Source organism: Sorex fumeus, unplaced genomic scaffold, assembly GCF_029834395.1.
Source record: "Sorex fumeus unplaced genomic scaffold, SorFum_2.1 ptg000095l, whole genome shotgun sequence".
NCBI lineage: Eukaryota > Metazoa > Chordata > Mammalia > Eulipotyphla > Soricidae > Sorex > Sorex fumeus.
Window position 1 is genome coordinate 10,254,230 of NW_026606152.1, and position 144,179 is coordinate 10,398,408.

A 144,179-nucleotide genomic window follows, 5' to 3' on the forward strand; every position below is an offset into this window, starting at 1 on the left:
GGCCAAGTTTTAGTTCTAGTTTTGCTACCAGTTTGTTATTTGCCTTTAGATAGGCCATTTGATTTTTTTTCTGGACCTTGACTTCCTTAACTTAAAAATGGTATACTTTGATCTGAGGATCTTAGTCTCAAAATTCCTTCCACATAATATACTATTATAACCTTATAATAGTATAATAAGAATAATTGAAGAGAAAATTCTATCTATATTAGGAGGAACATCTGAATGCTAGAATATTTCCATGCCAACTTAACTTTGCCCCTTTGGGAATATTGATATGTAGGATAATGTGAATAAAACTGACTAACATTTGAACAATATTTTTCGGTTTCAGTTTTCAAAAATTCAGTATTCATAAACTTGATTTGTGAGATATTATTTGATTGCTCATGTATTATTTTTTAATTAACTGTGTTTGTAGTCAAATAAGTCATTGCATTTCAAATTCTCTCAGGCTGTTTATTCCCTGAGACTTGTATTTTGGTTGCACATGGCACTCTCAAGATCAACAGTTTGTTGTATGATTGAAAGATTGAATATCTGCTTGTTTAGTTATATGATAGATAATTTTGTATTTATCTCTCTGGAGCAATCCTTGAGAGTGCTTAATATTTTCCTTATTTGGTATTTTAATTTTTTTCCTAGTATTGTTTATTCTGTTAATAAAAATATTTGATTTATTTAAATAGTTAAAAACTGTATTAATAGTCTTTATTGTTGATTTTTCTTTTATTGAAGTAACCTTGTTTATAATACTACATGAGTGTAAGATGTAAAGAGTTACCTTCAACACCTGTGTAAACTACCTTCTGTGACAAAAAAATTTGGTTTTCTTTTACCATCAAACTTTTGATCCCTCCAACCATATTTTTCCACTGTGCTTCTTGCTTACTTTCTGGTAAGCTTTACTTTGCTCTTATAGTCTGAGATTGTTTTTATTTATTTACTTTTGTTTATTGCTTGTTTTTTTTCTTTATGTAGCATATAGAGTGAAATAATAATATGGTGCTTATCTTTGATTTACTTCAACTAGTATAATATACTTTATGTCCATCCAAGTTATTGTAAATGCCAGGACCTTTTATTCATTTCTTGACTGATAGAAATAAATATTTCTGAGTATTTTATTCTGACTAGTATTTTGATGGACGGAAACAATGTAGGTTGTTTCGAACTTTTAGTGATTGTGAACAATGCTATAATGAACAGAGTTCATATGTTTCTCTAAATTAGTGTTTTCATATTCTTTGTGTAAATAGAAAATAGTGAAATATCAAGATCATGTGATATTTATGTTCTTAACTTTTTTAGGTCTTTCCATACTGTTTTCCATAATGGTTGCACCAATTTATTCATATTAAAGTGTTAATGAATTTCTATTGTGATCCAAAGTGACAGTTGTTTTATTTTATTCATACTTGTTTATATTTTCTTGAGGGCATACATGCAATTGTTATGGTTAACAAAACAATCCATTGCTTTTCTTCCTATTGACCCCCCAAAATAGCTGGTGAAATATGCGCTAATGAGACTAATGAGACTATCCATCTCATTTCATGGCTGTGCCAATCAGCTTCATTTTTTAAGAAAATGAATTTGTATATGCTTAATCCATTCATGGCTGCTCTGGTTTTTGGATTGGCATATAAATTGACTATCCTCTTAACTATCAACTTTCTCACTACTGAAATTGCTTCTGGTAGGTTGTTTTACATTAGGACTTAAGCTTGTTAAGTGGTATTCCGTTTTCTCTTTATGCAGTGGAACTTAAGATAATTTCTTTATGTGCCCTTCTGCTAGTAATTCTACTGTCCCCTTGCAAACTCTCATCATGGTGGGGATAACATAGGATAGTATAGCATGATCTCTGTTTTGTTCCTGTAATTTCCTTCCTTCCTTCCTTCCTTCCTTCCTTCCTTCCTTCCTTCCTTCCTTCCTTCCTTCCTTCCTTCCTCTTTATTTCATTCTTTTGTATTCTTGGTTATTTCTTCCTGGTTCAGGCCAAGTAATGCCTGAATTGTAAAGCAACAGCATTTTCTAGGTATAACTAAGCAATTACACAAACATGGTGGTACTCAGTCATCGCTAACTACTTCTCTTGTTAAATCAGAGGACTCTTTTTCCCTTGGGTAGAGGTGAAATTTCTTTTGGCTTCTTTATTTGCAGATTCTTTTTACGATGGACTTTTTGCCATGACAGAAGACACTGTTGGTAATATTGAAGCAATGTGCAGCTGAGATTAGGAGAAGGTATCTCAGGACTGTGTTTCTGCATGAAGAGTTACCGGGCTAAATGAAGTCAGGAAAAAGTCTTGGTCAGAAACACCCCAAAGAGTATATCAAACTAAAGAAAGATAGGAATTCTTAATCAAGATAACCTCACTTAGGAGACAAAAAATAGATATTTTAACCTGAGGCCAAGTCAATACAGCCCTTAAGAAATGGAATTAAAAATATTCTAAGAACAGAGTAAGATATAAGGGGTGGAAGATACAGGATAACCTCTGTTTAGTGACCAGGGCTCAAACTGGATGGGGTAGGACCTGAAAAGCTGAGCTCCTGATTGTACCACTGTGACCCACAGAGGATCATGCATAATACAAACATCTTTGGTTCTGCATGGAGTCCCAGAACATTTCTTAGTGCTAGACAATTCTGCCCACACATAGATGAGATATGCTTGTGGAGGATGTAGACTATCAGTTAAAGATTATTAAAGAAAACATTCTGGATTGTGTTTAAATGCACTGCATTCTTATTCCAGCAGGTTCATAATTACAATTCTGAGCACATTTCATAAATCTGTGTGTACAGAAAATATTTTTCCTTAAACATAATGAAATTTTCTCAAAGAATCTGACATGAGTAAGAAATATTGGTAGCTCTGATTTTAAGGGTATTTTCTATGGTTATAAAATGGTAAACTGCTGGGTTAAGTAATTGTAGTTTAGGATAAATCATTGGTTTAATGTAATTTTATGACTTGTCCTATTTTATTCATGCAACTAATAGAAATGGTATGTCTGAGATCCCAGATTTTGGAGGGGCAAACGAAATCCTCTCTTTTATTCTATAATCAGTAGTTCACTAGCTTCTTTTGCTGGAACAAAGACTAGAGAGAAGTTTCTTATCCACAACAGTCCAGGGTCAAGCAAGGGGTGGGACTTTGATTTTTAGGAGACAGGTTTTAAGGAGTCAGTTCTATCCAAGACTGGGAAGAGGACCAGGTTGGATGATAGGATTCACAGGATTTCTTTTGTCCCATTTCTTCTTTGTTCTGTCCTGCCTTCATCATTGTAGATTTTATGACCTCCTCTTAGATAACCATCCCAAATGCAGAGTTTCCCAATTTACTCCTCTTTTCACCACATTTATGCCATATCACTAGTCTACAGCATTTTTGTGATTCCAAATACAGAAAGCTAAAGTAGAATTCTCAATCTCCAGACGACCTCAGCTCCTCATTCTGTAGTCTTTTTCCTTTTGGACTCCCATCCCCCATCATTTATGGGATTTTACAAACTTATTCACCAGCTCATTGGGTTCTCTGTGTTGGGAGGAAGATGCTCCTGCAGTGACTCTCACTTCACCACGGCAGTGCTTCCTTTAGCTGCATGCTTATTCCCTCTCTTTTTACTGACTTGCTAGGCACCATAACTTAGCTTCCATCAGGAATTCTTTTGTTAAAAAAAAGGATCATAGGAATTCTTTAAGTCCATGTCCTCCCTTGAACATTTATCTTGCTTGTTTGTCTTTATGTCTTTTTGTTTGTTTATTTATTTTTTCCCATGCTGGAGAAGCCTTTGTTCTCTCTTATACATATATTTCCTCTCTCTTGCTCTCTCGCTTGCCTTCCTTCCTTCCTTCCTTCCTTCCTTCCTTCCTTCCTTCCTTCCTTCCTTCCTTCCCTCCCTCCCTCCCTCCCTCCCTCCCTCCCTTCCTTCCTTCCTTCCTTCCTTCCTTCCTTCCTTCCTTCCTTCCTTCCTCCCTCACACCCAGTAGTGTTCAGGGCTTACTCCTAACTTTGTGTTAAGGGATCACTACTGGTGGGGCTCAAGAGACCATATGTGGTGGTGGGGAAATTACCAGGGTCAGCTACATAAAATGCAAACTCTGGACTCACTGTATTATCACTTTGACGCTCCCCTCACATCTTTCTAAGTAAGTATTGTTTAATAAAAATTATCTTGCTCCATTTTAAAAAAATAAGAAAAAGAAGGACCCTTGGTTCTCTGCTGCCCAGTGAATAAAATCTACTCTTTTAAAACTTTTTTAAAATTGAAGTAACATTGATTTGTAACTTTATATAGGTTTCAGATGTATTATATAGAGCAATACCTGCATAATATATATATATATACATATTTTTAAATTTTTTTATTAGTGAAACACCATGAGGTACAGTTGTTGACCTTACAAGTTTTTGTGCTTGGGTTTCAATTATACAATGATCGAGTACCCACCTCTCCACCAGTGCCCATTCTCCACCCCCAATGATCCCAGCAACACTTCCACCCCTCCCATCCCCCCATCCCATCCCCCCTCTGTGGCAGGGCATTCCCTTTTGTTCTCTCTCTCCTTTTGGCTGCTGAGGTTTGCAAAAGAGGCATTGAGTGGCAATCATGTTTGGTCTATAGTCTACTTTTAGGATACATCTCCCATCCTGGGAGGATCCTCCCAACACCCTTAACTTGGTCCTCCCTTCTCTGAGCTGCCCTTTCCCCTAGCATCTGCGGCTGGCCTTCAAGCCATGGAGTGAACCTCCTGGAACTTATCGAGACTATTCTTGGATGTTAGTCTCCATTTTGTTACTTTATATCCCCCAGATGAGTGCAATTTTTCTATGTCTGTCCCTCTCTTTCTGACTCATTTCACTGAGCATGATACTTTCCATGCAGTCCCGCTTGTATGTAAATTTCATGACTTTGTCTTTTCTAACAGCTGCATAGTACTCCATTGTATAGATGTGCCAAAGTTTCTTTAACCAGTAATCTGTTCTCGGGTACTCGGGTTTTTTTTTTTCCCAGATTTTGGCTATTGTGAACAGTGCAGCAATGAACACAGAAGTGCAGATGTCATTTTGGCTATACTTTTTTGCATCTCCAGGATATATTCCCAGGAGTGGTATTGCTGGATCAAATGGGGGCTCAATTTCTAATTTTTTGAGAATCATCCATACTGTTTTCCAAAAGGGCTGGACCAGTTGGCGTTCTCACCAGCAGTGAAGGAGAGTCCCTTTCTTGCCACATCCACACCAACACTGGTTGCTTTTGTTTTTTTGGATGTCGGCCAGTCTCTGTGGTGTGAGATGTCGGCCAGTCTCTGTGGTGTGAGAGACTCACATCTCCCTGATGATTAGTGATGTAGAGCATTTTCTCATGTGCCTTTTAGCCATTCGGATTTCTTCTTTGAGAAAGTTTCTGTTCATTTCATTACCCCATTTTTGGATGGGGTTGTATGTTTTCTTTTTGTAGAGTTCAACCAGCTATGTCTACCTAGGTCGAGAGGTCAACATGACAAATGACCTGGCACCCGAGCTGCGCAGGAGGAAGAGAGCGGCTTGGAACGCCTTCAAGAACGTCGAAGAAATAGCTAAGAGGACGAAGAACCTCCGGCTCCGGGCACATCTCTTTGATTCCACTGTTCTTCCTGCATTAACATATGCCTCAGAGACCTGGGCCCTACGCAAACAAGATGAGAACGCTATTCAGGTCTCCCAAAGAAGAATAGAAAGAGCTATGCTTGGAATATCACGTTTCACTCAAATGAGAGAACGAATCCGGAGTTCTGACATCCGTCGACGATCAAGGATCAGGGACGCTGTCTCATTTGCCAAGGTGTCGAAAATCAGATGGGCTGGTCATGTAATGAGATTTAAAGACGACCGTTGGACTAGAGCTGTTACTGATTGGATTCCACGGGATGTCAAAAGACCGCGTGGCCGCCCACCTACCAGATGGTCAGACTTCTTCGTCAAGATCATGAACGATCGGTTTGAGGCCCTTCATGTTCCCAGAGCGAACAGATGCCATTGGGCTACACTAGCACGCGACAGGGACAAATGGAGACGTTACTGGCGCCCGCTCGAGCAAATCGACGACTAACGGGAAGTTAAGTGATTAAGTGAAGTGATTAAGAGTTCAACCAGTGCTTTGTATATCCTTGATATCAACCCCTTATCAGATGGGTATTGGGTGAATATCCTTTCCCATTCTGTAGATTGTCTTTGTATTCTAGTCACTATATCTTTTGAGGTGCTGAAGCTTTTTAATTTAAGATAGTCCCATTTGTTTATCTCTGTTTCCACTTGGCTGGTCAGTAGAGTGTCGTCTTTGAAAATACTGTTAGCGTCAATATCCTCGAGGGTTTTGCAGACCTTGTCTTCAATGTATCTTATGGATTTTGGCCTGATGTTGAGATATTTAATCCATTTTGATATGACTTTTGTGCATGGTGTTAGGTCGAGGTCTAAGCCCATTTTTTTGCATGTGGTTGTCCAGTTATGCCAGCACAATTTGATGAAGAGGCTTCCCTTGCTTCACTTCACATTTCTTGCTCCTTTATCAAAGATTAGATGTTCATACATTTGGGGTTGTGTGTACCGTAATGATTTTTTTGACTGTGACTTTTTCATTGAGATTGCCTCCCTGTCCTTCTGGATCTCCGATGATTCTAATGTTGTTCCTCTTGGGGTTGTCCCCTAGGTCTCTGATTTTCTTTAGAGTTATTTTGAGGTCTTTTCCCATTGTTTGTTGTTCCCTATGTGATTTCTGTTGGTCATCTTCAAGATCATTGATCCCGTCTTCAGCTGTATTCATCTTACTGCTGAGGGCACCTGCTGAGTTTTTAATTTTGTCTACCGAATCCTTTTTCTGTGACACTTCTTTTGGTAGCTTTTTTATTTCTGCTCTCATTTCTTCCTGTATTTTATCGACTATTCATTCCACTGTTTCTTTAATTTCTTCCTTTAGTTTTCTGGATATCTCCTTCATTGATTCTTTGAGTAGTTCCTTGAACATCCTCTGCATTTTATCTTAAAATTCTTTATTGGAGAGAGCATATTTGTGGATAACCCTGGTTGAGGATTCGGGACTCTTTTCTTTGTCCTCTCCTTGTAGTGGAAATTTGTGCTGTTTCTTCATGTTGTTTTGGTTGTCTAGAGGTAAAACCCTGGAATTCACTAGCACTGTTCCCTCTTATCATGGGAAAGAATTCTGGATAAAATCGGTTGATGGTGGTCACCCTTCTCCCTCTCTAGAGTCTGACCTTCCTCTCAGGCATTATTCTTTGGCTCTTGACAGGCATCTAGTGAAGCATTATAGGAGGTGCTCTTTTATATTGGGCTTGTACAGCTTCTTTGTGTACTGGTCTTTTGTTAAAATTGGAGTAGGTCAGTGGATTATTGTTGTATTGTAGCTGAGGCAGCAAGGATTTTTTCCACAGAATTAGGTGATAAAGACTGAGATGAGAGTGGAGACTGCTGAGTGGGAAATGTAACCGAGGCTGATCAAATCAGAGAAGGCCACGCCCACTTTGGGGGAGGCCACGCCCCTAATTGGAGGCCAAGCCCCCAGTCGGTCCCAGGGATGCTCCGACCCAGGAACCCGGAAGGGGTGGGCCTCGGATAGGTGGATGGGAAGTCAGGTGTTCCCCAAAGTCTCCTCTGGTTGGCAGGGAGAGGGTGTCTGGAGCCATGGGAACAGGGGGTGCATGCAGGGTGCGGGAAAGGGAGACTCTCCGGCTCCCTTACGAACCTGGAAAGGCAGGGCCCCAGAGAGGTGGATGGGATAGATAAATATTTTTGATACTATAGTGAATTAACTACCAAAAGTCCTTTTTGATCATTCACTGTAAAATTGTCTCCCTTTCTCCAATTTATCTGCCTTCTTTTCCCTTTGTATTTGGATAAAACAATCTTTTATTGTACCATTTTTGTACTTTGTTTAATTCAGTTTTTAATCATTTTTATTTATGTGCTATATCTAAGTGGAATTAAGCAGTATCAGTATCTTTCTTCATTTGACTCATTTCACTAAGAGTTATACTCTTCAGGTTTATACATGATGTTGCAAAGGGCAGGATTTTTCCTATTTTTTTGGGGGGGTGGATGTATATGCATACTTACACCTTCTTTATCCACTCACTATTGATGGCCATTTAGGTTGTTTTCAATCTTTGGCTATTGTGAATAATTCTCAGTCCATTTTTCTTTTATTTTCATGGGAGGAAGGCCTCTTGGTGGTGTTTGGGGACTTGAGGGCTGCTTCTGGCTATTCCCCATGGTTCAATGGTAGTGCCTGAGAACATGAGGGGTGGTCAGGACCTGCAGAGTCTGCAAACACTGTACTTTCCCAATGTTGTGTGGGGGCCACACCTGGCTGAACTTAGAGTGGAGGGAGGAAGCTAGAGTTGGTTTAGTGGGGAGAGGCCCATGTGTTGCTGGGGAAAGAACCAGTATCTGGTACATGCAAGGCATATGCTATCTTTCTAGTTTAATCCTACTCTTTATGATCCTTCAGAGTTCTGTGACTGGGACCAAGCAACATTCCTAGCCTTAACCTCTCCTCATTTATATTGCTCCAAGAACTTCTAAATCTCCTGATTTCTGTCCAAGTTCCCCTTCCATATCTAGTATTTATGCATTTTTGTTGGGAGGAGGGCATCTGGCAGTGGTCAGGGGCTGCTCCCAGTTCTGTGCTTGGGAGTCACTTAGGCAGTACTGAAGGGACCATGCATTGCCTGGGATTGAACCCAGGATGCTTTCTCCCTTACATCAATTCATCTGCTGAAGCCCTGTAACTTCTTTAGAAATCAGATAAAAATTCTTCAAATTCCTTAAAAATCTTTCAGCTAAAGGGTTTTCCTCCACAGAATCTCCTTTGCCATCTGAAGCTCTGAAAATGATCCCTTATTTTTAACCTCTATAAATGTATATATTTTCTCATAAACTCTATAATACTTATTTAGGGGTTTATTCATGCGAATTGTGTCTACTAATGCCATCAGATTATACTTACTTGAGTGACATAAAGATATTAGTTCTTATTTTCACTGCACTGAATCATCCTGTAGTGGTAGAATCTATGAAATTTTTAAAGGTTTGAGGCCCTAAATAAATAAGTCAATGAAGTTAAGTTTTAACTTGTACATTAAAAACAGATAATCTCATCGGCCACCCTTCAGAACTCACAGCTGCTTCTCCCAGAAGGTAGCATAAAATGAGGCTCCTATAAACATGTCACTGGACTCCGTGCCAGGCTGTTTTCACTTGGGGTGCCCCAGAAGGGGGCGAGTGAGAGCCCTTCCCGCCCCAAGGGACCCAGCCTCAACAGCTGACCTTCACTACCCAACCTCTGCCATGCTCCAGGCAACTTTTCACATGCTGAGGCCGAGCTTCACACATGAGTGAAGTCCCACAGAACCCAGTTAATGTGAAACTTTGTGACCTTGAACTCTGGGTTCAATGGGAACAGAAGCAGAGATCCTCTGCCTGCTTCCCCCAGTCTCTGGTGACCCAGGGATCACACCTATAAGCCACCTCCTGCCAGTGCCAGATAATCTCTTTGGCCACCGGACTACAGCTGAATCTTACGAAGACAATGTTTATGAGAAACAGCCTCGTTCCTGACGCTCCATTCACTCTCAACGGAACCACCATCTCCGAATACAACAGTTATGTATACCTAGGTCGAGAAATCAACATGATGAATGACCTGGCACCTGAGTTACGCAGGAGGAAGAGAGCGGCTTGGAATGCCTTCAAGAGCGTTGAAAAAATAACTAAGAGGACAAAGAACTTCCAGCTATGAGCACATCTCTTTGATTCCACTGTTCTTTCTGCATTAACATATACCTCAGAGACCTGTGCCCTACGAAAATAGGATGAGAATGCTATTCGGGACTCTCAGAGAGGAATCGAAAGAGCTATGCATGGAATATCATGCTTCACTCAAATGAGAGATAGAATCCGGAGTTCTGATCTCCATCAACACTCAAGAATCAGGGACGCTGTCTCATTTGCCAAGGCATCAAAAATCAGATGGGCTGGACACATAATGAGGTTTACAGACAACCAATGGACTAGAGCCATTGCTGACTGGATTCCACAGGACATCAAAAGATCGCGTGGACGCCTGCCTACAAGGTGGTCAGACTTCTTCGTCAAGACCCTGAATGATTGGTTTGAGGCTCTGCATGTTCCTAGAACGAACAGATGCCATTGGGCTACTCTAGCACGCAACAGGGATGAATGGAGACGTTACTGGCACCCCCTCGAGTAAATCGATGAACAATGGGGGATCAAGTGATCAAGTGATATATGTATATCCCTCTTGGAGGGACCAGCAAGCTACCAAGAGTATCCCGCCTGCACAGAAGAGCCTGACAAGCTACCAATGGTGTATTCGATATGCCAAAGACAGTAATAATAACAGATCTAATTCCGCTGACCCTGAAAGAGCCTCCAATATGGCAGCATTGGGAAAAACGAGTAAAGAGAGGCTACTAAAATCTCAGGGCTGGGATGAATGGAGACACTACTGGGAAGCTCGAGTAAATAGAAGAACAACAAGATGACAGTGATATAGTGATACAGTGATACATTCAAAACAGCCTTTGTAGAGGACACTAGGAAATGGAGACACATCCCCTGCTCATGGATAGGGAGGATTAACATTATCAAAATGGCAATACTGACCAAAACACTATACAAATTTAATGAGGTCCCTATCAGAATACCCATGACATTTTTCAAAGAAATAGACAAAACACTCCTGAAATTCATATGGAACAATAAACACCCATGAATAGCTAAAACAATCCTTGGGAAAAGAATATGGGTAGCTTCACCCTCCCCAACTTCAAACTGTACTACAAAGCAGTAATAATTAAAACAGCATGGTACAGGGATAGAAACAGACCTGCAGAACAATGGAACAGAGTTGAATATTCTGTCACAGACTCCAAAATATATTACCACATAATCTTTGACAAAGGAGCAAGAAATGTGAAGTGGAACAAGGAAAGCCTCTTTAACAAGTGGTTCTGGGAAAACTGGGTAGCTACCTGCAAAAAAAATGAACTCTGACCTCTGTCTCATGCCAGGCACAAAAGTCAGATCAAAGTGGATTAAAGACCTCAATATCAGACATGAATCCATAAGGTTTATAGTGGAAAATGTAGGCAGAACTCTCCATGACACTGAAGTTAAAAACATCTCTAAGGATGAAACAACACTGACCATGTAAGTGGAAGCAAACATAAACAAATGGGACTACATCAAACATAAGAAGTTTCTGCACTTCAAAAGAAACGGTGACCAAAATACAGAAAGAGCCCACAGAATGAGAAAGAATATTTACTAATACCCATCTGATAAGAGATTAATATTCAGGTTATACAAGACACTAGTAGAATTGCACAAGAAAAAAAACCTCCAAATCCATCAAAAATGGGGAGAATAAATGAGCAGAAGTTTCCTCAAAAAAGAAATACAAATGGCCAAAAGGCACATGAAAAAATGCTCCACTTCGCTAGTCATAAGGGAGATGCAAATCAAAACAACAATGTGTGCAAATCACACAACAGAGACGGGCGCACCTTCAAAAGAACAAAAGCAACCGGTGTTGGCATGGATATGGGGGAAAACGGACACTCTTTCACTGTTGGTGGGAATGCCTACTGGTCCAGCTTTTCTGGAAAACAATCTGGACAGCCCTTCAAAATTAGAAATTGAACTTCCATATGACCCCACAATACGACTTCTTTTAATATACCCTGAAGGTGCAAAAAAAGCACAGTAGAAATAATATCTGTACCTATATGTTCATTGCAGCACTGTTAACAATAACCAAAATCTGGAAACAACCCAAGTGCCCTAGAACAGATAACTGGTTAAAGAAACTTTGGTACATCTACACAATGGAACACAGCTGGAGAGATGAAGTCATGAAATTTTCTTATAAGTGGATGTACATGGAAAGTATCATGCTAAGTGAAATGAGTCCGAAAGAGAGGGACAGACATAGAAGGACTACACTCATTTATGGAGTATAAAACAACATAACATAGGCTGACACCTAAGGATAGTAGACACACAGAACAGGAATATTGATCCATAGCTGGAAGCCTGTCTCATGAGCAAAGGGGAGAAAGCAGCTGGAATAGAGAAAGTATCACTAAGAAAATGATGTCCTGAGAAACGGGTCAGGATGGGAGATGTGTGCCGAAAGTAGATAATGGACCAAACATGATAACCTTTCAGTATCTGCATTGCAAACCATAATGCCCAAAAGTAGAGAGAGAGTATTGGGAATATTGTCTGTCATGGAGGCAGGGGCAGGGTGAGAAAGAGGGGGTATACCGGGGATATTGGTGGTGGGGAATGTGCACTGGTGGAAGGATGGGTGTTTGATCCTTGTGTGATTGTAACCCAAACATGAAAGCTTGTAACTATCTCATGGTGATTTAATAAAATTAAAAAAATAAAACTAAAAAAATTTAAAAAATTAAAAAAAAACAGCTTTTGTAAATACAAGCATATAAGCTATTTCAATATAACAATCATATTAGCACCAGAAAACATGTATTTTCTGCCTCTTAAATACTTCCATTTTCAAGTAAAATAAAAAGAGAAAAATATTTTTTCTTATTATTAGCTATACATGGAGCTTTTTGTCTTGTGAGTGTGGTATTATTAAAAGCTTTTGGGAAGTTAGAGAGATATTTAGGGATTAAAGTGCTTGCCTTGCATGCTGTTGGCCTTGGTTTGATATGATGTGGGGACACACTATGTGGAATCATCCTTGAGTGCAGAGTCAATAATAAGCCTTGAGTACTACTGGGTGTGGCCCAATCTGATCCCCCAAGGGATAAAAACAAACAAACAAACAAACAAACAAAGAGCTTTTCTGATAAACAAAGAGCCAGGGGTCATGTGTTAGAAACTTAACCTAGGACTCCTGCATGTAAAACATGAGTTACTTTCTCTGCCAACATTTGTTCTCCAGATACTTTAATTTATTATTTAATTTTTAACTAATTAATTGGACTCCTAAGTTCTGTTGAGGGCTACCAGAGCTATACCTAGTGGTACCAGAGAGGCCATATGGTGCTCCAGATAGAACCCTGGATCCTATCTATGTAGACATGTACTCTTTTGAGTTGTTTCCCAAAACCCAATACATTTTTTTTCACATGTGCCTCCAGAGCCAGTTTATGAATCACACCAAAGAGTTTAATTACTTTTTAACTACATCTCATTTTTAACGAAAAAGGAAAAAATGTCCTTTATCTTGATTACACATCTTGTTACTCATAATTGCATTTGAATGACCTTTGTCAGTGTGAAGACAATTCCAAGAGGGAAAGTGTGGTGGGTGGAGGCATGGCAGCATGTTGGAGAAATGTGCTTTGTCTGCGGGAGTGGCCTGTGGGTTATGCTCAACCTGCAGAGCGCGGCTGGTTTCAGAAGATAAGTCACCATGATTTGTGCTCAGGTCATTTCTTAGGGAACAACTAGCACTCTAAAGTTAGTCAGTATTCAGTGAACTCGACCTTCTATTCACCAGCGAGGATGATTCTGAAACTGGAAAACCAATCCAAGCATGATTCCTGTGTCTGCATTTAGTGGAACTCTTGTGCTTGTGAAAATAAGCATATCAGGAATGGGGCTTTGGCAGGAATAAACAAGTCCAATTCTCCAAAACAATGTTTTGGAGGTCAAAGCCACTTTCCAGAGCAGCTGTCCCCTTGGTAGGACAGTTGTGGCAGCTTGGCTGACCTAGTGACTGCATCATTTCAATATTTCAATGGAAACTTCCACTATCTTTTTACTAGGGAACAAGAAATCAATAATCCTGGCCTAGTAGTTATCCAATTTTGCCTAGAACTGAGCTCTATGACCTCAAGAAACTTCAAAGAGCTGGAAATAGTCTTCTGTGTGTTCTATAGAAGCAGATAATTGACTATTCATAGGCAATGATGCTTTCTACCGCACACAATAAATCAGGTTCATGTAGACATAATTTTTTTTTTAGTTCAGTGAATACTTAGAAGTCAATCATTCACAATTGGCAATTTTGCAGACATTTGGGTCATTGTAAGGCATAGACCCCATTCTCAAAGAACCTTATGTAAAAGCAAGAAATTTGAAATAATTTAATAGCAGTTTGACGCCTTCAACATTTAAGTTGAAATTTCAGATAGTATTCAGACAGTTATTTTAGAAAGGAGGATAGGAATGGGTATTAGAAGCAGGGGAATACTAGGAGCATATTTGGAAGCAGTCATCATGGTGGAGAAGGAAATGTGAAAGAAGGGCAAAGGAGGAGGAATAAGAGGAAAGATGACAGATGAAGGAAGAGAGAGAGAGGGAGGGAGAAAGAGGGAGACAGAGATAGAGAGAGAAGACTGAGGGTGCATTTTCTACAGAAGTTAATATTTTTGGAGGATGGGCTGGGGTTAGAATGCATGGATCCCAATTATTGCCCTGGTTTTCTTATGAACTTTCTCTGTGACAGTTGGGACATTGATTCTCTCCCAGGGACCTTATCTGTTTTCTGTAAAATGTGTAATACTCACCCTGAATTTTGTTCTGAGGATTGGTTGAGGTATTACACACAAAACATTTAGAAAGTCCCTGATACAAGTATAGAAAACTCAGTAAAAGTGAACCTTTTGGGATGGAAGTGTTAGAAAGGGCAAACGTGAAAGCTATGGTTTGAAGGGAGTTTGGATTTTGTTGGCTGCAGAAGGAAAAAACTTAACCAAAAGCCATGTCCTTGGTTCTGCTGGAAATTTGCATTGTAAAATAAACCACTTCCTTCCCTTCTGTTTATTAATTTGAAAGTCAATCCATTTCTATCAATCTCATTCCAAACAAAGAATGCAAGTTGTATGGACCAAAATTGCATGCGAACATTCTTCTTGTGAGCGATTAGTTGTCAGTTTTCAGCTTCTCAGCTGGCCATGGTGTTGGTATTCCTTTATTCATTCAGGATTGTTTCCTAATTCTAATTCTGGTTTCTCTTCGAAGAAAAAAAAAATACATTGCACAGCCTCTGCTCTCAAGGATGCTAACAAATGGTTATAGAAACACTTGGTATCTCCATGTCCATTTTTAGAATCTTTTGTTTCAGTGGAATGAGAAAAAGTAAAAATAGCCTACAGGAATTTCAAAGGTATCTTCAATCGTTCTTTATTCATTCTTCCCCTTGTATTGTGAGCAGCTTCTTCATTGATAGACACAGTGAAAAGTAAGTTCCTAGCAGTTTTGAATACTAGGTGCACTCAGTAGTACATTATATATTTTACAGAAGCTCAAAGGGTTGAAAAAGCATGTGTTCAGGGAAATTCACCTATCTTTTGTAGTTGGTGGTTCTGTACATCCCAACATTAGCGAGAGGGGCATGTAAGAAGAGATGGGCAGATATTCTGTGCATCCTTTGGAAGCAGCACCTGGCCTTACATCAAGTACAGAACAAATCCTGCTCACCAGGTTCTGTCTTCTGTTCTGAGCCCTTTCTCAACAAATATAACTTGACCTTGATATAAAACTTACCTGGGAAGCCAAGCAATCCAGAGGTGTAGGCATATTTCACAAGAATTTGAGAAATGATAAGAATTTTTTTTTGTCTCTGTATCTCTAAAGATGGCTATGGCAAACAGGGTGTGCATTTCTCCCCCTCATAATACCACCTACCATTGGTTCTGCGAGCTTGACAGAATTTTAGACATCACTGTTTCACTTTCTCATGAAAACATTTTATGTCCTGTTTACTCAGTGACTACATTTTGGGATAACAAAATATAAAATAGCAACTCACCATATTGAATAAACACCTCTCTAATTAAAATGGCATGAGAATTTATATTGGGTGGAGGAGGGGAACCAGGACTTTGAGACCCATCTGTTATTGTTTGGACCTCATTTTGAGGGAGTTATAAAATGCAAGCTGTGCTGACAGAAACTCCACGTGGCCACTCCTCCTGTGGGCAATTAGTGTTCTGTGTCCATGTTCGTTTCCATGGAGCTATGCACTCCTCAGGGCAGTGTGGAGAACAGGGATGTTGGAATGCAAGTCTTTTCTTTATCATTCACTCAGTTCTATCATCTTTGAAGGCAGATAGGACACTCTTGGTTCACACTTACTATTTTTTGGTAGTTTGCTTTCTGGGTCTTTCATTTTAAACACCTTCCCTTTATAACTAGGTGACGGTGTCCTGCAAAGATCTGCAGGGTGTCTTAAATCTTTGACAGTCCATACATCTCTGTTCAGAGTCACCAATGAATGACTTTCTAATCTGTGTCAAGATCTTGACATTTTTCATCGTATTTTCACCATGACTCTAAGATGTAAGAGGAAAGTCCACTGAAATTGGTGGTTCTAGACATAGTGAGAACTTTATAGATCATCTAACTTTATGTTTAAAACAATCTTATGAGACATGCATACAAAATTGTAAATGTATATTCATAGCATAATATTTACTCATAAGAGCCCTAATACAGAAACATTCTGAACTATCCATTAACTGGAACATGGGTGAATAAAATGTGGTTTTCCCTCCTATGAAATATTAATCAGCCAGGAAAGATGAATCTAATTTTGACAGACGCTATACTATAGATGAACTTTTAAACATTATGCTAAGTGAAAGAAGGCAAAATCTATCTACTGTATGAATCTTCTTTTAAAAAATATCTAGAATAGGCATACCCATAGATACAGAAAGAGATCTAAAGTTAAGAAGAATGGATGGAAGAGAGAAGAAATGAATGAAAGCTAATGGGTATAGGGGATTTATGTGTTTGTACTGACAAAAATACTCTGGAATGAGATAGTGGTGTTGGCTATAAAACCTTGAGCATACATTGAAAATTACTGATCTTTAGACTTCAAAATGATGAAAGTGGTATTATGTATTATTAAAGTGTGTACTTAAAAATTTTAAAAAGGACTATTAATTAATCTAAATGTCAAAATCACTTATTCTGTCTAACATCACTTAAAATATTTGTAACTAAATATATCATGGAATCACTTCAGGGACCAATCCATGTGGGATGTGTCCTATGAAATGTGACATAAGTTTGGTTTTTCATGCTAATTCTTATACCCCATAAAAGAACATTGTGGTAAAAATAGTCTTAGTTGACTATTTTTCTGTAGTGTTGGATCTTGAACTCAGGGCCTTAAAGTTGTGAGCAATGTATTTACTATACTCCAGACCTCTGACCGCTCTGACTTACTTGGAATTTTAAATTTTGTTTTTATGTTTTTATGTATATATTTGGGCTGGAGCGATAGCACAGCGGATAGGGAGCTTGCCTTGCATGCGGCTGACCTGCGTTCGAGTCCTCCTTCCCTCTTGGAGAGCCCGGCAAGCTATCAAGAGTATCCCACCCTCACGGCAAAGCCTGGCAAGCTACCCGTGATGTATTCGATATGCCAAAAACAGTGGCAAGTCTCACAATGGAGATGTTATTGGTGCCCACTCGAGCAAATCGATGAACAACGAGAGGACAGTGCTACAGGACAGTGCTACAGTGCTATGTATATATTTATAATAATAATTGATATTTGTTGATGTTGTGCTGGGGATTAGACCCAGGTATGAATGCCAGGTAGATATTGCAAAGCAGATGCACAGCTGGTGAACTGAAGCCTCTTCATAAAGCTGTATGAAAGCTGAAGACTGCCCAGACTAAACAATTGTCTTTCTTCGGTTTCTGAGTCAGTGTAGTTTATTTCCAGGACAAAAGATAAAAGAGAACTTTTAACTCCAGTAGTGTATTCCCAGAGGTGGTTTTTTTTTTTCCAGAGAGGTAAATGTACTCTTTCTAAAAGGAAATAACAGCAATATTTTAAACCGTTTGAAACATTGGATTGGATGTTCAACTAAGTAGAGAGAAAAAGGGAGTCGGTTCCTTAAGCAAGCAGCTCATGCCCTTCTCTTTGATCTGCTTTTTTTCCCTCACATAGACCCAGAATGATTTCCTTATAGTTTGTCCAAAGTCTCTTTTGAATGCACTCAGAAGCTGATTATGCGAGAAAGAAGGAAGAAAGTTTAGGAGAAAAATTATTGTGGTATTGACCTTACCACCCATTCACCTTTATTCTCTTGTTTATCCCTCTGACCACATTAATATTTCACATCCTTTTAAAAAAAAGTTTTTTCGTGGCTTTACTTAAGGCATGGTGACAAATATGTTTCACCTTTGACCTTGAAGTAAGCAAATGTCATGCTGTCCCTTATTTGCAGATGTCAAGTGTTTTGCTGAGTGGCCTAAAGAGCTAGGGGCTAGCAGATAGGCAAAAGAAAGGGTTGTTTGCTTCTTCTTGAAATGAATTCAGAAGAGTGCATTTGTCAAGTGGAAAATATTTTGCTCTAAGCAAGACCATTTAATGCTTAAAAGATGCCCTTTACAAAAAACTCTTTTGGATTTATTGGATCATTTTATTGCTTTCTGTTTTTAGTACTTTACCAAAATGGACACCTAGAGTTTGAATGGTGAAAGAATATTTTATATTATTAGTTACCTTTGCATTTCATGAATTTATTTGAAAGATAGTTTTCCACACTGAATTCTTTTTATCTACTCAAAATATTTGAAAATATTATTTGGAAAATATTTAAAATAATAATTTCAACCTCTTAGATAAACAGTAAAATGTCTTCTTTAAAAAGAGAACCTTCCTTTAGCTTTATATAAGAGTTTACATGTAGTGCAAACCAAGTTTAGATAGTTTCTATAAATTATCCTGAGATTAAAAAAATAATTCTGGCTCTTCTATGATTATTTCTAAGGGGTGACTAATTTCTACTCTTTTTATGTACCCTGAATACCTCTCTGCCTGAGAATAGAAAGGATGGCTTGTACCACTATTCAGACCAAAGACTCACTTCTCTTTCAGGATGACATCAGTTTGATGAATATTTGAACATTTTTTAAAAAAATTAAAGACATTTAAAATTGTCCCTGCTTCTTAGTGTCTGTGACATGGACTTACATTTAAGTCATGCTCTTAACAACATGACTTAATGTGGTTTCTGTTTTTATGTGAGCAGTGGAACATGGGCTTAAGTCCACATTAGCCAGTATTCTGAGAACTGAGGTGTTTGGAATCCACCAACTGTAAATTTTATTGGAATGTTGAGCTTTTCCAACATCCATGACATGAAAAGAGTTGCCTGTTTTCTTCTATAGGAAAATTGACTTTCTTTTCTCCTTTCAGTGCTCTGGAACATTACTGGGCAGGAATGGGGAATTAGTGGAAGATAGGAATGACACCAATGATAGCAGGAACCTTATTACTAGTTTCTGAATCTTGAACTACATTGGAGGAGCCATGCAGGAGCACGACATCTAACTTTTTTTTAAAAAAATAATTGTTTTACAATAATGTTAATGTTGAATTCCTTACCTGGCCATACTCCCGATTCTCTTCCTCCCTCTTGGTTACCTTAGTTCTGTTGTCACGGTCTAAGAAAATCTAGCTATAACCTTGTATTAGATATAAAGATAAATTCTAGTGGGATAGAACTGAGCAAGGGAGTCCTTCATTTCAAACAGAACATAATTGTTCTGAATGAAATGTTATATGCTCATATCGAGGAGCTATCTAATAAATGTATAGAAGCTAAAAAAAAAGGAATAGCCAGTAGAAAGAAGGATCAGAATAGATTTCCTGGAAAAGGAGTACCTGAGGTAAGCATTGAATGGTAATGGAAGAGGTTGGGGTTGACAGGAGTTATTCATAGACAAGAAGCTGAAAGAATAAGCATGGACACAGGAAAGGATGGCAATGTACAGTGAATAGACAAGTTCAACGACATGCAGCAAATAGGTTCAACAATGCACAGCGAATAGAAAGATGTCAAACTGATATTATAAGTCTTGCTCTACTGTAACCAGATGAGAGAGGTAGCCTGCCCTTTGGAACACCTGAGGTCAATTACCAGATGACAATGATCTTCCTTCTCTGTAAAAGAAGATTTATAAGATGTTTCTCTAAGGTCCAATTCTGCTCTATTGTTTTCAGGTTAAAAAAGAAAAAGGAAAAAGAATCAGGGTTGGATAATAGCCCTGGCTCAGGGACCCAAGTTTGATTGCCAGTACCAAGTATCAACAGAACACTACCAGGTGTAGCTCTGAAGGTTCCTGAGCATCTCCAGGGTGAACAATGATGCATTGCTGGCTCCTAGTAATTAGCTGTCTGGTCTGGTTGGCTGAATATCGATTCGAGTGGAAGCTGTGCTTCCAGAACACTGTTTGGGAAGTGCACCCACATAAAGGAGTCCTCTGGGGGTCTAACGTATAGTCTAGGCCCTTAGCCTAGATCAGTATGTTTGAAATGTTTACTGTAGGAGAAGAAAGAAGGGAAGAGATGAGTAGAGAAAGAACACTATTCACTTGGAAACAATTGAGTGGAGAATTGAGAGACATGGATAACTGGGTTGTTGGATTTCAAGTCCAGTTATTAGGAAGATGATTAGGCCCTTCAAAGAGAAAGGTCAAGTAGAAGCAGCTTGTTTTATGAGAAGGATGAATTCAGTGAGGTGTTGACACTGTGAGGTGTTGGTTTCAATTTTAAGTAGACATGTTTTAGATATCGTAAAAAGAGGTTTCAAGAGAATATTCAGACCATAGAAAATGATTTGGAAATCATCTGTACCAATGATCTTCAGCCACCAATCCATAGAGCTTTGCTGCTCTGTATGTGAAGAAAGGCTCAAAACAACTTGTCGACCACCATGGTTATATGTGCTGGTCTGTGGACCACTCTGCAGGCCAGATGCAGATCTACAGTGTAAGATAGTTAATGCAAAGGGACTGATGACCCTATGGAGTAAATGAGGACAGAAGGGGAGAAAGAAAAATGAAAAACACCAGATTAAGAAGGAAAGGAGCAGAGAGGGAATCAGCAGAGAGAGAGAGAGAGAGAGAGAGAGAGAGAGAGTAAGCAGATTATAAAGTCAGGGAAGAAAGGCAGAGGACCATTTAAATTAAGGGCTGCTTTATAGAGGGAAAGTAGCATCATGAGTTTGGGGGAGATGAGGACAAACTCTGAGGGATAATTGAGGTGTCACAGAGGCTTCCCATCCTATTAGATCCAGGTTCATTGAAATTCAAGGAAATCTGAGCGAAAGAGAAAGGATCTCAACAGTGTGACATGGAAGAAAAGATAATGATTCAATGATTCGTTCTCATTTTATAGTTTTATTAGCATCACTCCCCACTTTTTTCCCTCTGGATATAAAGTGCAGGGGCTCCTCTGGCATCCTCAGTGTGAAGAAGGGCACCTGTAAGGCTAATTATACCCTTATTACACTAGATAAGATTTAAAGGCAACAAAAACCTGCTTTCCCCAAAGACCAGAATGAGTTCAATACTGCCTGGAGTTGGAGGGGGAGGGTGTTGGTGTGTGGTACAATTGTCTGGGGAGGAAAAAAGCCCCAAGCTCCCCCCACCCCTCCGGAAAAAATTTTGAGTGCTTGACAGCAGAACCAAACGTCTGATAAAAGTGTTCCAGCCGTGTTTTCTTTATTTTTCAGCACTAAGACGAGGGAAACCACAGAAATAAGTCAAAAGGTGAAGGCAGCAGAGCCACCTGGCACCTGAGCAGGTTCAGGGTTGCCTGGCATTCGGGTGCAATTCAAGATGCTGCCCTTTGATTTCTAAGCCTCTTTTCTCTGTGTGGGTCCAGTTACCTGAGTGATGCCTCCCTTTGCACAGCGGTGCCGCCGGCGCGAGATCAGGCAGGGCTCCTGGTCCACAGGTTTGGGTTTCAGGGGGTGGGGACTTTCAGAAGCAGGGGTGCATGTTGGGTGGGGGGCTTTGGCAGGCAGCCCAGAATTCTGGAATGTGTCTACTTTGCCTGGTGGGCTAGCAGTTCAGAGTCAGGTTCCTGCCTGTGAATACAGGAGAACAATAGGCATGTGACTTCAGCTAATTAGCTTTGTGAAAGCCTTGGGGCCCAACTCTTCCCTGGGCTGTGTGCTTGGCTGGGCCCCCTAACCTTGCAACCTCCTGGGAGCTGAGCCTACCTTATACTTACTGGCGTGCGGAGTCCCAAAGGCAATGCTGTGTACCTGGGAATTGGAGTCCTGGTAGGAATCAGATTTGAGACTTATGTCACATGGGTGGCCCATAGTGACATTACACCAGGAAATGGTCCTGTACAAAACCATGGAGTTTCTTTTGGCTTCTCTATTTGCATGTTCATGAATAAGTGTAGACACACTTTCTCAGATCCTTCCTTTCTACTTTCCTACCTTCTTTTGTTGTTGTTGTTGTTGCTTTTATTTTTTTGTAGAGGGGTATGATTTTCCCATACCATTTTTCTTCAGTATTTGTAAATATTTTAGCAGGCATAGGGTGAAATGAAGATCAGGCTGCACATGGCTCCAGGAGCTCATGGAATATCAACTAAACTTATGGGAACATAAATGTGTTTGTCTGCTTTTGGTGGTATCTTAAATTTGAAAGAATCAAAATGTCTTCTGGGTTAGAGCAACAATACAGTGAGTAGGGCACTTATCTTATAAGTGGCTAACCAGTATTCAACCCCTGGCATATATGAGCTCTGACCCCCTTCAGAATGATCTTTGAATAAGAGCTGGTGTGGCTCTCCTCAAAACAACTCTTTCCCAAATTTTTAAATATTTGATTCTTGAATATTTGGGAGAGGTTGGGGAGGATGATTTATTTTTTATTTTACAGAAGCATCTAACTCAATTTCTAGCCACTCAATTTTACAGAATTAATGAGCTGAAGAGATAGCTCAGTGGATTTGACCCTGAGATCATGGTCCCCCAGTGCTTCTGGGAGTGATCTCTGGGCAAGGACCTGAGAGTAATTCCTGGGCTCCTGCCCACCTCCAAAAAATTTTAATTATTTAACAAAATCTCTGATAAGAGGAATTTTCTAACAAAAAGTTTTTCCAGAGACTGAAACTCAGAGGCTAAATCACATCTTTTTTCTTTCTTTTCTTAAAATTTTATTTTTCATAAATTTGTTAACAATAATTGATTATACTCAACATTTCAATGAAATCCTACCACCATTCCACCTTCCCACCATGATTATTTTGAATTTTCCACCACCACTCAAGCCTGCCCCACAGGCAGATGCTAGATAATTTATTTTGTATTGTTTGTTATGAATAACATGAGAAGTTTCTCCTGGAATTTTAAAATTTTAAATAATTGTAGTTCAGAGACAACTCTGCAGTGAACTTCCTGTTTCGGAGATTCATTTGTGAGTCTATGGATCATGGCCGTTAATGCGCTTAAATGGCACCCAGAGGCAGTTTGGGGGCGTGGTAGCCATGACCCCAAAGAGGCAGGGAGATGGAAAGGAGCAGCCAGTCCCTAATTTCTCAAGACTTGGTAACTCACATCTTTTTAAAAATGTATTATTTATTCATTTATTTATTTTATTGAATCACCGTGAGACATAGTTATAAGCTTTCATGTTTATGTTATAATCACACAATGATCAAACACCTATCCCTCCGCCAGTGCACATTCCCCACCACCAATATCCCTAGTATACTCCCCCTTTCCCACCCTCTCCCTGCCTCCATGGCAGACAATTTTCACCAGTCTCTCTCTATTTTTGAGCATTATTGTTTACAATATAGATACTGAGAGGTTATTATGTATGATCCTTTATCTACTTTCAGCACCATCTCCCATCCCGACCTATCCCTCCAACTATGATTTTCTTAGTGATTCCTTATCTATTCCAGCTGCCTTCTCCCTCCTCCTCTTGTCCCACTCATGAGGCAGGCTTCCAACTGTGGAGCAATCTTCCTGGCCCTTGGGTCTACTGTCCTTGGGTGTCAGTCTCATGTTATGTTATTTTATACTCCACAAATTAGTGCAGTCCTTCTAGATCTGTCCCTCTCTTTCTGACTCATTTCACTTAGCATGATATTCTCCATGTCTATCCACTTACAAGCAAATTTCAAGACTTCACCTCTCTTAACAGCTGCAAAATATTCCATTCTGTAGACATACCAAAGTTTCTTTAACCAGTCATCTGTTCTCGGGCATTCAGGTTGTTTCCAGATTCTGGCTATTGTGAACAGTGCTGCAATGAATAGACAGATACAAATGTCATTTCTACTGTGCTTTTTTGTAACCCTGGGACATATTCCCAGAAGTGGTATTGTGGGGTCAGATGGAAGCTCAATTTCTAGATTTTGAAGGAATGCCCATATTGTTTTCCAGAAAGGCTGGACCAATTGGCATTCCCACCAACAGTGAAAGAGCGTCCCTTTCTCCCCACATCTATGCCAGCGCTGGTTGCTTTTGTTCTTTTGAATGTGTGCCAGTCTCTGTTGTGTGAGATGATATCTCATTGTTGTTTTGATTTGCATCTCCCTGATGATTAGCCATGTGGAGCATTTTTTCATGTGCCTTTTGGCCATTTTTTTTTTTTTATGAAGAAGCTTCTGTTCATTTCTTCCCCCCATTTTTTGATGGGGTTGAAGGTTTTTTCTTGTACATTTATACTAGTGCCTTGTATATCCTGGAAATTAATTCCTTATCAGATAGGTGTTGGGTAAATATTATTTCCCATTCTGTGGGCTCTCTCTGTATTTTAGTCAGTTTCTTTTGAACTGCAGAAGCTTTTTAGTTCAATGTAGTCCCATTTGTTTATGTTTGTTTCTACTTGCTTGGTCAGTGGTGTTTCAACCTTAAAGATGCTTTTAGCTTCAATGTCATGGAGGGTTTTGCCTACATTCTTCTCTATGTACCTTATGAATTTATGTCTGATATTGAGATCTTTAATCCACTTTGATCTGACTTTTGTGTCTGGTGTTAGACAGAGGTCAGAATTCATTTTTTTTTTTTGCAGGTAGCTTTCCAGTTTTTCCAGCACCACTTGCTGAAGAGGCTTTCCTTATTTCACTTCACATTTCTTGCTTCTTTGTCAAAGATTAAGTGGTCATATATATACGGAAGTAACTCACATATTTTAAGGTGTTCATCTAATTTGGAAAGTAAAGGTTCTTTATTGTCATCTTCAACATCTCTTTTCTCTTTATAGACAACATCAGGAGATTTAGAAGGTATGAAAGAGAAAGGGTTTCTTCTTCACTGTATCACTGTATCACTGTTATCCTGTTGGTCATTGATTGCCTTGAGCAAGCCCCAGTAATGTCTCCTTTGTCCTTGCCCTGAGATTTTGAAAAGTGCCACATTCGAGGCACTTTCAGAGTCAGGGGAATGAGACCCATCATTGTTACTGGTTTTTGGATACGCCATGGGGAGTTTGCCAGACTCTGCCGTGTGGGCAGAATACTTTTGGTAGCCTGCCAGGTTCTCCAGAGTAAGACCTAGATAATAAGAGCAGGGTTTTATAGTCTCTGGGTCTTGGCCATTGATGGGATAACACGGCACTGGGGGGCAATTGGTGGGTGTAACGCCTGGAAGATGGGGGATCTGGGTGAAGGAGGCCTCAGTCCCAATCCGAGCAGGCTTGGAGATCTATGCCCCGCGTCCCACACACCTGGGTTCCTCTGCCGCTTCCTTCATGCGTGAGGCTTGTCCGAACATGTGGAGAGTGGTCTTAAGCATGGTTGTGGCTGGAACCAGAGGTCTTCAGCTGCCAGGGCTCCGTGAATTTTATTTAAAAATCTAGCTTGTTTCCTTAGGCAATGGTCTCACACCTTTTACTAAATTTTTCCCCTCTTCAGTCTTCTAACTGGTTCCTTCAAGATTTAAAACCCGGACCCTACTTTAGAAGCTTCAGTGGGGCTATAGTTAAGGAAAAAGATGTTTCAAATATTTTCGCTTTGGGCCCCATGGGATGGGGGTGGAGCCGGTCCTGTCCTCCCCACCCCAACAAGACCCCAAGTCATCACCCAGGAACAGCCTTTCTGGCTCCTGATCAAGCTGCTTAACGGCCATGATCCCAGAGACTCAGGAGCAAATCTTGGAACCCAGCAGGTTTTGGCAGAAATCCCTCCAGATTTAAGTGTTAGAATTTCAGAATTTCAAAATCGTGTGGCCACTACTGCAGCTGTGCGACATCATATGTTGTTCATAACCAGCAATAGGAAACAAATTGTCTACTGTTGCCTTTTCAGCAGATCTGAGTGTTGGGGTAAAATCTCAAATCATAATGGTGGGTCTGGTGTCAAAATATTGAATGTGATCAAAGTAGAGAGACTAATATGGAAATCATCTCCCCCACAGGTAGGGGGAGGGTGTGGGATGGGGGAATACTGGGTTGTTGGGGGTGGAGAATGGGCACTGGTGAAGGTACGGGTGTTTCATTGTATGACTGAGACTTAAACCCAAAAGCTTTGTAACTGCTCTCACGGTGATTCAATAAATAAAATTATAAAAAATGAAAAAAAAGTAAGGTGGAGTTCATGGACAATTCAATCAGCTAATCAGTGGCTGAATAAATAGCAGTACTCCTACATTTAAAAAAAAAACTACCTAAAAGGGAAATCATTGGTGGAAATTCTTTTAAAAATTATTATTAAAGAATGAAAGACTCAATTCACTCTTCTTACTCTACACCTGAAACATTCTGCCCCTTGTAGAATCTTGCTATTCAAAGTGTGGTTATCTGATCTCTCGCATTAGCATTACCTGGGAGTGTCAGAAATGCAGACCCTTAGGTCCCACCCAAGTCTGCTGGATCTCCAGGGTTTTTGGGAAAAGCTGAGCATGGGAGTAAATGAATGCCGCTATATTTTGAATCAAAAACTCTTCTTGGCTATCTCATAAATGTTGCAGTTTCCTCGATAGCCTTTTGCCCCTCACCTCCAGCCCCCATCTGTCTGTCTCTTGATTGCTAATCCACAGGGATGTGTAAAATCCCACTTGGGGGCCGGGATGTTTCTCTCTATGAAATCTGTGGGCGATTTTACAGTTGGAGAACTTGTTAACAGCCATTATAATAGGCCATTCCCCAAACCAAATTCGACAATTATTAACATGTTTAAACAGAAAATGGTGTTTACTAAGACATTCTTCCTCAGGCTTAACATATCCTGTGCAAAGGGCGGGGTGTGGGGGAGGGTAAAGTGAAAATCTTAGTCTACCTCTGTTCAAAGCAGTGTCAGACTAGAGGTTTAAGTATGAACACCACACCACCTTAGAGCTGGAAAAAGAGATTCTTTTACACAAACAGTTGCCAAAGATAACCTTGTCGTTGACGTATAATTAGTGGCTGTGCTTAGTAGATGAACTTCTCCCCACCTCTGGGGTTCTGTGTAAGTACTCCTTGGTCAAGATTGTGAAACTGCCAATGAATCCTTTATGCCTGGCACAAAAATGGTACTCAGTGACTTTCCTCTATGGATTGTAGGTCTCTTTTCCAGGTGCATCATTTTGTAACTGGGCCTTCACATTTTTTAACTGGGTCTTACAATAATTTAGTACTGCAAAAGTATGAATATTTCCATCTAAAACATGTGCAGAGATAAATGTGGCTCTGTAGGCAGCCTATTTGTGGGGACCCCTTTACTTAAGGGGAATCTATTACAGTCTTTCACTCTGCGCGGGAATTCTCTGGTGCAGTGCGGGCCCACTTGTTTAGTGAACACAATTTCCAGGATTCATGCCTGCTTGCGATTGCACATAACACTCAGAGAGGACATGGAAAAGTTTCTCAGCTTTAGGAGCTTATTGTTCAGTGGGAGGAGTCACATGTTTGACCAAAAATTCACTCTCTTTCTTTAGTCTCCCAAGCAGTGCTCAAGGGTCCAAGGGCACACTCCAGTAAGCACTTGACCCAGTGGCTACTAGACCCGGGAGTGCTAATGACCACCAGGGCCACCCTGTTGGTAGCTCAGGGGACAGTGTGGTCTTGGGACTGGAAGCCAGACCTTCCCAAGACAATCACTCTAGCTGTTTGAGTGTCTCTCTGGCCTCAGTATTATTTATTTTTCAAAGGAGTTTGAGAGAGAGACTATGTAGGGAAGAAATAAAATATTTGTCATCCCCTCATCTCTCACACACAAATAAAATATTTCTGATGTTTGGCTTAGTTCTTTAAGCACAGAGGAAAGGGGCTCCCCATTCTTGCTAAGGAAAAGGTGTTGGCTTCACAGTTGTGATCACATCCTAGACATTGTTAATTGAGTATAACTGTATCCACAGCACCCCTGGGGGCCCGAGAGACTGCACAAGGGTAAGGTGCTTGTCTTGCACATGGTCAACCTGGGTTTGATCCCTGGCACTGAGCATGGTCCTCCAAGTACCTCTAGGAGTGATCTCTGAGCTCAGACCCAGGAGTAAGCTTTGAGCACCACTGGATGTGGCCCAAGCCTCTCGTCCTACAAATAAATTTTTTCTGATGTTTGACATTGTTTTCTAAAGGAACATTCCTCCCTTAAATACAAGTTCAAGGAACCACAAGAGTTTCTTCAGGGCCATTGGCAAAGAGCAGATTATTAATTGTTTAGTATAAGCTGGGCACAAATCTGTTTTATGTATACTAACTCTTTTAATCTACACAGTAACCACTACTAGTGTATCCTCCCCATTTTTTTTTCCACAGATGTGGAAACTGAAGTCTTACAGGGAAGGTAATCTAAGAAGCTGATAGGTGGCAGAGGAGGGAATTAAATGAAGGAGATGCAAGCCTGGAGCTTTGTTTTTAGGTGTTGTGCTAAACCAGCCCCTGCCCCCCCCCCCCCAAATTTACAGCAGACAGAAGAAAAAGGCCCATGCGGACCTGTGGAGGAGAAAGGAGTATGTCGTATTGTGGGAACTGCAAGAAATTTTGTCTGACTCTTGAGCCAACTTGGAAAAGTAGACAAGACCTCATTGGATTTTAGATTTTAAGAAATGTGATATTCTTCTCTATTTGATAGTTCTTCAAGTATTCAATTTGTATTTCTTTCTTTTGCTTGTTTGTTGTTTAATATTATTATTCATACTTAATAGTAAGCCAGGGCTTCCTCCTGCTCTGCACTCAGGGATTGCTTCTCATGGCTCTGCACTCAGGCATTGCTTCTCTATGATGGGGACCATACGTGGTGCCAGGGATCAAATCTACATGCTACATGCTGTTGGCTACATGCAAAGCCAGTACCATATCTGCAGTACTATCTCTCCAGACACAAGAAGGACTTAGTTTTTATTGTAGTAAAATAGGTATTACATAAAATTTAATCAGTTGAAAATGTACAATTCAGTGCATTAAGCTCATTTACATTGTTGTGTCACCCACACCCTCATTTATCTCTAAGACTTTTTAATCTTTCCAAACTGAACTTGCTCCCCTAAACAACTACTTTCCATATGCTCCTGCCCTGAACCCTCGGAAATCTTTTTTTACTTTCTGTCTCTGCAACTCTAGGGACCTCATACAAGTGGCATCTTAAGGTATTTGACTTTTTGTAAATAGTTTCTTTCACTCTGCATAAAGTCCTCAAGGTCTATCCCTACAGCTTCATGGGCCAGAATTCCCTTCCTTTTTTAAGGACGTACATTTTATTGTATATATAGATCACTTTTGCTTTTCCACTCATGAGTTGATGGGCACTTGTGTTGCTTCCTTCCACTGTTTGGCTATCATGTGTGGAGGGATTTTCATATAGGGAACGATTAGTCAGATTTCTATTTTAGAGAGAGAGGAAAAAGAAAATCCTTCTGGTTGCCAGTATACTGGTTGGAATGAATGGGAGGTAAGACAAGTTTGAGCTTGTATGACTGTTCAAATGACAGATAGTGAAGGGTTGCTCTGAGGTGGTGGTCAGGATTGACTGAGAGAAAACACACAGTCAGGAAGCAGAGGCCCTAGCAATTAATTGGAAATAGTTGGGCCGTGGGAATGGGAATGGGGGAGATTTAGCTAATACTTTGTGTTTTATCTGGCAATTGGGTTAAAAATGCGAGAATATGAATTACCAGAGGAAAATATTTCGAGGCAAATGCTTGAGAGGGGATCTTTTACTTACCTCCAGAATCCAGTGGATGTTGTTGGATTGCCCTGTGTTTGTCACAAATATTTTCTCCTGGGTGACAGCCTTTGCTTTCATTTGAAATTTACATCCAGCTTGCATAAAGAAGCAGTGATACAAGTTATATTGACTGGAAAAAGATTCTGGAAGTATTGGCTAGGGTTGAAGAGCACAGCTCAAGACCTTGGAAGCAGGAGAGAACCAGCTTTTTTTTTTTTTAATTTTTATTAGTGAGACACCATGAGGTACAGTTGTAGACTTACAGATTTTTGTGCTTGGGTTTCAATCATACAATGATCAAATACCCATCCCTCCACCAATGCCCATTTCCCACCACCACGGATCCCAGTATCCCTCCCACCCCCCATCCCTCCCATCCCATCCCGCCTCTGTGGCAGGGCATTCTCTTCTCTTATTGGGTATTGTGGTTTGCGAAAGAGGCAATGGGTGACAATCATGTTTGGTCTGAAAGTAGAAAAGTCTACTTTCAGCATGCTTTTCCCATACTGGGAGGATCCTTCCAACACCCTTTATTTGGTGCTCCCTTCTCTATCTGAGCTCCCTTTTCCCCTAGCATGTGTAGCTGGCCTCCAAGCCATGGAGTGAACCTCCTGGTACTTATCTCGGCCATTCTTGGGTGTTAGTCTCCTATTTTGTTACTTTATGTTCCCCAGATGAATGCAATCTTTCTATGTCTATCCCTCTCTTTCTGACTCATTTGGCTTAACATACTTTCCATGTAGTACCACTTGTATGTAAATTTCATGACTTCGTCTTTTCTAACAGCTACATAGTACTCCATTGTGTAAGTGCACCAAAGTCTTTACAGCTGTACCTCATGATGTCTCACTAATAAAAATAAATAAATAAATATGGTCTCTTTGGTGAGACTTGCCTTCTTTCTTTTAATATCAAACATTTACTAATTCAACCTGTGAGCTTTTGAAGTTGACAAAGCAGAAGGGTTTGTCTCTAGGACATTCTCAGCTCTATGCACAGTGCCTGGCATGTACCTAATAACCGTGGAATGGATAAGGAACTATTTGAAGGAATCTCTGTAAAATGTTATCTTTAGAACTGAAGAGTAGAGTAGTTTTAGAACAGAAAAGGAGGTTTGGTGAAGATAAAATAAAATGATGCACCTAAAAATGCATGAAGCCTCTACACTCACTACCAGTTATTTTCAGCAACTTCTCTGTTTTTTTTTATGAAATAAGCAATTTGTTTTTGACTCAACTTTTACCATATATACGCAGATTTATTATATCTCTTTGCACAACTTGTGTAATCAGACACCTTATATATCTGATTACACAAGTTGTGCAAAGAGATAAAATAAGTTTATATTAAATGTTTGTAAGTTCAGTTTGCAAGGGCGATTCCTCTCTCTCAAATTCCTGTGTGGCTCAGTTACACTAGGGTTCTAGTTTATCTTAGTATTTTAATTAGATAGAGAAAGACGAGAAACATGGATGACATTAAGCACACAAAAATTGGGGGCACAAAGAGCAAGTAAAAGCTACCACCCAGATTTGTCAGTTATTAATATAGCTTGGGTGGAGTAATAGCATAGCAGGTAAGGAGTTTGCCTTGCATGCGGCCAACCTGGGTTTGATTCCTCTGTCGCTCTTGGAGAGCCCCGCAAGCTGGCAAGCTCCCCATGGTGTATTTGATACACCAGAAACAGTAACAACAAGTCTCACAATGGACATGTTACTGGTGCTCGCTCGAGCAAATCGATGAAAAATGGGAGGACAGTGCTACAGTGCTGATATAGCTTAAGCAGCTGAGTTATAAAATTTTTGTTAAGGATATTTTAAAAGTATTATGTGCCACTAGTTCATTTTACAACTACATAATGTAGAAAGTATATATAAAAAGTGTAGACACTTTATTTGATAATCACCAAGTAATTTTCATAGCTAAAATTTACATTACTAGCATGACAAAATTAGTCAGCTTGAGTTGCTATTGCAAAATACCATTGACACTAACATCTGATATTTATTTTGACAGTTTTGGAGACTAAAGTCTGAGATCAAGGCATTGACAGTCAATGTCTGGTGAGGGAGATTTCTGGATTGTATTTGTCTTCTTGTTGTGTTTTCACATGTCCTAGAGAAAGGTTTCTGGAATCTTCTTCTTCTTAGAGCAACAAAACCATCCTGGAGTTTCCACCCTTTAATCTCATCTAAGCTTAAGAATCTTTCTGTTACCAGTCCCTAGGGATATTCCTCCATCATATGAATTTTGGTGGGGGAATATGAACATGCAGCCTATAATTCTCCATAAATGCACTGCAATATCATTGGTTTCTTCAGTAACATCAGAATTTATTTCATCAGTATGCGGCTTTTTTTACCTGTCGAAATAATTGCAAATCCAAATCATAATGCCCGAAGGAAAGAGAGAAAGAGCAAGAATGAGACCAAGAGAGTGCGCAAATGGTGCGAGAGAGAGAGAGAGAGAGAGAGAGAGAGAGAGAGAGAGAGAGAGAGATATGCTTGCTATAGATGTAGAGTGGGAGTAAGGATAGAGGAGGGAAGGGAAATTGGGAACATTGGAGATATTGGCAGTGGGAAGTATACACTGAAACCCAATCATGAACAACTTTGTAACTGTGTACCTCAAGATGATTCAGTAGCACTGTAGCACTGTCCTGTAGCACTGTCCTCCAGTTGTTCATCAATTTGCTTGAGCGAACACCAGTAACGTGCCCATTGTGAGACTTGTTGTTACTATTTTTGGCATATCGAATACGCCACGGGGAGCTTGCCAGGCTCTGCAGTGCAGGTGGAATACTCTCGGTAGCTTGCTGGGTTCTCCGAGAGGGACAGAGGACTCAAACCCAGGCTGGCTGCACGCAAGGCAAACCCCCTACCCACTGTAGGGAAAAAAATTACAAATCTATGGTCCAAAAATCTATGGTCCAAAGTGTTCATTCAGATTTGGCCCTAAACCACTTTAGAGAAACTACAACTAAGTATTTATGTGCTACTTGAGACTAAGGCACTGTTCATTGGTGGGGGAGAGGGTGGGGAGGGGGGGGGTTGGGAAGGGCTGAGGATGACAGAAGTTAAAGGGTACAATGGAGAGTAGGAGTGGAGTAGCAGGAGTAGCCTGAGAAGGTTGCAGATCTTGGAGAATTTTCCTGTAAAGTTCCTGAAAGTGTTGGTTGCACAGGCTCTAGCTGTATCTCCTACGAACTTATTGGAAATGCAGAAGACTGGTTTATCACCCAGTTGTGTAATCAGAACTTGTACTTCAACCACATCTTCAGCAATAACATGTAAGAGTCACTGTTCTAAGCACATTTGCTCCATTAATCCCTCAAAGAAGTGTTCCATCACAGGCTTCATGCGGGCTGAACATGCTAAATTCAACCATGGAGAAAATCTTAATAAAAACAGCTGTCTTTGGCAGTGGTAAATCCATGGTGGCTAGGGGCTTAGGATTTGCAGTCCAGAGTCAATCTTAATAACTCTGTGATGTTAGTGAGTTTTAAGTGGTCCAATATTTGGTTTCTCAATTGTGATAAATATCATAGTCCTTATTTCAGGGGATGGTCTGAGACTAAAGTAAAACCATAAATTTCAGCACATGGTACAGTGTGCACCTTGTACTTGTAAGTTACTTATCATAAGAAGCTGTTTTAGGGCAGGTTAAGAGTAAAGATTGCCATTACCATGGGGAACACAATGATGCTGAATTTTTCCTCCTAAATTTACTTGCAAAGAAAGTCACTAATTAATTTTACTCACTGGCTCCTTGCATGGAAAACAATATAACACTTTATGTTGAACAATTACATGTTATGTTTAGTGCAACCACCTACTGTCTATCATGTTACCTTACTCTTTTACAGAAATTGAGAAATAAAGTACAATATGGCTTCCTATTGCTCTTTTTATGAAAGTCTTGAATACAGGCAGAGGTGAAATTCACATTTATTTTAAAGAGATCGTATTGAAAGACTTTAACTTTAAAAAGATTTTCAGTTTAATTCTATAATGTTTTAAAAGAGCCACACAACAAAGAAAGTTGCAAGAACTACATAATTAACTATATTTTTTCTGAGGTAAATAAAACTATTACCAAAAGATAGCACGCACTTTTTCCAACCCCTAAAATAAATATTTATAAAGCAAGTCTTGGTGGCACAAAGACCATGGAGATAGAGGATTAATCCACGATAACATTTTTCTTAGAGATGGATCTCCTGGCAATTAGAGGTCAAATTTTTATTCTGTAATTGAGCCAGAATGAATAAAATACTTTCAGTAGTTAAATTACTCCCTTATGTGAGAGAAATACAATCTCTTGGGGGTGTTATTTAGCTCCATTGAAAGGCATCAACCTTATTACCATCTGCAAACCTAAGTTTACCTTGTATGAAATATCCCTACATTTTTAGATTTCTAAGTACATGAAGGATCATTCTTAACTATTTTAACTTCTGCAAACATGAACCCCTTCTTTTAAAGTGAATATGCTCTAAAAATTATTTTCTGTCTTTACAAGAACGGTTTTTTGTTTGTTTATTTTATTTTTGTTTATTCATTCCAAATCTATATTCCAAGTTAATATTCAGTGAATTTGCTAAATATTAACTTTATCCTGGACTTTCGCTGGGGGCCCAGTTCACAATGTGGTCTCTGTGGTCAGTGAGAGGGCAAGCATAGTGGATATCACCATGTAGTTGGGATTCAGAACCTGCTTTACTAGGTTAGAAAGTTTTATTCTGTGATTGTCCTGCTTGGAACATGTAGAAGAAAAAACACATTTTTGAACACATAGGGAAATTTAATCTTATACAATTTGTTGTAGATTTTGGTCAGTTAAATGCTTAAATAATCATAGTAACATACCATACTTGCTTCTACTTAATTTGTGCTTCTGTATTTTCAACTTTTATTACATTCACACAAACCAAATTAATAGTCATTTTCTTAATCTAATTATTGATTATCTTTATTTTGCATCTTTTTATAATTTCCTATACTCATGGCTAATAAGTATTTCAAACTAATCTTATATTAGCATTCCAATTTCTTTACATTGTATACATCTCTGCTTCCCCCTATACCACCAAATGTAGCACAGATACACTTTACTCTAAAATCATGGCTTTATTTTTATTTATATTATGAAAAATCTCCTAACTTGCAATCTCACAAGCCAATGCATATTTCCTAAGTTGGCATCTGTTATTACTTTATTCCTCTTTTTTTGATTATATTTTCAAGATCAGAAAGTGATCACCATTGTCACAAGCTTACAGTTATTTAGAAATAACTCCTAACCACTGGATAAAGTCTGAGGAAAACAAGTTAAAGCTACAGTGTGCAGGCCATCCTTTCTCAGAGCCAGAGCCAGTGAAAAATGTGTTAATGGTTCCTGCATTTCTTCAGGAACTTGCCCAATGCAAGGTCCTGATCATTGTCTAACTGGCCACATGATCTGAAGAACCTGGAAGGATAGATTTTTTTGTGAATATCACTTAGCCACAAAAATGTTTGCTTTGGGGCTTTATAATGAAAGCCATGAGTTGGGGAAAGTCATTATTTTATTTTTAGTCTACCTAGTTACAAATCATTGTACCATTACAGCTATGCGGACTTGCCTGTCAGTAATAATGCCATGCAAATGTGGTTCACCCTAAGGTCCTCCCCTCATATGATGACCCCATTGTTATATTTTTATTATTGTGATAAAATATACATATCAAACATTTTGTCATTTAAAGCATACAATTCAGAGTCAGTGAATAGTACCACATTGTTAAATATCCTTCACCATCATAACCCATTTCATTATAGTAGGTGCAGATGTCACACCATTTTTTTTTTAGCAAAAAAATGTGGGCTGTGACCATTATACCACTATTTCAAAAACTGTGCTAGTGTTATTTTAAAACAGGAGGCAACAATTATGCAATGAAATATAGTATAGCTCCAAAATTTTTCATCTCCCTAAACCAAAACTCTACACCCACTGAAAAATGAAAGCTTATTTCTCCTCCCTGCCCCCTCGCTGTGGAAATCAACCATTTCACTTTCTATTTTTATGAATTTTCCAATGGGAGGCACCTTATGTAGGTGGAATAACAGTATTTTGGGAGGAGCTTATTTTGCTTAGCATAATGACTTCAAGATTTGTCTACATTTGTTGCATGTCAGAATTTTCTTCCTTTTTGAAGCTGAATAATATTTCCTTCTAAGAATATGCTATGTTTTGTCTACCCACTCATAGCTGCATGAACATCTGTATTGCTTTCTTCGCTTGTTTTTGTACATGTATATCTATAGACCTGTCTGAAACCCTGCTAATACTTTATTTGTTTTCGTGTTTTGTTTATTTTTGGGTCATACCCAGCAGTCCTCAGGGATCAACCTGGACCAGGCTCAGAGAACCATACGTGGATACTGGGAACAGAACCGGGATTGGCTACACATAAGACAAGTGCCTTAATCCTTGTACTATCTCTTCAGTCCTCACTTTTGTATTTATGTCCAGAAGCAAGATTTTTGAACAAAATGGTAATCCCATAATTAGATTTTGAGAAACCATTGTAATGTTTTCCAGAGTGACTACACCATTATTTTGTATTCTCATCAACAGTGCACATGGGTTCCAATTTCTTTATATTTTCACCAACATTTACTGTTTTTCTTTTCTTTAGTTAATATCCATCCTAGTGGGTTGAAGAGATTATCTCTTCATAAGGTTCCTCTTGTACTATCAGGAGTGATTTCTGAGCACAGAGTCAGGAGTTAGCTCTGAGCACTGCCATGTGGGCTCCCCCATTCAAAAAAAAAGTTAACAATGTCCTTGGTTATTATAAAAACAATTTTATTTTGGGCATTTCTTTTCTTGTTTTAAAACTACTTTTGTATACCCTTTGCTCTTATAAACCCAATAATGAAAGCACTTTTCACCAATCAATATCTCCACCTTTTACATTTAGCATTGTATTCAAGTGGTGCTAGATTTTGTTCAGATGGCAACATTGAGGACAGTTGTGGAGTACTAGGACTTGATATTTTCATGTAGAAGTTACCTGAAGGGAATTTACAGGGGCTGCAACCCAGATTATCAAGAGCTAGTGAGCAATTGATTCCATACATAAATCAGGGAGGAAATCTCACTGATGAGAAAATTCTCTCTTTCCCTGGTAATGGCCCTCCAGGCACTAAACTTCAGGCTTTAGATATGATTTAACTAGTTGGGGGGAAGAACCACCCTTAGAACAGAACACACTTTGGCACTTATAGCTTTTCCAGATAAAAGTTTACATTCTCCCTCCCTCCCTCTCTTCCCCTCCCCCCCCTTTACATTTCTTTGAAATTGGGACTTAACATGATTTAGGCTTGTGAAAAGCCATCGTTAACATGCACTCTTCTTCGACCACTACACGGACCTTTACTCCACCAGCTCTCTAAACACAGATAATTACCATGGCAACCACAGTATTTTAGGACTCTCATGCATATACTTGCACCTTTCTTAAAGAAACACAGAACACAACAATGTAGAATTAAAACAGTATATCATTTAAATGTTTTTTATTTGTTGTTACATAGTTGTCACAATTTAAAGAAGCACTGGATATTGTCATCCACTATCAATTGTACTTGGAACAAGTAGCTGTTTGGCTAGGCCCTTTGACATCTTGCTAGAGGAATAGGGTCTTGTTTGTAACAGTGTGTAAGGAATGACTGATGGGTTTCCAGATTGTTAGGGTCAGAAGACTTTCAAAGCAAAAAAAATGTTATTAAGTACTGAATAGTATAGATTTTTACATGACACATTCACTTGGGCAACTATCTTCTGTTAAATTGCAGTTATGATTACTCTAATGTTGGTAAAAGGTTACACAAACTATTTTGGGTAGCATCTAATTTTATCTTCAGTTGTATTTGGAAATGTGTACCATAATTTGTTGTGCCTTCAAGAATCTTTTTTTTGTGTGTTTCTATGTAAACAGTTCTTCTTTGTCCTATGAACACTTTATGAGTGGCTGGCAGAATGAAATTCATATGATACTTTCATTAAAAGGCATCTCCAAGCAACTTTTAACTAACTGTAGCATCTGGGGTATTGGAAACTGAGCAAAGCCTTAAAGACTCCATAGGCTAAAGGTAAGTAATTACAAATGCTTTTAGCAAGTACCTGACCTCTGCTTTGAATGTTTCACAAGCTTTTGTGAATGCATGAAAAGAAATATCTTTCTGCAATTCTCATGTGATGAGGACTTGGCTTTTCTTCTAGCTAATGGAACACACTCTGATTTTTCTATCATTAACTGCTCTGTCTCTGGAATACAAATGTTTTGAAGAGAAAGAAGAAAGGAGCCACTTTTGTTTGATTATTTTCTTTTAAATTAAAAGTAGCAATAAATCTAACTCAACCAAAATAACTGCTGAACATTTCATATTAACATAGCAGTGAAGATGAACCTGGGCAGCACATGATAAATGTTTCTCTATGCTTGGATTGGAATCGCTCCAAACCCTTAAACTCCCACACCAATTTGGAAAGGCCTACCTGAGGTTTTTATGTCCTTAACCTGAAGATTCATTTTTCATTTGCAAGACAGAGCATCTAAGTTTCAAGGACAACTATGCTATACTTTTGTAGAAAGTACGCAAAGATAATGTTGGAATGAGAAAAGTTTTTAACTCAGTGAATTTATTATTTGCTCTCCAAATCTACCAAGAAGGTACCTTTCTCTAATTTAATTATAATTTGAGTCTACATTCTAAGAGACAGTAAATATATCAATTGGCAATTCCCTTTAAATGTGTGCTTACTATGTGGGGGTTGAGAAGAGATGCAATATGACTTTGACCCTTCTACTTTATGCTGTGGAAGAAGATGGCGTATGAAATACCGGTGTATCTCAGTCTTCCTCTGCAGCAGACCCGGTTAGTGAACGGTTTCTGCTTTCTTGAGTACAGGCTAGTATTGCCTGGGTGGAAGTGAGTCCTGAACTGGGTCATGGAAAGTGAACAGAATCTGAAGAAAGACCCAAGTGATGGTCTCTAATGCTTGGATTGGCAGAGATAATTCATTGAGATAGTTTATGAAACTGAAGAAACACAGATGCACTTACAGAAACAGTGTCTTTTGCTATTACTACCAGAAAAGCAGTTGGTTTTGTGTTTATTAAAGTATATATACTTTTTTGGACGATGGATTTGCTTATCCTCCCATAGCCAATTCCAAATATTAAATCAAGTTATTTATAGGCCACTGAAATAATCATTAGTATTTTCTGAATCTAAAATTCGAAAAAAATGTATGAACTTGCATAGGAAATATTATGAAAGCAGAGGTTCCTAAAACCTCACTATCATGAATATTTCATGGTTTAGAAATGTTAATGGTTGAATAAGTTTAATAAAAACACCTTTCACTGAGAATCAAACAAGCTTAAAAGAAATAATTGGATCTGAGGTGTGTGTGCTCATGTCCGCTTGCATGTGCATGTGTGTGTGTGTGTGTGTGTGTGTGTGTGTGTGTGTGTGTGTGTAAACTGTTTTAAGTCAGTGATTCTCGGGGTGTGGTTCAGTATCATGAATATTTCCTGGGATCTAAATAGAAATACATTACAAATACAAACAGAAATACAACTCCGCTTCCTCCATATCCCCCTCCCCTCTGAACATATAAATCAGGAACTCTGGGGTGGAGCCCAGAGCTCAGTTCACAAATCGGCTCCATGACTGTGCTAATCCCCTAAAGTCTGTATAGCAGCACTGTAGTTTAGACCTTCCTCAAACTCCATGTTTCTCCTCTCCCAAGAGCGACATTCTACCTCTGCTTGGCTTAGTCCATGAAGAGGAGAGCTTGTCTCAGAATGAGACGCCCATTATACTTCTGAGCAAATCAAACTGGTGAAATAAACTTTTTGTCACCCTCAACTTCTTTTCTTTGAGCTATATTGTCCTTTCTGGAACTGTGGACTAGAGCTGGTTTTCACCGCACCTCCCAGCGCTCCTGAAAACCCTCTCTGCACCCTCTGCTGAGGCGAGCAGGTGTATAAAACTCTTTGAGGGCTGCCAGGGGTGTCCCCAATGGCTCTTCCCCTAGCTGCTTGCGTTTGGGGAGGGTACTGGACTGCTTGCCCAGCTAGGGTGGCCCTGGACATGGGGCAGACGGTGGACAAGATGAGGGCCAAGACAGTTGATTGATAAGTTGCTGTTTATTCCATTCTCCCCACGCACCTGCCCCAGTCTCTCTGAGCCTCCCATTCTGGTCTCACACTCCGCTCATTCCCATCTCCTTCTGTCTCTCCTGCTCATCTCTCTGCACTCCATCTCTCAGCCTGGGCTCTTTCCCTCTCTCTCCATGTGCCTGCTCCTGTATTCTATGTCCTTCTCTCTCCCCTTTGCTAGCCTCTCCACGGTCCACCATGCTGCCCTTCTCTCTCTCTCTCTCTCTCTCTCTCTCTCTCTCTCTCTCTCTCTCTCTCTTCTCCAGCTCTCTTGTCTCTCCAACTTCCCAGCATTCTGGGCTGACACTGCACCCAGTCAAAGTAACAAAATCAACATAAGAAAGCCCTTCCTGAGAGCCCACCAGGTTAAAAGGGAACACCACCTAAGAGGTATTCCAAAGCCCTTCCTGACTGCCCAAGGGCAAAATACCTCCTAAAGTTTTTTTTTTTAATCCTTTCCTCAGTCCAATAACTCTATCAACATCTTAATACCAGTTATTTTTGTATGGACAAAGTAAGACATAACATTGAGGCTTATAGGGCAGCTCTCCTAGGAACATCTTGCCACCGACTCAGACTACAACACTCAGGCCAGATTAATCTTTCCTAACCCTAGAAGGGTCCAAATCTAGTTATTACATTTTGGATCATGATAGCATTTGTCCATGACCAAGCTCTTAACTTATAGTTAAGCATTACGGCGCTTTGGCAAGGTCCATCTTGATGCCAGGGTAGCACATAGCTTACCGCTTGCCCTGGTTCCATCCAGTCCCTAGTCGGCACCTTGATTTTGGGGTTCTAGGAAGTAAAGGCAGCTGAGGCTTAGGTGAGAGAACAGATGCTTAGGAGGGAAATATCACTGAGAGTCACATTCCAAAAGCATAACATATACTGTCTTCTTGTGTCCATACAAAAAGACATTGCTCTGAATAAACTATGCAAAGGGCTTAAGGAGAAGAGAAAAACAGTATTTACAAATCACTTGATCACTTGATCATTTGACATCCAATTACTCATTGATTTGCTCGAGTGGGCGCCAGTAACGTCTCCATTCATCCCTGTCGTGTGCTAATGTAGCCCAATGGCGTCTGCTTATTCTAGGAACATGAAGAGCCTCAAAGCGATCATTCAGGGTCTTGATGAAGAAGTCTGACTATCTCATAGGTGAGCGCCCACATGATCTTTTGATGTCCTGTGGAATCTAGTTGGTAATGGCTCTAGTCGAGTGGTCGTCTCCAAATCTCATTACTTGTCCAGCCCATCGGATTTTTGACACCTTGGCAAACGAGACAGCGTCCCTGATTCTTTTTTTTTTCTTTTTGGGTCACACCCGGCGATGCTCAGGAGTTACTCCTGGCTCATGCACTCAGGAATCACTCCTGGTGGTGCTCAGGGGACCATATGGGATGCTGGGAATCGAACTTGTGTCGGCCATGTTGGCTGCGTGCAAGGCAAATGCCCTACCCGCTGTGCTATCGCTACAGCCCCGCGTCCTTGATTCTTGACCATCGATGGAGGTCGGAACTCCAGATTCTTTATCTCATTTGAGTGAAGTGTGATATTCCAAGCACAGCTCTTTTGATTCCTCTTTGGGAGACCTGAATAGTGTTCTCGTCCTGTTTTCATAGGGCCCAGGTTTCTGAGGCGCATGTTAATGCAGAAAGGACAGTGGAATCAAAGAGATGTGCCAGGAGCCAGAGATTCTTTGTCCTCTTAGCTATTTCTTTTACGTTCTTGAAGGCATTCCAAGCTGTTCTCTTCCTCCTGCGCAACTCAGGTGCCAGGTTATTCGTCATGTTGATCTCTCGACCTAGTTACACATGACTGTTGCATTCATAGATATTCCTTCCTTTGAGAGTGAATGGAATGTCAGGAACGAGACTGTTTCTCATAAACATTGTCTTTGTGAGATTCAGTTGTAGTCCGACCTTTTCACACTCACGGTTGAAGTCGCCAGCAATTGTGCCACTTGGCTGATGTTTGGTGTTGTAAGAACGATGCCATCAGCAAAGCGGAGGTGGTGTAGTTGCCAAACATCTATCTTCACTCCCATTCTTTCCCATTCCAATCGTTGCATGACCTTCTTGAAGGTGGCACTGAAGAGTTTCAGTGAAATGGTATCATCCTGCCAAACCCCTCTCTTGATGTCAATGATCACCTCCCTGTAGAACGGTGAAATCCTCGTAGTGAATCTGCAATACAGCTCACAGAGGATCCTGATGTATTGACATTGAATACCCTGTTTGGCAAGGGCCTCGATGACCGCTTCAGTCTCAACAGAATCAAAGGCCTTCTTTAAATCAATGAACATTAAACAAAGCAGCATCTTGAACTCCCAAGAAACCTCATTGAGCTTGGTTATCGTGTGGATATGGTTGATGGTGCTGAATCCTTTGCGGAATCTGGCTTGCTCACATGGTTGTCCTTCATCTAGTGTTCTGTCAATCCTATTCAGGATGACTTGAGTGAACAGCTTGTAGATGACAGACAATAGGCAGATTGGGCGATAGTTGCCAATGTCGTGGATGGCTCCCTTTTTGTACAGTAGTACAGTCCTGCTGGCTTTCCATTGAGATGGGCCTTGCATTCAGACAGGTAGCGTGTGAAGAGCGGAGCCAGTGTATTGATAAGTACTCATGGCAGGTTCTTCAAGTGTTCGGGTCACCCAATAAATACAATGGGTCTCATTTACAAATCAACAAAGCACAAAGAAAGAAGTTACAAATAAACACAGAGGAATGGGAGCACTGTAATGGGAGCAACCCAATAAACCTAAACTACCTGAGGCTATACAGGAAGAACAAAACAGTGTTATCCTATAAGCAGGCCTGGCTCTCCTTTTTCAGCTGGCTCTTGCATGCCCTGGACAGACTGCTGCTTTTCTGACTACCTCTGGGAATTCTAGATGTGAGCTCATTTTTTGGGTGCTATAGTTTCTACCCATGTGGTGAATGATTGGTTTCACTTTGTATTTTTTTAAATTTAATTTTATTTTTATAAAGTAGTTCACAGTATTTGATTACATTTAATATTTGAACACCAATCCCACCATCATTACACTTTCCCACCACCATATTTAGAAAGTTTCCATCCCCAAACCCAACCCCTGCCCCAAAGCAGAACCAAAATAATTTATTTTAGACTGGTTTCACTTTTTTGTTTGTTTTGGGGACCATATGGGGATACGCAAGTCTTCCTCCTGGCTCTGTACTCAGGGATTACTCCTGGAAAACTTGGGGGATCATACATAGAGCTGGGAATTGTAATGGGTTGTTCGAGTGCAAGGCAAGTGTCCTACCTGCTCTCCTATAGCTCTGGCCCTTGGTATCATTTTTGTCTTTTAGATCTTCGTATTGACTCATATTTCTAAGTGAAAAAAGCAAACATCAAACTGAAAAGTATACAGTGCTGCATGGCCAATTCCAGTTTGATGCTCTCTGGCACTCCATGATCCTCAAATATTGTGAGGTGAGGAAACCCCAGTTTCCTGAGTACTGCTGGGTGGCTGAGATAATCAACAGCTTTGCTGGGCCCAAGTTGTCCTCCATACTCAGGCGTTAGCATTGAACCACACACCAGATTGGCTGAGAATCCCCAGGAAGTACCTCTATGAGCACTGTGAGGGCTCTCCCACAATCCTCCCAGATCTGCCACCCCCCCCCCCAAATCCATTTGCTACTTTTACATAACCTATAGTATTGCATGAACTTTTGCATTTGGGCACATAATTTTATTTTTAAAATTCACGGTCACGGTCCTCCCGTTCATCGATTTGCTCAAGCGGGTCCAGTAACATCTCCATCATGAGACTTGTTGTTACTGTGTTTGGCATATCGAATATGTCATGGGTAGCTTGCCAGGCTTTGCCATGGGGGCGAGATAATTTTTAAAATTAATTTTTATTTTTTAAATTTTAACTTATTAGCAATTAGACTAATTAATTAAGATAGTTTATGAAACTGAAGACACACAGATGCACTCACAGAAACAATGTCAGGGGCGGCAGCTGTGTGCCCAGAAAACAGACCCAGGGAATTGCAAGATCTCATACCCCCTTGGCCAAGGTGCCCCTCAGCAACCAGGTCAGGGGAACCCTGATCAAAAATGTTAGGACAGGGCCCCACACTGCTCCAGTATTCTTCCCCACCCAAGTCAGTCTGCCCACAAGTATTTGAACCCGGGACTTGGCTTTCTTTCTGACCCAGACTTTACCCCCCCACACCAGGTTCCCATGGGGTGTGGCCTCTTCTGATGTGGGCGTGGCCTACTTAGTGGTAGGCGTGGCCTAATTTTAGGTGGGCCAGCGCTCACGCAGTCGCAGGTAATTTAGTGTACCAAGAAACCTAGTGTAACATCATAGTTCCCATACCTACACACCAACATGAAGAAACAACGCAAATCCCCACCACGTGGGGAGGATGATGATAAGAGTCCAGAAGGCTCAGTAGGTGCTACTCACCTAAGGGACCTCTCTGAGAAAGAATTCAGATATGAAGTCATGAAGATGTTCAATGAACTCAATGAAACAATCAGACAGATAGCTAGTAAATTGAAAGAGGACACGAAGGAAACAACGGATCGCACAATCAATAAAATACAGGAAGAAATGAGAGCAGAAATTGGAAAGCTACGCACAGAAATGTCATGAATGAAAGATTCCGTAGATGAAATAAAAAACTCAGTCTGTGCCCTCAACAGTAGAATGACCACAGGCTGAAGACAGAATCAGTGAGCTGGAAGATCAGCTGCACCAAGCCAACAGGCAACAACAAACAATGGCAAGAGACCTCAAAATAGCTCAAGAGCGAATCAGAGTCCTAGGAGATGATTCCAAGAGGAACAACATCAGAATCATAGGAGTACCAGAAGCTCAGGGAAACAATCCCAATGAAAAAGCCACGGTTAAACAAATCATTGCTGAAAAATTTCCAGAGCGCTACAATGAAGCCATTCAGATTCAAGGAGCCCAAAGGGTGCCAGCTAAAAGAGACCCTAACAAAAGCACTCCAAGACATATCATAGTTAGAATGATCAATGCCACCGATAGAGTCACAATACGCAAGCAGCAATGTCAAAGAAGGAAATCACATACAAAGGAGCACCCCTTAGATTCACAGCAGACTTATCAAAGGAAACCCTCCAGGCCTGAAGGCAATGGCAGGATATAGTGAAAAAAATCACTGAAATGAATGCTTCACCAAGAATACTCTATCCAGTTAAACTCTCACTCAAAATTGAAGGAACAGTACACTATTTTCTAGATAAACAGCAGCTCAGGAACTTCATAGACTCAAAACCAAACCCAAAACAAGGGCTAACGGGGCTACTATAAGATAAGACAAACCCTACAACCACAGCAGACCCTTATAAAAAGATGACACAAAACCCCATAACAGTAATCACAATGTCAACAGTCTAAATTCACCAATTAAGAGACACAGAGTGGCAAAATGGATTTAGAGACAGAACCCAACATTCTGCTGCTTACAAGAAACTCATCTCAACAGTCAGAGCAAACACAGATTCAAAGTCAAAGGGTGGAAAACAATACTGTAAGCAAACAGCTCCCTCAAAAAAGCTGGGGTTGCCATACTAGTACCGGCAACATAAATTTCAGGTTGAAAAAGATTAGAAGGATCAGTGAAGGCTATTTTATATTCATCAAGGGATGTGTACAACAGGAAGAAATCACACTCTTAAATGTATACACACCTAATGAAGGAACAGCTAAACATTTAAAACAACTGCTAGTGGATTTTAAGAAAGACATCACTAGCAACACAATAGTAGCTGGAGACTTCAACATCAGCTTATCATGTCTGGATAGATTAACAAGAACAAAACTCAACAAGGAAACATTGGCTTTGAAAGAAGAAATAGAAGAGAGAGGGCTAATAGATCTATACAGGGCTTTACACCCCCAAAAGAAAGAGTACACGTTCTTCTCCAGTGCACAGGGAACATTTTCCAAAATAGACCATGTGCTAAGACACAAAACATACCTCAATAGAATAAAAAAGATAGAAATAGTATCAACACTCTTTTCAGACCACGATGCACTGAGAATAGAAGTGAATCACATACAGACTCGGAGAACCAAGTCAAACACCTGGAAATTATACAATGAAGTACTATGTAGCTGTTAAAAAAGATGAAGTGATGAAATTTATACACAAGTAGTACCACATGGAAAGTATCATTCTAAGCAAAATAAGTCAGACAGAGGGACAGACATAGAAAGATTGCATTCATCTGGGGAACATAAAGTCACAAAATAGGAGACTAACACCCAAGAGTAGCTGAGATAGTACCAGGAGGTTTACTCCATGGCTTGGAGGCTAGCCACACACGCTAGGGGAAAAGGCAGCTCAGATAGAGAAAGGAGTACCAAATAAAGGGTGTTGGGAGGATCCTCCCAGGATGGGCGATCTGTGCTGAGAGTGGACTGTGGACCGAACATGATTGCCACTCAGTGCCTCTGTTGCAAACCACAGCACCCAAAAGGAGAGAGAGAACAAAAGGGAATGCCCTGCCACAGAGGCAGGGTGAGATGGCGGGGCGGGGGGACGGGGGTGGGTGAGAGTGATACTGGGATCAGTGGTGGTGGAGAATGGGCACTTCTCCATTGAGGGATGGGTGTTTGATCATTGTACAATTGAAACCCAAGCACAACAATTTGTAAGTCTACACTGTACCTCATGGTGTTTCACTAACAAAAATTTTTAAAAACTGTAAATGATGGAGAATGGGCACTGGTGGAGGGATGGGTACTAGATCATTGTATAACTGAAACCCAAGTACAAAAATTTGTAAGTCTACAACTGTACCTCATGGTGTTTCACTAATAACAATTTAAAAAAATGTTAGGACAGAATCAGAGTTGGAACTTTAATTCGGATTGGCACTGAGGCAGTGGCCAGTTCCCTCACAGGTCCAACGGGGAGATGGGGGTGTGACCTCCAGTGTAGTGGCTGCTCACAGGGCTGCAGTTATTTCCCCCCCTCCCAAGCCCTGGACTCATATCAATTTCCTTTGCCTAATATGAGGAGAACATCCTGGGTATTCCAATTACACTAGGCTAATAGTCCAGTAGCTTATTCCAATCTCACCAAAATAACTGTGAATTCAAGAAACTGAACGAGCCTAATAAAAAAGAACACACTCTGTGAAGCTTCAGTAGAGGCCATACACAAATCACAGAGGAGTACCAAAGAGGAAGGTAGTATTGTAGTGGATGAAAGGTGACCACCATTGACAAAGCTCATCCAGAATCCCTACTTGAAGTGAGAGGGATACACTGATAGTGAACTGGAGGATCCCACCTCCATGCTACCACAACAACATGAAGAAACTGTAAATCCCCACCATGAGGAGTGGAGGAAGAAAAGAGTTCAGAAACCTCAACAGGGATGAACCACAAAAACGATCTCTCTGATAAAGAATTTAGATACAAAATGTTGAGGATGTTCAATGAACTCAAAGCAGTGGTGGAGCAGACATCCATTAAGTTCAAGGAGAACATGGAAGAAACAGTGGAATGACAGCCAAGAAAATACAGGAAGAAATGAGAGCAGAAATAAGAAAGCTACAAAGAAAAGTTACTGTGTTTGGCATATCGAATCTGTCACGGGGAGCTTGCCAGGCGAGATACTCTCAGTAGCTTGCCGGGCTCTCCGAAAGGGGTGGAGGAATCGAACTCGGGCCGGCCCGAGCGATAGCACAGCGGTAGGGTGTTCACCTTACAAGTGGCCAACATGGCCGACCCGAGTTCGATTCCTCCACCCCTCTCGGAGAGCCCGGCAAGCTACCGAGAGTATTCGATATGCCAAACACAGTAACAACAAAGTCTCCAATGGAGACGTTACTGGGCCTGCTTGAGAAAATTGACTATCAACGGGAGGACCTTTACCTTTACCTTTACAAAGGAAAGTGTCACTACTAAAGGACTGGGCAGATGAAATAAAAAACTCAGTGAGTGCTCTCAACAGGAGATTGACTCTAGGGGGTATGATATTGCCAGCAGGTTAATATGTACCTGTGAGGCGAGTGTATCAGTAGCCTGATGGTACCTTCAGACTTCTAGACACCCCAACATTACTGCTGTACCTTTTGGACAAGTTTACCAAGAAAGTAAAGAGCCAAAAGTTAGGTATGTGGGAGACACACCCATAGACCACCTCAGGTTCAGCTATATAATTGGAGGCAAGGCCTCTCTGGTTCCTGGTCAAACTGCTTAACGGCAATGATCCCAGAGACTCAGAAACAAATCTCAGAACCCAGTGGCTTTTGGCAGAAATGCATCTGATCCCTGTAGTATGTTACTGTCACTGGGCCACCCTAGATGGGAATAGGTTTCATGCCTTGGCCTGTTCCTCCTGGTAGCTCGGGGGCCGCCATCCTTCAGAGGCCACTGGACAGTCAGGTTTTGGCTTGCAGTACGAGACACGCAGGGACTCAAGGGATGGGGGTGGAGCCGGCGCTTTCCTCCCTGCCCCAATGAGACCTCGAGTTGCCGCCCACGAATGGTCTCTCTGGCTCCTGATCAAGCTGCTTAACAGCCATGATCCAAGAGACTCAGGAACAAATTTCGGAACCCAGCAGGTTTGGGCAGAAATCCCTCCAGATTTAATTGTTAAAATTTTGGAATTCCAAAATCCTGCGGCCACTACGCGGCCATGCAACATTATATGTTATTCATAATCAGTAATAGAAAACAAAATGTTTACAATTGACTTTTTGGCAGCTCTGAGTGTTGGGGTAAAATCCCAAATAATAATGGTGGGTCTGGTGTTGAAATAATGAATGTAATCAAGGTAGAGAGAGAGTAATGTGGAAATCATCTGCCCCACAGGTAGGCAGAGGGTGTGGTAATGGGGTACAGCAGTAGGGTGCTTGCCTTGCACGCAGCCAACATGGCCGACCCGAGTTTGATTCCTCCGCCCCTCTCGGAGAGCCCGGCAAGCTACCGAGAGTATCTCGCCCACACGGCAGAGCCTGGCAAGCCACCCGTGATGTATTCGATATGCCAAACACAGTAACAACAAAATCTCCAATGGAGACGTTACTGGGCCCGCTCGAGCAAATCGATGAACAACGGGAGGGCCATTACTTTTACTTTACTTTTAAAATGGGTGCTGGTGAAGGAATGGGTGTTTCATCATTGTATGACTAAGACTTAAACCCAAAAGCTTTGTAACTGCTCTCACGGTGATTCAGTAAATAAATTTATAAAAAGAAAATAATAAAGTAAGGTCGAGTCCTTGCCCAATTCAATCAGCCTAATCAATGGCTGAGTAAATAGCAATACTCCTACATTAAAACAACAACAACAACAACAACAGCAACAAAACAGTAGAATGATTACAGCCAAAGACAGAATCAGTGAGCTTGAAGATGAGCTACAGAAAGCATGCAGGTGACAACATATAGTGAGAAAAGACCTCAAAATAGCTCTAGGGAAAATCAGAGACCTTGGGAATGAACTCAAGAGGAACAACATAAGAATCATCGGTGTACTAGAAGGACAGAGAGAAAACCACAGTGAAAAGGCAAAAATGTCTCATTGCTGAGACATTCCCAAAGCTAAAGAATGCAGGAATCCAGATCCAAGGAGCCCAAAGAGTACCAGCTAAAAGAGACCCTAATAAAAAGACTCCAAGACATATAATAATCCAAATGATAGATACCACAGATAGAGACACAATACTGCAAGTAGCAAGGTCAAAGAAGGAATCACATACAAAGGAGAACCCCTTATATTTACAGCAGACATATAAGGTGTTTGCCTTGCACGTGGCTGACCTGGGTTCGATTCCTCTGTCCCTCTCACAGAGTCCGGCAAGCTACCCAGAGTATCTCACCCGCATGGTAAAGCCTGACAAGCTACCTGACATGAAATGAATGCTTCACCAAGAATACTTTATCTAGCTAAACTCTCATTCAAACTCGAGGAATGATACACTAATTCATGGATAAATAACAGCTCAGGAACTTTATCGATCCAAAACCAACCTTAAAAGAAAGACGAAGTGGCTCCTGGAAGACAAATAAACCCCTACAAGCACAACAAACCTCTACATAAAGATGGCACAAAACTCCATGCTAATAATCTCTCAATGTCAAATGTCTAAATGCACCAATTAAGAGACACAAAGTGGCAAAATGGATTTAAAAACTGAACCCAACATTCTTCTGACTAAAGAAAAACATCTGAACAGTCAGAGCAAACACAGACTCAAAGTCAAAGGATGGAAAAAATTTCTTCAAATAAACAACTCCCTCAAAAAAGCTGGAGTGGCCATACTAGTATCCGACAACATAGATTTCAGGTGGAAAAAGATTAGAAGAGACAGCAAAGGTCAATTTTTGATAATCAAGGGACTGTATGTACGGAGGACTATATCACACTCCTAAACATATAAGCATGCAATTAGGGTCCAGCTAAATACTTAAAACAACTGCTAATAAACTTCAAGGAATACATTGGTAGCAAGACAATAGTAGTTGGAGACTTCAAGACCACCTTATCAACCCTGGATAGCTCAACAAGATTAAAACTCAACAAGGAAGTACTGGATTTGAAGAAAGAAATAGAAGAGAGAGGGTTAATCTATGTATACAGTGCTTTCCACCCCCCCCCCCCAAACCTAATATACATTTTATTTTCCAGTGCACATGGAACATTTTCCAAGACAGACCATGAGCTGGGTCACAAAACATACCTCAATAGAATCAGGAAGATAGAAATTGTAACAACAATCTTTTCAGACTATGATGCACTGAAGATAGCAGTTAATCACACACAGACAGGGAGAATTAAATCAAAGACCTGGAAATTAAACAACTCAATGTTGAACAACAAGTGGGTCAGGGAGGAAATCAAGGAAGAAATCAAAAGATACCTGGAAAAAAGTGATAATGAAGACACACACTCCCAAATGAGGCAAATATCACCCTAATACAAAAAGCAAACAGAAGCACCACTAAAAAGAAAATAGCAGGTCTATATCTCTGATAAACATGGATGCAAAGATACTCAAAGAATATTAGCAAACGGCGGCTGGAGCAATAGCACAGCAGGTAAGGTGTTTGCCTTGCATTCAGCTGACTCAGGCTCGATTACCAACATCCCATATGATCCCCTGAACACCGACAGTGATAATTCCTGAGGGTAGAGCCAGGAGTAATCCCTGCTCTTTCCTAGGTGTACCCCTCTGTCTAACGTTCATTGATTTAAAGAAGACCTTTGATTCTGTTGAGACAGAAGCGGTCATCAAAGCCCTCGCCGAACAGGGTGTTCAAACTCAATACATCAGGATCCTCCATGAGCAGTATTTCGGATTCACTACCAGGATCTCACCATTCTACAAGTAAGTGATCATCCATGTCAAGAGAGGGGTTCGACAGGGTGATACCATTTCATCAAAACTCTTCAGTGCCATCCTCGAGAATGTCATGCGATGACTGGAATGGGAAAGAATGGGAGTGAAAATGATGATCGGAAACTACGCCACCTCTGCTTTGCTGATGACATCGTTCTTATAACACCAAACATCAGCCAAGTGGCACAAATGTTGGCTGACTTTGACCATGCGTGTGGAAAGGTCAGACTACAGCTGAATCTCACGAAGACAATGTTTATAAGAAATGGTCTCGTTCCTGATGTTTCATTCACTCTCAATGAGACGAACATCTCTGAATGCAACAGTTATGTGTACCTAGGTCGAGAACTCAACATGATGAATAACCTGGCACCTGAGTCGCGCAGGAGGAAGAGAGCAGCTTGGAATGCCTTCAAGAGCCTCAAAGAAATAGCTAAGAGGACAAATAACCTCCAGTTCCGTGCACATCTCTTTGATTCCACCATTATTCCTTCATTAACATATGCCTCAGAGACAAGGGTCCTACGAAAACAAGATGAGAACGCTATTCAGGTCTCCCAAAGAGGAATCGAAAGAGCTATGCTTGGAGTATCATGCTTCACTCAATTGAGAGAAAGAATCCAAAGTTCCAACCTCCATCAACAGTCAAGAATCAGGGACACTGTCTCGTTTACCAAGGCATCGAAAATCATATGGGTTGGATATGTAATGAGATTTGGAGACAACCACTGGACTAGAGCCAATACCCACTGAATTCAATGGGGCATCAAAAGATCGTGTGGCCACCCACCTACGAGATGGTCAGACTTCTTTGACAAGACCCTGAACGATCAGTTTGAGGCTCTTCATGTTCCTAGAATGAGCAGACGCCATTGGGCTACACTAGCATGCGACAAGAAGGAATGGAGACATTACAGGCGCCCTCCGGAGCAAATCAATGAGTAATGGGATATCAAGTGACCAAGTGATCAAGTGATATATATATGTATATATATATATATATATATATATATATGAATCCAACAACTTATCAAAAAGATCATACATCACGACCAAGTGGGATTCGTCCTGGGAATGGAAGGATGGTTTGATATTTGAAAGTCAATCAACATAATCCATCATATCAATAAAAGAAAAGATGAAAACCATAAGATTCTATCAATAGATGCAGAGAAAGCATTTGACAAGATCCAGCACCCGTTTATCATGAAAACTCACTCACCAAAATGGCTAATGAAGGAACTTTCCTCTATATTGTGAAAGCCATCTACCACAAGCCCATAGCAAGCATTATCTTCAATGGGAAAAACTAAGAGCCTTCCCTCTTAGATCAGGAACATAACAATGTTGCCCACTCTCACCACTTCTATTCAATGTACTACAGGAAATACTTGCAATAGCAGTTAGGCAAGAAAGATATATTAAGGCCATCCAAATAGGAAAGGAAGAAATCAAGTCTCACTATTTTATAGATGATTTGATACTATTTAGAGTACCCAAAAGCCTTTACAAGGAAGCTCCTAGAAGCAATAGACTTGTATAATAAAGTCGTAGTCTATAAAATCAATATCCAAAAGTTCATGGCTTTCTTATATGCAAATAATTAGAGAGAAGAAAGTGATATGAAAAAAAGCAATCCCGTTCACAATCGTGCCTCAGAAAGTCAAATACCTCGGAATCAGCTTAACTAAGGAGAAAAAGGATTTCCACAAAGAAATCTACAAAACACTACTTCAAGAAATAAAACAGGACACAAGGAAATGGAACCACATCCCCTGCTCATGGATTGGGAGAATTAACATTGTTAAAATTGCAAAACTCCCCAAAGCATTATACAGATATAATGCAATCCCTATAAGGATACCAATGACATTCTTTAAAGAAATTGATCAAACACTCCTGAAATTCATATGGAACAACAAACCCCCACAAATAGCTAAAGTTATTCTTGGGAAAAAGAAGACAGGAGACATCACCTTCCCCAACCTCAAACTACTACAAAGCGGGAATAATTAAAACAGCATAGTATTGGAACAAAGGCAGAGCTTCAGACCAATGAAACATGGTGGAATATCCTTACACACATCCTCAAATATATGATCATCTAATCTTGATGAGGAAGCAATAAATGTGAAGTAGAGCAAGGAAGCCTCTTTAACAAATGGTGCTGGCAAAACTGGACAGCTACATGCAAAAGAATGGGCTCAGACAAAATGGGCTAACGCCATATATAAAAGTCAGATCAATATAAATTAAAGACCTCAACATCAGACCAGAATTCATAAGGTACTTTGAAGAAAAGGTTGGCAAAACCCTCCATGACATTGAAGCTAATGGTATCTTCAAAGATGACACGCCACTGATTAAGGAAATGGAAACAGATGAACAAATGGGACTATCTTAAACTAAGAAGCTTCTGTACCTCTAAAGAAACAGCGACCAGAGTACAAAAACAGTCTACAGGATGGAAAAGGATATTCACTCTATACCCATCTGATAAGGGATTAATAACAAGGATATACAAAGTCCTGGTTGAAGTCTACAAGAAGAAAACATCAATTCCATCAGAAAATGGGGTGATGAAATAAACAGAAACTTTCTCAAAGAAGAAATTTCAATGGCCAAAAGGTACATGAAAAAATGCCCTTCATCACTAATCATCAGGTAGATGCAGATCAAAACAACAATGAGACTTCATCTCACATCACACTGGGACACATTCAAAAGAACAAAAGCAATCGGTGTTGGCATGGATGTAGCGAGAGAATTCTCCTTCACTGCTAGTGGTAATAGCAACTGGTTCAACCCTTTTGGAAAACAATATGGATGTTTCTTAAAAAACTAGAAATTGAGCTCCCATTTGACCCAGCAATACCACTTCTGATAATATATCCTGGAGATGCAAAAAAAAATACAGTATAAATAACATCTGCACTTGTATGTTTATTGCAGCACTGTTTACAATAGGTAGAATCTGAGGAAAAAAACTGAGTGCCCAAGAATAGATGACTAAAGAAACTCTAGCACATCTACACAATGGAATACTATGTAGCTGTTAGAAAAGATGAAGTCCTGAAATTTGCATAAGTGGATCGAAATGGAGAGTATCATGTTGAGTGCAATGAATCAGAGAGGGACAGACATAGAAGGACTGCACTCATTTGTTGGATATAAAGTAACATAATGGGAGACCAATACCCAAGGACAGTAAGGATAAGGTCCAGGAGGATTCCTTCATAAACTGGAAGCCAGTCTCACATGCTGGGGGGAAAGGCAGTTGAGATAGAAAAGGAACCACCAAGCAAAGGACGCTTGATGGTCTTGCTTGGAATGGGAGATGAGTGCTGAAAGTAGACTATAGACCAAACATGATGGCCATCTTGTACCTGAACTGCAAACAACAGTACCGAAAATGAGAGAGAGAAAGAGAGAGAGAGAGAGAGAGAGAGAGAGAGAGAATAAAAGGGAATTTGCCTGCCATAGAAGTGAAGGGGATGGGGTGGGTGTGGCAGGATGGATACTTGGAACAGTGGTGGTGGAGAATGGGCACTGGTGGAGAGATGGGTACTCGACCATTGTATGACTGAAATGTAATCACAAAACTGTTTAATTCTGCAATTCTATCTCATGGTCTTTCACTGTTACTGTCACACTGTCCTCTTATAGTTCATTGATTTGCTCGAGCGGGCCCAATAATGTCTCCATAGTGAGACTTCTTGTTACTGTGTTTGGCATATTGAATACTCTCGATAGCTTACCAGGGTCTCCAAGAGGGGAAGATGAATTGAACCCAGCTCGGCTGGGCTGGCTGCGTGCAAGGCAAACACCCTACTGCTGTGCTATGATGTAGCCGAAATAGCTCAGTTGAGGGAGTGTTAGACTGAAGATCACGGTGTTTCATTAATTTTTTTTATATTTTTTACGATTTTTTGTATATTTTATTTTCATAAAGTAGTTCACAGGGCCAGAGTATAGCACAGAGGGTAGGGCATTTGCCTTGCACGCGGCCGTCCCAGGTTCAATTCCTCTGCCTCTCTTGGAGAGCCTGGCAAGCTACTGAGAGTGTTCCACCCGCACGGCAAAGCCTGGCAAGCTCCCTGTGACGTATTTGATATGCGAAACACAGTAACAATAATTCTCACAATGGAGATGTTACTGGTGCCTGCTCGAGTAAATCGATGAACAATGGGAGGACAGTGCTACAGTACAGTTCACAATAGTTCATTAAAGATAGTGTTTAATCACCCACCCAATCAGCAAGCATCTTCCCATCACAATAAAAGGGAGGTGTGTGAAGGTTGTTGACTTCATTCTGGGGCCATTTAAGCCCATATAAGAGAATACAAACAAGTATGTTAAAACTAAACACATGTGTGCTGCTTTAGGTACATCAGTGGGCTAGAGTGTAAGAGGTCACACTGCCGCAAGTGCAGCCACGTGCTCCAGGAGAGTCTGCATCACTCTCTTCCAGGAGCTTTGTTTCATAGTCCTTGGATCTTGGCTGTTGGTGAGATTACATGGTGTCTGGGGCAGTTTGTGGGTGTGGCTGCCAAACTACTGGGAAACTGGTGATCTGAGTGGAGGAGGCCCAGTCCTGGTCTGAGCAGGCTTGTAGATCTCAGCCACAGGTCCCACATACCTGGGTTCCTTTGCTGGTTCCTTCATGAATGAGGTTCGTCGAAACATGTGGAGAGTGGCCTTGAGCATGGCTGCGACTGGGTCCTGGAGGTTTTCGGCTGCTGGGGTTTTGCTTGGGGCAGGAAGCGAGACTCAACCCGCCGCCCTCTGAGGAGTCCTGGTGAAGACAGCCTCGCATGGGGGGCAGGAGATTCTGCCGTCATTTGCTATTACCACCAAAAGAGCATTTGGCTTTGTGTTTATTAAGTGTATATTTTTTTAGGGTGGATTTACTCCTGTCTAAATGTTTAATTGGAAGGAACAAAGAAAATCAGCCTGTGGACAAATTTAGAAAGCCAAGTCATCTCCATGGAATTCTTCCTCTCATTTTCATATTTGCTTGGAGCGATAGCACAGCGGTAGTGCATTTGCCTTGCGCGTAGCCAGCCTGGCTGAGCCGGGTTTGATTCCTCCGCCTCTCTCAGAGATCCTGGCAAGCTACTGAGGGTATGTTACCCACAGGGCAAAACCTGGAAGCTCCCTGTGACGTATTCAATATGCCAAACACGGTAACAACAAGTCTCAAAATGGAGACATTACTGGGCCTACTTGAGCAAAATCGATGAACAACGGAGGACAATGTTTGACAGTATTTGCTTTTAAACTTATGGAAATTTACATTTAAGAATATTGACTTTAATAAATTCCATTGTAGCAATCATTTAGTTACACGACAGGGAGAAATATTCCTTCAAATAGAAGTATTGAAAGAAATTCTTATTTCTGTAGTTTTCTTTAAACTTATCTTCATTGTTTTACTGTGTTTTAATGAAATTGTGCTCATTTCTGTACTTTTGGTTTCATATATGTCGATTCATACTTTTCTTTTACCACTGAGGTATAATTGAAAAATAAAATTTATATGTTGTAAGGGTGTAATATGATTTATATAAATCCGTGAAAGACTTCCTACTACTAAGTCAGCTGATCTTGGGTAATAACACATATTTAGAATTTTTTAGTGACAAAACTTAAATTCTACCATATTAATGGTTTTTAATTTTATAATACAGCATGATTCAGACTAGAGAGTGCTATCAGATCTTCATCCATGTGAAGCTGACTTTTGGGTGTGATGGAAGATAATAAATTATATTCTTGTGTGTGTGGACTACTAATTTTACAATCATTATTTATTATTGAGACTATCCACATCGCATTGTAAATTTGTTTGTTCTGTTTTTTGGGTCACACTTGACAGTGTTCAGATCATGTGGAATGCAAACAAGTTACCTTCTGTACTACCTCTTTGGCCGTCACTGTAAATTTTTAGTTCTGTTTTCATAAATTAATCAACCAGAGATTCAGGGATGTACTTCTGGGCTCTGTTCTTTTCAACTGACCTATTTGTCTTTTAAAGAATTCTAGTACCTTACTGAAACAAAGGAAGAACCGCAGACCAATGGAACAGGGTTGAATATTCTGACACACACTTCAAATATGTGATCATTTAATCTTTGATAAGGGAGCAAGAAATGTGAAATGGAACAAGCAAAGCCTCTTTAACAAATGGTACTGGCAAAACTGGACAGCTACATGCAAAAAATGGTCTCAGACCTCCCTAATATCTTGCAAAAAAGTCAGATCAAAATGTATTAAAATCAACATCAGACCAGACTCCATTTGGTACATTGAAGATAAGATAGGCAAAACCCTCCATGACATTGAAGCTAAAGGTACACTATTGGCCAAGCAAGTGGAAACAGGGATAAACAAATGGGACTACTTAAACTGAGAGGCTTCTGCACCTCAAAAGATACAGAATACAAAGACCATCTACAGAATGGGAAAGGATACTCACCCATATGATAAGGAGCTGATATCAAGGATTTACAAGGCACTGGTTGAACTCCACAAGAAGAAAACATCCAACCCATCAGAAAATGGGGCAATGAAATGAACAGAAACTTTCTAACAGAAGAAATATGAATGGCCAAAAGGCACATAAAAAATGTTCATCATTACTATGATGATGATCACTATGATCATCAGGGAGATGCAGATCAAAACAACAATGAGATATCATCTCACACCACAGAGATTGGCCCACATCCAAAAGAACAAAAGCAACTGGTATTGGTGCAGATGTGGGGAGAAAGGGACTCTCCTTCACTGCTGGTGGGAATGCCAACTGATTCAGCCCTTTTGGAAAACAGTATGAATGATTCTCAAAGAATTGCAAATTGAGCTCCCATTTGACCCAGCAATACCACTCCTGGGAATCTATCCCAGAGATGCAAAAATGTATAGTAGAAATGACATCTGTACTTATATGTTCATTGTAGCACTGTTTACAATAGACAGAATCTGGAAAAAAACCCAAGTGCCTAAGAACAGATGACTGGTTAAAGAAACTTTAGTACATCTAGACAATGGAATATAATGCAGCTTTTAGAAAAGATGAAGTCATGACATTTTCATATAGGTAGATCAATATAGAAAGTATCATGTTAAGTGAAATGAGTCAGAAAGAGAGAGACAGACATAGAAATATTGCACTCATTTGTCGAATATAAAGTTACCGAATAGGAGACTAACACCCAAGAATAGTAGAGATAAGTACCAGAAGGATCACTCCACTTAGAAGCTGGACTCACATGCTGGGGGAAAAGGAAGCTCAGATAGAGAAGGAACCACCAAATAAAGTGTGCTAGGAGGACCCACTTGAGATGGGAGATGCGGACTGAAAGTAGACTATAGTCCAAATATGAAGGCCACTTAATACCTCTATTTCAAACCACAACTCCTAAAAAGAGAGAAAACAAGAGGAATGCCCTGCAACAGAGTCCTGGTAGGGTGGAAGGGATGGGATGGGAGTGGTGGGAGGGATGTTGAGACCACTGGTGGTGGGAAATGGGCACTGGTGGAGGGATGGTTACCTGATAATTGTATGACTGAGAACAAGCATGAAAGTTTGTAAGTTTGTAACTGTACCTCACCGTGATTCACTAATAAATCACTTAATCACTTAACTTCCCGTTAGTCGTCGATTTGCTCGAGCGGGCGCCAGTAATGTCTCCATTTGTCCCTGTCGCATGCTAGTGTAGCCCAATGGCATCTGTTCGCTGTGGGAACATGAAGGGCCTCAAACCGATCGTTCATGATCTTGACGAAGAAGTCTGACCATCTGGAAGGTGGGCGGCCACGCGGTCTTTTGACATCCCGTGGAATCCAGTCGGTAACAGCTCTAGTCCAGCGGTCGTCTTTAAATCTCATTACGTGACCAGCCCATCTGATTTTCGACACCTTGGCATATGAGACAGCGTCCCTCATTCTTGATCGTCAACGGATGTCAGAACTCCGGATTCTCTCTCTCATTTGAGTGAAACGTGATATTCCAAGCGTGAGTGACTCCAGGCTCATTCATATTATTCTATATTCCACAAATGAGTGCAGTTCTTCTATTTCTGTCCCTCTCTTTCTGACTCATTTAACTTAGCATAATACTCTCCATGTCTATCCATTTATAAGCAAATTTCATGACTTCATCTCTCCTAACAGCTGCATAGTATTCCATTGTGTATATGTACCAAAGTTTCTTTAACCAGTCATCTGTTCTAGAGCACTTGGGTTGTTTCCAGATTTTGGCTAGGATTGCCCCTTAATTGGAAGCCTACTTCATGAGTGGAGGGGAGAAGGCAGATGGAATAGAGAAGGGATCACTAAGAAAATGATAGCCTGAGGAATCAGTTGGGATGGGAGATGTGTGCTGAAAGGAGATAATGGACCAAACATGATAGCCACTCAGTGACTGTATTGCAAACCATAATGCCCCAAAGCAGAGAGAGAGTATGAGGAATATTGTCTGCTATGGAGGCAGGGGGAGGGTGGGAAAGTGGGGTATACTGGGGATATTGGTGATAGGGAATGTGCACAGATGGAGGGATGGGTCTTTGATAATTGTGTGTTTGCAACCCAAACATGAAATCTTGTAAGTTTCTCACTGTGATTCAATAAAATTAAAAAACAAATTCTAGTACCATATTGTTTGGAATATTACCACTTCACAGTATAGTTTGAAATCAGCAAGAGTGCTGATTTCAGCTTTGTCTTTTATAAGGTCACTGCCTTTTTTTTGTAGCTTCAAATATATTTTAGTATAATATTTATGTGAACTAATATTCTAACAACTTAATTTTTTCATTGTTATGGCATAGACTTATGCTCACTTGTGTCTTCTTCAATTTCTATCATATTATATCATACAGTATTTACTGTGTCGGTTTTTTACCTCTTTAGTTACATTTATTCCTGGATAACATATCCCTTTTGATGTAATTATAAAGATTTTTTTCTGAATTCCTCTTTCTGGTAGTTTATTATAGTTAAATTTGATTGATTTTTGTATTTGATATTGTATCCCACAATTTTACTGGATTAGTTTAACAGTGTTCTTAATTTTGCCGCAATCTATAGAGTTTTCTATGTAAAATTTTATATTATTTACAGACGATTTTCTTCTTCCTTTCTTAATTGCATGCATTATTATTTTTTTCCTTCCTTAATTGTTTTAGTTAAGATTTTCAGCTATGTGGGATAAAAGTGGCCTGAGTGGGCATCTTTGTTTTGTTACTGATCTGGGAAAAATTCTCAGCTTTTCATTATGCTATTTCTTTCAAGATTTATTTATGAGTCTCTGGAGCGAGGCAGGTAGTTGAGCTTACATGGCACTAGAGGTGGTTCATGGACATGACTGTCAGGCCTTCTTGAAGTACAGGGAGATGGAGGAGGGGGGAGGTAGGCCATCCTATCTCTAAGAAACCATGACGATTTCAGTTGCAGAGACCCGCATACCTGAATTGTGGGCAGGCTAATTTCTTGATGAGGTTCCTCTCAAGATGATGGAGTCTGACTGGAGGCTTGGCGGTGACTTTGGAGTGTGAGAGTGAGTGGCTGCTTGGTCAGGCACTGGCCTGTCTCATTCAGAATACCCTGGATGTTGCAGCACGAACAGGTGTTCAGAAAATTGTAGTGGCTAGTTGATCTCTTTTGAGATTTATTTATGTATCTCCGGAGCAACCAGTGGATGAGATTACACGGCACTGGAGGTGGTTTGTGGGCTTCAGCATTTTATTTTATTTTATTAATTAATTTATTATTATTTTTTTAATAGTGAGACATCATGAGGTACAGTTGTAGACTTACACATTTTTGTGCTTGGGTTTCAATTATACAATGATCAAACACCCATCCCTCCACCAGTGCGCATTTCCCACCACCACGGATCCCAGTATCCCTTCCCACCCACCCCCCAGCCCCCATCCCACCCTGCCTCTGTGGCAGGGCATTTCCCTCTCTCTCCTTTTGAGTGCTGTGGTCTGCAAAAGAGGCATTGAGTGGCAATCATGTTTGGTCGATAGTCTACCCTCAGCTTGCTCTCCCATCGTGGGCAGATCCACCCAACACCCTTTATTTGGTGTTCCCTTCTCTTTCTGAGCTCCCTTTTCCCCTAACATGTGTGGTTGTCCTCCGGGTCATTGAGTAAAATTCCTGGTACTAATCTCTGCCATACTTGGGTGTTAGTTTCCTATTTTGCTACTTAACAGCATTTTATTTTAGAGTATAGCATTAGTTAAGATTTTGTCATTTATGACCTGAATTGTGGACAGGCTAATGTTTTGATTATGCAAAACCACTTTTATACAAGCAATTTGTCAAGATAAAATGTTGGGATTTGTCAAATATTTTTCTTAATTGATATGATTATATGATTTTTATTCTAATGCTTGTTAATGTGTTACATCATATTTATTCATTTGCATTCATTTGCTTATTTTGAACAATCCATCCTTGCATCTCTGGAACAAATTTACATTTGATTGTAGAATATTGCCCTTTATGTACTACTGAAATGCTTGCCGATATCTTGTTGAGAATATTTGTATACGTGTTAGTCAAAGTTATTGGCTTGTAATTTCCTTTCTTTCTTTTTCCTTTCTTGCTGCATGCTTATCCCTCTTTCATCTAAGGAGGATGCTGACCTTGTAGAAAGAGTTTGAAAGTATTCTCTCTTGTTTCATTGATTCTCTTTTAAAAATATAAGTGCTTGAGAAAGCTTGGTTCTGTAAATGTTTCACAGAATTAACCAGAGACATGAATGAAAGAAATTAAGGACCATGTCTTAAGGTAGGAGAGCAGCAGTACTGGTAGATGCAGCAGAAGCTGGGAAAAACATTCGTAATGCCCACCTGTCCTTCACCAACTACAAAACCAAGATGACTGCCCTCCGACATCATGATGGATCTATCACATCTTCCAGAAGGGCAATGGAGAAGATTATTCATGACTTCTACTCAGATCTCTTTAATAGCCACATCCACTTGCCCACATACCACATACCACATGATGGATATGTCGTTCCCAATGTTCTCCCTTCCGAAATCGAACATGCCATCTCGTCGGTAAAGAAACAAAAAGCACCTGGCCCAGACAAGATCAGACCTGAACACCTGAAGAACTTACCATCAGTACTCATCAATACATTGGCTCGACTCTTCACACGCTACCTGTCTGAATGCAAGGTTCCATCCCAATGGAAAACCAGCAAGACTGTACTACTATACAAAAAAGGAGACATTCACGACATTGGCAACTATCGCCCAATCTGCCTATTGTCTGTCATCTACAAACTATTCACTCGAGTCATCCTGAATAGGATTAACAGAACACTAGATGAAGGACAACCATGTGAACAAGCTGGATTCCGAAAAGGATTCAGTACCATTGACCATATCCACACAATAACCAAGCTCATTGAGGTATCTCGGGAGTTCAAGATGACGCTCTGTCTAACGTTCATTGATTTAAAGAAGGCCTTTGATTCTGTCGAGACGGAAGCGGTCATGGAAGCCCTAGCCAATCAGGGCGTACAAACTCAATACATCAGGATCCTTCGTGAGCTTTATTGCGGATTCACTACCAAGATCTCACCATTCTACAAAGAAGTAATCATCCATATCAAGAGAGGGGTTCGGCAGGGTGATACCATTTCACCAAAACTCTTCAGTGCCACCCTCGAGAACATCATGCGACGACTAGAATGGGAAAACATGGGAGTGAAGATAGATGGTCGGCAACTACACCACCTCCGCTTTGCTGATGACATCGTTCTAATAACACCAAACATCAGCCAAGCGGCACAAATGCTGGCGGACTTTGACCGTGAGTGTGGAAAGGTAGGACTACAGCTGAATCTTACGAAGACAATGTTTATGAGAAACAGCCTTGTTCCTGACGCTCCATTCGCTCTCAACGGAACCGCCATCTCCGAATGCAACAGTTATATATACCTAGGTCGAGAAATCAACGATGAATGACCTGGCACCTGAGTTGCGCAGGAGGAAGAGAAAGGCTTGGAATGCCTTCAAGAGCATTGAAGAAATAACTAAAAGGACAAAGAACCTCCAGATACGAGCACATCTCTTTGATTCCACTATTCTTCCTGCATTAACATATGCCTCAGAGACCTGGACCCTACGAAAACAGGATGAGAACGCTATTCGGGTCTCTCAAAGAGGAATCGAAAGAACTATGCTTTGAATATCACGATTCACTCAAATGAGAGATAGAATCCGGAGTTCTGATCTTCGTCAACGCTCAAGAATCAGGGACGCTGTCTCATTTGCCAAGACATCAAAAATCAGATGGGCTGGACACGTAATGAGGTTTACAGACAACCGCTGGACTAGAGCCATTACTGATTGGATTCCACGAGACATCAAAAGATCACGTGGACGCCCACCTATAAGATGGTCAGACTTCTTCGTCAAGACCCTAAACGATCGGTTTGAGGCTCTACATGTTCCTAAAACGAACAGATACCATTGGGCTACGTTAGCACGCAACCGGGATAAATGGAGACGTTACTGGCACCCGCTCGAATAAATTGATGAATAACGGGGATTAAGTGATTTAAGTGATTAAGTCTTAATTGCATTTTTTAATATTTATTTTATTTAATTTTTGATCTTATATTTATTATTTTCTCTTCCCACTATCTTTGGGCTACGTTTATTATTATAATTTCTCAAAGTGTAAAATGAATGGTATATTTTAACTATGTCTTATTTTTTAATGTCGGCATTTTCACTATGAATTTCCCTCTCATCCCACAACGTTTTTGTATTTCAATTTTTATTTGTATCAAGGTATTTCTTAATTGCTCACACTTCTTTGATCTATTCGATGTTTAATGAGATATTGTTCACCCTTCACATATTTGGAAATTTTATAGTTCTATCACTATAAGTTTATTTCAAATTTCATACTATTGTGGAGAAAAAAGATGTTTTAAAATTTTTGTCTCCACCCATAATAATTTCAAGAAGCTTTGTTAAATACTTGATGGAAAATTAGATGCCAAGTGTCCACAGTATTCCTTTCCTCTACCAACCTAATATTCTTAGTTAATGTGTTGCATTGGGATTAATTTGCCAAGACTTGCTTTTAGTGAATCAGAACTGGTTCTCAGTTATTGCTACTTCTTTTTGAAAGTCTGAGTCTATAGTATTGATTCGAGAAAGTTCTTAGATAGTGGTATAATCTCTTAATAACTTCAAACCATTTTCCTTTAGACTTTTGCTTATGTTTAGTTGTTAGGGTATTGACTTATTTCTAACATTTGGAATCTTTCCTATTCCATCCTAAGTCCAATAATTCCATAATAACATTGCACATTTTTCCATTTTTTTGAGAGGTATCCATTTGGACCAAAGATTTGAATTCATTTAAATTAGCAGGTATGTTGAATTTATTGTTATTTATTGTCTCCTGCCCCCGCGCCTGGTTGTCCTCGCCAGGGCCCCTTGGAGGGGAGCGGGTTGAGCTTTCCTCCCCGCCCCGACTAGGGCTCTGGCAGCCGAGGACCTCCAGAACCAGCCACCACCATGCTGAGACCACTCTCTGCACACATGAAGGTACCAGCAGAGGAACAAAGGCAAGCGGGTCCCGGGGCTGAGATCTCCAAGCCTACTTGGATTGGGGCTGAGCATCCTCCACCCAGATCCTCCAAATTCCAGTAGGCGGGGGTCACACCCACCAACTGGCCCCCTGGCACCGTGTAATCCCATCAACGGCCAAGACTCAGAGACTTTAAAACCCAGCTCCTGGAACCGCGTGACCGCATTTGCAACCGCGCGACATCTTATTATGACATCTTATTATCTCATTCCTACTTTGAACAAACTGGCCGTCTACCGAATGTAACCTGCCCACACGGCAGAGTCTGGCAAACTCCCCGTGGCGTACCCAATATGCCAAATACCAGTAACAATGATGGGTCTAATTCTCCTAAAGAGCCTTGAATATAGCACTTTCTTAAAAATCTCAGGGCTAGCATGAAGGAGACATTACTGGGGCCTGCTTGAGGCAATCGACGAATAACAGGATGGTCGTGATTTGTGATTCGTGATTGTCTTTTAATTACTTAAAAAATTATGTTGCTGTTTCAATATTAAGACCCTCCTTCATGAGCATTCAGAAACATATCTGTTTGACCTATTTTCACAGTTTTTGATTCATAATAGTCTCAACAAATATTTGCTAAATGAGTGCATGGGTGAATGGAACTTAGACTGCTCACTACACCCAAAGTATACATTATTATAGGTATAGATCAATTGTAATAGTTTTGTTTGTTTTGGGACACACACAATGGTACTCAGGGTTTACTCCTGGCTCTACACTCAGGTTCCTGGTGGGTTCAGGGACCATATGGGGCTGCCAGAGATTAAACCTGGATTAGCCGCATGCAAGGCTCTACCTGCTATACTATCATTACAGCCCTCAATTGTAATTTTTTACCTATTTCCCTTGAATAAATTACATTATTTTGCTTCTTTTATTTGCTTTAAAATAACCTGGTTGACATAAAATTTTTGATATACCTTAAAACATAGCTTTTGCTTTTAAGTTCAGTTAATTTTTATTTACAAAATAATTATTTATAGCAAGGATCCTCATTAAGCGTGTTTCAAAGTTTAAATATTTTCTCTTTTAGATTAAATATGAATATTTGAAAAAGTCACCAAAATGTTTACAATATGCTTCTAATCATGCCCCTTTAAGTCACCATCAGTCAACAAGAAAAATGTTTTATATCACATAAAATCAGATATACTGCCCAATCTGATGTAATTTCATTCTTTATTTAAATGAATGGTCATAACTATTGGTTTCTATGGAAGAAGAATTTCATTTTTGTACAAAGTAAATCACAGTGGTATCTTTTTTTTTTTTTAAACTGGCACCTGTGGTCTTAAATCATAGGTAAAACAAAAGACACAGGCATTATGTGTTAAAATTCAGGAGACCTAAACTTAGAAGGCCTATAGATCTTCTCCTACTAAAAATTATGAAATTGTCAGATAAAATAAATGAGAATATAAAAGTTAAATATAATATTGATGTTAAGGACACCTATGGGTAGGGCTGGGGTGGGAACTTGTCTATAATGAGTCCTGCAAAATACTGATAGGGACTACATTTCAAGTTTCCTTTTACCTAATTTCAAAATAACTACTAATTTCAAAGAAACTGATGTGTGGACTTGGTCAGTGGTAAGGATGTATATATGGCAAAAAAAAGTGACAATAAAAATGTGGTGGAAAAGGAAAAGAGAGAGTAGAACTGGAGACTCAAACTGTGAAGATGAAAAGAAAGAAGTGAAAGTAAACTGTGAATACTCTGAATTTTTACATTAAAGTAAAAGATTGAGAGAGATAGGAATTCCGAAAGAAAAACATGATGGAATAGCTTGATTTCATCGATGCCTGTTCTGGACTTGAATATCTAAACACTGTTGTCTTTCAGCTACTTCTAGAAATCGACCTCCATTTAAAATACATGAACCTGGGGAAGCAGAGGATTCACCTGAGTTTGATTATGGGAAGGAGGCTAGTATTCTTGTAAATTAATTGGCATCATTCTTGGTTGAAAGGAAGTTCCAGCAGAAAAATCCACCCAGAAACTAAGGGAATATTGTGAGGTCCTGTTAGTCCACAGGACCTCTGTTTTTTTTCTCTCTCTCTCTTTTATTTTAAAAGTAATTTTTCTAGCACTCTTTTATTTATTTTTAATACATTTCCCCCATTTTCATTTAGGTGCAGTTGATTTATTATACTATTAATGATAGTTTCATGCATTCAACTTTCCAACACTGTACCTGGGGACCTACATTTAAACTGACTTTTTTTTTTTTTTTTGGCTTTTTGTGTCACACCTGTTGATGCTCAGGGATCATTCCTGGCTCTGTGCTCAGCAGACTCAGGGATTGAATCCAGTTTTCCCACATGCAAGGCAAATGCCAACCCATTGTATTATTGCTCAGGCCCCCTAATGGAATAAGTAAAGTACTTGATTGATGTTTGTACTGCAAGTATAAATCACTAAACTGGATGTGGATCCACTCAGTATATGGTTTACAAAATTTTATGGTTTGGGCCATGCTACTAAGATGGCTAAGATGGTGAATTTCCTCACGCTCACTGGAAGGAAGTAATTCAAGATTGTCATTAGACTATGGTAATTAGATGTATTCAGTAATTTCTGTTTAACTCACTACTGAATCTTTGAAATTCAAAAGTCACTTTATCATTTGTAAGCATCTGTTCTGGAATGTGTGTGTATGTTTGTTTCTTAGAAAGTTAATGTACAATATGGGCACATCAAAAGACTAGGAATTGAGTTTTCATATCTCAAAAATTATTTTTGGTATCTAATACTTGGACCGCAAAACTCTATTTAGAAAAGACATTTGTACTCTTGTGTTCACTGCAGCACTGTTCACAATAGTCCAAATCTAGAAACAACCTAAGTGTCCAAGAACAGATGACTGGATAAAGAAACTATCGTGAATGCACACTATTGTATACTGTTTGGTTATAAGAAGAAATTATGCATTTTGCTGGGCTGGAGCGATAGCACAGTGGGTAGGGCATTTGCCTTGCATGAAGCCAACATGGCCAACCTGAGTTCGATTCCTCCTCCCCTCTCGGAGAGCCCGGCAAGTTACCGAGAGTATCTCACCCGAACGGCAAAGCCTGGCAAGCTCCCCGTGACGTCGTCAATATGCCAAACACAGTAACAATGAAGTCTCACGATGGAGGCATTGCTGGGCCTGCTCAAGTAATAGGTGATAAACACAGTTAACTTAAATTAATCAAAATAACATTTTTTGTTTATGACAAATAATTATAGAACTCATTAACTATTATAACAATAACTCAATTGTATATTTAACTACTTTTGAGATGATAAAATTATATTGACAGAAAAGCATTTAATGTTTCATCAAACAGCATTTGATGGTGTTATTTTTCATAAAGCCAGAGCAGAACAAATGGGTTCTTGAGAGAGAACCAGGCAAAATTTTTCAGATATTCAGATTCTCCCCAGTACTATCCCTGAATTTTCTTAACACTTTTGTCCAGGAACCAAAGCTATAAGTAACATTTAATCTTAAGAGTTTGCTGTGTTCTCAGAGATAATTGAGCCTTATTATCCAGAGGTAACTGATAACATCTGTAGTCTGGATAACAGTAAAAATCATTGAAAAGACATCAAAAGGCTTTGTAGTGTGAGAAAGGTTTTGTGGAATAAGGGGAAGACTATTGTCAAGATTTGAGACTGATCAAATTGCTTAATCACTTTAGGTCTCCTTACTGTATCTTTTAGCCAAGAATGTTGTAATTCCACAAATTCTTGGTTTAATCCAGGTTTGTAGAGTGCTGATACATGCAGTCTCTTCCAGGTGAGTGGAACCATTAGAAGGAAGAAAGTCTGTTTGCATGTCTTTCCCATACACTCAACTACAAACTACTTGAGGGCAAGTACTGTGCTTTTTCACCCTGTATCCTGGCAAGCTACCGAGAGTATCTCGCCCCCACAGCAGAGCCTGGCATATGCCGAACACAGTAACAAGTCTCACAATGTTACTGAGCCTGCTTGAGCAGATCGATGAACAACGGGAGGACAGTGACAGTGACAGTGATCCTTAGCATTCAACAGACTGGCCCCAATGAAGGAATAAATAGGATGCTTGGCTGGAATGAAGGAAGATCAGAACAGCATTGTTCAGGAAAGCCAAATGAGACAAGGAGAGGTATAGCACTGTCGCACTGTCCTCCCGTTGTTCATCGATTTGCTCGAGTGGGCACCAGTAACGTCTCCATTGTGAGACTTGTTACTGTTTTGGGCATATTGAGTATGCCATGGGGAGCTTACCAGGCTCTGCCATGGGGGCGAGATACTCTTGGTAGCAAATGCCCTACTTGCTGTGCTATCACTCCGAAAGCAGTGAGTGGTCGCAAGGTCAACTTAAAGTCAACCTGCAGCAAACTAAGAAGAGGTGTACTTTGTTTTTCTCTGACTAGAGAAAGCTGTTGCTTATTCTTTTTTGTTTGTTTGTTTGAAAGATGAAATATTACTGGCTGCATACTAATACCTAAAGAGAATATTAATATGGAAGTAACAGTGTATGAATTTTATAGACTCTGGACCACTCAGGGCCAGCTGTTTCTTTTTCCTTGCTTCCCATTCTCTGAAACAGAGATCTGTGTAATCTGATATCCTCTTGCAAAATTAAGGTCATTTTTTGGTCAATCTCTCCTTATTTTAAAATATGTTGAGTTTTTGTTCTTCATCAATTTTCTCGAGCGGGCACCAATAACGTCTCCATTGTGAGACTTGTTACTTTTCTTTTTTTTTTTTTTGGCATATCAAATACATCACTGTTAGCTTGCCAGGCTTTGCTAAGCGGGTGCGATACTCTCGATGGCTTGCAGGGCTCTCTGAGAGGGGCGGAGGAATTGAACCCAGCTTTGCCTGCAGACTGCATGCAAGGCAAACACCCTACCGCTGTGCTATCACTCCAGCCTGTGATGATTTCAACATGATTGCAAAAAGACTTGAGTGATATTTACAGCAAAAATGCTGTGTAGCTTGTGTCGGAAGTAGAAAGGACACCTATTTCAATGGGATGGATGGTAGTAACACAGGTAAAAATCAATGTCTATCATTTTCACTTGGAGACAGTTTTCTAACAATGTGTTCTCTTTTCTCCTCTCCCTCAACTTCTATGTTGAACATTTTACTTTACCATTATTTGGTCTCCTGTGTCAAATAAAGCACCTTTTATATTTAGTACAATAGATCCAGTGTCAAGTTTGTCTAGTCCGAAGTGCTGAGCAAACATTAACCCATCCAACTCCCCTTGACCTGATATTATGTACCCTTGTTTAAACACTGCAGTCATCTTAGATAACCATTCTAGGCAGTAGCCAGGGAAATCATAGACAGCACATGTGAATTTAAGTATTGTGAGGGTGTGTCGCATGCTGATGTTTCTCCTGCTGTTAAAGGACTTAAATCTTGATTGTTTACAGTTCAAAAGTCTTCCGGAGGAATGATTAAGGGCCAAAATGTATGAAATAGGAAATAACTGAATGCCTTTTAGGAGGTAAAGGCTTTTGATGATGGACTGTCTAAAATATTTCAAAATAGTGATATCCAAAGATTTTATTACCGACGAAGAGTTAAGCAACAAATTCTTGAGACTCTCCATAAATCAAAAATTACCACCCCCAACAAAATAAAAATATCTGGCTAAAGTTTGGGGAGTGGAGGTATTAATTTATCTAAATGACATGTTGACTATAGCTAGTCCTCATAAGATTGTTTTTTTCCTCTTCCATCTGTGATATTCAGCTCATCCCTCTCTTCTGCTGTTGGAATTTGTAGTACATTGTAAAAGATCCATCCTAATTCTATCACAGGGAGTGGAATTTAAGGAGTTCACAGTTATTTAAGCCTATAAACTTAAAAAACCCTTTTAATAAAAGAAAAATTATATTCCATGCTTAGAATACATTTAAAATGTAATCAGTTTCAATCACCTCAAATTCTTGTCTATGATTTCTGTTCAACTTTCTGCAAGTCATTTTAATTTTGCATATTTAGCATCCTTGTTTGTTAAATGGAATATATGTGGATAAGTTTAAGTTCCAATTCTTTGTTTTGAATCCTTGCTCAATAACTCAGTTACTTTAACACTGGTTTTAAAAAATAGGTACTAGAGTTATAGTACAGTGGTTAGGGCACTTGCCTTGAACATGGTTAACCTGTGTTCAATTTCCAGTACTGTCTAGAGTAATCCCTGAGTACAGAGCCAAGAATAAGTCCTGAGCACAGTCAGATATAGCTGCCCAAAACAAAGCAAAATAAAGAAAACCCAAGATACTAATACCTGTGGACAGGCAGAGTAATATTACAATGAGTAGAACACTTGCCTTGCATGTAGCTGACTTGGGTTTGATTACCAGCAGCACATGTGATCCTCTGACCTCTGCCAAAAACGATCTCTGAGTGCAGAGACTGGAGTAAATCTTGAGCACTGTTGGGTGTGGCCTAAAAACAAGAACCAAAAAATTAATGCTTCAAATAAAGAAAACTAGTTCTATTCATCTGAAAGTTTGAATTTTTAAGATATTATAACAATTTTTACTTTAATACTTTAGTTTGTGATGTGAGAGATTATGCCAGCATATTCAGACCTTTTTGCTTTCTCTACTGTGTTTCTTTTATCCAGCAGTAAGCAGACATCTTCAGCATACCAAAATAGCTTTAAAAGTCTCTTAGAGAATTTGCTGTTAAAATTACAGTTTAATAGGAAATAATAAATGATGTGTTATTTTCAAAATTAATAAATAATAATTTCATTTTTGGTCCATTAAGTAAAGTATAAAGTTTACTTTTCCTGTAGGAGAAATGTAAGTTACCACTCATATATCTTGAATAATCTTACAGATTTAAGAACTATTGTATCTCTTTATGATAGATTTCTGGTGTTGAGTCTCAAAGATGATCTCTATCATGAGTTCCTTCTGCCAGTGAGAAACAGACATGGAACCCTAAGAGTAATGTAATTCTATACTTTCCTTAGAAGCAAGATACAAAACACTTCTCAATTCTTTGATGACAAATTTCGGATTTTCCTCTACCATTTCTCCTTTGGTTTTAAAATGTATTAAAGTATCAAAACATTTCTGAAATGTTTTCTTTTGTGCTTTGGTACTACTTGTCTTGATATGTGTGTAGAATACTCATGGACAATAGTTAAAGGCCAACAGTGATTAAACTACAGTGAAGATTATTTTTTCTAAATTATTGACAACCGTAGCAATTTCTGCTTTATTCCCATATTGTAAACTTTCAGACAGAAGTATAACCTAGCTGAGGTTCTTGCACTTATTATCATATTTATGAAGTTTGTTTCTACCTAAGAATTTTATCAGTAAGGGAATTAATGCAAATATATCTATGAATTTAATGTGGAAATTTTATATAAATAATATCTATGAATGATAATAAATATTCAAGAAGAATCAACAAACTTTGAAAGAATGGCCTTGAATATCTCTTTTCACTGTGCAATATAGCAGTTTTTTTTCTCTGCTTTTCCCTTTCTGCAGATTTTTCCGAGTAGATATTTCCAAAGTTTTAGTAGTTAAATTTCTCATGCTTTTTCACTCTTAAATATATCCTTTTTGGGCATATAATTAGAATTTAAAAATGTTAAAGAAAAAATGTAGCTTGAAACATGTAGATGCATCTCAATGTAAATCACTGAACTATGGGAAAACATTGATTTGATTTTGAGTCTTAGTGATAATCATTAAACATTATGGGTAAAACCATCTTTTCTCAGACTACTTAGAGAAGAATTCTTATAAAATTATCATATCAGTTATGGTTATAAGTGATTTTTGTTAACAAATTTTCCTGTTTACTTAATCGACAGCACATTTATTTTCAGAACATGACATTAAATGACAGTGGCATTGTGTACTCTTAAATTTAACCTATTCATGGAACTAGATTGCTCGAGCGGGCCCAGTAACATCTCCATTGGAGACTTTGTTGTTACTGTGTTTGGCATATCGAATACTCTCGGTAGCTTGCCGGGCTCTCCAAGAGGGGCCCTATAATACCTCAGAAAGTCAGCATTTCTGTAAGTTCAAGTATAAACTTGCTCTGAAATTCTTATTTATTTTCATATGATATTAAAACATAGGTTTCAGTAACTTCGTAACATTTGAGAAGAAAAGAATTCAGTTATGAAGCTATGCCAAGATGGAAAACATACTTTGACTCAATATTAAAAATGACCTGAGTCACTTTCAGTGTGTTTGCATAACAAAAATAGCTGGTGCTATGAATTTTATTTTTGCCAAAACTGTGGCATTCATCAGGAAAGAATATGGCACATGGGCCAGTTATAGGTGTGAATTTATGCTCCAAATTGTGAGACACTTTGATGAGGGAAACTGCTTCAGAGACTTTTCTTTCCCCAACTGAGATTTTAAGTTCTCTGTGATGCTGTTATATAAAATGACTTGAATGTGATTGAATTTGTATCCTTTTTATTATGAATTCTATGATCTTTTTCTCTGCATTATATTTATCATGTTGACTTTAGGCTTTTTGCCTGTGCTTTTTATGGTAAAGGAAATCTCTACAGTATGCCATCTTGGTTTAGGATGTGAAAATATTTTTCTGCATTAATTTGGTTAGTCATGTTTCTGAGGATAATCAAATGACTGTTATATAAACTGTAAATCAGGATGATAAACCTTTTTGAGGATGCATGTAGTTTTGTCCACCCCATCTCTTTGAATTGTTGGATATTGACAGTGACTTTCAATGATGTACTGTTCATGGGTTTATCTTAATAATACTAAGTACAATCTTTAACTCAAAACTTCATAGTAATTACAGAAGCACACTATGACTAGGAACTATATATTGCTTATATACATTTATTTCCTGCTTACAGACAACCATAAGAAACAGATTTACAAGTCCTGGACACATTAAAACCATTTTAAGAAATTTGTGACTTTAAGAATTTCTGGTGGTTCCCCATCCACCCACTCTGGGCCCCAGACTGTCTATGTTTCAAACTCTCCTCTTTCTGCTGTTGTTTTCATTCCACCCTGTTTGCATTGGAGTGACCAGCTTCTTGTAGCAGGGCTGCTGTTTATTCTTAGACTTTATGAAGTGCCTGGTAAGTATCTGGCACTGTGTAAGGCTGGCAGCAGCAGATGAAATGTAGTCCCTCAACCTCTCTGAACTCCAGAGGGGAGAAAATACCTGGGAGCCTTGAATTGCAGAGGTGACATATCTCAACAACAGACTGGAAACAGAACACAGAGCAAGGTTAACAAAGAAAACTGGAGGGTTCAGAGGGTTATTATAACAAACCAATACCCTACCAAGAGAGGGAGCTTATAATGGTAACTTTCAACCTTGCAGCATATTGAAAGAAATACAAGCTTTTGAGGTTATAATTTGCATAAAAATCATGTTTTGTCAAACTATGAATGAAAAGAAGTTGAGGTTAAAATGCAAACTAATATTCTTGTGAGGTGCATGATAATAAAATAATTGTTGCTAATTGTATTACCAAGTTTGCAAAAATTTTGCTTCCATGGTAACTTTAGAAGATTATTTCATGGTTCTTTACCTCTAAAACAATTTTTTATTTCTAATATTTTATTATTTTACAATATTCTTAATATATTTCCAGGCAAACAAAATTCCAATCCCACACCCATAAACAGTGTCAGTGTCCCTCCATCAATGTCTTGAGGTCCCTTCCCAGTGGCATCCCATAACTCATTTAAAATTTTTAAATTATGGTTTGAATCACAAGTTTACAATGGTTTTAATGTCTGGAACAATTATAATGAAAATACTTACAAAGATTAAATTAAAATAGGAAAGTTGCTAGCTGCTTTTTACTTAGTTTATCTGCATTTAGTAAAAGAATGTCCAGACAAATAAACCATTTTAAAAAAAGATCCTTTTAAAAAAAGGTGCAGAGAGAAAGTTTGAGTGTATATGAGTTGATGAAAGACAAGGACACATGCACAAAAAAAAGATATATTTGATACAATTATTGTATCCTAAGTTTCAGTAGAAGATAATAATTTTACTATTTCAAAGATCCTTTCTGACATTTGAATTGATTGAGAAATTATAATTTGGGGGGATTTGGGCCACAAGTGGCTTTGATCAAGGCTACTACTTATTCCCTTCTTTTTGTAGACATAAAAACAAAAATTCTGCCAGAATAATACTAAGATTCCTTTAACCTAATGATAACCTTACATGTAAAAAATAAGAAAGAGCAAAAATGTTCCTCTTTATACTTTCGACATACTTTGATTTTTTTCTGAATATTAGTGTATAATTATAGAAAACGTATAATTCTGTACCTTGAAAACCTTTAACAGCAAAAATGTATCTGAATACTGTGGACTTGTGTAAAAATATTAGTAACAATCTCAGAAGCGTTTTTTTACAACCATTTTACTCAATTATTTATGGATTACACCCTGATCATCTGAATTATTCTACATTTAAACACTTGTTTTAAACACTCCAATATCTTGCTTTGCTATTAAGAACTATTTTCTAATTTTTAAATTGAATCATCTTGAGATACACTATTACAAGACTATTTATGATTAGGTTTTAGTCATACAACGTCCCAATACCCATCCCTTCCCCAGTATATATTTCTCACCACCAATGGCCCCAGTTTCCCTCCTGATACCCCCCTGACAGCCCCAACCCCCCAGCCTGTCTCTATGACAGGCACTTTTCTTCTTTTTTTCTCTCTTTCTCTCTCCCTCTTTCTCTTTCTCTCTCTCTGTCTCTCTCTATCTCTGTTTTGTTGAGCTTTAAACTATTACTCCTACTTTCTGCTTCACTAGCTATTAAATACTCTTCTACCATATTTTCCTTCTGAATTGTTTGCCCTTGGAGGTCACAGCATATAATTTTAAAAGAGCAACCCTTCCCAAACTACAATTGAGTATGTCCTTAAGTGTTCTAATATTTGCATACCTTTATAATTGATGCTAAAACATACAGGAAAATGAGATTTATTATTTGAACATTACCATTGATTAAGAGGTCATGTTTATATAGTCTGTGTTGATAACTGTGACGGGGGCAACCATAGATCCAATATTATATGCTTTTAAATAAAAAGTACAAAAATAAATGTATGTCTAAAAGTTAGCAGATTTAATTCAAATGTCTCATCATAGTTATAGATCTGTATCCAGCTATATTTATGTGTATAAACAATGTATATATAGTGTACATTATATGTATGTATATATGGTCAGGTTGAGCCATATATGGCTATAGACATAGATGTAGATCTCTAGTGGAAAGAATGAGACTCAGGGATGAAGACAGTTTGCGAGATGTAACGGAACTTGGATTTAGTCTTCCCTGTTTATTTCCTTACTTATCGAGGGAGTGTGGCCATATTATATAACTCTCTGTTTCCTTGGTTGCCCAGTGAAGAAAATAGATCTGGGGTGAGAATTGAATGAGATTACATTTTTTATAGTTTCCACACACTTTTTGTAGATAGAATCAATCTTATTGTGAGATCTTATAGCCCAAAATTGTTCCTTTGGGGGCATTTACTAACTTTTTATATCCTTCAACCTTCCTTGTAGTTTACTTCATATTAAATATCAGCTTTCTAAAGACAAGATCAGGTTCATCTGCCTGCTATCTATATTTTTAATAGAACAAGTGTTCTTTCACTGTTTAGATGAGTGAATGATTATTTATAACTACAGTAGAAATATTTATTCTTGTACTTTTCTTGATGAGCTGGAGCAATTGCACAGTGGTACGGCATTTGCCTTGCATGCAGCCAACATGGCCGACCCGAGTTCGATTCCTCCGCCCCTCTTGGAGAGCCCGGCAAGCTACCAAGAGTATCTCGCCCGCACGGCAGAGCCTGGCAAGCTCCCCGTGACGTATTCGATATGCCAAACACAGTAACAACAAAGTCTCACGATGGAGACGTTACTGGGCCCACTCGAGCAAATCGATGAACAATGGGAGGACAGTGCTACAGTGCTACTGTTCTTGATAGAATTTCAAGATTTGATGTCTGATACTGAATGAATGTAAGGTCTGAAATTAGAAGTATATTGTGTCAAAGGGCTTCAATGACCGCTTCTGTCTCAACAGAATCAAAGGCCTTCTTTAAATCAATGAACGTTAAACAGAGCGGCATCTTGAACTCCCGAGAAACCTCAATGAGCTTGGTTATCGTGTGGATATGGTCAATGGTGCTGAATCCTCTGCGGAACCCGGCTTGCTCGCATGGTTGTCCTTCATCTAGTGTTCTGCCAATCCTATTTAGGATGACTCGAGTGAACAACTTGTAGATGACAGACAATAGGCAGATCGGGCGATAGTTGCCAATGTCATGGATGTCTCCCTTCTTGAACAGTAGTACAGTCCGGCTGGTTTTCCATTGGGAGGGAACCTTGCATTCAGACAGCTAGCGTGTGAAGAGCCGAGCCAGTGTATTGATGAGTACTGACGGCAGGTTCTTCAGGTGTTCAGATCTGATCTTGTCTGGGCCGGGTGCTGTTTGTTTCTTTACCGACGAAATGGCGTGTCGGATTTTGGAAGGGAGAACCTTGGGAACGACATATCCATCCTGTGGAATTTGGTATGTCGGCAAGTGGACATGGCTATCGAAGAGATTTGAGTAGAAGTCATGGATAATCTTCTCCATTGCCGTTCTGGAGGATGTGATGGATCCATCAGGACGTCGGAGGGCAGTCGTCTTGGTCTTATAGTTGGCGAAGGACAGGCGGGCGTTACGAATACTTTTCCCGGCTTCTGCTGCATCTACTAGCACTTCTGCTCTTCTCTCTTTGAGGTCTTCCTTGATTGCATCTCTGCACTGCTTTGCGAGCTCGGATGTTAGCTTGCGGTTGCCTGAGGCATGCGCCAAACCACGCTGGCGAATAAGCTCAAGAGTTTTCGAAAACAAGTGTTTTTTTGTGGCTATCTCTCTGTTGGCATTCCTCGCACATTCATGGAGGTGCTGTACCAGTCGATCGTATTCCTTGTCAATGTTTTCAACAGTGGCATCTTCCCATGTTGCCGCAAGAGTGCCAAAGAGCTCCCAGTTGGTGGTCGTTCTGGGAGTTCTCTTTTTAAACTTTGCAGTCCTTTCTCCCCGCTGTGTGAAGTAGAATTTTGCACGAAGGAGACAGTGGTCCGATCCCATTTGGGATTTTGGGAAACAGCAACATCGGTCAGGCAAAACCGTCGATTGTATATGATGTGGTCTATTTCGTTGTGGAATTGTCCACCAGGAGACTCCCATGTCCAACGTTTAGATTCTGCCTCTGGAACTGTGAGTTACCATGGATGGTCTTGGTCGACATGATGAACTCAGACAGTCTCTCACCCTGTTCGTTCCATTCTAGGCCATGGGTCCCCATGTGAAGTTCTTCATCTGATCTTCTCGGTCCTATCTTGGCATTAAAATCACCCACAATGATCTTGTAGAAGGTGTGGTCTTCTTTATAGAACTTCTCCAGCTCCATGTAGAACTAGCCAATCAGGGCATTCAAGCCCAATACATCAAGATCCTCCGTGAGCTGTATTGCGGATTCACTACCAGGATCTCACCATTCTACAAAGAAGTAATCATTGATGTCAAGAGAGGGGTTCGGCAGGGTGCTACCATTTCACCGAAACTCTTCAGTGCCACCCTCGAGAACATCATGCGACAACTGGAATGGGAAGGAATGGGAGTGAAGATAGATGGTCGGCAACTACACCACCTCCGCTTTGCTGATGACATTGTTTTAATAACACCAAACATTAGCCAAGCGGCACAAATGCTGGCGGACTTTGACCGTGAGTGTGGAAAGGTAGGACTACAGCTGAATCTTACGAAGACAATGTTTATGAGAAACAGCCTCGTTCCTGATGCCCCATTCGCTCTCAACGAAACGACCATCTCCGAGTGCAACAGCTATGTGTACCTAGGTCGAGAAGTAAACATGACAAATGACCTGCCACCCGAGCTGTGCAGGAGGAAGAGAGTGGCTTGGAACGCCTTCAAGAACGTCGAAGAAATAGCTAAGAGGACGACGAACCTCCGCCTCTGGGCACATCTCTTTGATTCCACTGTTCCTCCTGCATTAACATATGCCTTAGAGACCTGCGCCCTACATAAACAGGATGAGAATGCTATTCTGGTATCCCAAAGAGGAATTGAAAGAGCTATGCTTGGAATATCACGTTTCACTCAAATGAGAGAAAGAATCTGGAGTTCTGACATCCGTCGATGATCAAGAATCAGGGACACTGTCTCGTTTGCCAAGGTGTCAAAAATCAGATGGGCTGGTCACGTAATGAGATTTAAAGACGACCGCTGGACTAGAGCTGTTACCGACTGGATTCCCTGGGATGTCAAAAGACTGGGTGGCCGCCCACCTACCAGAGGGTCAGACTTCTTCATCAAGATCATGAACGATCGGTTTGAGGCTCGTCATGTTCCCAGAGCGAACAGATGCCATTGGGCTACACTAGCATGCGACTGGGACAAATGGAGACGTTACTGGCGCCCGCTCGAGCAAATCGACGACTAACGGGAAGTTAAGTGATTAAGTGATTGTGTCAAAAATCTGAACATGATGAATATAGCATGGGACTGTGTTGTATGGCCATAGATAGAAACTAAGAGAGGGAATGAGGAGAGGGAAGGAACATCAGGTTATTTTTGAAGGAATCTGACAATGGTGAAAGGTTTGGAGTTGAAACATTGAATGTCTGAAACTCTGATTTTAAGAACTTTGTAAATCAAAGTGCCCAAATAAGGTGAAAATGAAATTAATTTTAAGTGATTCTGTGCCATAGAGTCCAGCTTGTAGGACATCTGCCTTGCATGCTGCCAACCTGGGTTTAAACCCCAGCACCTCATATGGTCCCCTGAGTTATGGCAGGGGTGATTCCCCCTAAAACTAGAGCCAGGAATAAATACTAAACACAAATGAATGCAGTTCCAAAACAAACATTTAAACACACACACACACACAAAGAAGCTTTGTATTGTCTCAGACCTAGACTCTGAGCGAAACTTATTGTAAATATTTACTGCTATGTCCTAAATGGAATGCCCCATGGGACTCCTGACTGCTGGGAATGGTTTTAAGGATTTTAAATTGTTGTAAAGTTGATTCAAGAAAGTATATGACTTTCTTGCTAATGAATAATAAAAGAAGGCTGAGTTTTTTCATAACAATAACCCTTATTTAATTTAGTACTTTAAAGTCTTATTTCGATTTTTAAAATTTTTAGGCAAGTTTACTACCTATGCAAGAGACAGCAAAGATGTTTATTAATTTGTGTGACTTTGCCAGCTCTGAAGAGCAAATACATTCTCATTTGATTTTGGTTCTAGATTATGTTGCATGCTTCGATATCTATCAGTTGTCTGCATCTTTGTCTTAGGGCTTCCAATCACCTAGTTGCTTCCCATACTAATATTTAAAAATTTTATTAACTTTTGTTAGTTATATTTATTTTTTGTACATATTTAGTTTTTGTGAAGCTCTTTTCTTTCCCTCCAAAATGGAAATGCAGATAAAGTAAATGTCTTAACTCATTTTTTGAATTACTCATAATTCCTTAGCTCCCTTGATACTGTTTCACACACTTACGTGTTTAAAATTGTCTTGGAGGTGTTAAAAAAGAAAAGCTTTGCATGTTCCTGCTTTTACATACCCATTTTACATAATTATGATAATCTCGTTTACCTTCTTGTTTTCATGATTTTATATAAAAAGCTGGGGGTTGGAGCGATAGCATAGTGGGGAGAGCATTTGCCTTGCATGTGGCCAACCCAGGTTCAATTCCCAGCATCCAATATGGTTCCCTGAGCAACGTCAGGCGTAATTCCTGAGTGCAGAGCCAAAAGTAACCCCGGTGCATCACTGTGTGTGACCCAAAAAGAAAAAAAAAGCTAGTAAATCGCTGTAGCACTGTCCTGGCACTGTTCTGTAGCACTGTCCTCCCATTATTCATTGATTTGCTCAAGCAGGCCCAGTAATGTCTCCATTGTAAGACTTGTTACTGTTTTTGGAATATCAAATACATCACGGGTAGCTTGCCAGGCTTTGCTGTATGAGCGGGATGCTCTTGGTAGCTTGCCTGGCTCTCTGAGAGGTATGGAGGAATTGAAATTGGGTCGGTCGTATGCAAGGCAAATGCTCTATCTGCTGTGCTATGCTCCAGCCCAGTAAGTCACTGTGTGGAATGAAAATTAAGGACTGAAAAAATATTAAAAGTGTTAACATTGTGAAACAGTGTTAACATTGTGAGACTTGTTACTGTTTTTACCAGGCTTTGCCGTGTGGGCGAGATACTCTCGGTAGCTTGCCCGGCTCTCCGAGAGGGGAGAGCAATCTTCAAATGTTGCTGAGAAAGTATTTATGAATTCTAGATGAAATTAATTAATCATAACTGTTGTTGACTAAGGAAAAATTAGCCTAGAACTTTTTACTTTTTTATTTATTTATTTTTAATTTTTTAATGAATCACTGTGAGGTACAGTTACAGACTTACAAACTTCCATGCTTACATTTCAGTCATACAATGATCGAGTGCCCATCCCTCCACCAGTGCCCATTTTCCACCACCAATGTTCCCAGTATCCCTTCCATCTCTCTCCCATTCCCCTTACCTTCCCCCCTCCACCTATGTGGCAGGCGCATTCTGTTTTTCTCTCTCCTTTAGGGTGTTGTGTTCTGCAATGCAAGTTTTGAATGGCTATATGTTTCATCTATAGTCTACTTTTGATACGCATCTCCCATCCCAAGTGGGCCCTCTAACCCCCTTTACTGGGTGGTCCCTCCTCTAGCCTAAAACTTTTTAAGGGTGGGTCCAGACTTTGACAAGACTTGTCTCATCTGTCTTATCTTGCTGTGGAATAGGCCAACTCTGGGCCATGCTTACGTGCAACTCCAATTCTAGTGACTTCAATATTGGAATTATTTAGGCTACAATAATAGTTTCAGAGATTTCTGGCTGGAACTAGAAATTTCTACCTTATAGAAATTTACATCTTATAGAAGAAATTTCTATCTTATAGAAGACACCATTTAAAACACAGGTCCCAGAAAACTTGTCACTCAGAAAGTCATCTGAGTTAAGTTTTAATGGGACTATATTTGTTTTCAATGTAGTGTGAAAGGAAAAAAGTAATTGCATTGAGGTTCAACTAACTCTAAACATGTCAGCTAAGTTGATAAGAAGAGCTTCTGAAAAGATGAATGGGGAAGAATTTGGAGAGGGGGGGGCTACTTTACATGTTTGTGGGGGCCATTAAATATGTCAAACCAAGAAACAAAATGAATTGAAATTGTAATGGAAACAAACCTCAAATTCCCAGAAGTGAACTGCATCAGTGTTCTTGCTCATTCTCTTTCTGTTTATTTGGTCACATTTAAAAAAAAATGATATAAGGAAAAAGTCTGGTGCAGTTCATTAGCTCAGCCAGTAGAGGGGAATGATGCCTACAACCATTCATTACCATATGCAACTACTTCTCCAAGTCACTTTCTCATGTTCCTGTGTGGTAATAATGCAGTCTTACAGAGAGATGATATTACGGGAGGCCAGGGCCTACGGCAAATGGTAAACTTTGAATCTTCTGACGTGAGTTTCTATTACTTCCTTCATTCTGTGCCTACATTTGACTTTGTTTCTATTTCTACCACTGCATATTTGTCCTCCTTTCTACGACTTTTTCTCCTGGTAGACTTTTGATGTGCTCAACACTAATTCTCTTTGTGTTCATAAAATTTAGAAACTGTGGACTTACCTCTATCTTTTAGAACATTGATTTTAATAAAGAAAAGAGCGAAGATACTGGAGGGCTGTCACTTATCAAACCACCTGTCCATTCTGACATTCTATTTGTGATCACAATAACTCCACTTACAATTTTCCAAAGTGAAGATCACACTGCTTCCTCAAGCGTGAGATAAAGGTTTTAGCGCACATCTGTTGGAATTGGTGTCATAACTTCAACATTAAGCAAAGACATGGGAGAAATGGTTCTGGAGTGTGAAACCCTTTATTTGATTTCTAATACTGTTGAAGTTTCTAATTTGTATTATATCTCAGGGCAGTTCTTTTCCCTTATTATATCATTGCTGTGTTCACTCAATACTGTGATACCCTCCTCACACCGAATTCTGTCTTTCGCTTAACTAGTTGTTACATAAATTTAAATTAATATTTGATAAAAATTGATTTAGGAAAATCTGTATTACCCTCCAAAAGTTGGTTAAGGACAATTTATAGTCACCTTGAGAAGTAATTTGTTGAGACTATAATTATGAATGTGTTGGTGTATAATAATTTCTATTTATATTTAAGCTAGTTAGCAGAAATCCTATACTTATATGAATGATTTATAAATTGAAATAATGTCTGAGATTTAATGGTAGGATGTAAGACTACTTTATCATGTGTAAATTAATCAAGGTATATTCTGCATTAACAGATTGAAAGATGTTACAAAATCTTTCAAAAGAATCTATGAAAAGGTTGGACAGGAGTGATAGTACAGTGGGCAGGACACTTGTCTTGCACATGGTTGACCTGGGCTCAATGCCTGGCATCCCCTACTGAGCACTGCCAGGAGTAATTTCTGAGTGAAGAGCCAGCAGTAAACCAAGTATCTCCAGGTATGGCTTGAAAAAACAAACAAACAAAAATCTACAAAAATGATAGGATAAGATCAATATATGAAAGCTAAGGCAACAACAATATAAAAAAAGAAAATATATATTACAATCCTATTTCAAGAGCATCAAAGAATAAATAACTTAGAGAAAAACTTAATCAGAAAGTTAAAGATTGGTGGGACGGGCACAGAGGCCCAGCTCTGGGCAACAAAGCTGAACGGCTCCAATTCCAACAGGTACAGCCCACCCCCAAGGGCCTGGGTTCCTCTCCGGGCACGCGCAGCTAGAAACAACCCCTAGACAGCCGGTTTTCAACCCCTGATCTGCGTGGGACGGGCACAGAGGCCCAGCTCTGGGCAACAAAGCTGAACGGCTCCAATTCCAACAGGTACAGCCTGCCCCCAAGGGCCTGGGTTCCTCTCTGGGCACGCGCAGCTAGAAACAGCCCCTAGACAGCCGGTTTTCAAACCCTGATCTGCGTGGGACGGGCACAGAGGCCCAGCTCTGGGCAACAAAGCTGAACGGCTCCAATTCCAACAGGTACAGCCTGCCCCCAAGGGCCTGGGTTCCTCTCTGGGCACGCGCAGCTAGAAACAGCCCCTAGACAGCCGGTTTTCAACCCCTGATCTGCGTGGGACGGGCACAGAGGCCCAGCTCTGGGCAACAAAGCTGAACGGCTCCAATTCCAACAGGTACAGCCCACCCCCAAGGGCCTGGGTTCCTCTCCGGGCACGCGCAGCTAGAAACAACCCCTAGACAGCCGGTTTTCAACCCCTGATCTGCGTGGGACGGGCACAGAGGCCCAGCTCTGGGCAACAAAGCTGAACGGCTCCAATTCCAACAGGTACAGCCTGCCCCCAAGGGCCTGGGTTCCTCTCTGGGCACGCGCAGCTAGAAACAGCCCCTAGACAGCCGGTTTTCAACCCCTGATCTGCGTGGGACGGGCACAGAGGCCCAGATCTGGGCAACAAAGCTGAACGGCTCCAATTCCAACAGGTACAGCCCACCCCCAAGGGCCTGGGTTCCTCTCTGGGCACGCGCAGCTAGAAACAACCCCTAGACAGCCGGTTTTCAACCCCTGATCTGCGTGGGACGGGCACAGAGGCCCAGCTCTGGGCAACAAAGCTGAACGGCTCCAATTCCAACAGGTACAGCCCACCCCCAAGGGCCTGGGTTCCTCTCTGGGCACGCGCAGCTAGAAACAACCCCTAGACAGCCGGTTTTCAACCCCTGATCTGCGTGGGACGGGCACAGAGGCCCAGCTCTGGGCAACAAAGCTGAACGGCTCCAATTCCAACAGGTACAGCCTGCCCCCAAGGGCCTGGGTTCCTCTCTGGGCACGCGCAGCTAGAAACAGCCACTAGACAGCCGGTTTTCAACCCCTGATCTGCGTGGGACGGGCAGAGGCCCAGCTCTGGGCAACAAAGCTGAACGGCTCCAATTCCAACAGGTACAACCCGCCCCCAAGGGCCTGGGTTCCTCTCTGGGCATGCGCAGCTAGAAACAGCCCCTAGACAGCCGGTTTTCAACCCCTGATCCGCGTGGGATGGGCACAGAGGCCCAGCTCTGGGCAACAAAGCTGAACGGCTCCAATTCCAACAGGTACAACCCGCCCCCAAGGGCCTGGGTTCCTCTCTGGGCACGCGCAGCTAGAAACAGCCCCTAGACAGCCGGTTTTCAACCCCTGATCCGCGTGGGATGGGCACAGAGGCCCAGCTCTGGGCAATAAAGCTGAACGGCTCCAATTCCAACAGGTACAGCCCACCCCCAAGGGCCTGGGTTCCTCTCTGGGCACGCGCAGCTAGAAACAACCCCTAGACAGCCGGTTTTCAACCCCTGATCTGCGTGGGACGGGCACAGAGGCCCAGCTCTGGGCAACAAAGCTGAACGGCTCCAATTCCAACAGGTACAGCCTGCCCCCAAGGGCCTGGGTTCCTCTCTGGGCACGCGCAGCTAGAAACAGCCCCTAGACAGCCGGTTTTCAACCCCTGATCTGCGTGGGACGGGCACAGAGGCCCAGCTCTGGGCAACAAAGCTGAACGGCTCCAATTCCAACAGGTACAACCCGCCCCCAAGGGCCTGGGTTCCTCTCTGGGCACGCGCAGCTAGAAACAGCCCCTAGACAGCCGGTTTTCAACCCCTGATCCGCGTGGGATGGGCACAGAGGCCCAGCTCTGGGCAACAAAGCTGAACAGCTCCAATTCCAACAGGTACAACCCGCCCCCAAGGGCCTGGGTTCCTCTCTGGGCACGCGCAGCTAGAAACAGCCCCTAGACAGCCGGTTTTCAACCCCTGATCCGCGTGGGATGGGCACAGAGGCCCAGCTCTGGGCAACAAAGCTGAACGGCTCCAATTCCAACAGGTACAGCCCACCCCCAAGGGCCTGGGTTCCTCTCCGGGCACGCGCAGCTAGAAACAGCCCCTAGACAGCCGGTTTTCAACCCCTGATCTGCGTGGGACGGGCACAGAGGCCCAGCTCTGGGCAACAAAGCTGAACGGCTCCAATTCCAACAGGTACAGCCTGCCCCCAAGGGCCTGGGTTCCTCTCTGGGCACGCGCAGCTAGAAACAGCCCCTAGACAGCCGGTTTTCAACCCCTGATCTGCGTGGGACGGGCACAGAGGCCCAGCTCTGGGCAACAAAGCTGAACGGCTCCAATTCCAACAGGTACAACCCGCCCCCAAGGGCCTGGGTTCCTCTCTGGGCACGCGCAGCTAGAAACAGCCCCTAGACAGCCGGTTTTCAACCCCTGATCTGCGTGGGACGGGCACAGAGGCCCAGCTCTGGGCAACAAAGCTGAACGGCTCCAATTCCAACAGGTACAGCCCACCCCCAAGGGCCTGGGTTCCTCTCTGGGCACGCGCAGCTAGAAACAACCCCTAGACAGCCGGTTTTCAACCCCTGATCTGCGTGGGACGGGCACAGAGGCCCAGCTCTGGGCAACAAAGCTGAACGGCTCCAATTCCAACAGGTACAGCCTGCCCCCAAGGGCCTGGGTTCCTCTCTGGGCACGCGCAGCTAGAAACAGCCACTAGACAGCCGGTTTTCAACCCCTGATCTGCGTGGGACGGGCACAGAGGCCCAGCTCTGGGCAACAAAGCTGAAGGGCTCCAATTCCAACAGGTACAACCCGCCCCCAAGGGCCTGGGTTCCTCTCTGGGCACGCGCAGCTAGAAACAGCCCCTAGACAGCCGGTTTTCAACCCCTGATCCGCGTGGGATGGGCACAGAGGCCCAGCTCTGGGCAACAAAGCTGAACGGCTCCAATTCCAACAGGTACAACCCGCCCCCAAGGGCCTGGGTTCCTCTCTGGGCACGCGCAGCTAGAAACAGCCCCTAGACAGCCGGTTTTCAACCCCTGATCCGCGTGGGATGGGCACAGAGGCCCAGCTCTGGGCAATAAAGCTGAACGGCTCCAATTCCAACAGGTACAGCCCACCCCCAAGGGCCTGGGTTCCTCTCTGGGCACGCGCAGCTAGAAACAACCCCTAGACAGCCGGTTTTCAACCCCTGATCTGCGTGGGACGGGCACAGAGGCCCAGCTCTGGGCAACAAAGCTGAACGGCTCCAATTCCAACAGGTACAGCCTGCCCCCAAGGGCCTGGGTTCCTCTCTGGGCACGCGCAGCTAGAAACAGCCCCTAGACAGCCGGTTTTCAACCCCTGATCTGCGTGGGACGGGCACAGAGGCCCAGCTCTGGGCAACAAAGCTGAACGGCTCCAATTCAAACAGGTACAACCCGCCCCCAAGGGCCTGGGTTCCTCTCTGGGCACGCGCAGCTAGAAACAGCCCCTAGACAGCCGGTTTTCAACCCCTGATCCGCGTGGGATGGGCACAGAGGCCCAGCTCTGGGCAACAAAGCTGAACGGCTCCAATTCCAACAGGTACAACCCGCCCCCAAGGGCCTGGGTTCCTCTCTGGGCACGCGCAGCTAGAAACAGCCCCTAGACAGCCGGTTTTCAACCCCTGATCCGCGTGGGATGGGCACAGAGGCCCAGCTCTGGGCAACAAAGCTGAACGGCTCCAATTCCAACAGGTACAGCCCACCCCCAAGGGCCTGGGTTCCTCTCTGGGCACGCGCAGCTAGAAACAACCCCTAGACAGCCGGTTTTCAACCCCTGATCTGCGTGGGACGGGCACAGAGGCCCAGCTCTGGGCAACAAAGCTGAACGGCTCCAATTCCAACAGGTTCAGCCTGCCCCCAAGGGCCTGGGTTCCTCTCTGGGCACGCGCAGCTAGAAACAGCCCCTAGACAGCCGGTTTTCAACCCCTGATCTGCGTGGGACGGGCACAGAGGCCCAGCTCTGGGCAACAAAGCTGAACAGCTCCAATTCCAACAGGTACAACCCGCCCCCAAGGGCCTGGGTTCCTCTCTGGGCACGCGCAGCTAGAAACAGCCCCTAGACAGCCGGTTTTCAACCCCTGATCCGCGTGGGATGGGCACAGAGGCCCAGCTCTGGGCAACAAAGCTGAACGGCTCCAATTCCAACAGGTACAACCCGCCCCCAAGGGCCTGGGTTCCTCTCTGGGCACGCGCAGCTAGAAACAGCCCCTAGACTGCCGGTTTTCAACCCCTGATCCGCGTGGGATGGGCACAGAGGCCCAGCTCTGGGCAACAAAGCTGAACGGCTCCAATTCCAACAGGTACAGCCCACCCCCAAGGGCCTGGGTTCCTCTCTGGGCACGCGCAGCTAGAAACAACCCCTAGACAGCCGGTTTTCAACCCCTGATCTGCGTGGGACGGGCACAGAGGCCCAGCTCTGGGCAACAAAGCTGAACGGCTCCAATTCCAACAGGTACAACCCGCCCCCAAGGGCCTGGGTTCCTCTCTGGGCACGCGCAGCTAGAAACAGCCCCTAGACAGCCGGTTTTCAACCCCTGATCCGCGTGGGATGGGCACAGAGGCCCAGCTCTGGGCAACAAAGCTGAACGGCTCCAATTCCAACAGGTACAACCCGCCCCCAAGGGCCTGGGTTCCTCTCTGGGCACGCGCAGCTAGAAACAGCCCCTAGACAGCCGGTTTTCAACCCCTGATCCGCGTGGGATGGGCACAGAGGCCCAGCTCTGGGCAACAAAGCTGAACGGCTCCAATTCCAACAGGTACAGCCCACCCCCAAGGGCCTGGGTTCCTCTCTGGGCACGCGCAGCTAGAAACAACCCCTAGACAGCCGGTTTTCAACCCCTGATCTGCGTGGGACGGGCACAGAGGCCCAGCTCTGGGCAACAAAGCTGAACGGCTCCAATTCCAACAGGTACAGCCTGCCCCCAAGGGCCTGGGTTCCTCTCTGGGCACGCGCAGCTAGAAACAGCCCCTAGACAGCCGGTTTTCAACCCCTGATCTGCGTGGGACGGGCACAGAGGCCCAGCTCTGGGCAACAAAGCTGAACAGCTCCAATTCCAACAGGTACAACCCGCCCCCAAGGGCCTGGGTTCCTCTCTGGGCACGCGCAGCTAGAAACAGCCCCTAGACAGCCGGTTTTCAACCCCTGATCCGCGTGGGATGGGTACAGAGGCCCAGCTCTGGGCAACAAAGCTGAACGGCTCCAATTCCAACAGGTACAACCCGCCCCCAAGGGCCTGGGTTCCTCTCTGGGCACGCGCAGCTAGAAACAGCCCCTAGACAGCCGGTTTTCAACCCCTGATCCGCGTGGGATGGGCACAGAGGCCCAGCTCTGGGCAACAAAGCTGAACGGCTCCAATTCCAACAGGTACAGCCCACCCCCAAGGGCCTGGGTTCCTCTCTGGGCACGCGCAGCTAGAAACAACCCCTAGACAGCCGGTTTTCAACCCCTGATCTGCGTGGGACGGGCACAGAGGCCCAGCTCTGGGCAACAAAGCTGAACGGCTCCAATTCCAACAGGTACAGCCTGCCCCCAAGGGCCTGGGTTCCTCTCTGGGCACGCGCAGCTAGAAACAGCCCCTAGACAGCCGGTTTTCAACCCCTGATCTGCGTGGGACGGGCACAGAGGCCCAGCTCTGGGCAACAAAGCTGAACAGCTCCAATTCCAACAGGTAAAACCCGCCCCCAAGGGCCTGGGTTCCTCTCTGGGCACGCGCAGCTATTAACAGCCCCTAGACAGCCGGTTTTCAACCCCTGATCCGAGTGGGATGGGCACAGAGGCCCAGCTCTGGGCAACAAAGCTGAACGGCTCCAATTCCAACAGGTACAGCCTGCCCCCAAGGGCCTGGGTTCCTCTCTGGGCACGCGCAGCTAGAAACAGCCCCTAGACAGCCGGTTTTCAACCCCTGATCTGCGTGGGACGGGCACAGAGGCCCAGCTCTGGGCAACAAAGCTGAACAGCTCCAATTCCAACAGGTACAACCCGCCCCCAAGGGCCTGGGTTCCTCTCTGGGCACGCGCAGCTAGAAACAGCCCCTAGACTGCCGGTTTTCAACCCCTGATCCGCGTGGGATGGGCACAGAGGCCCAGCTCTGGGCAACAAAGCTGAACGGCTCCAATTCCAACAGGTACAGCCCACCCCCAAGGGCCTGGGTTCCTCTCTGGGCACGCGCAGCTAGAAACAACCCCTAGACAGCCGGTTTTCAACCCCTGATCTGCGTGGGACGGGCACAGAGGCCCAGCTCTGGGCAACAAAGCTGAACGGCTCCAATTCCAACAGGTACAGCCTGCCCCCAAGGGCCTGGGTTCCTCTCTGGGCACGCGCAGCTAGAAACAGCCCCTAGACAGCCGGTTTTCAACCCCTGATCTGCGTGGGACGGGCACAGAGGCCCAGCTCTGGGCAACAAAGCTGAACGGCTCCAATTCCAACAGGTACAACCTGCCCCCAAGGGCCTGGGTTCCTCTCTGGGCACGCGCAGCTAGAAACAGCCCCTAGACAGCCGGTTTTCAACCCCTGATCCGCGTGGGATGGGCACAGAGGCCCAGCTCTGGGCAACAAAGCTGAACGGCTCCAATTCCAACAGGTACAACCCGCCCCCAAGGGCCTGGGTTCCTCTCTGGGCACGCGCAGCTAGAAACAGCCCCTAGACAGCCGGTTTTCAACCCCTGATCCGCGTGGGATGGGCACAGAGGCCCAGCTCTGGGCAACAAAGCTGAACGGCTCCAATTCCAACAGGTACAGCCCACCCCCAAGGGCCTGGGTTCCTCTCTGGGCACGCGCAGCTAGAAACAACCCCTAGACAGCCGGTTTTCAACCCCTGATCTGCGTGGGACGGGCACAGAGGCCCAGCTCTGGGCAACAAAGCTGAACGGCTCCAATTCCAACAGGTACAGCCTGCCCCCAAGGGCCTGGGTTCCTCTCTGGGCACGCGCAGCTAGAAACAGCCCCTAGACAGCCGGTTTTCAACCCCTGATCTGCGTGGGACGGGCACAGAGGCCCAGCTCTGGGCAACAAAGCTGAACGGCTCCAATTCCAACAGGTACAACCCGCCCCCAAGGGCCTGGGTTCCTCTCTGGGCACGCGCAGCTAGAAACAGCCACTAGACAGCCGGTTTTCAACCCCTGATCCGCGTGGGATGGGCACAGAGGCCCAGCTCTGGGCAACAAAGCTGAACGGCTCCAATTCCAACAGGTACAACCCGCCCCCAAGGGCCTGGGTTCCTCTCTGGGCACGCGCAGCTAGAAACAGCCCCTAGACAGCCGGTTTTCAACCCCTGATCCGCGTGGGATGGGCACAGAGGCCCAGCTCTGGGCAACAAAGCTGAACGGCTCCAATTCCAACAGGTACAGCCCACCCCCAAGGGCCTGGGTTCCTCTCTGGGCACGCGCAGCTAGAAACAACCCCTAGACAGCCGGTTTTCAACCCCTGATCTGCGTGGGACGGGCACAGAGGCCCAGCTCTGGGCAACAAAGCTGAACGGCTCCAATTCCAACAGGTACAGCCTGCCCCCAAGGGCCTGGGTTCCTCTCTGGGCACGCACAGCTAGAAACAGCCCCTAGACAGCCGGTTTTCAACCCCTGATCTGCGTGGGACGGGCACAGAGGCCCAGCTCTGGGCAACAAAGCTGAAGGGCTCCAATTCCAACAGGTACAACCCGCCCCCAAGGGCCTGGGTTCCTCTCTGGGCACGCGCAGCTAGAAACAGCCCCTAGACAGCCGGTTTTCAACCCCTGATCCGCGTGGGATGGGCACAGAGGCCCAGCTCTGGGCAACAAAGCTGAACGGCTCCAATTCCAACAGGTACAGCCCACCCCCAAGGGCCTGGGTTCCTCTCTGGGCACGCGCAGCTAGAAACAACCCCTAGACAGCCGGTTTTCAACCCCTGATCTGCGTGGGACGGGCACAGAGGCCCAGCTCTGGGCAACAAAGCTGAACGGCTCCAATTCCAACAGGTACAGCCTGCCCCCAAGGGCCTGGGTTCCTCTCTGGGCACGCGCAGCTAGACACAGCCCCTAGACAGCCGGTTTTCAACCCCTGATCTGCGTGGGACGGGCACAGAGGCCCAGCTCTGGGCAACAAAGCTGAACGGCTCCAATTCCAACAGGTACAACCCGCCCCCAAGGGCCTGGGTTCCTCTCTGGGCACGCGCAGCTAGAAACAGCCCCTAGACAGCCGGTTTTCAACCCCTGATCCGCGTGGGATGGGCACAGAGGCCCAGCTCTGGGCAACAAAGCTGAATGGCTCCAATTCCAACAGGTACAACCCGCCCCCAAGGGCCTGGGTTCCTCTCTGGGCACGCGCAGCTAGAAACAGCCCCTAGACAGCCGGTTTTCAACCCCTGATCCGCGTGGGATGGGCACAGAGGCCCAGCTCTGGGCAACAAAGCTGAACGGCTCCAATTCCAACAGGTACAGCCCACCCCCAAGGGCCTGGGTTCCTCTCTGGGCACGCGCAGCTAGAAACAACCCCTAGACAGCCGGTTTTCAACCCCTGATCTGCGTGGGACGGGCACAGAGGCCCAGCTCTGGGCAACAAAGCTGAACGGCTCCAATTCCAACAGGTACAGCCTGCCCCCAAGGGCCTGGGTTCCTCTCTGGGCACGCGCAGCTAGAAACAGCCCCTAGACAGCCGGTTTTCAACCCCTGATCTGCGTGGGACGGGCACAGAGGCCCAGCTCTGGGCAACAAAGCTGAACAGCTCCAATTCCAACAGGTACAACCCGCCCCCAAGGGCCTGGGTTCCTCTCTGGGCACGCGCAGCTAGAAACAGCCCCTAGACAGCCGGTTTTCAACCCCTGATCCGCGTGGGATGGGCACAGAGGCCCAGCTCTGGGCAACAAAGCTGAACGGCTCCAATTCCAACAGGTACAACCCGCCCCCAAGGGCCTGGGTTCCTCTCTGGGCACGCGCAGCTAGAAACAGCCCCTAGACTGCCGGTTTTCAACCCCTGATCCGCGTGGGATGGGCACAGAGGCCCAGCTCTGGGCAACAAAGCTGAACGGCTCCAATTCCAACAGGTACAGCCCACCCCCAAGGGCCTGGGTTCCTCTCTGGGCACGCGCAGCTAGAAACAACCCCTAGACAGCCGGTTTTCAACCCCTGATCTGCGTGGGACGGGCACAGAGGCCCAGCTCTGGGCAACAAAGCTGAACGGCTCCAATTCCAACAGGTACAGCCTGCCCCCAAGGGCCTGGGTTCCTCTCTGGGCACGCGCAGCTAGAAACAGCCCCTAGACAGCCGGTTTTCAACCCCTGATCTGCGTGGGACGGGCACAGAGGCCCAGCTCTGGGCAACAAAGCTGAACGGCTCCAATTCCAACAGGTACAACCCGCCCCCAAGGGCCTGGGTTCCTCTCTGGGCACGCGCAGCTAGAAACAGCCCCTAGACAGCCGGTTTTCAACCCCTGATCCGCGTGGGATGGGCACAGAGGCCCAGCTCTGGGCAACAAAGCTGAACGGCTCCAATTCCAACAGGTACAACCCGCCCCCAAGGGTCTGGGTTCCTCTCTGGGCACGCGCAGCTAGAAACAGCCCCTAGACAGCCGGTTTTCAACCCCTGATCCGCGTGGGATGGGCACAGAGGCCCAGCTCTGGGCAACAAAGCTGAACGGCTCCAATTCCAACAGGTACAGCCTGCCCCCAAGGGCCTGGGTTCCTCTCTGGGCACGCGCAGCTAGAAACAGCCCCTAGACAGCCGGTTTTCAACCCCTGATCTGCGTGGGACGGGCACAGAGGCCCAGCTCTGGGCAACAAAGCTGAACGGCTCCAATTCCAACAGGTACAGCCCACCCCCAAGGGCCTGGGTTCCTCTCCGGGCACGCGCAGCTAGAAACAACCCCTAGACAGCCGGTTTTCAACCCCTGATCTGCGTGGGACGGGCACAGAGGCCCAGCTCTGGGCAACAAAGCTGAACGGCTCCAATTCCAACAGGTACAGCCTGCCCCCAAGGGCCTGGGTTCCTCTCTGGGCACGCGCAGCTAGAAACAGCCCCTAGACAGCCGGTTTTCAACCCCTGATCTGCGTGGGACGGGCACAGAGGCCCAGATCTGGGCAACAAAGCTGAACGGCTCCAATTCCAACAGGTACAGCCCACCCCCAAGGGCCTGGGTTCCTCTCTGGGCACGCGCAGCTAGAAACAACCCCTAGACAGCCGGTTTTCAACCCCTGATCTGCGTGGGACGGGCACAGAGGCCCAGCTCTGGGCAACAAAGCTGAACGGCTCCAATTCCAACAGGTACAGCCCACCCCCAAGGGCCTGGGTTCCTCTCTGGGCACGCGCAGCTAGAAACAACCCCTAGACAGCCGGTTTTCAACCCCTGATCTGCGTGGGACGGGCACAGAGGCCCAGCTCTGGGCAACAAAGCTGAACGGCTCCAATTCCAACAGGTACAGCCTGCCCCCAAGGGCCTGGGTTCCTCTCTGGGCACGCGCAGCTAGAAACAGCCACTAGACAGCCGGTTTTCAACCCCTGATCTGCGTGGGACGGGCAGAGGCCCAGCTCTGGGCAACAAAGCTGAACGGCTCCAATTCCAACAGGTACAACCCGCCCCCAAGGGCCTGGGTTCCTCTCTGGGCATGCGCAGCTAGAAACAGCCCCTAGACAGCCGGTTTTCAACCCCTGATCCGCGTGGGATGGGCACAGAGGCCCAGCTCTGGGCAACAAAGCTGAACGGCTCCAATTCCAACAGGTACAACCCGCCCCCAAGGGCCTGGGTTCCTCTCTGGGCACGCGCAGCTAGAAACAGCCCCTAGACAGCCGGTTTTCAACCCCTGATCCGCGTGGGATGGGCACAGAGGCCCAGCTCTGGGCAATAAAGCTGAACGGCTCCAATTCCAACAGGTACAGCCCACCCCCAAGGGCCTGGGTTCCTCTCTGGGCACGCGCAGCTAGAAACAACCCCTAGACAGCCGGTTTTCAACCCCTGATCTGCGTGGGACGGGCACAGAGGCCCAGCTCTGGGCAACAAAGCTGAACGGCTCCAATTCCAACAGGTACAGCCTGCCCCCAAGGGCCTGGGTTCCTCTCTGGGCACGCGCAGCTAGAAACAGCCCCTAGACAGCCGGTTTTCAACCCCTGATCTGCGTGGGACGGGCACAGAGGCCCAGCTCTGGGCAACAAAGCTGAACGGCTCCAATTCCAACAGGTACAACCCGCCCCCAAGGGCCTGGGTTCCTCTCTGGGCACGCGCAGCTAGAAACAGCCCCTAGACAGCCGGTTTTCAACCCCTGATCCGCGTGGGATGGGCACAGAGGCCCAGCTCTGGGCAACAAAGCTGAACAGCTCCAATTCCAACAGGTACAACCCGCCCCCAAGGGCCTGGGTTCCTCTCTGGGCACGCGCAGCTAGAAACAGCCCCTAGACAGCCGGTTTTCAACCCCTGATCCGCGTGGGATGGGCACAGAGGCCCAGCTCTGGGCAACAAAGCTGAACGGCTCCAATTCCAACAGGTACAGCCCACCCCCAAGGGCCTGGGTTCCTCTCCGGGCACGCGCAGCTAGAAACAGCCCCTAGACAGCCGGTTTTCAACCCCTGATCTGCGTGGGACGGGCACAGAGGCCCAGCTCTGGGCAACAAAGCTGAACGGCTCCAATTCCAACAGGTACAGCCTGCCCCCAAGGGCCTGGGTTCCTCTCTGGGCACGCGCAGCTAGAAACAGCCCCTAGACAGCCGGTTTTCAACCCCTGATCTGCGTGGGACGGGCACAGAGGCCCAGCTCTGGGCAACAAAGCTGAACGGCTCCAATTCCAACAGGTACAACCCGCCCCCAAGGGCCTGGGTTCCTCTCTGGGCACGCGCAGCTAGAAACAGCCCCTAGACAGCCGGTTTTCAACCCCTGATCTGCGTGGGACGGGCACAGAGGCCCAGCTCTGGGCAACAAAGCTGAACGGCTCCAATTCCAACAGGTACAGCCCACCCCCAAGGGCCTGGGTTCCTCTCTGGGCACGCGCAGCTAGAAACAACCCCTAGACAGCCGGTTTTCAACCCCTGATCTGCGTGGGACGGGCACAGAGGCCCAGCTCTGGGCAACAAAGCTGAACGGCTCCAATTCCAACAGGTACAGCCTGCCCCCAAGGGCCTGGGTTCCTCTCTGGGCACGCGCAGCTAGAAACAGCCACTAGACAGCCGGTTTTCAACCCCTGATCTGCGTGGGACGGGCACAGAGGCCCAGCTCTGGGCAACAAAGCTGAAGGGCTCCAATTCCAACAGGTACAACCCGCCCCCAAGGGCCTGGGTTCCTCTCTGGGCACGCGCAGCTAGAAACAGCCCCTAGACAGCCGGTTTTCAACCCCTGATCCGCGTGGGATGGGCACAGAGGCCCAGCTCTGGGCAACAAAGCTGAACGGCTCCAATTCCAACAGGTACAACCCGCCCCCAAGGGCCTGGGTTCCTCTCTGGGCACGCGCAGCTAGAAACAGCCCCTAGACAGCCGGTTTTCAACCCCTGATCCGCGTGGGATGGGCACAGAGGCCCAGCTCTGGGCAATAAAGCTGAACGGCTCCAATTCCAACAGGTACAGCCCACCCCCAAGGGCCTGGGTTCCTCTCTGGGCACGCGCAGCTAGAAACAACCCCTAGACAGCCGGTTTTCAACCCCTGATCTGCGTGGGACGGGCACAGAGGCCCAGCTCTGGGCAACAAAGCTGAACGGCTCCAATTCCAACAGGTACAGCCTGCCCCCAAGGGCCTGGGTTCCTCTCTGGGCACGCGCAGCTAGAAACAGCCCCTAGACAGCCGGTTTTCAACCCCTGATCTGCGTGGGACGGGCACAGAGGCCCAGCTCTGGGCAACAAAGCTGAACGGCTCCAATTCAAACAGGTACAACCCGCCCCCAAGGGCCTGGGTTCCTCTCTGGGCACGCGCAGCTAGAAACAGCCCCTAGACAGCCGGTTTTCAACCCCTGATCCGCGTGGGATGGGCACAGAGGCCCAGCTCTGGGCAACAAAGCTGAACGGCTCCAATTCCAACAGGTACAACCCGCCCCCAAGGGCCTGGGTTCCTCTCTGGGCACGCGCAGCTAGAAACAGCCCCTAGACAGCCGGTTTTCAACCCCTGATCCGCGTGGGATGGGCACAGAGGCCCAGCTCTGGGCAACAAAGCTGAACGGCTCCAATTCCAACAGGTACAGCCCACCCCCAAGGGCCTGGGTTCCTCTCTGGGCACGCGCAGCTAGAAACAACCCCTAGACAGCCGGTTTTCAACCCCTGATCTGCGTGGGACGGGCACAGAGGCCCAGCTCTGGGCAACAAAGCTGAACGGCTCCAATTCCAACAGGTTCAGCCTGCCCCCAAGGGCCTGGGTTCCTCTCTGGGCACGCGCAGCTAGAAACAGCCCCTAGACAGCCGGTTTTCAACCCCTGATCTGCGTGGGACGGGCACAGAGGCCCAGCTCTGGGCAACAAAGCTGAACAGCTCCAATTCCAACAGGTACAACCCGCCCCCAAGGGCCTGGGTTCCTCTCTGGGCACGCGCAGCTAGAAACAGCCCCTAGACAGCCGGTTTTCAACCCCTGATCCGCGTGGGATGGGCACAGAGGCCCAGCTCTGGGCAACAAAGCTGAACGGCTCCAATTCCAACAGGTACAACCCGCCCCCAAGGGCCTGGGTTCCTCTCTGGGCACGCGCAGCTAGAAACAGCCCCTAGACTGCCGGTTTTCAACCCCTGATCCGCGTGGGATGGGCACAGAGGCCCAGCTCTGGGCAACAAAGCTGAACGGCTCCAATTCCAACAGGTACAGCCCACCCCCAAGGGCCTGGGTTCCTCTCTGGGCACGCGCAGCTAGAAACAACCCCTAGACAGCCGGTTTTCAACCCCTGATCTGCGTGGGACGGGCACAGAGGCCCAGCTCTGGGCAACAAAGCTGAACGGCTCCAATTCCAACAGGTACAACCCGCCCCCAAGGGCCTGGGTTCCTCTCTGGGCACGCGCAGCTAGAAACAGCCCCTAGACAGCCGGTTTTCAACCCCTGATCCGCGTGGGATGGGCACAGAGGCCCAGCTCTGGGCAACAAAGCTGAACGGCTCCAATTCCAACAGGTACAACCCGCCCCCAAGGGCCTGGGTTCCTCTCTGGGCACGCGCAGCTAGAAACAGCCCCTAGACAGCCGGTTTTCAACCCCTGATCCGCGTGGGATGGGCACAGAGGCCCAGCTCTGGGCAACAAAGCTGAACGGCTCCAATTCCAACAGGTACAGCCCACCCCCAAGGGCCTGGGTTCCTCTCTGGGCACGCGCAGCTAGAAACAACCCCTAGACAGCCGGTTTTCAACCCCTGATCTGCGTGGGACGGGCACAGAGGCCCAGCTCTGGGCAACAAAGCTGAACGGCTCCAATTCCAACAGGTACAGCCTGCCCCCAAGGGCCTGGGTTCCTCTCTGGGCACGCGCAGCTAGAAACAGCCCCTAGACAGCCGGTTTTCAACCCCTGATCTGCGTGGGACGGGCACAGAGGCCCAGCTCTGGGCAACAAAGCTGAACAGCTCCAATTCCAACAGGTACAACCCGCCCCCAAGGGCCTGGGTTCCTCTCTGGGCACGCGCAGCTAGAAACAGCCCCTAGACAGCCGGTTTTCAACCCCTGATCCGCGTGGGATGGGTACAGAGGCCCAGCTCTGGGCAACAAAGCTGAACGGCTCCAATTCCAACAGGTACAACCCGCCCCCAAGGGCCTGGGTTCCTCTCTGGGCACGCGCAGCTAGAAACAGCCCCTAGACAGCCGGTTTTCAACCCCTGATCCGCGTGGGATGGGCACAGAGGCCCAGCTCTGGGCAACAAAGCTGAACGGCTCCAATTCCAACAGGTACAGCCCACCCCCAAGGGCCTGGGTTCCTCTCTGGGCACGCGCAGCTAGAAACAACCCCTAGACAGCCGGTTTTCAACCCCTGATCTGCGTGGGACGGGCACAGAGGCCCAGCTCTGGGCAACAAAGCTGAACGGCTCCAATTCCAACAGGTACAGCCTGCCCCCAAGGGCCTGGGTTCCTCTCTGGGCACGCGCAGCTAGAAACAGCCCCTAGACAGCCGGTTTTCAACCCCTGATCTGCGTGGGACGGGCACAGAGGCCCAGCTCTGGGCAACAAAGCTGAACAGCTCCAATTCCAACAGGTACAACCCGCCCCCAAGGGCCTGGGTTCCTCTCTGGGCACGCGCAGCTATTAACAGCCCCTAGACAGCCGGTTTTCAACCCCTGATCCGCGTGGGATGGGCACAGAGGCCCAGCTCTGGGCAACAAAGCTGAACGGCTCCAATTCCAACAGGTACAGCCTGCCCCCAAGGGCCTGGGTTCCTCTCTGGGCACGCGCAGCTAGAAACAGCCCCTAGACAGCCGGTTTTCAACCCCTGATCTGCGTGGGACGGGCACAGAGGCCCAGCTCTGGGCAACAAAGCTGAACAGCTCCAATTCCAACAGGTACAACCCGCCCCCAAGGGCCTGGGTTCCTCTCTGGGCACGCGCAGCTAGAAACAGCCCCTAGACTGCCGGTTTTCAACCCCTGATCCGCGTGGGATGGGCACAGAGGCCCAGCTCTGGGCAACAAAGCTGAACGGCTCCAATTCCAACAGGTACAGCCCACCCCCAAGGGCCTGGGTTCCTCTCTGGGCACGCGCAGCTAGAAACAACCCCTAGACAGCCGGTTTTCAACCCCTGATCTGCGTGGGACGGGCACAGAGGCCCAGCTCTGGGCAACAAAGCTGAACGGCTCCAATTCCAACAGGTACAGCCTGCCCCCAAGGGCCTGGGTTCCTCTCTGGGCACGCGCAGCTAGAAACAGCCCCTAGACAGCCGGTTTTCAACCCCTGATCTGCGTGGGACGGGCACAGAGGCCCAGCTCTGGGCAACAAAGCTGAACGGCTCCAATTCCAACAGGTACAACCTGCCCCCAAGGGCCTGGGTTCCTCTCTGGGCACGCGCAGCTAGAAACAGCCCCTAGACAGCCGGTTTTCAACCCCTGATCCGCGTGGGATGGGCACAGAGGCCCAGCTCTGGGCAACAAAGCTGAACGGCTCCAATTCCAACAGGTACAACCCGCCCCCAAGGGCCTGGGTTCCTCTCTGGGCACGCGCAGCTAGAAACAGCCCCTAGACAGCCGGTTTTCAACCCCTGATCCGCGTGGGATGGGCACAGAGGCCCAGCTCTGGGCAACAAAGCTGAACGGCTCCAATTCCAACAGGTACAGCCCACCCCCAAGGGCCTGGGTTCCTCTCTGGGCACGCGCAGCTAGAAACAACCCCTAGACAGCCGGTTTTCAACCCCTGATCTGCGTGGGACGGGCACAGAGGCCCAGCTCTGGGCAACAAAGCTGAACGGCTCCAATTCCAACAGGTACAGCCTGCCCCCAAGGGCCTGGGTTCCTCTCTGGGCACGCGCAGCTAGAAACAGCCCCTAGACAGCCGGTTTTCAACCCCTGATCTGCGTGGGACGGGCACAGAGGCCCAGCTCTGGGCAACAAAGCTGAACGGCTCCAATTCCAACAGGTACAACCCGCCCCCAAGGGCCTGGGTTCCTCTCTGGGCACGCGCAGCTAGAAACAGCCACTAGACAGCCGGTTTTCAACCCCTGATCCGCGTGGGATGGGCACAGAGGCCCAGCTCTGGGCAACAAAGCTGAACGGCTCCAATTCCAACAGGTACAACCCGCCCCCAAGGGCCTGGGTTCCTCTCTGGGCACGCGCAGCTAGAAACAGCCCCTAGACAGCCGGTTTTCAACCCCTGATCCGCGTGGGATGGGCACAGAGGCCCAGCTCTGGGCAACAAAGCTGAACGGCTCCAATTCCAACAGGTACAGCCCACCCCCAAGGGCCTGGGTTCCTCTCTGGGCACGCGCAGCTAGAAACAACCCCTAGACAGCCGGTTTTCAACCCCTGATCTGCGTGGGACGGGCACAGAGGCCCAGCTCTGGGCAACAAAGCTGAACGGCTCCAATTCCAACAGGTACAGCCTGCCCCCAAGGGCCTGGGTTCCTCTCTGGGCACGCACAGCTAGAAACAGCCCCTAGACAGCCGGTTTTCAACCCCTGATCTGCGTGGGACGGGCACAGAGGCCCAGCTCTGGGCAACAAAGCTGAAGGGCTCCAATTCCAACAGGTACAACCCGCCCCCAAGGGCCTGGGTTCCTCTCTGGGCACGCGCAGCTAGAAACAGCCCCTAGACAGCCGGTTTTCAACCCCTGATCCGCGTGGGATGGGCACAGAGGCCCAGCTCTGGGCAACAAAGCTGAACGGCTCCAATTCCAACAGGTACAGCCCACCCCCAAGGGCCTGGGTTCCTCTCTGGGCACGCGCAGCTAGAAACAACCCCTAGACAGCCGGTTTTCAACCCCTGATCTGCGTGGGACGGGCACAGAGGCCCAGCTCTGGGCAACAAAGCTGAACGGCTCCAATTCCAACAGGTACAGCCTGCCCCCAAGGGCCTGGGTTCCTCTCTGGGCACGCGCAGCTAGACACAGCCCCTAGACAGCCGGTTTTCAACCCCTGATCTGCGTGGGACGGGCACAGAGGCCCAGCTCTGGGCAACAAAGCTGAACGGCTCCAATTCCAACAGGTACAACCCGCCCCCAAGGGCCTGGGTTCCTCTCTGGGCACGCGCAGCTAGAAACAGCCCCTAGACAGCCGGTTTTCAACCCCTGATCCGCGTGGGATGGGCACAGAGGCCCAGCTCTGGGCAACAAAGCTGAATGGCTCCAATTCCAACAGGTACAACCCGCCCCCAAGGGCCTGGGTTCCTCTCTGGGCACGCGCAGCTAGAAACAGCCCCTAGACAGCCGGTTTTCAACCCCTGATCCGCGTGGGATGGGCACAGAGGCCCAGCTCTGGGCAACAAAGCTGAACGGCTCCAATTCCAACAGGTACAGCCCACCCCCAAGGGCCTGGGTTCCTCTCTGGGCACGCGCAGCTAGAAACAACCCCTAGACAGCCGGTTTTCAACCCCTGATCTGCGTGGGACGGGCACAGAGGCCCAGCTCTGGGCAACAAAGCTGAACGGCTCCAATTCCAACAGGTACAGCCTGCCCCCAAGGGCCTGGGTTCCTCTCTGGGCACGCGCAGCTAGAAACAGCCCCTAGACAGCCGGTTTTCAACCCCTGATCTGCGTGGGACGGGCACAGAGGCCCAGCTCTGGGCAACAAAGCTGAACAGCTCCAATTCCAACAGGTACAACCCGCCCCCAAGGGCCTGGGTTCCTCTCTGGGCACGCGCAGCTAGAAACAGCCCCTAGACAGCCGGTTTTCAACCCCTGATCCGCGTGGGATGGGCACAGAGGCCCAGCTCTGGGCAACAAAGCTGAACGGCTCCAATTCCAACAGGTACAACCCGCCCCCAAGGGCCTGGGTTCCTCTCTGGGCACGCGCAGCTAGAAACAGCCCCTAGACTGCCGGTTTTCAACCCCTGATCCGCGTGGGATGGGCACAGAGGCCCAGCTCTGGGCAACAAAGCTGAACGGCTCCAATTCCAACAGGTACAGCCCACCCCCAAGGGCCTGGGTTCCTCTCTGGGCACGCGCAGCTAGAAACAACCCCTAGACAGCCGGTTTTCAACCCCTGATCTGCGTGGGACGGGCACAGAGGCCCAGCTCTGGGCAACAAAGCTGAACGGCTCCAATTCCAACAGGTACAGCCTGCCCCCAAGGGCCTGGGTTCCTCTCTGGGCACGCGCAGCTAGAAACAGCCCCTAGACAGCCGGTTTTCAACCCCTGATCTGCGTGGGACGGGCACAGAGGCCCAGCTCTGGGCAACAAAGCTGAACGGCTCCAATTCCAACAGGTACAACCCGCCCCCAAGGGCCTGGGTTCCTCTCTGGGCACGCGCAGCTAGAAACAGCCCCTAGACAGCCGGTTTTCAACCCCTGATCCGCGTGGGATGGGCACAGAGGCCCAGCTCTGGGCAACAAAGCTGAACGGCTCCAATTCCAACAGGTACAACCCGCCCCCAAGGGTCTGGGTTCCTCTCTGGGCACGCGCAGCTAGAAACAGCCCCTAGACAGCCGGTTTTCAACCCCTGATCCGCGTGGGATGGGCACAGAGGCCCAGCTCTGGGCAACAAAGCTGAACGGCTCCAATTCCAACAGGTACAGCCCACCCCCAAGGGCCTGGGTTCCTCTCTGGGCACGCGCAGCTAGAAACAACCCCTAGACAGCCGGTTTTCAACCCCTGATCTGCGTGGGACGGGCACAGAGGCCCAGCTCTGGGCAACAAAGCTGAACGGCTCCAATTCCAACAGGTACAGCCTGCCCCCAAGGGCCTGGGTTCCTCTCTGGGCACGCGCAGCTAGAAACAGCCCCTAGACAGCCGGTTTTCAACCCCTGATCTGCGTGGGACGGGCACAGAGGCCCAGCTCTGGGCAACAAAGCTGAACGGCTCCAATTCCAACAGGTACAACCCGCCCCCAAGGGCCTGGGTTCCTCTCTGGGCACGCGCAGCTAGAAACAGCCCCTAGACAGCCGGTTTTCAACCCCTGATCCGCGTGGGATGGGCACAGAGGCCCAGCTCTGGGCAACAAAGCTGAACGGCTCCAATTCCAACAGGTACAACCCGCCCCCAAGGGCCTGGGTTCCTCTCTGGGCACGCGCAGCTAGAAACAGCCCCTAGACAGCCGGTTTTCAACCCCTGATCCGCGTGGGATGGGCACAGAGGCCCAGCTCTGGGCAACAAAGCTGAACGGCTCCAATTCCAACAGGTACAGCCCACCCCCAAGGGCCTGGGTTCCTCTCTGGGCACGCGCAGCTAGAAACAACCCCTAGACAGCCGGTTTTCAACCCCTGATCTGCGTGGGACGGGCAGAGAGGCCCAGCTCTGGGCAACAAAGCTGAACGGCTCCAATTCCAACAGGTACAGCCTGCCCCCAAGGGCCTGGGTTCCTCTCTGGGCACGCGCAGCTAGAAACAGCCCCTAGACAGCCGGTTTTCAACCCCTGATCTGCGTGGGACGGGCACAGAGGCCCAGCTCTGGGCAACAAAGCTGAACGGCTCCAATTCCAACAGGTACAGCCCGCCCCCAAGGGCCTGGGTTCCTCTCTGGGCACGCGCAGCTAGAAACAGCCCCTAGACAGCCGGTTTTCAACCCCTGATCCGCGTGGGATGGGCACAGAGGCCCAGCTCTGGGCAACAAAGCTGAACGGCTCCAATTCCAAAAGGTACAACCCGCCCCCAAGGGCCTGGGTTCCTCTCTGGGCACGCGCAGCTAGAAACAGCCCCTAGACAGCCGGTTTTCAACCCCTGATCCGCGTGGGATGGGCACAGAGGCCCAGCTCTGGGCAACAAAGCTGAACGGCTCCAATTCCAACAGGTACAGCCCACCCCCAAGGGCCTGGGTTCCTCTCTGGGCACGCGCAGCTAGAAACAACCCCTAGACAGCCGGTTTTCAACCCCTGATCTGCGTGGGACGGGCACAGAGGCCCAGCTCTGGGCAACAAAGCTGAACGGCTCCAATTCCAACAGGTACAGCCTGCCCCCAAGGGCCTGGGTTCCTCTCTGGGCACGCGCAGCTAGAAACAGCCCCTAGACAGCCGGTTTTCAACCCCTGATCTGCGTGGGACGGGCACAGAGGCCCAGCTCTGGGCAACAAAGCTGAACGGCTCCAATTCCAACAGGTACAACCCGCCCCCAAGGGCCTGGGTTCCTCTCTGGGCACGCGCAGCTAGAAACAGCCCCTAGACAGCCGGTTTTCAACCCCTGATCCGCGTGGGATGGGCACAGAGGCCCAGCTCTGGGCAACAAAGCTGAACGGCTCCAATTCCAACAGGTACAGCCCACCCCCAAGGGCCTGGGTTCCTCTCTGGGCACGCGCAGCTAGAAACAACCCCTAGACAGCCGGTTTTCAACCCCTGATCTGCGTGGGACGGGCACAGAGGCCCAGCTCTGGGCAACAAAGCTGAACGGCTCCAATTCCAACAGGTACAGCCTGCCCCCAAGGGCCTGGGTTCCTCTCTGGGCACGCGCAGCTAGAAACAGCCCCTAGACAGCCGGTTTTCAACCCCTGATCTGCGTGGGACGGGCACAGAGGCCCAGCTCTGGGCAACAAAGCTGAACGGCTCCAATTCCAACAGGTACAACCCGCCCCCAAGGGCCTGGGTTCCTCTCTGGGCACGCGCAGCTAGAAACAGCCCCTAGACAGCCGGTTTTCAACCCCTGATCCGCGTGGGATGGGCACAGAGGCCCAGCTCTGGGCAACAAAGCTGAACGGCTCCAATTCCAACAGGTACAACCCGCCCCCAAGGGCCTGGGTTCCTCTCTGGGCACGCGCAGCTAGAAACAGCCCCTAGACAGCCGGTTTTCAACCCCTGATCCGCGTGGGATGGGCACAGAGGCCCAGCTCTGGGCAACAAAGCTGAACGGCTCCAATTCCAACAGGTACAGCCCACCCCCAAGGGCCTGGGTTCCTCTCTGGGCACGCGCAGCTAGAAACAACCCCTAGACAGCCGGTTTTCAACCCCTGATCTGCGTGGGACGGGCACAGAGGCCCAGCTCTGGGCAACAAAGCTGAACGGCTCCAATTCCAACAGGTACAACCCGCCCCCAAGGGCCTGGGTTCCTCTCTGGGCACGCGCAGCTAGAAACAGCCCCTAGACAGCCGGTTTTCAACCCCTGATCTGCGTGGGATGGGCACAGAGGCCCAGCTCTGGGCAACAAAGCTGAACGGCTCCAATTCCAACAGGTACAACCCGCCCCCAAGGGCCTGGGTTCCTCTCTGGGCACGCGCAGCTAGAAACAGCCCCTAGACAGCCGGTTTTCAACCCCTGATCCGCGTGGGATGGGCACAGAGGCCCAGCTCTGGGCAACAAAGCTGAACGGCTCCAATTCCAACAGGTACAGCCCACCCCCAAGGGCCTGGGTTCCTCTCTGGGCACGCGCAGCTAGAAACAACCCCTAGACAGCCGGTTTTCAACCCCTGATCTGCGTGGGACGGGCACAGAGGCCCAGCTCTGGGCAACAAAGCTGAACGGCTCCAATTCCAACAGGTACAACCCGCCCCCAAGGGCCTGGGTTCCTCTCTGGGCACGCGCAGCTAGAAACAGCCCCTAGACAGCCGGTTTTCAACCCCTGATCCGCGTGGGATGGGCACAGAGGCCCAGCTCTGGGCAACAAAGCTGAACGGCTCCAATTCCAACAGGTACAACCCGCCCCCAAGGGCCTGGGTTCCTCTCTGGGCACGCGCAGCTAGAAACAGCCCCTAGACAGCCGGTTTTCAACCCCTGATCCGCGTGGGATGGGCACAGAGGCCCAGCTCTGGGCAACAAAGCTGAACGGCTCCAATTCCAACAGGTACAGCCCACCCCCAAGGGCCTGGGTTCCTCTCTGGGCACGCGCAGCTAGAAACAACCCCTAGACAGCCGGTTTTCAACCCCTGATCTGCGTGGGACGGGCACAGAGGCCCAGCTCTGGGCAACAAAGCTGAACGGCTCCAATTCCAACAGGTACAGCCTGCCCCCAAGGGCCTGGGTTCCTCTCTGGGCACGCGCAGCTAGAAACAGCCCCTAGACAGCCGGTTTTCAACCCCTAATCTGCGTGGGACGGGCACAGAGGCCCAGCTCTGGGCAACAAAGCTGAACGGCTCCAATTCCAACAGGTACAACCCGCCCCCAAGGGCCTGGGTTCCTCTCTGGGCACGCGCAGCTAGAAACAGCCCCTAGACAGCCGGTTTTCAACCCCTGATCCGCGTGGGATGGGCACAGAGGCCCAGCTCTGGGCAACAAAGCTGAACGGCTCCAATTCCAACAGGTACAACCCGCCCCCAAGGGCCTGGGTTCCTCTCTGGGCACGCGCAGCTAGAAACAGCCCCTAGACAGCCGGTTTTCAACCCCTGATCCGCGTGGGATGGGCACAGAGGCCCAGCTCTGGGCAACAAAGCTGAACGGCTCCAATTCCAACAGGTACAGCCCACCCCCAAGGGCCTGGGTTCCTCTCTGGGCACGCGCAGCTAGAAACAACCCCTAGACAGCCGGTTTTCAACCCCTGATCTGCGTGGGACGGGCACAGAGGCCCAGCTCTGGTCAACAAAGCTGAACGGCTCCAATTCCAACAGGTACAGCCTGCCCCCAAGGGCCTGGGTTCCTCTCTGGGCACGCGCAGCTAGAAACAGCCCCTAGACAGCCGGTTTTCAACCCCTGATCTGCGTGGGACGGGCACAGAGGCCCAGCTCTGGGCAACAAAGCTGAACAGCTCCAATTCCAACAGGTACAACCCGCCCCCAAGGGCCTGGGTTCCTCTCTGGGCACGCGCAGCTAGAAACAGCCCCTAGACAGCCGGTTTTCAACCCCTGATCCGCGTGGGATGGGCACAGAGGCCCAGCTCTGGGCAACAAAGCTGAACGGCTCCAATTCCAACAGGTACAACCCGCCCCCAAGGGCCTGGGTTCCTCTCTGGGCACGCGCAGCTAGAAACAGCCCCTAGACAGCCGGTTTTCAACCCCTGATCCGCGTGGGATGGGCACAGAGGCCCAGCTCTGGGCAACAAAGCTGAACGGCTCCAATTCCAACAGGTACAGCCCACCCCCAAGGGCCTGGGTTCCTCTCTGGGCACGCGCAGCTAGAAACAACCCCTAGACAGCCGGTTTTCAACCCCTGATCTGCGTGGGACGGGCACAGAGGCCCAGCTCTGGGCAACAAAGCTGAACGGCTCCAATTCCAACAGGTACAGCCTGCCCCCAAGGGCCTGGGTTCCTCTCTGGGCACGCGCAGCTAGAAACAGCCCCTAGACAGCCGGTTTTCAACCCCTGATCTGCGTGGGACGGGCACAGAGGCCCAGCTCTGGGCAACAAAGCTGAACGGCTCCAATTCCAACAGGTACAACCCGCCCCCAAGGGCCTGGGTTCCTCTCTGGGCACGCGCAGCTAGAAACAGCCCCTAGACAGCCGGTTTTCAACCCCTGATCCGCGTGGGATGGGCACAGAGGCCCAGCTCTGGGCAACAAAGCTGAACGGCTCCAATTCCAACAGGTACAACCCGCCCCCAAGGGCCTGGGTTCCTCTCTGGGCACGCGCAGCTAGAAACAGCCCCTAGACAGCCGGTTTTCAACCCCTGATCCGCGTGGGATGGGCACAGAGGCCCAGCTCTGGGCAACAAAGCTGAACGGCTCCAATTCCAACAGGTACAGCCCACCCCCAAGGGCCTGGGTTCCTCTCTGGGCACGCGCAGCTAGAAACAACCCCTAGACAGCCGGTTTTCAACCCCTGATCTGCGTGGGACGGGCACAGAGGCCCAGCTCTGGGCAACAAAGCTGAACGGCTCCAATTCCAACAGGTACAGCCTGCCCCCAAGGGCCTGGGTTCCTCTCTGGGCACGCGCAGCTAGAAACAGCCCCTAGACAGCCGGTTTTCAACCCCTGATCTGCGTGGGACGGGCACAGAGGCCCAGCTCTGGGCAACAAAGCTGAACGGCTCCAATTCCAACAGGTACAGCCCGCCCCCAAGGGCCTGGGTTCCTCTCTGGGCACGCGCAGCTAGAAACAGCCCCTAGACAGCCGGTTTTCAACCCCTGATCCGCGTGGGATGGGCACAGAGGCCCAGCTCTGGGCAACAAAGCTGAACGGCTCCAATTCCAACAGGTACAACCCGCCCCCAAGGGCCTGGGTTCCTCTCTGGGCACGCGCAGCTAGAAACAGCCCCTAGACAGCCGGTTTTCAACCCCTGATCCGCGTGGGATGGGCACAGAGGCCCAGCTCTGGGCAACAAAGCTGAACGGCTCCAATTCCAACAGGTACAGCCCACCCCCAAGGGCCTGGGTTCCTCTCTGGGCACGCGCAGCTAGAAACAACCCCTAGACAGCCGGTTTTCAACCCCTGATCTGCGTGGGACGGGCACAGAGGCCCAGCTCTGGGCAACAAAGCTGAACGGCTCCAATTCCAACAGGTACAACCCGCCCCCAAGGGCCTGGGTTCCTCTCTGGGCACGCGCAGCTAGAAACAGCCCCTAGACAGCCGGTTTTCAACCCCTGATCTGCGTGGGATGGGCACAGAGGCCCAGCTCTGGGCAACAAAGCTGAACGGCTCCAATTCCAACAGGTACAACCCGCCCCCAAGGGCCTGGGTTCCTCTCTGGGCACGCGCAGCTAGAAACAGCCCCTAGACAGCCGGTTTTCAACCCCTGATCCGCGTGGGATGGGCACAGAGGCCCAGCTCTGGGCAACAAAGCTGAACGGCTCCAATTCCAACAGGTACAGCCCACCCCCAAGGGCCTGGGTTCCTCTCTGGGCACGCGCAGCTAGAAACAACCCCTAGACAGCCGGTTTTCAACCCCTGATCTGCGTGGGACGGGCACAGAGGCCCAGCTCTGGGCAACAAAGCTGAACGGCTCCAATTCCAACAGGTACAGCCTGCCCCCAAGGGCCTGGGTTCCTCTCTGGGCACGCGCAGCTAGAAACAGCCCCTAGACAGCCGGTTTTCAACCCCTGATCTGCGTGGGACGGGCACAGAGGCCCAGCTCTGGGCAACAAAGCTGAACGGCTCCAATTCCAACAGGTACAACCCGCCCCCAAGGGCCTGGGTTCCTCTCTGGGCACGCGCAGCTAGAAACAGCCCCTAGACAGCCGGTTTTCAACCCCTGATCCGCGTGGGATGGGCACAGAGGCCCAGCTCTGGGCAACAAAGCTGAACGGCTCCAATTCCAACAGGTACAACCCGCCCCCAAGGGCCTGGGTTCCTCTCTGGGCACGCGCAGCTAGAAACAGCCCCTAGACAGCCGGTTTTCAACCCCTGATCCGCGTGGGATGGGCACAGAGGCCCAGCTCTGGGCAACAAAGCTGAACGGCTCCAATTCCAACAGGTACAGCCCACCCCCAAGGGCCTGGGTTCCTCTCTGGGCACGCGCAGCTAGAAACAACCCCTAGACAGCCGGTTTTCAACCCCTGATCTGCGTGGGACGGGCACAGAGGCCCAGCTCTGGGCAACAAAGCTGAACGGCTCCAATTCCAACAGGTACAGCCTGCCCCCAAGGGCCTGGGTTCCTCTCTGGGCACGCGCAGCTAGAAACAGCCCCTAGACAGCCGGTTTTCAACCCCTGATCTGCGTGGGACGGGCACAGAGGCCCAGCTCTGGGCAACAAAGCTGAACGGCTCCAATTCCAAACAGGAGACCTTCCGAACTCCTCGCCCAGTGCCAGGGACTCTTTCCGGAGCCGCGAAATATTTTCCCACTACATATGCCATAGGAACCATTTTAAGCTAACTTCTTAGATGGAAACTTCTCTATTTTAGCTCAGCCACTAGAAACACAGTTGCCAATAACTCATAAGCCTATCTTAACTCACACTGCATATCAAGCAGAATAGTAACAGTGAACGTGAAGGACTAAACCACACCTCTCACAATGGTAAAGCAACGCAAAAGCCCACCAAACATTCATATTGAAGAGTCTAGCCCAGATGACACCAACAGTACTGTAGTGTTAGACAACCTCTCTGACAAGGAATTCAGAAGGGAGCTACTTAGGATGCTTAGGGAATTAAAAGAAACAATGGAAAGCAATGCCAATAGAAGACAAGAGGATCTGAAGGCAGAAATGAGGAAAATGCAATCAGAAATGTCAGACCTGAAAAATCTCGTAGGCGAATTGAAAAGCTCAGTGGAAGGCCTCAGCAGCAGAGTAAGAGCGGCTGAGAACAGAATCAGTGAGCTCGAAGATGAAGTTCAGAGACTCTCCCGAAAAGAGCAGAAAATGGAAAAGAGACTCACAATTCGGGAACAGATGGCAAGAGAAGATCGTGATGAAGCCAAGAGGGGTAACATAAGAATTATTGGAGTCCCAGAGGGACAGGAAGAAAACCTCGATGAAGAAGAAACTGTCAAAGACATCATTGCTGCAACATTTCCAGAGCTGAAGAAAACTTGTGACCACATTCAGGAGGCCCGAAGGGTACCAGCTAGAAGAAATCCGAATAAAAATACCCCAAGACACATTCTGATCAAAATGACCAAAACCTTAGACAGAGACAAAATTCTGAAAGCAGCAAGATCGAAGAAAGAAATCTCTTACAAAGGAGCATCCTTAAAATTCACAGCTGATTTTTCTGATGAAACCCTCATGGCCCGAAAACAGTGGTGGGACATAGTAAAAAAACTCAATGAAATAAATGCCTCCCCCAAAATACTTTTCCCAGCAAGACTCTCATTCATAATAGAAGGAACAACACACAGTTTCACAGACAAACAACAGCTCAGGAACTTCATAGACTCAAAACCATGGTTACAAGAACAACTAAATGGGCTACTTTAAGGCAAGAAAGGCCCCTCAAATACACCAAATTTTAACAGAACAATGGGACAAAATCCCATAAGAATAATCTCTCTCAATGTCAATGGGCTAAATGCACCAATTAAAAGACATAGAGTGGCAGGATGGATTAGAAAATTGAACCCAACATTCTGCTGCCTGCAAGAAACGCATCTCAATAGTCAAAGCAAACACAGACTCAGAGTCAAAGGCTGGAAAACAATCCTACAGGCAAACAGCTCCCATAAAAAAGCTGGGGTAGCCATCCTTATATCAGACCACATCGATTTCAGAGTGAGGAAGGTCATAAGAGACAGTGAAGGCCATTTCTTATTGATCAGAGGATCTGTACAACAGGAAGAACTTACAATAATAAATGTATATGCACCTAATGAGAGACCAGCAAAGTACTTAAAACAACTACTCATAGATTTGGAAAAAGACATCAATAGCAACACAATACTAGTGGGAGACTTCAACACTGCTTTGTCACCTCTTGATAGATCAACCAGACTCAAGCTTAGCAAGGACATACTTCATTTGAGGGAAACAATGGAAGAAAGGGACTTAGTAGATATATACAGGACACTTCATCCACAAAAAGCTGAATACACATTCTTCTCAAGCGTACATGGAACATTCTCCAAGATAGACCACATGCTGAGCCACAAAACATGCCTCCATAAAATTAAGAAGGTAGAGATTGTATCAACAATCTTCTCAGACCATAATGCGCTGAAATTAGAAGTAAATCACACACAAAAACAGAAAACTAAATCAAACACCTGGAAATTAAACAGTGCACTATTGAACAACGAGTGGATTAGACAGGAAATCAAAGAGGAAATCAAAAGATTCCTAGAAACGAATGACACTGACATCTCTCCTCAATCATATGCTCATCTAATCTTTGATAAAGGTGCAAGTAATGTGAAGTGGAGTAAGGAAAGCCTCTTTAATAAATTGTGTTGGCATCACTGGACGGCTACATGCAAAAAAATAGGCTCAGAACTCTGCCTAACACCATGTACAAAAGTAAGATCAAAATGGATTAAAGACCTCAACATCAGACCAGAAACCATAAGGTACATTGAAGATAAAGTTGGCAAAACCCTCCATGACATTGAAGCTAATGGTATCTTCAAAGATGCCACGCCACTGGCCGAGCAAGTGAAAACAGAGATAGATAAATGGGACTATCTTAAACTAAGAAGCTTCTGCACCTCCAAAGAAACAGTGACCAAAATACAAAGACAGTCTACAGAATGGGAAAGGATATTCACCGAATACACATCTGACAAGGGGTTGATATCCAGGATATACAAAATACTGGTTAAACTCCACAAGAAGAAAACATCCAACCCCATCCAAAAATGGGGCAATGAAATGAACAGAAACTTTCTCAAAGAAGAAATCCGAATGGCAAAAAAGCACATGAGAAAATGCTCTACATCATTAATCATCAGGGAGATGCAGATCAAAACCACAATGAGATACCATCTCACACCTCAGAGACTGGCCCACATTCAAAAGAACAAAAGCAACCGATGCTGGCGTGGATGTGGCGAGAAAGGGACACTCCTTCACTGTTGGTGGGAATGTCCACTGGTTCACTGGTTCAGCCCTTCTGGAAAACAGTATGGACGATTCTCAAAAAATTAGAAATTGAGCTCCCATTTGACCCAGCAATACCACTCCTGGGAATATATCCCAGAGAGGCAAAAATGTACAGTCGAAGTGACATCTGCACTTGTTTGTTCATTGCAGCACTCTTTACAATAGCCAGAAACTGGAAGAAACCTGAATGCCCAAGAACAGATGACTGGTTAAAGAAACTTTGGTACATCTACACAATGGAGTACTATGTAGCTCTTAGAAAAGATGAAGTCATGAAATTTACATACAAGTGGTACAATATGGAAAGTATCATGCTAAGCGAAATGAGTCAGAAAGAGAGGGATAGACATAGAAAGATTGCATTCATCTGGGGGATATAAAGTAACAAAGTATGAGATTAATACCCAAGAATAGCTGAGATCAGCACCAGGAGGATTACTCCATAACTTAGAGGCCAGCCGGGTATCCTAGAGGAAAGGGCAGTTCAGATAGAGAAGGGAGCACCAAATAAAGGATGTTTGGAGGATCCTCCCAGGAGGGGAGATGCATGTCGAAAGTAGACTATGGACTGAACATGTTTGCCACTCAATGCCTCTTTTGCAGACCACAACACCCAAAAGGAGAGAGAGAACACAGGGGATTGCCCTGCCACAGAGACAGGGGGAATGGGGGGATGGGGGTGGGAGGGATATTATCCATGGTGGTGGAAAATGGGCACTGGTGGAGGGATGGGTATCTGATCATTGTATAATTGAAACCAAAGCACAAAAAATTGTAAATCTACAACTTTAAAAAAAATAAAATAAAATAAAGGGAAAAAAAAAAAAAGAAAGTTAAAGATTATATATAAGAAAGCATAAAATATTGATGAGAATTTAGGTGGCTACAAGTAAATGAGACACTATCCTATATCCATGCATTTGAAAATTAATATTGTTAAATGCTTATACTATGTATGGTTATAAACAGAGTCAATAGTTATAGAAACATTTACAAAAATTCCAATGCATGTTTCAAAGAAATATGAAAAAACTCTAAAATTTGTATGGTACTGCAAAAGATCTTGAATAGCTAAAACAATCTGTAAAATGAGCAGAGGTAAATATATCACACCTGCAGATTTTAAATTGTTACAAAGTTAGAGCAGTAAAACATTAAGCAGGCCATTAAATGAACACTTAGACAAGCAGAACAGAATAGAGAGCACAATTTTTTGATAGGCAAAAACCAACTGTAGTGTTGTCAAGATTCTTTCAAAGTTAGGTCACATGGGGGGTGTGGGGAGGGTAAACTAGTTCTGGAAGAGGAAGAATGGAGACAAGGCATTTGGATAGCTTAAATGAAAAATGATGCAAGCCTAAACTAACACAAAGGCAGAGAGGATGAGAAAGAGGGCTAGATTGAAAACATTTCTCAAAGAGAATTTTCAATATCAATGGTTGAATAATGAAGGGTGAGAGAAAGAGAAAGTGAAAATTAATTCTGAGATTTCTCTCTTAGAAATAAATGAATGATTCATAGGAGATAACCTGTGAGAACTAATATAAAAGACCACTTTGATTCTTACTCAGGGATCACCCCTGGGCACGTTCAGAGAGCCGTATGGCATACTGAGGATGGAACTGAGATTGGCTGCATGTAAGCAAGCAAGCGCCTAACCTGATGTATTCTCTCTTCAATATTCTTATTCTATAAAATCTCAGTGAAAATTCTAAAAAATATATAAAGAACCCAGAAACAAGTTCAAGTTTATATCGTAAATTAATATTTAGCAAGGGTGTCAAGCATACTCAGTAGAGAAAGGCATTCCTTTGGTAAATAGTATTGGAAATAGTAGATAGCCTCATGTCAGAAATAAAAGTTACCCTGTCTTTGACATATTGGTCTTGGCAATGATATTTCAAATATAACACCAAAAGTTAGGGCAACAAAAGCAAGAACAATATAATGTGATTACATCAAATTGAAAGGTTATGCAGAGCCAGATAAATAATAAAATGGAAAGGCTGGGAGAAATTATAATTTCCAAAATATACAAAAACTGATATAAATAAAATGAGTCCCCCCCCCCAGCAGAGCCCCAGCAGCTGAAGACCTCCGGTTCCAGCCACAGCAATGCTTAAGACCATTCTCCACACATTCAGATGATCCTCACGCATGAAGGAACCAACAGAGGAACCCAGGTGTGCAGGACCCAGGGTTTAGATCTCCAAGCCTGCTCAGATCGGGACTGGACCTCCTCCATCCAGATCCCCCATCTTCCAGTATGTAGGCGTTACACCCACCAACTGCCTCTGGTGGCACCCTGTAATCCCATCAACCGCCAAGACCCAGAGACTATAAAACCCAGCTCCTGGAAGCGTGTGGCTGCATTTGCAGCTGCGCGACATCTTATTATCTAGTTTTTACTCTGGAGAACCTCGCAGGCTACCGAAAGTATCTTGCCCGCACAGCAGAGTCTGGCAAACTCCTCGTGGCGTATTCAATATGCCCAAAACGAGTAGCAATGATGGGTCTCATTCTCCTGACCCTGAAAGAGTCTCTAATGTGGCACTTTCTAAAATCTTAGGGCTAGGACGAAGGAGATGTTACTGATGCCTGCTTGAGGAAATAGATGAACAACAGGATGACAGTGATGGTGACAGTGACAAAATAACTGATGCAAATAAAATAAAAACAAGCAATTCTATTAAATATGGGCAAAGGATACAGATAGATATTTTTCTGTAGAAGACATACAAATAGCCCAAAGTGTATAAAAACTATCCAGCACTCTGAATCATCTGGAAAAAGCAGACAAAAATTATAGTGTACTATTAACTTAAGATCTATTAGCACTGTAGCACTGTCCTCTCATTGTTCATTGATTTGCTTGAGCGGGCCCAGTACATTTCCGTTGTGAGACTTGTTGTTACTGTGTTTGACATATCGAATACGCCACGGGGAGCTTGCCAGGCTTGGCCGAGCGCGAGATACTCTCGGTAGCTTGCCAGGTTCTCCGAGAGGGGCGGAGGAATCAGACCCAGGTCAGCAGGGTCGGCCGCATGTAAGGCAAACGTCCTACCTGCTTTGCTATTGCTCCAGTCCCCCTCCCAACAACAACAACAACAACAACAACAACAAAACCTCTTATATTTTTCCTAGAGACCGCACCTGACATCTTTACCCACAAGATTAAATCCCTTTATGCAGACCAGGCGTACAGCAGAGAGAAAGGAAAACAAACTCAAAAAAGATCCCAAAAGTAGTATGAGACTAAAACCCAGGGATGGTAGAAACAAGGACCAGGAGGACTGCTCCAGAGTAGAAAGCCTGCCTCAAAGGGAGGGGATGGCAGGAGTGCGGAAGGTAGTATAGAGAAGGGATGGCTATGACAGCAAAGGCTGGAAATGATCACCCTGGACAAGAACTGAGTTCTGAAAGGAGGCAAAGGGACAAACACAATCTCTCAGCACCTGTATTGCAAAATCTAACACCCAAATGGGGTCGGGGGGCGGGGGAGGAAGGATGGGGGAGAGAGAACGAAAGAAAGAGAGAGGGAGAGAAGAAAAGTGTCCACCTATAGGTGGCCAGAGGGAAACTACGGACACTGGTGGTGAGAAATTCACACTGGTGGAGAGACGGGTGTGGAAAACTGTATGACTGAAACCCCACCATGAACAGCTTTGTAAATGTGTCTCACAGTGATTCCATAAAAAACAAACAAACAGGCAAACCCCCATAAGCCAGCTGCTGCTCCCAGCCTGATCCTGGGCTCAGAGAAACAACTGGGTCTGTCTGGTCAGGAGCCCCCTGGCAGAGCCCCTCAGACCTGGCTACTAACCCCTCATAGGTTTTTTCCGCTCTGGAATTCAGCCTCCCTGCAGCAGCCTCCCGTTGTAGTGGGCGAGTACCAGCTCTGACAGCGGGAGGTGCAGAGGCAGGACTCGGGGCCATGGGACTCAGCGGGGCGTCTCGGCACGTTTTCAGACCCAGCAACCAAGGCAGAGAAGAGCTCGATTCCTCAGAGAGTCCTGGAGCCAGCACCTTCCCGCACGGGTGACTGAGCGGTCTGCGGCCAGTAGACGGTGAAGCCTGAGCTAGCCACGCGGCTCTGGAGTAGCAGCGCCGGGGAAACTGTGGCTGCAAAGGCGGAGCCCACGGAGAGCGGGAGAGTCACGGGGAGACCCGAGTCCCAGGAGGCAAAGCCCTGGTGGGTGCCCAGAGGCCTTCCCGATAGTTCCCGGGGTGGAGAGATCTGGAGGAGGAGAGGCCCATGGGCCCAGAGCCGCCGGAGACCGGGGAGGATAGTGTGGGTGGGTTCTGGAGGCGGGTGAGCATCTCAGTAACGCAGATGAGCATCTCCATAACACAAGACTTTCCACCAAAGAAAATGCAGTGCCGGAGTTTCAGGTGCCCAATTGCGGAGAGACCCAGAGTACACACGATCTTGCAAAAGCAAAGGAACTTTGTTGCTAGCCCCACGCAGCGCTAGCTCAAGCTAGGGTCTGAGTCTCATCCAATGCAGTGGAGTCTTGACAAGGACCCCCGACTCCAAATCACAAGCAGTTTCTGTAGGGTTCAGAGTTAAAAAAGCATTTTATAGACTGGTCTATTTTTAGCAGTGGCACTATTGCAATGGTGATCAGTCATTAGGCAATGGTTAGAAACAGTTTCTTAGAAGGGGACAGTGACCACTCATGACTGGTCAGACACAACTGCCCAATTCCTTATCTCGGCCAACTTACTCAATTGAGAGTTTACTAGAAACTATAAGTCCTGCTCCAGGGAAACAGAAACTGGGGTATTGCTCAGTCTTGAAAAAGAAGATCCTATCATTTATAAAAATATATATGAAGCTGGAGGACATTATGTTTAGACACATTTATTAAAAGACTGTCATCTGACTTAAAGTGGGATTTAAAAAACTTAAATACTTAGAAGCAGCAACAAGAATGGTTGTTATTAGGGTTGGAAAGTGGGAGAATAGAGAGCTGACTGAAGAGCACAATGTTGCAGTTATCTAGGAAGAAGTCTAATGGACAGCCTGGAAACTATGGTTAACCAGACTAGGCTGGATCTGAGTAAATTTAGGTTCTCTCATCCCACACACAAAAATGGTAAAACTATGTTAAGAGACGCCATGATAACTAACCTGACCACGCTAGTCATTTCAATATATATGTATATATGTATATATATATATTTCAAATTATGTTGTCCAATTTCCAACTTTAATAGGTACAATTTTTATTAAAACATACAATATAACATTAAAAGAGAAGCCCATATGTACGTGATAAATACAAGAAGTATCTGAAGATTTGCTTTCTCCAAGAATTTTGTTCAAATTGTGAAGTCATTGGAGGCAAAGAAATGGTGCAGGGGGGAGAGCATTTATTTGTCTTGTATTTGGCCTCAGCTGCAACCCTGATTTGAATCCTTGGTGTCACACATGGTCTGCTCCCCTGCACATAGAGCCAATAGCCCCTGAGCACTGCCAGATGTGGCCCCATCCCCTGTCTCAACCCCCTCCATGGCACTTAAAACTCTTTGATATGATGTTTAAGGTCATTGTGTGGGAAAGCTCTTAGGGAAAGAGAACAAAGTTAATCCCATGGAGTTAAGGTGGATTAAACAATATTACTGGGAAGGACTTTCTTGTGTGATCACTGTTTGGCAACATGGTGCTGGAAGTATACTACATATCATCTTGTGCTACAGGAGTCACAGCATGGAATCGGGATTGGAATGCTGGTGGTTTGTGGGTGGGCACTGCTGCCACTATTACTCACGGAGAAAAGTGGGTTTGGGAAAGACCGGGTCACTTTCCTTTCATCCTGATGCTAGTAAGTGACAGAGCCAGATTCACACCCACCTTGTCTGAAACCTGAACCCTTCACTTTCTTCTCCACCCCAGGTTGCCTCCCCAACCATACCAGCTAATCATGAATGATCTCTGCATGACTGCCTGTATGGCATCATTTACCTGAATAGTCTGTTCTTTTTAAACTTTCCTTTGTGAAGAAAATGTCCTTTTCTGAGGGGTTTGAAATGTGATTTAGTTGACAAACTTGGAGTTGGAGAAATATTGAATAAGAACAGTGCAAAAGAAGTTCATTTTAGTTGTGTCATTAACAGACAAGGTTACTTCTTCCCTTCCCATTGCAAGATTGTGTTTGGTGCATCCTGTGCTAAAACTGGGCCATAGTGATCGGAGTTGCATTGCCAGGAATGGAAGCATGCTGAGAGTTACAGGATGCCGTAGAGAGGTAGAGATGAAGTGGCTCGCCGTGAGTGTCTGTGCTCCTAAATCAGTTAGAAGAGACCTCCTACAATTATTGGGGTGTGTCCAAGTTTGAGGACTCCTGCTTGGCAAGGTAGAGTAAAAAATGTGTTTATTAAGGAACTAGCTGTGGAGCATAAACGGATGTTGAAATAGACCAGAACCAGGTGAAACAGCCCACCAGCAGATAGTCATAAAAATGAAGGTTACAAAACAGAACACATACTTTACCCTGTTTGCTGGACTCTGAACTCAGGGTCAGGCCTCCAGCCGCAACCGCATTTCCCAGCTGCCGTTTTACCTCACCCCCATCGAGATTTCTTTTCTTGGCTTTGGTTAAACCAGGGTGTTATTTCTCACTCTGGTTTTTAATCACATTTCTTTTTCTATTATTTGTGTGTTGCCTGTGAGAATCTGTAGACAAGATGCAGGTTCCTTTTGGACACATTAGACTTCCTGGCAAGAGAACCTGGGTAAAGAAAAGGGTGGAATCTGAAGAGTGAAGAGGCTTGTTTGAAATTTCTGTGAAACTCTTATCTAAACTATCTCAGAGGATTTTTACACCACTCTACCAACCTCACTTCTTTTTTTTTCTATGAAGAACGGATTCACATTTTAAAAGTGTCTTCACTATTACTGTATCTTAACTTTCCTACATAAAAACACCCATTTTCTCTAGTTTGAGAGGCACTGTGTTAAAATCCAGAGTCTAGGAGAACTGGTTCATTGGATGATAAGCATACCTAAACCACATATTATGGACACTAGGCAAATAAAACTGCTCATCAGTTTAGTGGAGGTGTTGCACTTTACACCTGTCTTGTTAGTCACAGCGCCCATAAACTACTTTCTGTAGGATTGTTTAGTGTGAATGCCCAAAAGGTACCTGGAATTGTAGAAATACTGCTTTTGCATCAAAAAGATTTGAGTAAATTTTCTCTTCCTAATCTTCTATGACATATAGAGTATCTTAGAATGTTTGGTGCTCCCCACCATAATACATATAGAACTGTAAACAATCATTTTATTAAGTAATCATGGTTTTATTGGCTGGATTATTGTAAAAATATAATTGTCAGGAAAAGAAATTCATGAGTTTGTCTTCAGGATAGCATCTAAGTTTTTGAATATTCGACACTGTAAAGATAACACCTAGTTGCACAGTCTTTTTCAATCAGCAAAATTAACTTATGGGCATAAAATTAAGTACAGAAATTTCCTGAATACAGCAATTCATTATTATTACTGGCCCGTTGAAAGACGTGGTACAAATTCAAAGTCAGTGTTAGCTCTGGAGAAACATGTTAGAATTGGAGAGGAAATGAAGAAAGAAAGGAAAGAAAAGAACTTTCTTTTTCTGTGTATGTGAAAGGTTTAGGCAAAGTAAATACAACAGGTCATGTTATTCATTCTCAATTTACTCTTCAACTTCTTTTTAGTAGAAAAAGTGAGAGTGTAGGAATAATAATTTTCCTATATTTTTATGGCAGTCATAAATGTCTTCATAAATAGGGCACCTGTTCAAAGGAATTTTTTTCTTGCATGTAATGTTAGAGTGATTAAGCCAATGGAAAAACCTAGGAGAATAAAATTCCAAGATTTGATACTTTCCGGGGAAGAGGTTGGAAAAGCGGTGATCTTTAAAATTTTAATCCCTTTCAATTTTGCCACTTACTGAAAAGACCTTAATACTAGTGAAAAACGCATTAGGAAAACTATGTGGTGTTTAGTCTGCTTGCTGATATTTGGTACCAAACAAGCCAGTCCTTAGGAAACCCCTAATAAAATATCTGCTATAGTTGGTCCTTCTGTGTGCCTCAGTAGTTCTTTCTAGTTTATCAGAGACATGGAGTGTTTATTAGGACCTGATCTTGCTTGGGAATCAATTTCAGTGGGATAGAAAATTACAGTTTCTAAGTTTATATTAGGCTTAAATGCATATTTTATTGGTTCAGGTCCATTATTTTGAAGAACTATGTGAAAATCCCTTTAGAACTCAGAACTTCAAAAGCTATGTTCAAGCTACCTTCAAACTTCTAGCCTAATTTTCTTTTTCTTTCCTTTCCTTCCTTCATTTTCTCCATCCATCCCTCCATCCATCCCTCCATCCATCCACCCATTCATCCATTCATCCATCCATCCATCCATCCATCCATCCATCCATCCATCCATCCATCTATCCATCCATCCAAGGTGATAGAAATTATGTAATTCCTTAAGTTAAATTTTTGCTTAGACTAACAGCTAGAAACAGAGTTATGTTTTAAGTTCAATGTATGTATTAAAAACGATAGCAGCAAACATTAGTTGACTATTATTTTGAGGATCTCAGTAAGCTTTTTACATCTTCTCTTATTTAATCTTTATAAATCGGCTACTGAAATGCCATTGAATCTTGAAAATTTGAACTTAGGCAAAGCATGATTTAAAAATTTGCAAATATTTGAAAATGCAAAGCACGTGCTCAGCCTATTGAGCTCTATCTCCTGACCAAAATATTTAATTAAATTTTTTAAGTGTTAAAGTATTTCTGTTGTGAAATGTAAATATCATAATAGACAACTGTGTGATGGCCACCAAGTTAAAATAAATACTAATTTAAATACTCACATTCATACTTTGGATTTCTCATTAAAAATAAATAATGTTGGGTGAGAGATAGTGCAGGGCTTAAGGTATTTGTCTTGCCAGTGGCTGACCTCAGTTTGAATTCCTGACATCACATATGGTTCCTAAGCACCACCAGGAATAATCCCTGAGCACAAATCCGGGAATGAGTCCTGAGCACCATCTGGTGTGGTCCAGCCACAACTCCCCTGAAAAATTAAACAAAGCAAAACAAAACAAAATTAAAAACCAAACAATCAATGAGAGAAAAGTGATAAAATTGAAAAACAAAATGAGGATGAAAAATATTTCAGTGTTTCTGTTTTCATGTATGTTGTATTTATTCATTTTATTCTCTTGATTATTATTTTCCATGTTTTCCATTTCAATAGCTCTGAATGATGTACTTTTAGTATTTTTTGTTACTAAAACTAGTAATACTAATTATTAAATTAGTATTATTTAATAATCCTGCATGACTTGTTATTAGTAATTATTGTTACTAAGAATTACTATTACCAACTGTTAAATTATTATTCAATAACCCTGCATGTGTACTATTAGCAACTTTCTCAGTTATGTTAATAATTTGTCATTATTTACTTTTACTTTTGAGTTTTGGGCCACACCCAGTGATGCTCAGGGCTTACTCCTGGTTCTGTGCCCAGGGTTATTTTGGTTTTGATATTATTTTCTTCTATTGCTATTTGCGCTGACTCTTGCTATTGAATAAATTCTTTATGTGCTTGGATTTGGGAGTGTGAGTTTATCTTCAACAGAGTTTGACTGTTAGAATCCTGTTGGGTTTGAGGATGAGGATCAATTCTAAAATACAGTTCAACGACTGCTTTGGTGAAGACTTCGGGCTTATTATTGATGCTATTTATCAGCTTGCAGATTGTGCTGGTAGATCAAGTCAGACATCAGACTTCAGAATTTCTAGTCTGGGGATGAATATATTAGGTCTTCTGTTGTTGACCCAGAACCCAGGCCAAGACAATGAGCATCCTTGTCCTCCTGGGAGTGACCTGTCCTTGTCCATTCATTTATGAAGGATACCACAAGCTGGGGGCTTGGTTCACTGCAGCAATATTGATTTTAGTTTTCCACACAAAAGGGGACAAGACCTTATTGACTTATTAAACCGCTGTGCGGCTGAGAAAACCCAAGTTCAAGAGTACCAACACTGGGGCTAGAGCAATAGCACATCGGGTAGGGCATTTGCCTTGCATGAGGCAGACCCACATTTAATCCCCTGCATCCCATATGGTTCCCCCTCCCTTCCCGAACACCCCAGAAGTAATTCCTTGTGCATTGTCGGGTGTGACCCCAAAGAAAAGGAGTACCAACACTACATCACCTACTTCTGGCCTCAGGCACACACAGAATCAGTGCTGGGGCTATCAGTTTCTTCCAGCTTGATTTTTCTCTTTTCTTGCTTTCATGTTATAGGTTTACTTTTACTAAGTACTCTACCATTTCCAGACACTTGGGAACTAATCTTACTGTTATCTGAATTTTCTGCTTGTGTGGAATAAAGGGACTGAAAACACTTTCAGACTGTTTTTAGCAAGTTTTTAACCCTCTGCAGACTCAGAGACAATTTTCTGTCTTAGTATGTGATTCTCAGGAATAGCTGGGCATCTTGTTCTTCCAGAGAGACCACTCCAGCCTGCTTCCTGAGAACTTGTTTCATCTTGCTCATCAAATATCTGGGCTTCGTTTTCTCTTTTTGAACTGTAACAACTAAAATCTGGCCCTCTCTTCTAATATCCTCTTTTCAAGCAGCTAAGACCCATCTCATTTACTCTTTGTGAGCTGCCATTAAGATGTCACTTCCCCTTCGTATCACTTTCGCCTCAAATCAGCTTCTGAAATCTCCACCTTTCTTTGAAAGATACCTCTTCTGTCTTTCTTTATTTTTATTTCATTATAAAATGCACTCCTCATCTGATAATAAGACTAAGCCTGCTTTTCAAGCCAATCTACTTTCCCTTTGATTATTCAAGTGAATGGAATCCTAGATACAGAGTATTCTCGCTTTAAAGATGTGTGCTTAACTTGGAGTGAACAGTCATTTAGTCAAGTAGTTGCTTCCCCCCGCCCTTTTTTTTGGTTTTTGGGGCCACACCTGGTATTCTTTGGGGAAATTTGTGGAGAGATTCTGGTGAGGAGGGGACAATTCTTGCTAGTGGTGCTCAGAAGGTCACATGATATAAGGAATCCAGCCCTGGCCATCTGTATGGAAAGCAGTCTCTCCAGTCCCTAGAACCACATACCAGCCCCCTATCTTCTTTGCATTAATGCCTCTAATAATATACCCAACTGTGAATATATAGATATATAGCTATTAATACATAAGATATCTAGCTAATAATGGAAACTATTCATTGAACATCTACTATAAAAAGTGCTCTAGGCACTTGGTGAACCCCAGTTAACAATAGGCTTTTTTTGTTTGTTTATAAAACTTTGTAATCTGACTGAGAATGAAGCCACAGTTTATTTCCCTATTACACAAGAACAGCACTGTAGCACTGTAGCACTCTCCTCCCGTTGATTATTGATTTGCTCGAGCAGGCACCAGTAACGTGTCCATTGTGAGACTTGTTGGTACTGTTATTGGCATACTGAATACATCATGGGTAGCTTACCAGGCTTTGCTGTGAGGGCAGAATACTCTTGGTAGCTTGTCGGGCTCTCCGAGAGGGGCAGAGGAATCAAATCTGGGTCGGCTGCCTGCAAAGCAAATGCCCTACCCACTGCGCTATTGCTCCAGCCCACACAAGAACAGATCTAAGTATCACTGTAGCACTGTCTTCCCATTGTTCATTGATTTGCTCGAGCAGGCACCGTATCTCACAACAAATTGTGAGACTTTTACTGTTTTTGTCATATTGAGTATGTCACGGGAAGCTTGCCAGGCTTTGTCATGCAGGCGAGATACTCTCTGTAGCTTGCCAGGCTCTTCATAATTAAAAAAAACAAAAAACAAAAAACCTGTAACTTTTATATCAATAAAAGTTTTTGGCTGGGGGTGGAGTGACTTTAATAGTTTGGGAGAACCAATACATGTTTGTAGAGTTTCAGGTTCCTCTTTGGGTTCTGAATCCAGGTAATGGGGTGCAGAAGCACAACCATCCCAGGCCATATGGAGTTCACCCTCACAAAGGATTTTAGTTTGACATTCCTTTGTCCTATCTATCCAGAGTGTGGGCTGAGGTATAGCCCTGCAGTTCTCATTGTCTCAGCTTCATTCTCTTGAGAAAACTTATCTCTCATAAGTAAATACATACTTTCTCTGTCCTGGTTGATTAAGGCTTGGTACAATATCCCTAGAAGACATTCTGCTTTCTGAGGTCCCAATCTGTCTTCTTGTTGACTAGTGCACCAAGTGACCAGTATTTTTGAATTCCATCCTGTTAAGAAAATGGAAACCCCGTAGAGCTCAAACTCTCCAACAACTTGCCTTTAATATGGCATGAGTACAAAACTGCTAGTCACTTTGTATTCCATCTCCTCTGTGCTTTGTTTGACAAATTCCAAACTTTCTGATCTTATTCTTAAGATTCTCAATCTGTACAACTGAGTGTTGGCTATTTAGGGGTCAACAAATGTAGCTTTCTTCTTTGGCTGAGTTTGGCTCATTTTAGAGTGGGAAAAGAGTTGCTGTGGAATCATACGTGCTTATATTCCATGGGGGAAGTGGGCCACTAGTATTTCCCCCACAACTAATCTTACCTGTCACTTTTTGCAAAACAGTAGGAAAAGGGAATTTAGCTTCGTTTCTCAGGTAACTGGTTCTCTGTTTCCCACGGAAACTGGAGTTGGGGCTGAGTGTTGGGTAAGTTGGGTAAGAAGGTGTCAGGACACTGACTCCTATTCTTTGTTTTGGGATCACACCCAGGGAGTTTCTGGGATTACTTTTGCCTTCCTGCTCAGGGATCACTCCTGGTGGTTTTCTGAGCACGTTATGGATTCCAGGCACATAACCAGGTCAGCCATATGCAAGATAAGTTTGTTAGTCCTGTACTATATCTGTGGCCACTGGTTCTATTTATTTTGAGATGCTACTCCTTTGTTCTGAAGAGCAATGTGTAAAGGATGGAGAAAAGTTATAAATGTTACTCTAATGTGAGTTTCTTTACATGAAAACATGACAAATATGTGTATATATTGGGGAAAGATAGTCCCCCTAGAGATTCCTAATATTCTTCTTAGAATTTCAATGAAATCATTTATTTGATTATCTGTACCACAATTTGACCCAAATTCCCTAGACTTATTTTATGTATCTTATGTGTGTGAGATAGACTCCATTCATGGAAAAAGTGGAAAATTAACTGTATCAAGATATTACATGGACATGTACTCATTTCTTGCCTCTCCTCTAGAAGAGTAAATTTAATCCCTAACAAAATGTACACAATGGCAAGTCTCACAATGAATCACACTTCCTTCTGAATTCAAAACACTCAGTGATCTAAATGGAATTTACACTTCTTGCCCCACCATTTTCATATTTTAATGGTATATCCTGACATAATGAGAATTATTTTGGGAGGGGGGCAGGAAATATAAAAAAAACAGTTCCTTCAAATAGTGTTGCAATAATAACATTTATTTCAAGATTTTGAAATCCAGGTATTCAAACGTTGGATGCTGAGATTGCACAGGGTGAAGAACACATAACTCCTGTCAGACCTCCCAAGGAGGCGACTCCCACTGACAGGGAAAGGAATGGGGGTCTGGAGAAGGAGGTGTCTTGCCCATGTTCTCACAGCTCATAAATGGCAGGGTCACGACTCAAACTGAGTAGGAGAACCTCTTAAGGGAAATGTTTCACTGCTTCATAACTGGGATTTGGGCACTCCAGAGCTTCACCTGAGGTTTCAGAAGCCAACTTCATTTGAACTTTTGTTTCAATGGGACACTTTTCCTGGGTTGTGAATATTATTTCACATGTATAAAACTTCAGGGCATTTCATGTGGAGTGGGCCCCAGTTCTATGATAGAACTGAAGATGAGTAATTGAGAGGAAATATCTTCAGAGAAAATTCACTGCAGAGACAATGGCACAACTTTCCATGGTGACTGCTCAAATAAATCCTTCTTGATAAAATACTTTAGTGTGCATTTCATTTGTAAATATGTTGTTCTAATTTAGATATATCAAAATCCTACCAGATTTTCTTGAGCACACATTTCTAGTAGTAGAAATGTACTTGTGCTCTTTAGAGCATATTCATTTACTGCTGCTTCCCCCACCTCGAAATTCCTGGCTCTGCTGTTCATCAGCTCCATTGAACTAAGTTGCCTAATAAATAATAGTTTATGCTTATCATTTTTACATCATTGAACCAAATAGAATTCTTCATTTGGCTTAAGTTTCTTATTCATTTGGACCTAAGTTTCTCCTGATTATGAATAAAAGGATAGGTTTTTAATTTTCGGTATGGTGTGCTTATTCTATAACTCATTAAAATAAAAAAATCTAAATACCACTAGGTAATTTTTTGTGTTATTAAATTAGCCAAGACAAGCTGCTAAACTCTGCTAGATAAGCTCTATTCAAATCAAACACCACTCCCTGGGGCTGTGTCAAGATTAGCAACATAAAATCAGACCAGATGAAAATTGCAGCAAATTCTTAGTTAATGGGAAAATTGAAGAAAGTGAATGACCCAAATGAAGCTGATAAGACTTCAAAACTATGGGGATACTTCTCTGCCTCACTTAAGGATAATAAAAATTACGATTCCAGAAATTTTGTAAGTTTGCATTACCTCCTTAAACATGAGTTGAGTGGCTATGTTATCATTGCTGTTTCCTGAGAAACAGTTTATGGAAGGTGGTTTTATGATGCATTCCTGAAAAAACTCCAGATTTCAAATATGCAATATAAATCTCTTTATAAAAACTGCAGAACTTACCCATTTTATAAATAGTACCACACCTACTTCAGATTAAATAGGATTTCCACATTTTGACATGGTCATCTAACAAAGAAAGGTAGATACTGAAACATTGCTAGCATGCTTTTATGTCAGGAACATGATCCATTTTATTTAAAATTATAATTTCTCAAACTTTCTAATCCAGGGATACTTTAAAGTTTACTGAAGACCCCAGAGAGCCTTTGTTTTTGTGAGTTATTTTGACCAGCAGAGACCACATTGAAATTTGGAATATTTAAATCATAATAATTTATATAAGAACATATACTATTAGTCACTAAGAAAATGTGTTAGCTTTAGCCATGTACATTATGGAGAATTTCATTAGACATTTGTGAGAACATAAGAGTAAATTATGCATAAGACAAGACAAACTCCTACAAGCACAACAAACTTACAGAACGATGACACAAAACTCAATAACAATCATCTTTCTCAATGTCAATGGTCTAAATGCACCAATTAAATTAAGTGACACAGAGTATTAAAATGGATTAAAAAACTGAGTCCAACATTCCACTGCCTCCAAGAAATACATCTGAACAGTAAGAGAAAACACAGACTCAAAGTCAAAGGATGGAAAACAATTCTTCAAGCAAACAACTCCCTCAAAAAAGCCAGGATGATTATACTAGTATCCAACGACATAGATTTCAGGGTGAAAAAAATTAGAAGGGATAGCAAAAACCATTTTTTAGTAACCAAGGGATATGTACATCAGGAAGAAATCACACTACTAAACATGCACCCTAAGAGAGGCCAGGAAATACTTTAAAAAACTGCTAATAGACTTCAAGGAGGACATTGGTAGCAACACAATGTTAGTTGGAGACCTCAACAGCTTGATAGATCAACACGACTAAAACTCAGCAAGGAAATACTCGCTTTGAAGGAAGAAATGGAAGAGAGAAGGCTAATATATGTAAATAGGGTATTTCATCCCACAAAGATCGAATACACATTCTTTTCCAGTGCACATGGAACATTTTCCAAGATAGACCATGTGCTGGGCCACAAAACATACCTCAATAAGGGGTATGGTGCCACCAGCGGATCAACCTGTACCTGCGGGGTGAATGCATCAGCAGCCTGATGGTGCCTTCAGACTTCCAGATATCCCAAAATTGCTGCTGTGCCTTTGGCCAGACTCCTTAAACTTGGAGCCAACTTTACCATGAAATTAAATGGCCAAAAGTTAGGTATGTGGGAGACACACCTACAAACCACTTCCAGCTCAGCTATATAAGATCACTTATTGGCCTTATTTCAGAGACACATAAATCTCGAAAGAAATCAAAAGATGCAGTTAGGGCCTGTAGTTTGGAGATAGGCGGGGGCCCGTGACTGAGATCTCCAGGCCCGCTTGGATCGGGTCTGAGCCTCCTTCCCCTAGGTCTCAGTTTTCCAGTAGCTTGGCAGTCACAACCACAGACTTTCCCTGGTACCGTGTAATCTCATCAACGGCCAAGACCCAGAGACTATAAACTAAAGCTCCTGGAAGAGAGTGCCACAGAATCTCCTGACCCCGAGCCAGGCAATCTTTAAGGGGATCCTTGGAGGGGGGCAGGTTGAATCTCCCTCCCCACCCCAAATAGGACACCAGCAGCTGAAAACCTCCAGACCCCAATAACCGCCATGTTCAAGGCCACTCTCCACATGCTCAGATGACCTCTCCCATGAGGGGACAAACCTCACCCAAAATGGGATGAACCTCACTGGAGAGTGGACCGGCTGGAAAACCCAGGTACATGGGAACCCGTGACTGAGATCTTCCAGTCCACTTGGATCGGGACTGGGCCTCCTCACCCAGCTCCCCAGTGTTCCAGTAGCTTGGCAGTCATACCCACAAACCACTCCCTGGGTCCATGTAATCTCTTCAATGGCCAAGACCCAGAGACTATAAACTAAAGTTCCCCAGAAGAGAATGACACAGAATTTCATGGACATTATATCCTATCAATAAAAAGCAATACAAAAGAAATCATCTAGCACTGCCTTTTCGGCATGTTTGAGTGGTGGTGAGACTGGTGTCAAAATAGCAAATGTAACCAAAGTAGAAAGAGAGTATGGGGGAAATTATCTGTCACATAGGCAGGGGAAGAGTTATAATAGGGGTGGGGGTGGGGAATACTGAGGATTTTGGTGGTAAAAAATGTGCACGTGAAGGGATGGGTGTTTGATGTTTGTATGATTGAAGCTCAAACAGGAAACCTTTGTAACTGTATCTCATGGTGAATCAAAAAGAAGGGTAGAGGGAAATAATAATAAAATAATAAAATAAAATTAACATTATGAATAAAAAAGAAAAGCAATGTAGAATTCATGTCCAATTCAATCAGCTTAATGAATGGCTGAATAAATAACAGTACTCCTTCACTTAATCACTTAACTTCCCGTTAGTCGTCGATTTGCTCGAGCGGGCACCAGTAATGTCTCCATTTGTCCCTGTGGTGTGCTAGTGTAGACCAATGGCATCTGTTCGCTCCGGGAACATGAAGGGCCTCAAACCGATTGTTCATGATCTTGATGAAGAAGTCTGACAATCTGGTAGGTGGGCGGCCACGCGGTCTTTTGACATCCCGTGGAATCCAATCAGTAACAGCTCTAGTCCAACGGTCGTCTTTAAATCTCATTACGTGACCAGCCCATCTGATTTTCGACACCTTGGCAAATGAGACAGCGTCCCTGATTCTTGATCGTCAACGGATGTCAGAACTCCAGATTCTTTCTCTCATTTGAGTGAAACGTGATATTCCAAGCATAGCTCTTTCTATTCTTCTTTGAGAGACCTGAATAGCGTTCTCATCTTGTTTGCATAGGGCCCAGGTCTCTGAGGCATATGTTAATGCAGGAAGAACAGTGGAATCAAAGAGATGTGCCCGGAGCCGGAGGTTCTTCGTCCTCTTAGCTATTTCTTCGACGTTCTTGAAGGCGTTCCAAGCTGCTCTCTTCCTCCTGCGCAGCTCGGGTGCCAGGTCATTTGTCATGTTGACCTCTCGACCTAGGCACACATAGCTGTTGCATTCAGAGATGGTCGTTCCATTGAGAGCGAATGGGGCGTCAGGAACAAGGCTGTTTCTCATAAACATTGTCTTCGTAAGGTTCAGCTGTAGTCCTACCTTTCCACACTCATGGTCAAAGTCGGCCAGCATTTGTGCCGCTTGGCTGATGTTTGGTGTTATTAAAACAATGTCATCAGCAAAGCGGAGGTGGTGTAGTTGCCGACCATCTATCTTCACTCCCATTCCTTCCCATTCCAGTCGTCGCATGATGTTCTCGAGGGTGGCACAGAAGAGTTTTGGTGAAATGGTATCACCCTGCCGCACCCCTCTCTTGACATCTACGATCACTTCTTTGTAGAATGGTGAGATCCTGGTAGTGAATCCGCAATACAGCTCACGGAGGATCCTGATGTATTGGGCTTGAATGCCCTGATTGGCTAGGGCTTCAATGACTGCTTCCGTCTCAACAGAATCAAAGGCCTTCTTTAAATCAATGAACGTTAAACAGAGCGGCATCTTGAACTCCCGAGAAACCTCAATGAGCTTGGTTTTCGTGTGGATATGGTCGATGGTGCTGAATCCTTTGCGGAACCCTGCTTGCTCGCATGGTTGTCCTTCATCTAGTGTTCTGCCAATCCTATTTAGGATGACTCGAGTGAACAACTTGTAGATGACAGACAATAGGCAGATTGGGCGATAGTTGCCAATGTCATGGATGTCTCCCTTCTTGAACAGTAGTACGGTCCTGCTGGTTTTCCATTGGGACGGAACCTTGCATTCAGACAGGTGGCGAGTGAAGAGCCGAGCCAGTGTATTGATGAGTACTGATGGCAGGTTCTTCAGGTGTTCAGTTCTGACCTTGTCTGGGCCGGGTGCTGTTTGTTTCTTTACTGACGAAATGGCGTGTCGGATTTCGGAAGGGAGAACTTTGGGAACGACATATCCATCCTGTAGAATTTGGTATGTCGGCAAGTGGACATGGCTATCGAAGAGATTTGAGTAGAAGTCATGGATAATCTTCTCCGTTGCCGTTCTGGAGGATGTGATGGATCCATCAGGACGTCGGAGGGCAGTCATCTTGGTCTTATAGTTGGCGAAGGACAGGCGGGCGTTACGAATACTTTTCCCGGCTTCTGCCGCATCTACCAGTACTTCTGCTCTTCTCTCTTTGAGGTCTTCCTTGATCGCATCTCTGCACTGCTTTGCGAGCTCGGATGTTAGCTTGCGGTTGCCTGAGGCATGCGCCAAACCACGCTGGTGAATAAGCTCAAGAGTTTTCGAAAACAAGTGTTTTTTTGTGGCTATCTCTCTGTTGGCATTCCTCGCACATTCATGGAGATGCTGAACCAGTCGATCATATTCCTCGTCAATGTTGTCAACAATGGCATCTTCCCATGTTGCCGCAATAGTACCAAAGAGTTCCCAGTTGGTGGTCGTTCTGGGAGTTCTCTTTTTGAACTTTGCAGCCCTTTCTCCCCGCTCTGTGAAGTAGAATTTTGCACGAAGGAGACGGTGGTCCGATCCCATTCGAAATTTTGGGACAACAGCGACATCAGTCAGGCAAAGCTGTCGATTGAATATGATGTGGTCTATTTCGTTGTGGAATCATCCACCGGGAGTCTCCCATGTCCATCGTTTAGATTCTGCCTTCTGGAACTGTGAGTTACCATGAATGGTCTTGGTCGACATGATGAACTCAGACAGTCTCTCACCCTGTTCCTTCCATTCTAGGCCATGGGTCCCGATGTGAAGTTCTTCAGCTGATCTTCTTGGTCCTATCTTGGCATTAAAATCACCCACAATGATCTTGTAGAAGGTGTGATCTTCTTTATAGAACTTCTCTAGCTCCATGTAGAACTTCTCGATTTCTCTTTCATCATAATGAGATGTTGGTGCATAGACAACGAAGATAGAAACTGCAGGCAGTGAGCCACATCTATTCAAATGTAAACATCCAATTTGGGTTGTTAGGCATTCGAATGAATCAATGCTCTTGGTTAAGTTTGTGTTGACAAGGACACCGACGCCTCCAACACCTCTTTTATCGCATGTTCCGAGGAACAATTCTTCCCCAGTGTTGAAAACGGCATGGTGAGATTCGTGCCTTCTTGTCTCGGTCAGACCAATGATGTCGTACTTGATCATTCGCGCTTGTACCATCAGGTCGTCGATGGATGCATCTGATGCTAGCGTACGTGCATTGAAAGTACAGACGATCATTTTACAGTACTCCTACATTATTTAAAAACAAAAACAAAAACAAAATATACCTCAACAGACTCGGGAAGATAGACATTGTATCAAGTATCTTTTCAACCGACAATGCACTGAAGATAGAAGCTAATAACACACAGAAATGAGAATAAAATCAAACACCTGGAAATTAAACAGCTCAATGTTGAACAACCAGTGGGTTAAAATGGAAATCAAGGAAGAAATAAAAATATTCCTGGAAACAAATGAGAATGAAGAGATGAGCTACCAGAACTTCTGGGTCACAACTAAAGCAGTGTTAAGGGAATAATTTATAGCTCCACAAGTGTTTCTCAGAAACGAAGAAAGGGTTCACATAAATAACTTGACTTCAACAACTTAAGTTCTTAGAAAATGACCAACAAAAGAAACCCAAATCAGGCAAGAGGAAAGAAGTAAAAAAAATATAGAGCAGAAATCAATGAGCTGGATTCCCAAAAAACAATCTAAAGATCAATGAAACAAAGAGCTGATTTTTTGAAAAAATAAACAAGATTAATAAAACAGTAGCAAGACTTACAAAGAAAGAGAGAGAAAGACCCTGCTAAACTGAATCAGAAATGAAAGGGGGGCATCACGACAGAAACCAAAGAAATTTAAAAGATCATCAGAGATTACTTTGAAAGTCTGCATGCCACCCAACAAGAGAACCTAGAAGAAATGGATAAATTTCTGAACTCTTATAACCACCAAAGCGGAACCAAGAAGATTTGGAATACCTGAATAGACCTATCACTATCAAGGAAATTGAAACAGTAATCAAAACTCTTACCAAAAACAAAAGGCCAGGTCCAGATGGATTCACGAGCAAATTCTTCCAAACCTTTAAAGAGGACCTTTTTTTTTTTTAAAAAAAAAAAAAGAGGACCAATTCTTTTCAAGTTTTTCCAGGAAATTGAAGCAACAGAAATACTCCCAGTTTCTATGAGACACATATCAACATAATACCAAAGCAGGCAGAGACACCAAAAAAAAAAAAAAAGAGACAAAGAAAGAAAGAAAGAAAGAAAGAAAGAAAGAAAGAAAGAAAATTAGAGACTGATTTCCCTGATGAAAAGGGAAGCAAGGTCCTCAACAAAATATTAGCAAATAGAATCCAATGACTCATCAGAAAGATCATACACCATGACCAAGTGGGATTCACTTCTGGAAGGCGAGAATGGCTTAACATTGACAAGTCAATTAACACCACTGTATCACTGTCATCCCATCTTCATCAATTTACTCGAGGGCACCAGTAACACCTCCATTTGTCCCAGCCCTGAGATTTTAGCAGTCTCTCCTTACTCATCTTTCCCAACACCACCATATTGGATGCTCTTTCAGGGTCAGGGGAATGAGACCCATTATTGTTACTCTTTTTTGGCATATCGAATATGCCATGGGTAGTGTGCCAGGTTCTGCTGTGAGAGTCAATTAAGATAATCTATCATATCAATAAAGAAAAGATAAAAACCTTGTGATCATATCAATAGATGCAGAGAAAGCATTTGACAAGATCCAGCATCTGTTGATGAAAACTCTTAACAAAATGGGAATTGAGGGAACTTCCCTCAATATAGTCAAAACCATCTACCACAAGTCCATGGCAAGGGTTATCCTAAATGGCGAAAAACTAATTGCCTTCCCTCTAAGATAAGAGACAAGACAAGGATGCCCACTCTTGCCACTTCTATTCAATATAGTACTGGAAGTACTTGCCAGAGCAGTTAGGGAAGCAAAAGATATTCAGGGGATCCAGATAGGAAAGAAAGAAATCAAGCTCTCACTATTTGCAGATGACATGATCCTATACTTAGAGAACCCTAAAGCCTGTACCAAAATCTCCTAGAAAACTATTGACTTATATAGTGAAGTTGCAGGCTATAAAATCAATATCCCAATGTCCATGGATTTCCGATATGTAAATAATGAGTCAGATATAAGTGATGTATAAAAAATTCCATTCACATTCATGCCTCATAAAATCAAGTACCTCAGAATCAGCAAATTAACGTTGTCAAAATGGCAATATTCCCAAAGCTTTATACAGATTCAATGTGATCCACATAAGATACCCATGAAAATCTTCAAAGAAATTGATCAAACACTCCCGAAATTCATATGGAACAACAAGCCTCCACGAAGACTTAAAGCAATTCTTGGGGAAAAGAAGGTGGGAGGCATCACCTTCCCCAATCTCAAACTCTGCTACAAAGCTTTAATAATTAAAACAGCATTCTATGGGAATAAAAACAGATATGCAGACCAATGAAATAAGGTTGAATATCCTTACACACACCCACAAATATATGATCATCTAATCTTTGACAAAGGAGAAAGCAATACAAATGGAGCAAGGAAAGCACTTTAACAAATGGTGCTAACAAAACTGGACAGATACATGCAAAAAAAATGGGCTCAGACCTCTACCTAACATCATGCACAAAAATCAGATCACAATGGATTAAAGACCATAACATCAGACCAGAATCCACAAGGTACATTTAATAAAAGGTCAGCAAAACCTTCCACGATATTGAAGCTAAGGATCTTCAAAGATGAAATGCCACTGACCAAACAAGTGGAAGCAGAGATAAACAAATGGGACTGTCTTAAACTAATAAGCTTATTCACCTCAAAAGAAAAACAGTGACCAGGATACAAAGACAACCTATAGATTGGGAAAGGATATTCATTCCATTCTCTTCTGATAAGGATTTAGTATCAAGGATATGCCAGGCAATGGTTGAACTCTACAAGAAGAAAACAACCAATCCTATCAGAAAATGGGGTGATGAACTGAACAGAAACTTTCTCAAACCAGAATTTCATATGGCCAAAAGGTACATAAAAAATGCTCTCATCACTAATAATCAGGGAGATGCAGATCAAAACAACAATGAGATATCATCTCACACCACAGAGGTCAGCACACATCAAAAAAAAAAAAAAAACAAAAGCAACCAGTGTTGGCGTGGATATGGGGGAAAAGGGACTCTCATTCACTGCTGGTTGGAATGCCAACTTGTCCAGCCTTTTTGAAAAAAATAGGTCCATTTCTCAAAACTCTTGAAATTGAGCTTCCTTTTTCGCAGCCAATACCACTTCTGTGAATATACCTTGGGGCCCAAAAACACACAGCAGAAACGTCATTTGTACTCTTATGTTCTTTGCAGTACTATTCACTATAGCTAGAATCTGGGAAAAATGTGAGTTCCTGAGAACTGATGAGTGGATAAAGAAACTATGGCATTACATTATTTAATAAATAAATAAATAAAAATTTAAAAAAATTTAAAAAATAAACTAGGCACATCTACATAGTGGAATATTGTGCAGATATCAGGAAAAATGAATTCATGAAATCTGCTTTTAAATGAATGGGCATGGAGAATATCATGCTCAGTGAAATGAGTCAGAAGGAGAGGGACAGATATAGAATGACTACAATCATTTGTGGTATATAAAAATACATATAGTAGAAGAATAATATCCATGGCTAGGGAAAACAGGAATTGGGAGAACTGGTCAATGGTTGGAACTAACCACAAGTGTGCATGGGGCTGAGGGTAGGTAAGATAGAGAAGTGACCGCTATGATAATAATAGTTGGGAATGATTACACTGGCCAAAAGCAGAGGGTTAAAAGTAGTTAAGGGATATCTGGATAATCTTTCAGTACCAATATTGCAAACCACATTGCCCAAAAGGATAGAGAAAGAGAGAAGAAAAGCACCTGCCATAGAGGCTGGCATGGTTGGGTGGTGGGTGGTGATGAGAGGGAACCTAGGGATACTGGTGCTGGGAAATGACCACTGGTGGAGGAATGGGTGTTGGAATACTGTATAGCTGAAATCCAATCATGAAAAGCTTTGTAAAATAAAACAAAATAAAATAAATTTTTAAAAAGAGCAAATTATGCTTTACAAAAATGAGAAGGAGAGTTTTGACCTTGCAGATCTATTGAAAGGAATAGACCCTGATGCATGTTCTGACCACACTTACACGTTTCAAATGACTTAAATTATTTGATGCTATTTTTATCATTTATCACAGCCTTGTGGAAACTTACTAAGAGAGAAATCATTTGAAAACTTGGTTTCAGAGAAAATCTTTTAGGAACAGTTACATTTTCTTTACTGCCTCTTTCTCTCCATTTCTAGCTGTGAGATCTTTGGCAAATCTCTCATCCATTCAGACTCACAATTTTCTAAGCAAACTGGGGCTTATAGGTTAATGGGGAAGATGAAGGGCAGGGAGCGTGCACCTGGCACCTGATAGGTGCTCAGGAGATGAAGTTTCAGGAGAAGCAAAGCAACAGAATGGATAGCCACTTCCACACAGGTTGACTCCCCCACACTCCCTCACAGAAGGTCTTACTGATTACTGTGCTATGAAACAAGAATTCTTCCCAGGAAGGACAGCTGGAAGAAAGAAATAGAAGTGAAAATTCAGCCTCCCCCTCATCTCCTGCCTGTTTCCCTGTAATGTGTTTATCTTTAAAAGCTTTGATCTAAAGTGAGTAATTCCTCGCAACTTTCAAAGTTCCTGGTTATTTGCATCATTATATTTATGTTCACTTTGTTTTAATAGATGAAATTTTACTACTGTTAATTCAGCAGCACAATGTTTCTTTATTCTAGACACTTCTCAGAGTCCTTAACTCTTGTTTCTCGGACCCATTCAAGTCCTATTTCAGCACCAGTCATTGATCAATATTGGTATAGAAGATAGAGGTACTCTTTGAGATGATTCTTTCTTTTCTTTAAGTAGCAGCTCATTCTTGATCATCTTTTCTTTGTGTCTAGCTCTTGTGTCCTGGCACCAGGGGCTGAGGAAATGGACCATAATTCTTTTCAGTGGTGTTTCCTTTAAAAAGATAAATTGGAAGTGGGATTTGCAGGTTGAATCAGTTTTAATCTCTTCTGAAGAAGATGGTGGTAAGGGCAGAGCAGGGACCAAAGTCAGATTTCTCTCTGCACTTGGAAGGAGTTCAGGCAATTGTCCAGGTAAGAATTGAGAAGGTTGTCTAGGCAGTTGGCAGGCATAAATCCTCACCGAAGCTCCAAAATGGGTTTCTGGGTTTCCACAGCAGATGATGTGACAGTGATCAAGAAACTATTTATTTGAGCCTTTCACCAACTTCAGAATTGGGGGATGAAAAGAAGATGCATGCAGTTATCCTGATGGAAGGTTCTGAGTCTCATGGAGGAGACATGACCCTACCAGCTCTAGACATGACCTTCTATTAAGATGATGGACCACTAAGAAGAGTGAGATCAAATTTTCAGCTCTAAACATATTTTTTGAGATAGTTACATCACCAAGGTGTTGTAGTCTTACTATAAGTAGCTAAAGTAGAGGAGCACAGCATGTTGGCAAAATTCAGAGGCATCCATACATAAATATCATTCCAAATTTGCAATTAATATGCATAATGATATTGGAAATGATATTGGTACTGATCCATACATTAGTCCTTCAGTGTCTTCTCTTAACTCTGGTTTCTCTTAAGTCAGGATTCCTAATAAAATAACAAATGTGTATGATAGCATTTGAAAGCTTCTAGATTTATTTGATAGTAGTATTATGAGCACAAGTCTCAGAGCCATGTGTGTTGGTTCAGTATATAGTGTAGAAAGAAATAAAGCATATTTGCTTCACTGCATTTGGCCTTAACCAACTAAGTAGGAATACCTTTGATATGATGTGGGCTAAGAACATAATAAGGCTACCTAGGTCATTGGGATGAGGCAGGTGATTTGCTTCTAAGTAGAGAGGCTCAGAGGCAGAGAGAAATAGGAGTCCATATCTGTAAGCCTATCACATGAAAATGTCATGTTTTAAATGCAGACAGGTTTGGGATTCCTTGTTCTATAGCTCATGACTCTTACATGGGTTTAGCCAAGTTTTATCATTCATAGACACGAGGATAGTGGGAAGGTGCAATAGTGGTGGAGTTGGTGTTGGAATATTTGAATGTAACAATTTTTGTTTTGTTTTGTTTTATTAGTGAAACACCACGAGGTACAGTTGTAGACTTACAAGTTGTTGTGCTTGGGTTTCAGTTATACAATGATCGAGTACCCATCCCACCACCAGTGCCCATTCTCCACCCCCACCAATTCCAGTATCCCTCCCACCCCCATCCCTCATCCCACCCTGCCTCTGTGGCAGGGCACTCCCTTTTGTTCTATCTCTCCTTTTGGGTGCTGTGGTCTGCAGAAGAGACATTGGGTGGCCATCATGTTTCGTCCATAGACGACTTTCAGCAGGCATCTCCCATCCTGGGCAGATCATCCCAGCACTCTTTATTTGGTGCTCCCTTCTCTATCTGAGCTGCCTTTACCCCTAGAGTGTGCAGCTGGCCTCTAAGCCATGGAGTGAACAACCTGGTATTTAACACAGCTGTTCTTGGGTGTTAGTCTCTTATTTTGTTATTTTATGTTACCCAGATGAATGCAATCTTTCTATGTCTGTCCCTCTCTTTCTGACTCATTTCGCTTAGCATAATATTTTCCATGTAGTACCACTTGTATGTAAATTTCATGACTTCATTTTTTCTAACTGCTACATAGTACTCAATTGTGTAGATGTACCAAAGTTTCTTTAACCAGTCATCTGTTCTTGGGCACTCAGGTTTTTTCCATATTCTAGCTATTGTAAACAGTGCTGCAATGAACAAACAAGTGCAGATGTCACTTCAACTACACTTTTTAGCCTCTCTGGGGTATATTCCAGGAGTGGTATTGCTGGGTCAAATGGGAGCTCAATTTCTAATTTTTTGAGAGTAACAAATTTTCTTAAACAACTTGATTTTAAAAAAATAAATAGATAAATAGATAAATAAGGTCTCCTGAGGGTTGTCTGGAATGTTGGCGGGAATGGGAGAGGTGAGTCCCAGAGTTCCTGCTGGTTGCATCCCATTTTCCCATGCCTTCCTGTAGCACTGCCCTCTGGGTCTTCCTTTGTTCTTCTAGAGAACAAAGGTGATTTCTAGAGTAGACTAGAAAACTAGTGGAGAACACTAATTTTTTTTATTGTTTTGTTTTTGGGGCCACACCCATCAGTCCTCAGGTCTCATTCTTGGATCTGTGTTAAGGGATCATTTCTAGTGGTCCTCAGGGAATAATTTGTGGTTCTTGGGATCAAACCCAGGTTGGCCACCTGCAAGGCAAGTGCCTTACCACTGTATTAGCTCTTTGATCCCCCAATGCATAACTTATTTATAAGAAATGCACCCGGGAACAAAACAATTTTAGACTATGGGTGATTTCTTTTTGGAAAGAAATGAAACAGATTTCTGAAATGAATGAAATGAAATGAAACAGAAATGAAACGACTGTCTGATCCCCTTGGGTGGCTGCCTGGTGAGATGGCCTTTCATATAGTGAAGCAAAATAGTTAAGAAATGTAAAATAAAATCAGAGAGAAAGAGTGTATGTGTGTGTGTGTGTGTGTATACATATTGTAAGTTGTGGGTTGTGATGTGAACAACAGAGAATGTTTCATAGTTATATCTTTTAGGGGGCTGAGGGTTGGGGGTCACACCCAGCAGTGCTAAGGAATTATTCTTGTCTCTGTGTTTAGGGATCACTCCTGGTGCTGCTCAGGGAACCACATGTGGTGCCAGGGACTGAACCTGGCTCAGATACATCCAAAGCAAGTGCCTAAACCCCTGTCCTATGTCTCTGGCCAAGTGGGGTGTCTTTTGTTCCTTTCCACTCTTTCAGCTTAAACCTATTATTTTCCTCCTATCTTCAGAAGCTGTCTGATTATCACAGATATGTAGCATCTCCAAATAATTATAATGCTTTCATTGGATTATACTTGCTTGTCCTATATCTTCCAAGATTCAAGAATTTTCAGTGTCCATCTGTTGATTTTGAACACTTGGGTGTTCATGCCAATGCATGAGGCTAATTTACTCTGATAACCAGTGTTGCAAGCAAGGCTTTATGAAGAAGTTCACTTCAATGGCCCTCCCACTGGTCATGGCAACCCAACCTCACATTTTTTGGGTAATAAACATATATAATAAAAATAATAAAGGCCCTCCCGTTGATCGTCGATTTGCTCGAGTGGGCCCAGTAACGTCTCCATTGGAGACTTTGTTGTTACTGTGTCTGGCATATCGAATACGTCACGGGGAGCTTGCCAGGCTCTGTCGTGCGGGCGAGATACTCTCGGTAGCTTGCCGGGCTCTCCGAGAGGGGCGGAGGAATCGAACTCGGGTCGGCCATGTTGGCCGCTTGTAAGGCGAACACCCTACCCGCTGTGCTATCGCTCCAGCCCAGCATATACATACATATATTTACATAAACATATATTTAAAATTATTGGTGTCATAAAGTTTCCTTTGCATAAAAGTATAATAAAGCACCAGATACAGAACTGAACTTACTCTATTAAGGAATATTTCTTTTACTTGGTGCCCAGTCCTCTGAGTTTGTCTTCAAATGTGCCAAGCTCTGAAGGCCACCATCTTCTGCAAAACCAAATGCAGAGTTTATACTCTACGTCTGCCCATGTTTTGGAGTTTCTTTGGGGTCTTGTATTTTATGTGTGTGTTGTGATTGCATCTTTGGTTTAGAATGTTCCTTATTGGAAACCTGGCCTGCTGTTGGTTATGCCAACCCTTTTAGAAAACTATATGGACATTTCTCAAAAAAACTAAGAATTACAAAAGTAAGATCAAAATGGATTAAAGACCTCAACATCAGACCAGAAACCATAAGGTACATTGAAGACAAAGTTGGCAAAACCCTCCATGACATTGAAGCTAATGGTATCTTCAAAGATGCCATGCCACTGTCTGAGCAAGTGAAAACAGAGATAGATAAATGGGACTATCTTAAACTAAGAAGCTTCTACACCTCCAAAGAAACAGTGACCAAAATACAAAGACAGTCTACAGAATGGGAAAGGATATTCGCCGAATACACATCTGACAAGGGGTTGATATCCAGGATATACAAAATACTGGTTAAACTCCACAAGAAGAAAACATCCAACCCCATCCAAAAATGGGGCAATGAAATGAACAGAAACTTTCTCAAAGAAGAAATCCGAATGGCAAAAAAGCACATGAGAAAATGCTCTACATCATTAATCATCAGGGAGATGCAGATCAAAACCACAATGAGATACCATCTCACACCTCAGAGACTGGCCCACATTCAAAAGAGCAAAAGCAACCGATGCTGGCGTGGATGTGGCGAGAAAGGGACACTCCTTCACTGTTGGTGGGAATGTCGACTGGTTCAGCCCTTCTGGAAAACAGTATGGACGATTCTCAAAAAATTAGAAATTGAGCTCCCATTTGACCCAGCAATACCACTCCTGGGAATATATCCCAGAGAGGCAAAAATGTATAGTCGAAGTGACATCTGCACTTGTTTGTTCATTGCAGCACTCTTTACAATAGCCAGAAACTGGAAGAAACCTGAATGCCCAAGAACAGATGACTGGTTAAAGAAACTTTGGTACATCTACACAATGGAGTACTATGTAGCTCTTAGAAAAGATGAAGTCATGAAATTTACATACAAGTGGTACAACATGGAAAGTATCATGCTAAGTGAAATGAGTCAGAAAGAGAGGGATAGACATAGAAAGATTGCATTCATCTGGGGGATATAAAGTAACAAAATATGAGATTAATACCCAAGAAGAGCTGAGATCAGCACCAGGAGGATTACTCCATAGCTTAGTGGCCAGTCGGGCATTCTAGAGGAAAGGGCAGCTCAGATAGAGAAGGGAACACCAAATAAAGGGTGTTTGGAGGATCCTCCCAGGAGGGGAGATGCATGTCGAAAGTGGACTATGGACTGAACATGTTTGCCACTCAATGCCTCTTTTGCAGACCACAACACCCAAAAGGAGAGAGAGTACACAGGGGATTGCCCTGCCACAGAGGCAGGGGGGGATGGGGGGGTGGGGTGGGGGGGATATTATCCATGGTGGTGGAAAATGGGCACTGGTGGAGGGATGGGTATCTGATCATTGTATAATCAAACCCAAGAAAAAAAAATTGTAAATCTACAACTGTACCTCATGGTGTTTCACTAATAAAAAAAATTTAAAAAAATAGAATAAATAGCAGTACTCCTACATAAAAAAAGTTAAAATATGTTTATAAATTCAAAGCATAATGCTTTTATTATTGAAGGGAAAATAAAAGTTATAATTATGTAGTAGATATTGCTATCTAGATTAGTAAAGGTTAATTCTGTACACTAATTTTGCATAATATTGAAATAATAGATAAAAAAAAGAAAAGGAAGAAAACGCTAACAACTTTTTTCTCCAGAAAGAAGATGGCGCTTACAAAATACATACAAATCACAAATCACAAATCATCCTGTTACTCGTCGATTGCCTCGAGCAGGCCCCAGTAACGTCTCCTTCATCCTAGCCCTGAGATTATATTCAAGGCTCTTTAGGAGAATGAGACCCATCAATGTTACTGGTATTTGGCATAATGGGTGCTCCACAGGGAGTTTGCCAGACTCTGCCATGTGGGCAGGCTACATTCGGTAGCCTGCCAGTTTGTCCAAAGTAGGAATGAGATAATAAGATGTAATAATAAAATGTCACGCGGCAGCAAATGTGGCTGCGCGGTTCAGAGATCTGGGTGGAGGATGCTCGGCCCAAATCTGGGTAGGCTTGGAGATCTTGACCCCGGAACCCGCGTGACTTTCTTTGTCCCTCTGCCAGTACCTTCATGTTTGCGCAGAGCGGTCTCAGCATGGTGATGGCTGGTCCTGGAGGTCTTTGGCTGCCGGAGCCCTGGTCGGGGCGGGGAGGAAAGCTCAACCCGCTCCCCTCCAAGGGGTCCCAGCGAGCAAGGACAGTCAGGCGCGGGGGCAGAAGACTGCACTCTTCTCTTCCGAGATCTGGTTTTTATAGTCTCTGAGTCTTGGCCCTGATGGGATTACACGGCGCCAGGGGGCCAGTTGGTGGGTGTGACCCCCGCCTACTGGAATTTGGAGGACATGGGTGGAGGATGCTCGGCCCAAATCCAGGTAGGCTTGGAGATCTTGGCCCCGGGATCTCCAAGCCTACAAAAATCCAGGTAGGCTTGGAGATCTTGGCCCCGGGATCTCCAAGCCTACAAAATACATACAGATGGTAGAAAATTGTGGGTCAGTAATTTTAGTG